Source organism: Peromyscus maniculatus, chromosome 3 (assembly GCF_049852395.1).
Source record: "Peromyscus maniculatus bairdii isolate BWxNUB_F1_BW_parent chromosome 3, HU_Pman_BW_mat_3.1, whole genome shotgun sequence".
In the NCBI taxonomy this organism is placed as follows: domain Eukaryota; kingdom Metazoa; phylum Chordata; class Mammalia; order Rodentia; family Cricetidae; genus Peromyscus; species Peromyscus maniculatus.
In genome coordinates, this window is record NC_134854.1 from 61,921,562 (window position 1) to 62,058,992 (window position 137,431).

The 137,431-nt window shown below is 45.4% G+C and overlaps 5 protein-coding genes and 2 long non-coding RNA genes across 14 annotated transcripts; 3 read left to right on the plus strand and 4 right to left on the minus strand.

The window, feature by feature from the left end:
- Positions 1–4,200: 4,200 nt before the first annotated feature.
- Opn1sw (opsin 1, short wave sensitive) lies at positions 4,201–7,224 on the plus strand. The gene is made up of 5 exons (XM_042272958.2): positions 4,201–4,546; positions 4,779–4,947; positions 5,189–5,354; positions 5,689–5,928; positions 6,590–7,224. The coding sequence occupies exons 1-5, from the start codon at positions 4,201–4,203 to the stop codon at positions 6,707–6,709; spliced, it is 1,041 nt and encodes a 346-aa protein (XP_042128892.2). The 3' UTR covers positions 6,710–7,224.
- A 682-nt stretch (positions 7,225–7,906) lies between these two features.
- On the minus strand, positions 7,907–37,526 carry Calu (calumenin). 4 transcript variants are annotated; one of them, XM_076566592.1, is made up of 7 exons: positions 37,411–37,526; positions 29,239–29,468; positions 23,448–23,641; positions 18,653–18,819; positions 17,730–17,790; positions 11,799–11,998; positions 7,907–10,229 (listed from the first exon to the last, which is right to left on the minus strand). In XM_076566592.1, the coding sequence occupies exons 2-7, from the start codon at positions 29,457–29,459 to the stop codon at positions 10,125–10,127; spliced, it is 948 nt and encodes a 315-aa protein (XP_076422707.1). In that variant the 5' UTR covers positions 29,460–29,468; positions 37,411–37,526; the 3' UTR covers positions 7,907–10,124. The 4 variants fall into 4 exon arrangements, with proteins under 4 accessions (XP_076422707.1, XP_042128895.1, XP_042128893.1 ...); XM_042272961.2 differs by lacking the exon at positions 23,448–23,641 and adding an exon at positions 23,713–23,906; XM_042272959.2 differs by lacking the exon at positions 23,448–23,641 and adding an exon at positions 23,713–23,906 and having other exon boundaries at positions 29,239–29,465; positions 37,411–37,501.
- A 278-nt stretch (positions 37,527–37,804) lies between these two features.
- LOC143272324 (uncharacterized) lies at positions 37,805–74,592 on the plus strand. The gene is made up of 2 exons (XR_013049791.1): positions 37,805–38,084; positions 74,327–74,592. It is a non-coding gene; the product is annotated as an uncharacterized LOC143272324 (long non-coding RNA).
- Garin1b (golgi associated RAB2 interactor 1B) lies at positions 48,792–75,619 on the minus strand. Of its 5 annotated transcripts, none has more exons than XM_076566595.1 (9): positions 75,555–75,619; positions 67,933–68,034; positions 66,689–67,082; positions 65,289–65,473; positions 62,249–62,501; positions 60,067–60,188; positions 56,365–56,402; positions 51,119–51,286; positions 48,792–49,304 (listed from the first exon to the last, which is right to left on the minus strand). In XM_076566595.1, the coding sequence occupies exons 3-8, from the start codon at positions 66,935–66,937 to the stop codon at positions 51,120–51,122; spliced, it is 1,014 nt and encodes a 337-aa protein (XP_076422710.1). In that variant the 5' UTR covers positions 66,938–67,082; positions 67,933–68,034; positions 75,555–75,619; the 3' UTR covers positions 48,792–49,304; position 51,119. The 5 variants fall into 5 exon arrangements, with proteins under 5 accessions (XP_076422710.1, XP_076422709.1, XP_042128882.1 ...); XM_076566594.1 differs by having other exon boundaries at positions 56,365–56,408; positions 75,555–75,616; XM_042272948.2 differs by lacking the exon at positions 75,555–75,619 and adding an exon at positions 71,388–71,564 and having other exon boundaries at positions 56,365–56,408; positions 65,289–65,498.
- A 3,360-nt stretch (positions 75,620–78,979) lies between these two features.
- Garin1a (golgi associated RAB2 interactor 1A) lies at positions 78,980–89,147 on the minus strand. Its single transcript, XM_076566596.1, has 5 exons — positions 88,839–89,147; positions 86,049–86,230; positions 83,292–83,541; positions 81,923–82,041; positions 78,980–79,323 (listed from the first exon to the last, which is right to left on the minus strand). The coding sequence occupies exons 1-5, from the start codon at positions 88,989–88,991 to the stop codon at positions 79,134–79,136; spliced, it is 894 nt and encodes a 297-aa protein (XP_076422711.1). The 5' UTR covers positions 88,992–89,147; the 3' UTR covers positions 78,980–79,133.
- A 43-nt stretch (positions 89,148–89,190) lies between these two features.
- On the plus strand, positions 89,191–100,764 carry LOC121827895 (uncharacterized). Its single transcript, XR_006070222.2, has 2 exons — positions 89,191–89,435; positions 100,492–100,764. It is a non-coding gene; the product is annotated as an uncharacterized LOC121827895 (long non-coding RNA).
- Hilpda (hypoxia inducible lipid droplet associated) lies at positions 96,869–99,544 on the minus strand. Its single transcript, XM_015998052.3, has 2 exons — positions 99,381–99,544; positions 96,869–97,712 (listed from the first exon to the last, which is right to left on the minus strand). Exon 2 carries the CDS (start codon positions 97,654–97,656, stop codon positions 97,462–97,464), a length of 195 nt encoding a protein of 64 aa, XP_015853538.1. The 5' UTR covers positions 97,657–97,712; positions 99,381–99,544; the 3' UTR covers positions 96,869–97,461.
- Positions 100,765–137,431: the final 36,667 nt, after the last annotated feature.

Genomic DNA, 137,431 nt, shown 5'->3' on the forward strand with positions numbered 1-137,431 from the left:
CTGGTAAAGGACCCGAGTTGGGCCCCCAGCACCTACCTCCAGCGGCTCACAACCGGCTACCTGAGGCTAGAGCTCTAGGGGATCTGACACACTCTTCCAGCCTCTGCTGACACCCACAGGCACATGTGCACACTCATACACATGTACACACTTAAAAAAATGTAAAAAGCAAAGGAAAAGCATTCCCAAGAATGAGGATGCACTAGTGAGCCAAGGAAGAGGCCGAAAGACAGTGCCTCTTGTGTCAGGGCCTGCCTTCCTCCTTTGCCCATGCCCTCTCCTTGGAATCTCCCATCTGTCCCTCACTGCATGGTTTCAGGGTCTCTGGAGAGGTGTGCCTGTGCTGGGTGTTGGTGAGAATGTGTGCTTTGGTGATACTCCTTTTGGCTTAAGCTTCACTGGGCCGTCTATCACATCGTAACTGGGGCTGGGTTCCTCCCAACCCCCTGACATGGGAGGGGGCTGTCTGAGCAGGTATCTGGATATCAGAGAGGCCAAAGAGGTGTCTACCACTTAGCCTTACTTTAGGGGTAAGAGAGCCAAGGCTGTCTTGAATCCAAGGCAGTCAAAAACCATGTGCAGACAGCAGAGGCTGACTTGCAGAATGCTGGTTCAGCAATTGCCATGTGGCCTCTGGCTCTGTCCTCGGGTGCTGCCCAGGGGGCTTCTGGATCCTCAGAAGGATTTTTCTAGTAATCTCCGCAGGACCCTACCTGTGGGTGAGCGTCTGTGTGGGGTAATGTGTGTGTGCACCTGGGAATGTCAGTCTTTCCAAAATGGCTGACTCGTCTCCTCCTAGTGCTTTTGACTTAGGATTCAGGGACTGTAACAACATCCTGGTCAGGCTAGGTTATGACTTTGGGTTTTGTTTTTTGTTTCAAGAGTTGTTGTTTTTTTTGGTTTTTTTTTTTTTTTTTTTTTTTTTTTTTGGTTTTTCGAGACAGGGTTTCTCTATGTAGCTTTGTGCCTTTCCTGGAACTCACTTGGTAGCCCAGGCTGGCCTCGAACTCACAGAGATCCGCCTGCCTCTGCCTCCCAAGTGCTGGGATTAAAGGTGTACGCGCCACCACCGCCCGGCTAAAGAGTTTTTTTTAAATGTATTTTTTATTATTTTAATTGTATGTAGGATGCGTGCACACACGTATCTGTGGAGGCCAGAAGAGGGCGCTGGATTTCCTGAAGATGGAGTGAAAGCAGTTGTGAGCCACTGTATGTGGGTGCTGGGAACTGAACTTGGGTCCTCTGTAAGAGCAGTATGTACTCTTAAGCACTGAGCCATCTCTCCAGTCCAGGCTTAAAATATAACACACACACACACACACACACACACACACACACACACACACACACCACACACACACACATACACACACACACACACACACACACACACACCACACACACACACACACACACATACACATACACACACACACACACACACACACCACACACACACACACACACACACACACACACACACACACACTGTATTAGAAAAGGCTAGTGGGCCAAGAGGAACGGCATGGTGGGAGCGGGCCAACACTGTAGGTGTCATCCAGGCTGGGTGACAAGGGTAGCAGGGCCTGTGACAGCCAACTCATACAGGCCACGTCTTCCACTCTCACACTTCTCTAAGGGTGGAAAAAGGGAAGGTGGCTGAGAAGGCGGCGCACGCTACATGGTGAAATGGCTGTGTACAAGCATGAGGACCTGAATTCAGAGTCCCGGGACCCAGCTCTCCCCTCGCCCTCTCCCCCTCTCCCCAGCACCCCTCCCCCTCCCCCTTTCGTGTCCATTCCTTTTTAGTTTTGTTTCTGTGAGCCACCAAGTCCAGTTAGTGCTGGGGTGCCGATGACCTGCTTGGCTGGATCCTGGGCAGGTAACCACAGCAGCAGAGGGTTCCTGACTGCGATGGCCTTGAGGCCATGAGGCCATGTCCAGAAGACGGCATTTCACAGCCCCTCTCCCCATTCTCCGGCTTTTACGGTCTTTCTGTCCTCTCTTCTGTGATGGTCCCTGTGCTCTGTGTGTGTGTGTGTGTGTGTGTGTGTGTGTGTGTGTGTGTGTGAGAGAGAGAGAGAGAGAGAGAGAGAGAGAGAGAGAGAGAGAGAGAGAAAGAAAGGCTATAGATGCTCCATTTAGGGCTGAGCACTCAGTAGACATTTACCCTCAGCCCTTTGAGCAGCTGAGTCTCTTCATTAACTGCTTCCCACTGCGGAAAGAAGCCTCTCAGGCTAAGGTCGAGAGCAGCTTACACACAATCCATGTGTGTAAGTATAAATATTTAAGAGGCAGTTTAACACCATGTAGATAGGCCTCCCAAGCTATGGGCTTTTTACAATCTTGTAAAAAAAGATTTACAGTGCCAGGTATGAATTCCCTCCTGTGTGCCAGGCCTAAAATCCAACCAGGAAGTGATTGGCTACCCTGTAACCTCTACCTGATATGTGGGTATCATAACCTTTAGGGTTCACTATTGGACAAAATTGACACCCCCCTCCACATGGCATGTATAGCACCATAAAAGCTAGCCTTCAGAGAAGACGTTTTCAGGTCAACAAAGTCGTCAAAGATAGGGTCTTACCACCCCCCCACCCCCGGTTTTTCGAGACAGGGTTTCTCTGTGTAGCTTTGCACCTTTCCTAGCACTCACTCTGTAGCTCAGGATGGCCTCGAACTTAGAGATCCGCCTGCCTCTGCCTCTGGAGTGCTGGGATTAAAGGCGTGCGCCACCACCGCCTGGCCAGAGATAGGGTCTTAACAGTCTAGTTCTGGTGGACATCCAAGAGCAGTGGCAGTAGTGTGTGCTGTTGTCAGGGACCTGAGGGACTTGTAGGGAGGCATCTCATGCCTGATGCTGAGACACTCACTGAATAACCTGAATAGTTTGAGGGAAGCATTGTTCAGTGTGCAGGGTACCTGTGTTCAAACTCCATTTAAAAAAATCCTCTTTGAAGTTTTCTTTTCTTTTTTACTTATGTGTATGTATGAGCACTGTGTGCATGTCTGGTGCCTGTGGAGGCCAAGAGGGTGCTGGATCTCCTTGGAACTGGGGTTAGTCAGATGTAAGCCACCATGTGGGTGCTGGGAACCAAACCTGGGTCCTCTGTAAGAGCAGCAAGTGCTCTTAACCACGGAGCCATCTTTCGAGCCCTCGTACTTTAGTTTGCTGGGGTGATTTGAATGAGAAATGGTCCCCATAGGCTCGTGTATTCGAACGCCTGGTGCACAGTTGATGATGGAGGAGGGTAATGGAACTTTCAGGGTGTAGATCCTTGCTGGAGGAAGTGTCTCCCTCACGAGGGGCAGGCTTTGGGAGACTGTGGCCTTACCTGTTTCCACTGCTCCATCTTCTGTGTGAGGCTGAGTGTGGCGTCCATCACCCCACAGTGACCCTGACCCCTGTTCTAATCTAAGGGGCAGCCTGGAGGTCCAGCTAGGAAGACCTCAGGCAGAGGGCCAACGACACAGAGGTGGCTCAGGCACACCCTGGACCCCTAGGCAGGGTGCAGCTGCTTCTGGAATGTTCCATGACAAACGGGGGCTGCAGAGATGGCTCAGTGGTTACGAGCACTGGCTGCTCTTCCAGAGGACCCGGGTTCAACTCCCAGCACCCACATGGCAGCTCACAACTGTCTGTAACTCCTGTTCCAGGGAGTCTGACACCCTCACACAGACATATGCCGGCAAAAGATCAGTGCACATGAAATAAAATAATTTAAAAAAATCTAAAAAATGCTCCCCACTCATCCTCTTTCTGTTTGTTTCCTTTGAGGCGGATTCCCAGCCTCTCTGGATCGGGACCTACAAAGGGCCAGGTGGGGTACAGAGAACCCTGAAGCCCAAGCAGAGGTGGGGATGAGATGTAGGCAGCATCTGCAGTGGACATAGGTCGGCCTCTTCCAGGCCACAGAAACCAGCGTTGACCCACCTCAGCACCCAGCCTTGCGTATCCAGGTTCTCTGACCCCAATCTTTTATCCTCTGGAGAACACAATCAGCTTTGGGATCACGGAAGGTTTAGGTGGGGATGGAGAGGCCTCTAATCCAGCCAAAGAAGGGTGGGATGACTTCATCTTTGGGAGGCTTAGGTTCATTCCAAGTCCCACTGTGTCTTTAAAGGAAGGTACTGTGGGGAGGGCAATATCAGAATCTGTAAGAGGACTGGAGGTCGGGGGGAGGGCGTCCCGAGCACAAGATGTCAGGGGAAGATGAGTTCTACCTGTTTCAGAATATCTCCTCGGTGGGGCCCTGGGAGGGGCCCCAGTACCACATCGCTCCTGTCTGGGCCTTCCGCCTCCAGGCAGCCTTCATGGGACTTGTCTTCTTTGCAGGGACCCCGCTCAACGCCACAGTGCTGGTGGCCACACTGCGTTACAAAAAGCTGCGGCAGCCCCTCAACTACATTCTGGTCAACGTATCCCTCGGGGGCTTCCTCTTCTGCATCTTCTCCGTCTTCACTGTCTTCATCGCCAGCTGCCACGGATACTTCCTCTTTGGACGCCATGTTTGTGCTCTGGAGGCCTTCTTGGGCTCTGTAGCAGGTACCACAGGCAACCGGGGCTAGGAAGAGGCAAAGGATGCTGCTCCAGGATTGGAACCTGGAGCCGGACTTTTGGTTTGGAGCAGGCCCTTAATTACCCTGAGTAGTTTGACCCAAATAGGATGTGTGAGCATCCCACTCCATTCTAATTCTCTGAACTTGCTCAGTTCCATCTGTACTCCGCTCCAGGCTGGGTGAGGCTGTCTACCCTATTTGTTTCACATTTGCCACAGGTCTAGTGACAGGATGGTCGCTGGCTTTCTTGGCTTTCGAGCGCTACATTGTCATCTGTAAGCCCTTTGGCAACGTCCGCTTCAACTCCAAGCATGCACTGATGGTGGTCCTGATCACGTGGACCATTGGTATCGGCGTGTCCATCCCACCCTTCTTTGGCTGGAGCAGGTGAGAGTGCAGGGCGGTGGTCTGATGTGGGAAGAGACTGGGTAGAACCGTTCATTCTTGGATCTGCATTGGTAGAGTAAGTAAGGGAAAGGGGCAGCTGGGGACATGGGAGTTTACCATGCAGCTGGAATGACTGTATTCTTTCGGCATTCTTCCAACTGGAGAAGCTAACCCAGGAATCCCAGCTCCTACCCTGCTCGTTCTCAGGGCAAGTCCAGAGTGAATGTTTGGTCCGTTTCAGGTTCATCCCCGAAGGCCTGCAGTGCTCCTGCGGCCCGGACTGGTACACGGTGGGCACCAAGTATGGAAGCGAGTACTACACCTGGTTCCTGTTAGTGTTCTGTTTCATCGTGCCGCTTTCCCTCATCTGCTTCTCCTACTCGCAGTTGCTGAGGACTCTCAGAGCTGTGAGTGGCCTTTGAGAGGAGGCTCCGGGACAGAGAGCGTGTGTGTCTGCCGCAGGACGCATCTGTAACATCCACGGTCAGACATCAGGAGCTAGCGAGAGCAGGGAGGGAGTGAAAAATGGTGGAGTTGCAACTCAGTGGTACAGCACTTCCGTAGCAGGTGAGGGTCTGGTCCCCAGCACAAGAGGCAGCGAGGGAAGGAGTACAAGACCCAAGAAAGAGGGAGTGAGGCTGTGATCTTTCTGAATGCCAGAGCTGAGACCCGTCCCTCGAGGGAAAGCCACTCAGCCAGAAGAGCGGGTGAGAGGGTCATGACCCTTGGGCTCCATTCCAGGTGGCAGCTCAGCAGCAAGAGTCAGCGACGACCCAGAAGGCTGAGCGGGAGGTGAGCCACATGGTGGTGGTGATGGTGGGATCCTTCTGTCTCTGCTACGTGCCCTATGCTGCCCTGGCCATGTACATGGTCAACAACCGTAACCACGGGCTGGACTTACGGCTCGTCACCATCCCTGCCTTCTTCTCCAAGAGCTCATGTGTCTACAATCCCATCATCTACTGCTTCATGAATAAGCAGGTAAAGCTATCTACATTCCCATGAGGTCCTGGGCCAATAGACCCTGGTTCTTTCCCTATAGACGATGTTTTAACTCAGCACCCTGGACGCTACACAGGCCTTATAGATGAGGAAAACTACATAAGCTCCAAGCAAGCCAGGAAGCTCTTGGTAGGCACATGTATGGAGAGGGTGGTTCTAAAATACTCGAAGAGAGGCTAGACTTCGAGCTAGAAAAATTGAGTAGTTCTAAAGAGTAGAATGGGATGGGAGCCTTTTAGCAATGCTAAGGATTGAACATGGGGCCTTTTACATGCTAGGCAGATACTCTTACTACGGAGTTATATATCCCTACCCTTAAATTTTCTGTTATGGTGAAAAAGCAATAACATCAGTAATAACAGACTTCTAGTTTTTTGTAATTTCCCCCCTTTTTAAGATAGGGTCCAACTGTGTAGCCCTAGCTGTCCTCGAACTTCTATGGAAACTAGGCTGGCCTTGAACTCAGAGATCAGCCTGCCTGTCCCCAAGTGCTGGAGTTAAGGGCGTGCACTGCCATGTATGCCCAGCCTTCTGCAAATTCTTAATCTGGCCTTTTGCAGTCTAGCCTGCAAGAGCAAGTAGTTAAAAGTGGAGTTTATGTAGTTTTTAGGACAAGGATGACATACACCTTTCCTTCCAGTTCCGGGCTTGCATCCTGGAGATGGTGTGCAGGAAGCCCATGACAGACGAATCCGACATGCCTGGCTCTCAGAAAACCGAAGTCTCTACTGTCTCTTCCAGCAAAGTTGGCCCTCACTAAGGACCCTCAACTGGCCTGCTGGCAACACATTTAGTTTCTACCTTCTCCATTTAAACCCTAACGCAGGGAAAGGTGGGAAGGGAGCAGTAGCACTCCGGCAGTCAGTCTCATTTCCTGTTGCTGACTTCCTGCCAGCGAGGTTGCCGTTGCCATGCGGGCCATTTCAACAGTCACGGTTTCTACTCCTAAGGGGCACTTCACTCCTGGAGAACTCTAAGAGAAAGGGCTGCTTCTGGTGTATGGGTGACACTTTCCTTTTCAGTCATTTTTCTTCTCCCTTGCTGTAAGGATGGGGCAGTGGGAAAAAGGCAGCGACCACCAAGCACCTACAGGGAATTGAAAAGAACTTACCTATGCGGTGTCTCCTAGCTGCTGCAGCCTAGGCTGTGGCGGCCATGGCCGGAGCTGCCTCTGCTCCCTCATCTCACAGAATTATTCTAGGCGCTCTCCTCCACTTGGCTAAATGAATGTATCCACTTAAAGCTGTGCATTGATTAAAGTTAGCACTTTAATCCTGTGACGTCCTCAAAATGAGTTTGCATGTCTCAGTACCATTTATAAATCAAACTCAAGTGCTAAAAACATTTTACCTTACCCTCTTCTTACACCTGCTGCTCCTGGAAAAATGAGCTCCTTTGAAATGAAAACCAAGATAACTGTGTGTTCAATTCTACTCAAGGTATGCTGGGTGCCAGTATCAGGTAATGATGCACTGGAAGGCAGGAGGGTCACAGCAGTGAGAAGCAACCAGAAACCTCAGGAAGAGGAAGGGACTAAGTGTGAGGAGAAGTCAGTGTTCTCTCTCAGCCTGGTGGGGAGATATCGGGGACCTTCTGGGAGAATTCCTTTTCTTTGACATTTTACCACAGAATTCTAAGCCACAATCCCATTTCTTCCATCCTTCTCTTTTTAAGAAATGATTTATTTTTATTTCATGTGCATTGGTGTTTTGTCTGCATGTATGTCTATGCGAGGGTGTCACATCCCCTGGAACTGGAGCTACAGACAGTTGTGAGCTGCCATGTAGGTGCTGGGAATTTAACTTGGGTCCTTTGGAAGAGCAGTCAGTGCTTTTCACTGCTGAGCCGTCTCTCCAGCCCTTTCTTGGTTTCTTGCGACAGGGTCTCGCTATGTAGCCTTGGCTGTCCTGGAACACAATCCCATTTCCAAGAGAATGAAAGACACATAAGCCCCTGATGAATGTAAACAGTTTTATTCAGAAACAGATAGGTACCTGTTTGCATTACAGAATATAAAACTTGGTTTACACTCTATAAAAAAGAACCAATACTCAAATTCAAGAGAGCTTAGCATTCACAGAGCACACCCTATGGACATGCAGACACTGCTCACCGCCTCAGACTTGATTTAATACTATGTGGGGCTCATGGAGATGAGAGCAGTTCTTGCCGCTGAGCACCCCATGTCCAGAACAGGTCGCCCTAACACACTAAACTTGCTGGTTAAGTGTGTGACTTTACATCAGTGTTAGGCTCTGTGCACCCAACGAGCTGTAAGGCCCTCTTGCCACACAGTGTATGATGCACCCTCTCTAAGCCAGGGCTGGTGGCATTAATTATCTCTGGTCTCCTTACCAATAAAGAGTTGAGGATCTGGAAGGCAGAGAATGTTCATTACTCCTATCCTGGGATTAAAACATCGAGTGTATCTGCTATCAAGAGCTTGATGCAATGGCTGGGGTGAAGTCACACCACACCTGGCTCTTTACCACACCAAGCAGCCGACCTCAACAGGACTGCGGAAGACCAAAGGGTAGGTCTAGGTTCAGATATGACCATCACCCAGCACCACCTGAATGTGTTATTCAGATATAGGAAATAATAAAGATTATACATATATATATATATTTATCTTAGTAACCTGAGGGTTAAAGATTTGGAATACAATAATTCTTCTTAAGAGGCCCATTAGTAAGGGACCAAAATATTGGGTTGCACAAAATATGGGTAAATGGAGTTGGCAACAGATGGGGTTTTTGATAAGGACGACGGCAACCTGATGGTCCACGACCTTCCTACCTACCCCACCTTTTAGTGTCAGAGAGAAGGGAGATGGCGAAACAGGATGCGATGGGTTAAAGACAGGAAGGGTGAGCAGTGGTCCTCAAACCATAGAGCCCTCTGTATGTCCTTCCATCCTTGAGTCAGAGCTCAAGCTCTGGTAAGCAGAGGCCTGACAGAGTGGTTTGTGTTCTGAGGTATGAGGATCCCTGGACAAGTCAGCAGCATGAGGTTTTAGAAACGAGCCCACAAGACAGGAACACTGCAACCAAGCTTGGAACTAATACTGCTGTTTAGCTGTTGTCCACAAGAGAAAAAGAAGGGAAAAACTCCCCACTGTATCAGGGTTCAATGCGTTCATGTAAGGTGCCCAAGTCATTCATCTTGTGGCTTTTTAAGCAAATTCCCATTCAGTAATTATTTTTCCCATTAAAGGCACTTTCAATGACATGATTGGAAAAGAGTCAATTGTAATTGCAGTAAAAGCAAGATTGATTCCTAGGGAGGGGCTGGATGGGGTCTTACAGTGACTTCAATAGGTACACAATCAGAATAAAATGCATGCCCTGCACACACTTTTTTCCTTTCGTTTTCCAGCTGTTTCTAGTTGGAAACATCTCTATAAAGAGCTAGAAATAGCCCTGTGAAGAGATCATACACACTACTTGATTCATTTTTCAAGACACTGGCCCCAATTCTTCCCACCACAGCTGTGCTTGACAGAATTAGCAAACAGCTAGTCCGGGGGGGGGGGGGGGGGGGAGAGAATGAAGTCACGCTGCGTCAAGCTGCTCTACAGCATGGGGATCCAGCCTTGCCCAGACGGCGGCAGGCTCAGGGGTTGACCTGTGACAACCGAACGGCCACTTGTAAAATGAAGCTTTTCAACAGGCAAGATAAAGCGTTCTCTCTCTAAACATAAATCACGAGTACAGGTTTTTCCTTTTTTTTTTCTCTCCTGAACATTTCTATTGATCTCAGGCTTTTAAAAAAATTAGTTAAGTGAGAATTACAAAAAAATGTGTGGTAAGGGGTGAGAAAGAGTGAAGGCTAATATCTGTCTACAAGTGTGGGTCGAGGATCTTGATCCTTCATGTTATACTCCCAACTAGAGAACAATACAAAAATAAACACACCATGTTATACATTATACAAAGTGTAAACCTACAAACACACGTGTACTAGTCAGAGTTGTTCCTCAGAAGCACGGGTCCCCTCCAGTCCCTCAGAGGGGAGGAGGAATGGGGACAGGATGGTTTTCATTATCTCAATATGCCTTTTCACGTCTTAAAAAGTTTGTAACAACAGTCTCAGTAGCGCAAACAATTTCATGTGAAACCAGGGCTGTAAAAATAAATTACTTTTGAAGAAATGTAGGTTCCTCTGTCTGCAGCTTAGAACTCATCATGTCGCACTAAGGCCTCCCCAAAATCTGTGGCCTGGCTGCCCACAAATAAATCATACTTGTCGACAATCTCCTCCTTGGTAAGCTTGCCATCCTGAAATCACAGGGAACAGCAAATTGAGGTCATATATACTTGCTATCCAAATTCAGAAAGACTGCTACAAAACAAGAATAACTTGAGACTGTAATAACTTAAGATTCTAGTTCCCTCTACATGCAAACTCAAGTGTTATCCCCCATCCCTCCTTTGCATGCATGCACGCACACGCGCACGCGCACACACATACACCAGCATCTTTTTCATCAAGAAAGTCACTAGTGAGCTGGGGATATAGTTTAGTGGTAAAGTGCTTGCCTCGAATGACTAAGGCCCTAGGTTTGACTCCTGTACTCAGAAAGCCAGACAGAAGAGTTGTTCAAGGCTAGCCTGGGGTACAGAGGGAGATCTTATCTCAAAGGAAAAAAAGTGTCAAAAGTGAAAAGATGGGCCAAATACACTAACAACTTCAGGACAGAGACACAAATCTGTCCCCTAGGCAGCAAACGCTCCTTTTGGAGTCAGAACTATGGGGCAGCTGCTGGATATGGGTGGACAATGGCCAGGAACATTGTGTTGATAGTCCAGGGCGCATCCTACTGAGGCCTGACAGTGAATTCTCTTCTATCACCTCCACTCTAACAACATGAGTCACAACCAAAACAGGCTGTCACTCATCTCAACCAGCACCACGACTCCTCAAAGAGGACTGCTCACATTTCTCACAACTCAGGACATGACAGCAGGCTGCTGAAGTGATGCTGAGCAAGAACTTAAAACTTATCAAGCCTTAATAAGGGTCTAAGAAACAGCATTTGAAGCCTAAAGAATGTTCAAAACAATAATAATAAAAATAATAAAGTTGGTCTTTAATATCCAGGTTTCTGAAAAGGTGACAGGGCTTAGTGAAAATTTGATTTCACCTAAAATTTCACCTAAGCACCTCAGACAATTTTCAATTTTAACAGGGTCCAGAGAAAATCTGGCTTATAACCCCATGTAAAGGGCTTAAATTTTAAGAATGTATTTGATTTTGGGAGTGGCGGAATACACCTTTAATCTCAGCATTGGAGAGAGAGGTAAGTGTGTCTCTGTGAGGTAGAGGCCAAGCTGGTTTACATTGTAGTTTCAGGCCAGCAAGCAAGGGCTATGTATTTAAGAGTCTCAGTCAGTCAGTCAACTGTCTGTCTGCCTCGCTTCCTCTAAAAAATTACATAAACGTATGTGTGTATTTGATTTAGGATGGCAATAACTGGCTTGGACAATAGGTAGAATGAGCCTGTAATAGGTAAAAGAACATAGGAAATAACAGCCAAGAATTTAAAAAGACAATGTCCTGGGGATTCAACAGGTAAAGCTGATGCATGCTGGGTCAGGCTTTAAATCAACACTCTGCTGAAGCCCAGGTTTCTCCAACACTATGAGCACAGAGCAAACACTTTCCAAAATGAGATCAGATAGGTAGTGCTGTTCTGAAGACTTCTGGTCATTAAATTTAGGTCCTTGGTAGACTTAAGGTAATTAAGACCCTAAAAATACTCGGTGTATTTTCATGACATCTGTCTAAGGCAACTTCCTAGGAAGACTTTGGTCATGGCTAAACTGCTTGGGCCTGGAATCACTTACCTTGTTTTGGTCTGACTCATAGACTAGATGCCTGGCTTCGGCCTCTGCATGGTCATAGTCCGAAGGGAGGATCCAGTCCTTGGTCTCCTCCTTGTCCATCTTCCCGTCCCGGTTCTTATCTCGGAACTCAAGAAACTGTTCTCGCTCTGTCTTCACCCATTCTGGCTCATCAGCATTTCCATCATGACTGTACATGTCACCTGTGTGCACAGACAGATACAACAGAACTAGTCTTGTTCCAAAGGCTCCTCATGCTAATCTGGCTTAACCCTGCTTGGTACCCACACACAGTCACACAGTTTTCTTAGGCCAGACAGACTTCAGAAAGTAAGGTAGTTTTCCTGTGGCTTAACTGCTGTCTTTCACAAGAGTATTTCCAGATGCTGACCAAGTGACAGCAGAGCAGGGTCTGTATCTTTAAAAACAAAGCAGAAGCCCAGCGGTGGTGGTGCATACCTTGAATCCCAGCACTCATGAGGCAGAGGCAGGTGGATCTCTGTGAGTTCTAGATGAGCTTGGCCTATAGTGAGTTTCAGGACAGCCAGAGCTACACAAAGAAGCCCTGTCTTGGAGAGGTTTTGGGGGGGAAGGGGCAGGGGAAAAAAGGGCAGAAATAAGGAGGTGAAGCTCAGCATGGTGATGTGTAAGCCCAGTACTTTGGGAAGCTGAGGCAGGAGTTCAAAGCTAGCTTGGGCTACATGAGACCTTATCTCAAAATAAAAAAATAAGTTGACTAATATCAAGTAAGATTCCCTTGCTTACTACATTGCATTTTACCCCAAGTGGCTGATTATACTGGACCACTGGTTTAAGAAGTATAGCTCTAAATGCTGAAGGAAACGGTCTACTTACTAGTCAATGCCTACATAAGTGCACTGTACCAGTAGTCTTCAGTCAGGACAAGCATGCCCTTCACAAAGAGGAACACCCTCAAGAGTACACTGAGAAGGGACAAGCGGGAAAGAATCAAATTTCTGAGTCTCAATTACATAAATATAATTTTTTCTTAAAAATTCAACTGTGTAAGAATGTGGCATGGGGGCTGGGTGGTGGTGGTGGTGGTGGTGGTGGTGGTGATGCACACCTTTAATCCCAGCACTTGAGAGGCAAAGGCAGGCAGATCTCTGTGAGTTTGAGGCCAACCTGGGTTACAGAGTGAGTTCCAGGAAAGGCACAAAGCTACACAGAGAAACCCTGTCTCCAAAAACCAAAAACCAAAAACAAAAAACAAAACAAACAAACAAACAAACAAAAAAAAACCAAAAGAATGTGGCATGGCTCTTAAGGCTTCTATCCAGTTTCCTCTTCTACAACCTCCCCTTCTTTACTTGGAATGAAACTTACTAAAGCATAAGAATCTCTAGAGACAATGAAAAACATTGGTGCTGGTCTTGAGCAGATGGCCAGGAAAATTGGTAACAAATGCTTTCACATGTCAAGAGGCTCCTAAATTTTTGTGTGTGAAAAACAAAAACTAAGTCTGAATTTTAGCTATGAGATCATTAAAAACAATTTTGATAATAGATTACATCATAAATTTTGGCATATAATGCAAAAGCTGGAAGAACAAAGTAGCATGGCCGTCGCAAATCTCCATTCCACTCGGCTACACAGACAGGTCTTCGGTAACAGACACAGCTTTGTTTTATATTAAGGTAACATATGTACAGGAAAGGCCATTCTGTTCAACTGGTTTTGAGACAGGGTTTTAGCCCAGATTGGTATCAAACTGGAGATGCTCCTGCCTCAGCCTCCCAGTTCTGTATAACATTTTCAGAGTAATTTAATATGTAAGACACTGAACACTAAGCTTTACTCTGGAAAACAATTCTTCTGATATTTCCATTTAAATGCACAATACACTTGGAAGTAATTGTGTCAAGATAATTAAAGCTTCTAAGATTAAATGATTCAAGAAGAAACAGAAAACATGTCTGCAAAAAAATAAATAAAATACAAATAGTAGAGAATGGCTTATATTTTTGTTTTCTCAAGTCAACACTATTTCTTGTTCATTTTGTGACTAGTAAATGGAATGAACACCCCTATAAAATTAAACAAAAATCAACTATAACCAAGGAATGGTCACACTATTGCCAACCAAATATTGGCATTTAAGAAATTATATAGGGTTGGGACATAGCTGAGTGGTAGAGAGCCCACTTAACATGCTAAAGCCCTGGGTTTGACCTCCAGCGCCTAACACAAACACATAAACAAAAATAAACGTGTTTCCAGTTTAGTAAAGAAAAAGGGTGTATATTTTACATATTTACCTTTTTGCATGCATATATAACTCAAAGTACTATTTCCCTTTTAACAACTATAAATGCAAAAATAACAATTAGCCGGACGTGACAGAACACATCTTTAGCTCCAGCACTCAAGAAGCAGGGGCAGGTGAGCTCTGTGAGTTGTAACCAGCCTGCTCTACAGAGTGAGTTTACTGTGTGCTCACTGTATTCTAGGAACATGACTGGACCCTACTTACCACCTTTTGTTTTCATCAAGAAAACTTTCAGACCGGATGGTGGTGGCGCACACCTTTAATCCCAGCACTCAGGAGGCAGAGCCAGGCAGATCTCTGTGAGTTTGAGGCCAGCCTGGTCTACAGAGCGAGATCCAGGACAGGCACCAAAACTACACAGAGAAACTCTGCCTTAAACAAACAAAGCTTTCAAACATACACATACTTAGAAAAAACCCCATAGATCTCCCACTTAGCTACCAACTCCAGCAGCTGCCATGGCTTTGCCACACATATTCATCCATGATACCCAACCCCAATTATTTTAGGGCAAATACTAGGTACTACCTACTCCCATATACTTTTAAATTTTCTTATAGGACCATTACACGATTACCATAGTTTATAAAGTGACTCCTGTGCATCATCTACTATCTATTGCAAGTTTAAACTTTTGAATTACTTTTTAAGAGTTGGTGTATTTCAGCTTCACAAAATCCTCCTGCCTCAGCCACCTAAGTGCTGGGATAACAGGCAGGGACACCACACCCAGCTTATAATGCTTTAGATGTCTAGTTAAATATTTTAGAAGTGCACTTGAAAACATAGTGAGCGGTGTTTGTTGAAATTTCTTTAGGTCTGGTGCGGTGGTACACACTACTCCCAGCACCTGGAAGGCAGGGAGAGCCAGGAGGATCACCACACCTGTGAGGACAGCCTGGGCTACACAGCGAGACACTGTCTTGAAAACAAAACCAGAAGCTAAACTATACCATGAGTACATTTTAAAGGTCTATGAGTAAAGATGAGAAAAAAAATACTATTTAGTGTATTTAAAAAGTGTTCAACCTACCAGATAATACGAAGGTATTAATTTTTTGGTTCAGACTGTCTTAAAAAGTTTGGAACCATAAATGTATCATAAAGAAACAATGAAATGCATACAGACAAAATGGGAAGATGATTAGGATCTGGGCCAAACAAGAAAGGAGTAAACGGGGCTCTTTCACTCTTCCTTTTCTGTTCTTCTTTTTTTTTACAAGTCTACTTTCTGTAATAATTTTTTTTTAAAGATTTATTTATTTATTATATATACAGAAGAGTGCGCCAGATCTCATTACAGATGGTTGTGAGCCACCATGTGGTTGCCGGGAATTGAACTCAGGACCTTTGGAAGAGCAGTCGGTGCTCTTAACCTCTGAGCCATCTCTCCAGCCCCCCTGTAATAATTTTTTAAAATTTCTTTTTATTTCTTATGTGTTCTTTTTACATCACATATCTTGATCCTATTGATTTCCCCGTCCCTTAGTGTTTGCCCCCTAACCTTGCAACCTCCCCCCAAAAACAGAATAAAATTTAAGAGAAAAGAAAGGGGGAAAAAGGAAAAATCTCGTTATGGAAGCTGTAATGTGACACAGTGAGTCACACAGTATACTTTTTTTGTCCATCTATCTTTACTTGCAAGTGTTCATTGCCAAGAGTCACTGGTCTGGATCGAGGCCTCCGGTTTCTGCTACACTACTGACGTTGGGCCCTCCCTGGGACTCCTCTTGGAGATCCTGTTGTTGCCCTGTGTCATGGAGGTCCTGCAGCTTCAGGTCTGTAGGACCAGCCCCTTCTCTTTCTTTATGATCTCTTTCCTAACACGGCAGACACTGGCACATGGCCACAAACTGGAGGACACTGCTGGGGAGAGAATCTGAGGTCTCTAAACCCCAGCACCCTGGCTGTACAAGCTTGCCACAGTTACTGAGCTACAAAAGAAAGCTATACACACTCTTGATTGTTTTGTAGCTTCACAACATAATTCCTCTGCCCCTGAATCTGTACGATGCAGAAGAAAACCTGTATCTCTTTATTTGGCCTCAATGCTTGTAAGTGATGTTACTTAACTGTGATAAGCCTGAATTTCTCTGCTTCAGAAGTTTAAATGGGGAACTCAGCTTTATCAACAAAAATGCCAAAACCAAGAATAAAAAGATAAAATACTTAAAAGTAGAAAATATGATAAACATCAACTTGGGTTAAGAAAACAAGACACTATCATGATGAAACTCACTTATTTCACAAAACACCTCTCTTCCTGTTCATCTCACTTTCTCTGTCAGGGATGATGAACGAACATCTAAGTGAAGGAGTGCCTCTGCTCAGCACAGTTACATGACAGGAACAGAGGGAAGCTTTAAGACTCCCTCTCAGGCTTAATACGTAATACCTGAGACCAGAGATCAAAAACAAAACCAGAAAGGTCACTAGAAGAGTTACTATGAGCAAGTATGAATGTGAGTGCAACAGAACTGAGAACCCAGAAATCAATCTATGTATCTGCAGCCACAAGGTTTTCAATAAAGAACGGAGAACCTCTTCAGCAAATGGGTATCCACGTATAGAAGACTGAATAAATCAGACACAAACGCAAAACTGTAAGATCAGTAGAGGAACACGTCAGTCATGACTCAGTACAGACAAGGATAGTTGTTGAAGAGGCCCTAACACAGACTGCAAGAGTAAAAGCAGACCCATGAAATCGTACAAAACTACAAAGCTTCTGCACAGCAAAGGAAACAAGAGAGGAAGAGACAAGCAGCAGAAAGGGGCAGGAGAGCCAAATACTCATTCAAGGCCAGCCTGAGCAACACTGATATGCACCAGGATTATGGTTCAAAATAGAATGCCATTTGCAACAAAGACACTGAGGAATTAGAAAGCAATTTGTTAAATTATTCTCAGGATAATAAGTTTCACAGGGAAGTAGGGAGTGGATATGATCATGATACATTGTATACATATATAAAAATTCTAAAGAATAAAAAAATACTTTCAATCCTCTCAAGTTTCATTTGTAGCCCTGCTTCTGCTCCCTCATAGAGACCAAAAAAAAAAAAAAAAAAGGGGTGGGGGGATTGGCCAAAATAAACACCCTAAATAAAGTGGAAACTTATTCGAGACTCAGAAAATGTGCATAACATAGTCAGTGAACCCTTGGCTGGTCACCCATTTACCAGTACTTTTCTTTCACACAGTCCAGACCTGCCCTGAACTCCCGAGCAGGTATCTGCCAAGTGCTGAGATTCATGCCTGGCTTTTCCATCACTTTATTTCATATACTTTCTTTTTAAATTATTTAAAAATTATGTGTACATATATACATTTGTGTGTCTTTGTGAAGGTATGGCACGTGAGAGTCAGGTGGCTATGGAAACCAGAAGAAGGTATCAGATTCTCTAGAGTGGGAGTTATAGGCAGCATGGGTCCTGGGAACTAAATTTAGGACCTCTGGTCAAAACTGGGACATGCCAACCTCTCCTGTCCAAGTTACACTTGTAATGACCTACTACTATTCATCACATTGGTCTGGCTTGACAATCTGTTAAGAGTTGACCCATAAGGTAAACTGTTTCTCTGGACGATTACAACTTGTAAAACATTTCAGTATTTAAGGACAGTAGAAACAGGAAACTTACCAATATACTCTTCTAGATCAATGAGACCGTCAGCGTTCTTGTCTATATCCTCCATTGTCTCCTAAATAGAAAAGAACAAAAGACTGCTAGTCTTTGGTTGGATTCTCCAGAAGATAGTACGGTATGTGTGGTTAAAACTAGAAAAGATAGCCGGGCGGTGGTGGCGCACGCCTTTAATCCCAGCACTCGGGAGGCAGAGGCAGGTGGATCTCTGTGAGTTCGAGGCCAGCCTGGTCTACCAAGTGAGTTCCAGGAAAGGCGCAAAGCTACACAAAGAAACCCTGTCTCGAAAAACCAAAAAAAAAACTAGAAAAGATAGCACCCATGAAATCCCAGCTTTTTGGGAGCCAGAAACAGGAGGATCAGAGGATATAATGCTCATCCCAAGTTGAAGGTCTATATAGACCTATATAGCAAATCCCAGGCCAGGGATATGAAGTGATAGCCAATCTCGAAGCCAGCTATATGGAGTGATAGCCATTTCGAAGCCAGCTAGTCAACCAACCCCAAATACATACAAAAACAAAAACCCAAAACCAAACAAAACAAAAAACAAAAAAAAGAAGGAAGGAAGGAGGGAGGGAAGGAAGAAAGGAAGGAGGGAAGGAAGAAAAAAAAAAGGAAACTCATATTCTTCTAGTTAGAAAATTGTTAAATATTAGCAATTACTTATGCTTCTACCTTTAACAACTATGAGTCCTTTGGAGGACACTATCAAATGACAAAAGATTGTAGCCCTAGTCACACTGAGCTCTTGCTAATAGGAGATGAGTCTGCCTTCTGTGAGAACCCCTGAGTATCACAGAATTACCTGGCTTCTGAACAACTATCATAGGATATGTCTGTTAGGTCCTCTCGAGGCTCTGACGCAGCAGCAGCAGCAGGAGAGGGTGAGTTGCTGCTGAACGTCCTGCCTTGCCTACCTGCACAACTATGTCTTTCATGTAGTCATACTCCTCAGGGTGCAGGAAAGCGGTAAACTCCTCCTTTGTGGCAATCAGGTCTCCATCTTTATCTGCCATTTTAAACCTCCGCTCATCTCTGACCATCATCTGTTTGTAATTGAATCCATCATCAGGGTCTGGATCATCTAGAAAACAAAAATTTAGGCGAAGTCTTAAAAGGCTTCAGAAAACACAAAAAGGTACAGGGATCAGACTGATTTCAAACAAGATAAACCAAACAATAAACACACAGGTAAAGTTAAACCAATCATGAAAAAATGATTTTAGTTCAGAGGCAGCAGAGAAAGACACTTGGTTTGGGACTAAGGTTCAGTGATCACACCTCCAAACGGGGTCTAAGCTGAAGGTAAATGGTTGCCATTCAACATGGAACTGGCCCTTGATTAGTTAACTCAGTTATATGCTGTTTCATCACACTGGTGTTAAGAGAAGGCTTGGATTTCTTAGTTCTATCTGGGAGGCCGTGGAAGCTTCAAGTTACACTGGGTGTGAATTTATCACCTTTAGCTGTGGGCCTAGGGCAAGCAACTTTTTTCTTTTGATTTTTTTTTTTTTTTTTTTTTAGTATTTTATGTACATGAGTGTTTTCTTTACATGTATATCTGTGTATCATGTGTGAGCCTCGTGCTTGCAGAGGTCAGAAGAAGACACCAGATCTCCTGCGACTGGAGTTACAGATGGTTGTGAGTCACCATGTGGGTGCTGGGAATTGAACCCAGGGCATCTGCAAGTGCTCCTAACTACTGAGACATTTCTCCAGCTCTTGGGCAAGAAACTTAACTGTGTCTCAGTCTCCTACTCTGTAACATGAGACTGTGCCTACCTCACAAGTGGCTATAAAAAGTTTAATAAGAAACAAACAGCTGGGCAGTGGTGGCGCACGCCTGTAATTCCAGCACTTGGGAGACAGAGGCAGGTGATCTGAGTTCCAGTTTGGTCTACACAGTTTGTATCAGGACAGCCAGAGTTACAGAGAAAACCTCTCTCTCAAAAATAGGAAGGAAGGAAGGAAGGAAGGAAGGAAGGAAGGAAGGAAGGAAGGAAGGAAGGAAGGAAAGAAGGAAGGAAGGAGGGAGGGAGGGAGGGAGGGAGGGAGGGAGGGAGAAAACTAAATGACTAGACAGCTGGCATCATTTTTATTAAATGTTAGAAGACTCCATTAAGACTTCCATTAGACTCTAGGTATCAAAGGTCTTTGTCCTTTTAATTTTAACTTCATTTTAATGTCACCTGGACTCAAACAACAAGAACATCACCATTTTGAATGGTCCCACTGATCCTCTCCCCAAAATCTACTGAAAATTACAGGTAAAAAATACAGACTGCTCCAGGGGTAGAGAAAGTAGGTCAATAGTTTTTTAGGGACTGAGGCAGACAGGAAGGTAAGTCAGGAGGACATTTTGGGAAGTGATAGATACATTTTAGATGTCAACTATTCTTTGATCAAGCTTTAATTAGAAAATAAACATTAAAATATGGAACTGGAGAGGTGGTTCAGTAGTTAAGAGCACTGGCTGCTCTTCCAGAGGTCCTGAGTTCAATTCCCAGAACCCATACGGCAGCTTACAATTATCTGTAACTTCAGTTCCAGGGGACCTGACACCTCTCCTAGCCTCCTCTGGCACATACCCATACACAGAAACACACACACACACACACACACACACACACACACACACACACACACACAGTAAAATAAAATCTTTAAAAAAAATCATAATATAACCAAATAGAATGTAGACTAATCTGTTATGATTTTGAATTGTACAAGCAACAGCTGGTTCCACATAAGCATCTAGGAGACTAAAATTTAATTTCCATAAACTGAAAAGATATAAAGGAGCTAACTGCAGAAAAGTAAGAAACTGGGCTGCTGTGTGGACCAAAAGACCTAGGAGGTATGAAGATACTTTGAGAAATGAAAATACCACATTTAAAATTAAGAAATTGCCGGGCGGTGGTGGCTCACGCCTTTAATCCCAGCACCCGGGAGGCAGAGGCAGGAGGATCTCTGTGAGTTCGAGGCCAGCCTGGGCTACCAAGTGAGTTCCAGGAAAAGTGCAAAGCTACACAAGAGAAACCCTGTCTCAAAAAACCAAAAAAATAAAAATAAAAATAAAAAAATAAAAAAAATAAATAAAAATAAAAAAAATTAAGAAATTATTGTTCCTGTAACACACTAAATAAAAAGGCCATGGTACTATTTGTCTAAAAACTCACTGGTCTCTTTTAACAATAATACCATATTGTTGATGCTTGATATTAGAGGCCAATCTTTCTATATTTTAAGCACTTAAAACACAAAACAAAACAAGAAAAAAGCTGGGTGGTAGTGGCACACCCCTTTTTAAGGGAGGCAGAGGCAGGCAGATCTCTTGAGTTCGAGGTTAGCCTGAACTACAGAGTGTTCCAGTACAGCCAGGGGAACATAGAGAAACTGTCTGGAAAAACAAAACAAAACAAAAAAACAAAGACAGGCCAGGCACAGTGACTCATGCCTTTCATCCCAGCACTCCAGAGGCTAAAAAGGGCAGAGCCAGGCGGATCTCTGTGAGTTCAAGGCCAGCCTGGTCTCCAGAGAGTTCCAGGTCATCCAAGCCTACATAGTAAGACCCTGTCTCAAAAAACCAAAACTGGCCAAACAAAAAACTCCCACAAACAAACAAACAAACAAACACCCAAGCAACCAGACAAACAACAAAAACCCAAATTAAAAAAACAAAAACAAAAAACTGCCCTATTCTGAAAACTAAACAGCTTGAAGCTTCTTTGTTGATCATCAAGAATTTAGTAAACAGTATTAATATTAATTCACACAAGGCTGTGGGACCTGCATAGGTAAAGTCTAAACCACAGTAGGTTAGAGATAGAGAATGAAGGCAACAACATCTTTCTCAAATACTAAGTTGTCTTTTAAAAACAAATACCCAGTTTCAGCAGTTTTATAATGGCAGTCAACTTATGCATTCAGACTAGATTCCTAAGAGCCCTCTGTCTCCTTCCTTGGGGTAAAACATGGTGACTAGAATCAAGTAGCCTGACAGTAACACACACCTATAAAAGACCAGAAAGGGAAGGCAGACTACTTGAAGTGTGGCGCCTATCCCAAACACCAGTTTACAGTCCTTGTTGGCCTTGCTCTTACTCAGCCTCTGGTCCTGCTCTATGCAGGGCTAATCTTGGAATCTTTTTTACTTATGAGAGACAGTGCATACAGTATAAATGCTCCTTTTGTGGAAGGTGGAATCACTGACTAGCTTTTAAAAGCTGAGCTGATTCACACATAAACTCAAATCGAGTCAAGAACGCGTTCTCACAGAACTCCTCAGCACTTGTTTAAAGCTGGCCTGCTACCCCCTGAGGGCTGATCACCCACAGTCTCCTGGGAAAGAGGCCTTATAAAGACATTACTTCTCCAGCCAGGGCTTTGCCTTGTGCAGACTCAGGCAGTAGAAATACCCATTACATTGAATCATCAGCCTTCTGAGGCAAGAAAGCTCTCAACAGATTTTTATGCACATAATTATACATAGTTGAAGCAGAATTCTGGACAGCAAGGGAGTACCAAAGGCTGAGCTGAGATTTATTAGCACACCATTTTGTTGAGATCACAGATAGTCTAGTCTATCCTTTGCTTCATGTTTATAATTAATTCTGATTAAGTCAGAAGGGTGTTGGGTCTCAGCCAGAGAGCAAGAAACATGGAATGCTTCTCCATCTGTGCTGGGTTCTTAATACACATGTTCTTAATTTGGTGGATATGTTTGGTTCTTGGCTCAATGTCAAGCCCTGAGAGACTACCTCTTTAGTCTTAGGAACGAGAACAAGTCTCTTCCCCAGAAATCATGCTGTCCTGTAATTAACACGACAGCTAGCTGTCTGGTGGGGGAACAAACCTTTACACATTCCTGTTAGTCACTGGTGGGAAATGTGTCCTGTAACCCTAATTTGCCTTATTTCAGGATTAAAATACAAAAAGTACCATTTATATATTCATGCCTCAAACTGAAACTACACACAATACAGAAATCTCTATGAATAAAAACACTCCTACACATCAGTTCAGCAAGACTGCCACCTGGAGTTCAGCAGCAGGCAAGCAGAAAAGCATCAAAGTCAAAGAAAATATTAACCAGTAGCCCCGGACAAACGAAAAGCCTACCAAATCAACAACAAAAGCAATCAAAGCAGTGCTTGCCTTGAAGCATCTGCAAAGCAGGGTGATATAAACACATGTGCCAGAGAAAACAAATGGGAAATTTTCATTTCTACATTTCAGTAAGCATGACACACTTACAGCTATCTTTTTTGAATTTATTCCATCCATTCCCAATAGTTTCCACTCACTCTCACCAGTTACAAAAGAATCCAATTTGATTTGAATTTCAGGCCCAAAATTTGAAAAGTACCATGGTAAGAGACAGCTTAAGGCAAGGTCTCTTGCTTTGCACTGCTGGAATACAGTCTTATACATGAAATCTATTCTAAAAATTATCTTTATGTGAGATACAAAGGAAAAAAATAGCAAAATATATTTGCAGTGCTTAAGACATAAATGTCAAACTTCAGAGGATCAAAATAAAAACTTATGATATATATATAATATACAAATTTTAAATTAATGAAACAAAGGAGAGTCAACTCAGAATCAAGCTATTGAAGTCTGGCACAGTATCCCTCTTTTCCTGTCTGACCCATTTGTTTCTTTGACTCAAGACCACAGTCTCGGCCAGCCTGACATCTCGCCCCTTACCCAAGTAAGTGCCATAAGTCACGTTTCTGTACTCATCCCAGGAGATTAAGCCGTCTTGATTCATATCAAACTCCTGCCACTGGTTTTCAACATTGTCATATATGTATTTCTTCTGGGCGTGCTTAATCCAGGATTTCAGCTCCCCCTCCGTCACAAACCCATCTTTATCCGCGTCTATTTTATCTACAATCATTCTACAAGACAAAACAGTTGTGTTTCAAGGGCCAGGTCCACAAGGCTTTTCCCCCAGACAGCAGGGACCTACCTAAAGCGTAGCCGTAGGTGGCATTTTTATACTCCTCCCAGGACACGAGGCCGTCCTCATTGAGGTCATGCCCCTTCCACTGCCGCTCTACATCCTCGTGAATCCAGCGCTTCTGTGCAAACTTAATCCAGCCTTTGAGTTCATCCACAGTGACAAACCCATCCTTGTCGCCATCTATTTTACTTACAATCTTTCTGTAGAAAATGCAGAGAAATCCAGCAAGAAGTTAAAAAAACTACAAGTCTCTGGACATAGCCAGGAGTGTGCTGTGACCATAGGTGTTGCCCAGGGCTAACACACAGATATAAAAAAAAGCTTCCAAAACAAAACTGTCAGACAACGGAACACTTTTCTCTTTACTAGCCTGTTCCCGGCCTGCAACAAGCCATCTGGAAAAGGTGACTGGACCATGGCCAGGGCACTGGGTCCTAAAGTCAACCCAGACAAACTCTTCGGTTAGGTCTGAGTCTGATCTGAACACCCATGTCGACATGGGTTCTCACCTGTGCCTCAAATACAATGTAAATCTTTCTATTTTTCTTTACCATGTTTTTAAGAGAAAGTATACCTATGGGTAAATAACCATAAGCATTTACAATGTTTTCCTTAGAATCCAAGATATCTAAATCAGACTTCAAAATAAAAAATTAGTTGCTTTTAGAAAAAGCTATTTTTTTTGGTTAAAAACACACTTTTTTTTTTTTTTAAAAGTTCTCAGGTGAGACCCTGTCTCAAAAAACAAACAAAAATTCAGATCACATATATTTTAAGGCAAGATAATTGTAAAAACAATCGAATACAGGAGGCATGCATTTTAAAAAATGCCAGTAGTTCTTATACGTTACATGGAAGTTGGTTTTTACATATAGCCATGAAAACAGAACTCCGAGGAAAGCTATGGAAAGAATATGTATTCCTGGCTGTAAGGCTGTTAATAAGCTGAGAGGTTATTAGCAGGCAGATTATAAAGCAAAACAACAAGGCGAAAGGATGGACCCACTTCCTTTATAAGCTTTTTTCTAGTATGTCATTTTAATTAAGGATTTAAAGACAGTCTGCGGGCTTTAAGTGTGGCTCAGGAGTAGAGTGCTTGCCTGGTGTTTGTGAGGACCTGAGTGTGAGCTCCAGCACCACTAAGTAAATTCTCAGGACGAAAAAGCCCCAAAGATGTAACCTCCTATTTCTAGAGGACTCAGGCTATGTAAAGCCACACGTAAGCAGTCCCGTTTAAAATGGGAACTCTATCAAAACTTCCAGCAAAAGTGAACCACCAGCACATTCCTCTGCTTGGATGAACAAAACTATACATGTTGGCAGCAAATGTCCTTTCTTAGTTCATGGCTGTTTCATGACTAGAACATGAGAAAGTGATTAGAAATCAACAGATTCATACTGATACAGCTTTAACCCTACTTCTTATCTAGACACAGCACTTTCCTTCGGAGAATGTATAATCTTCTAACCTGGGCTCTACACCACTTGCAGAACAGGGAATGCCCCAAGATGGCCTCTCCTAAATACTGTCCTCCACCTGCATGGACACAGGGTAAACTTTTCTGAGAGAATTTTAATAACATCAACAATTAAGAAAATTTCTGCATTATCTACAGTGGGATCCAGTTTATGTTCAAATGGTACTTGCTACCAATGGTGCCACTACTAAGAAAACAATAGACAAAGCATCAGAACCTCTCCCAATCCCAGAAGGATTTGTAAGTTATTATAAACACCTGAAGTACTGCTCAGAGGATAGAGACTATGACTGTTCAAGATGGGTCTCTTCACAAAGGTGGCTGGCTGAGCAGCACTCTGTTCCGTATCAACCCCCAAAGGCTTAACTCAGGGGCTAGCAAACTCTTTTTGGAAAGAGTAAACATTTTTACTTCATGAGCCACATGTAGCCTGGTGTATGTGTACAAACAAACAACCTTCTGAGAGAAAATAAGGGCTGGAGAGATGGTTCAGTGGTTAAGAACACTTTGCTCTTACAGAGGACTCAGGTTCAGTTCCCAGGACCCACATGGTGGCTCACAGCCATCTGTAACTCCAGTTCCAGAGATCTGACGCTTTCTTCTGACCTCTGCAGACACCAGGCATGACTTTGGTGCACATACATAAATACAGGTCCAACATTCATACACATAAAATAAAAGAGATCTAAAACATTTAAGTGAAAGATTGGGACTGTAGCTCAGTTGGTACATGCTAACCTAGCATGCACGGAGCTCTGGGTTCAATCCCAACACCACATAAACCTAGTGTAGTGGCACCACCTATAATCCTAGCACTGAGGAAGGAGGGGCAGGAGCATCAGAAGTTCAAGTAATCCTCAGCTACATAGTAAGTTCAAGGCTAGTCTGAGATAGTTAAAACCCTGTCACATAACAACCCCCCCACCCCCACCCCCACCCTAAATGAAGCAAGTAGAAAAGAGCTGGGCAAAACAGCACATGCCTGCCATTCCAGCACTGAGCTAAGCATGGTGGACACACCTTTAAACTCAGGGAGACAGAGACAGGCTGTAATGGTTTGAAAGAAAATGGCCCCCAAAGGGAGTGGCACTATTAGGAGGTGTGGCCTTGTTGGAGGAAGTGTGTCACCGTGGGGGCGGGCTTTGAGGTCTCTTGTTTAAGCTTCCCTCAGTGTGACTGTCAGTTGACTTTCTATTGCCTGCAAAATGTAGCACTCTCAGCTCCAGGGCCATATCTGCCTGAACACCGCCATGCTCCCCACCATGATGATAAGGGACTGAACCTCTGAAACTGTAGGGGAGTCTCCTCAACTAAATGTTTCCTTTGTAAGAGTTGCTGTGGTCATGGTGTCTCTTCACAGCAATAAAAACTTTAAGACACAGGTGGATCTGTGAGTTCCAAACCAGACAAGGCTATAAAAACCCAAAACCAAACAAACAAAGGAAATCCTAGCACCCTGGAGAGATGACTGTAATCAACACTGGGAGGCCATCTTGGTCCATATAGTGAGATCCTATCTCAAAAGGTCAAAGAGCCCAAGCCAACCCAATCCCAAAATAAACAAGTTCTACTTGTCAACCATCTTAACAGAAAAAGAGACTGAACTTGTCCTGAAAATGCTTCCTGTGGTCTTTTACATATTATGATTTCAGAAATAGTATTCATTTTTTAAACCACACATACAAACAATGACTTTTCTCCTTAATACTCACTCTCTTAAAGAATGACAGGGGTGGTGTGTGGAGGTGGTGACTGTGATTTGCAAATTTTGATGAAAAGTGAGCTACCAAATCAATGCTTTCAAATGCCACAATAAAAGTTTATCTGGGATTCTTCTCTTCTGGGGGGGAAGAGAATCTCACTATGTAGTCCAGGCTGGGCTTGAACTAACAATCCTTTTCCTTTAGCTTCCCCAAGAGCTGGTGCGTGCTATCGTGCCTGGCTCCACCTGATATTCGTGCTCTCAAGGCAGTCACTGCATAAATGAAAGATGTCTGTTACTGTCACTAAAATTTGGGGAAAGCAAACTTTTTAGTTCATTTACACATTTCATAAAAACATGGCTTCATCACTTTTTCCAATTATACACAGCCTGCTGAATGTGCTGAACTTTTGATATTTACTGATGAAAAAGTGGAACACTTTTCTCTACTGAAAACTGCTAAAAAAGCTATTCTACCACCCACAAAGCAGAGGAGGCTCACCAAAGTCCTATCTACCCTAAGTGACCCCAAACCTAAGGGTCATCCATTATTTAAGAGTAATTCTGTGGAGACTTGTCCAAACCAAAATGTATGTTGGACATATACAATATTAATAGGTATGACACAGGGACTGAGAGTACCCACATGCATTGCTCTTTTTACCCCAAAATGTTAGCATGATTATACGGTTAAAACTAAGACAAGCATGATCTCTCAAAGATGGAGAAACAACCTAGAGAGAAGTAAACTGGCTTTCTGGTGTATACTTCTCAATCATCTTCAGATGTTGAGGTATAGTTCATTCAATATAGCAAAATCATTTCATTACTTCTACCAGTGCTGAAGAATAAAACAGTGTACACTTCAGGCAGCATGTAACACAAAGAATAAATTGTTATTTCAGTTTTCATCAAAGAAAACTCTACAATATCTTACAATTATAGCATTGCACATGATGGCAAAAAATTTCAGTGTGGTACAACTTGCTACATAAATCTTTTAAAGACAGTCCACAAAGCTGCACCAGTGGTACTCATTCAGGGAATATTTTCACAGAATTGACCTGCATTTTCTTAAAAATCAAAGTTTTAGAGGAGCCAAAACAGACATGCTTTAGAACTCCAGAAACAGCGTTCTTCTAAGTGAAGATTTAAAAAAATTTTTTTTAGTGTATGTGTTTTACCTGCATACATATCTTTGTACCACATGTGTGCAGTACCTATGGGGGCAGAAGAAGGCACTGGACCCCTGGAACTCAAGTTAGAGATGGCTGTGAGCTGCAGTGTGGGTGCCAGGAACTGAGCCCAGGTCCTCTGGAACAGTCAGTGCTCTGACCCCCAGAGCCGTCTCTCCAACCTCCCTACTGAAGTCTTTAGGTTAAGAAGCTGCTTAGGGCCATAAAACTTGACTAGAACAGCATCACTGAAAGCCAACCCTATTCTGAAAGTAAGGCCATTATTTGCTATATCATTTTTGTCTTTACTTATTATTGTTTTGTTTCGTTTTTTGAGGTACTCGGGATCCAGTCCAGGATCTTGAACATACAGGACAGTGCTCTCCCACCGAGCTATACTACCAACCCTAGTTTTGTTGCAGACAACGTCACATCACAGTGTCAAAAGGTTGGACACCTCTGTTAAAGGGCATGGTTGGTTTGACTTTTATTAAAGGCCACCCAGGGAAATAATAAACTTTACAGAAATAGGGAATCCAATTTCTAGTTTATTAGGTACTTAAACATTACTTGGCTTGGGCATCATTGAATAAATTAGAGAACTTTTTTTAAAATTAAAAGCAGCAGAACTAAGAACCCCCATGTAATTTTCTGGAATCAAGATGATGAAGCTTAAACTGGGTCCAATACTACTGGTTACTTTAGGAAAAATATTTTTTTATCATTTTTGAATTATGTGTACATGTGTCTGTGTGTTGCCATGTGCATGTGAGTGCAGGTATCCTTGGAGTCTAGAAGGCATCAGATACCCTGGAGCTGGAGTCACAGATAGGTAACTCTCAACAGGAGTGCTAAGTACCAAATCTGGGTCCTCTGCAAGAACAGTATATGCTCTTAACCACTGAGCCATCTTTCCAGGCCTACAGGGTACTTTCATGAAAATGATTTTACTTTGTAGAAGTATATTGTTATTCATTGCAGAAGTATATGAAAGGGATTTTATTAGATTTTTTAGTGGTAGCAATTCTGCTGTTAGTACTCAGAAGGACAGAGCTCAGTACAGCTTTATTAGTGACTGAACCAGAAAAGAAAACAACAAAAAACAAAAACTAGATGATTTATAAATGGTGTTTCTCAACCCCCGGACCCCTGCCCTGACCAAGAACAGGCATCTTACCCAAGCCTTTCCTTGCTCTCTTCTGGTGTCAGCTGATCAAAACTCTTTGCTTCTTCTGCACCCAAGAAGGCATCATGGTCATAGTCAAAATTCTGGGCATCATTGTGAACTTTGTCGCTGAGCTGAGGCTCATGGTGTACTCGGTCCTTTTTTTCCGTAGGCTTGCTCAGAGCAAAGGCTGTGCACAGTGACAGGCACATCAGAAACTGCCGCAGGTCCATGACAACCTACTGTAAAGGAAAAGCAGTTAACACAGATGGCAGTACGCTTGACAATAAGGAATCAAAACACAGCTCAATTACATTATTAATTTGATATGTACACATATCTAAGTCTTTTATATTAGCCAAATATTATTACTTAATCCATAAGTACAGTAGGCTATCAGACCTCCAATTCGTACGGTGGGACATTTTCAGTTTCCTTTATGACTGTAGGCTAATCAGGAAATTATAGTTCAAACAACTACTCTGTAAATAGTTTCTCTTCAAGGAACACCAAAAAGTTTAATCTTTTTTGTCCAAGATGCTAACAGTCAAAACTGAAAGGATAACACTTAAATCCTGATTCTAAATCCTTTGCTTTTTGTACTTTTATCAGTGATCTGGTCTCCCAACACAGTTGAGTATTAGAATTATCTAGAAGAGTTAAGTAACGAGTTCCTGCCCCATTCTCTTAGACTCTCTCAGGCTGAACCCAGGCATTAGTGGCATTCAAAGCTTTTCTGGTGACTCGGATGATCATCGGAGCAGGAACCACTGACATCCTCAGTGGCTTCCTCATTCAATAGCACCAGGTCTCTCACACAGGCTAACCTTGACTCACCAACCCATTTGGATGCCCATTCCTAAGTAACAACACCATTATATATTCATCTGCATAGCTGTACTTCCCAGACTTGCTCAGACACAAAGGCCACCAGGTACTATTCAATGTACAGATTCCTGAGAGCCCCCCCCCAGACTCTCGGATCACAGTCGCAGGCTAATCTAATAAACGTAAGGCTGGAACTCTACTGAAAAATGTGATAGAAAAATTCCAGAGGCTATCAGTTAAAAACCTGTTTCACACCAGGCGTGGTGGCAGAGGCATTTGAACCCAGACAGCCAGGGTTGTTATACAGAGAAACCCAGTCTTAAAAAACCCAAATCAAAAAAACTGTTTCATACACTTTACAAACAACTTACTCTATTACTAGAGAGGCTAAGAGCTCAAGGAACAACAACAAAACCTTAAAATCAAATCAAAGGGAATAGTTTTTCCTGAACTTTGATATTTTAATTAATATTTCATTGTGGAACATGAATGCTGAATGTGTGTGCCCCCATTCCATCAATGAAAATAAGTTCTTAGCAATTTCACTGTACTTCTTTTTTTTTTTTTTTTTTTTTTAACAAAGAATTTGTTTTTTTTTTTTTTTTTTTTTTTTGGTTTTTCGAGACAGGGTTTCTCTGTGTAGCTTTGCGCCTTTCCTGGAACTCACTTGGTAGCTCAGGCTGGCCTCGAACTCACAAAGATCCGCCTGCCTCTGCCTCCCGAGTGCTGGGATTAAAGGCGTGCGCCACCACCGCCCGGCTTCACTGTACTTCTTATTCCTCTCCTATTATGTCTAATCTCTGGTATCTCTGAATGTGCCTTTTTTTGGAAATACAGTCCTTGCAGATGTAATCAAGTTAAAATGACAGAAATTTGGACACAGAATTCAAATGTGCTATGACAGATGCAGAGATTGGAGTAACACACATGTGAGTCCAGGAACACCAAAGATTGCTGACAGCTACCAGAAGTGAGGAGAGTCGGAAGAGCCTTCAAAGAGAGGATGACGTGACCAACATCTGTGCTTCAACCTCAGCCTTTGCAATGGTTAGAGGACATCAACCTCAGTTTAAAAACAACAACAGTCAGGGGCAGGTGAGACAGCTCAGGAGTCAAGTGCTTACTGCTCAAGCCTGAGGACTGGAGTCTGACCCCAGAACCCACATGAAGGTGGGAGAAGGAACTGGCCCCACACAAAGCTGTCCTCTGACTTCAAGTGCACACCCACACCACACAGACAAGTAGTAACTGAAACGCTCACTCGGTTTGCTGCACTTGCTATAACATCCCCAGGAAATGAATACCAGGTTACAGAAGTCAGGGACCTCCATCTTCTGAAACTAATTATACCACCCTGCCCTAATCTGAAGATTAAACCCAGCCACAGACGATCTTCCTTTCCTGGGGATGTCACTAGTGAAACTAACTAGAGTAAGTACTCACATTTATATGTAAACATTTACCTAATCAGAAAATTCTCTCAGCAAAGCTTCTAACTCAGAGGCTGTTAATTCGACTACACCCCACAAACACCTCTAGCTGGTTCTGCTTCAAAGTTTTGAGAACCAGGGCAAAGGAAGAGAGCTGTGTTAGGAAATAAATTAAACATGCCAACATAGTATACATCCTTCAAAGTGTCTATTTCCCTGAAATCCTCAAATAGTGGCTTATGAATTTAAACTATTAAGTGGATTTATAGAGCCCTCTACAAAAACTAAGAAAATCCTTAGCACAGCTAATGGTGTACATGCTTATATAAAAGCCCTTAAACATAAAAGGGCCAGACATGGTGGCACACGCTTTTAAATCCCAGCACCCAAGAGGCAGAGGCAGAAGGATCTCTGTGAGCTGGAGGCCAGCCTGGTCTATATAGTGAGTTCCAGGACAACCAGGGCTACACAGTGAGACCCTGTCTCAAAAAACAAAACCAAACATCAAACAAAAAAGAAAAAGGAGGAGGCTCATCAGTTAAGAGCACTTGCTGCTCTTCTAGAGGAGCAGGGTTTGATTCCCAGCACCCACAGGTGGCTCTTACCCGCCTGTAACTCCAATTCCAGGGAATCTGACCCACTTCTGAGGTCCCTACCACACAAACCACTCTTTCCCAGACAGCCATTACTGCAAGCTTACCTTCACCCACACATCTATGCTGCTTCTGTTCCCTCAACATCTAGTCACCCCGAAATCTGCTTTTCTATCTTATCACTTATTAAACTGCCTAAAAGTCACCAGAACCAGCCAACTGGCAAAGCCAAGGACCCCACCCAGTCTTCATCTCTGCAATAGACAATAGGAAATTTGTACTTTGAGTAAGGTCTATTTAGAAAGAAAATGTTCTGTGCCAGGAGGTGGTGGCGCACGTCTTTAATCCCAGCACTAGGGAGGCAGAGGCAGAGGCAGGCAGATCTCTGTGAGTTCAAGACCAGTCTGGTCTACAGAGTGAGTTCTAGGACAGGCTCCAAAGCTACACAAAGAAAATTGTCTCAAACACCTCCCCTAAAAAAATGTTCTGGCCGGGCAGTGGTGGCACATGTCTTTAATCCCAGCACTTGGGAGGCAGAGCCAAGTGGATCTCTGTGAGTTTGAGGCCAGCCTGGTCTACAGAGTGAGATCCAGGACAGGCACCAAAACTACACAGAGAAATCCTGTCTCGAAAAACAAAAAACAAAACAAACAACAAAAAAAATTCTGTAAGGAAGATGGCTCAGTGGATAAGAGTGCTCGCTGGGCCAGCATGTAAACTGGAGCTCCAATCTCTAGCACCCACATAAGCCCAGTACTGTGGGGAGTGAAGACATGAAGACAGCTGGGGCTTGTTGGCTGCTAGCCTAGCTACAGATTCAGAGAAAGAGCCTGTCTCAAAAGGAATAAGGCAGTGGAAACTGATAGAAAAGGACATTCGGGCCGGGCGGTGGGCGCACGCCTTTAATCTCAGCACTCGGGAGGCAGAGGTAGGCGGATCTCTGTGAATTCGAGGCCAGCCTGGTCTCCAAAGTGAGTTCCAGGAAAGGCGCAAAGCTACACAGAGAAACCCTGTCTCGAAAAACCAAAAAAAAAAAAAAAAAAAAAAGGACACTCACACACCCAACACACACACACACACACACACACACACACACACACACACACACACACACACAGAATGACAGCAAGTTATACATTCCAGGCCAGCCTGGGCTACAGCTGAGATGTAGTCTCAAAACAAAATCAAAAGGTCAAGCTAGAGCTGGGTGGTGGCGGCGGCGGCGGCAGCGGCGCACGCCTTTAATTCTAGCACCAGGGAAGCAGAGGCAGGTGGATCTCTGTGAGTTCGAGGCCAGCCTGGGCTACAGAGTGAGTTCCAGGAAAGGCGCAAAGCTACACAGAGAAACCGTGTCTCAAAACAAACAAACAAAAAACAAAACAAAACAAAAAAACCCTGTCTCAAAAAAAAAAAAAAATTCCTTGAAAGTTCTGTTTTGTTTTAGCACCAATCTCACCCATCCTTTCTGGTCGCTTAGATGTCTATATTAAATTCCGCCCTTCAGAAACATTAATTCTGAGAGATTCCACAATTATTCTGGACGAAAGACCCATTGCTCAATGTTAGCAAGGGGAGAAGTGGGTGTGGTTGTAAAATTCCAGTTCTCTGAGTTTGGGCACTCAGCAGAAGGGGAACTTCTGCACCATGGAGCGGAGGACTCAGTGGTTAAGGCTCTACTTTATTTAGTGGGGATCAAGGGTAACAGCTTGACAGCATTATACTTAACTATATTAAGACTTGGGTTGTGAACTCTAGAAATAAAAAATGACCTTGTTATCTATCTGGCATTTCTTACTTACGGACTAAAGCACAAGAACCTCTGATACAGACTGTTTCACAAGAGTCAAATCGTCCTTAGATCCGGAGAGGCATGACACTGACTAATCAGCTTGCACTTGTCTAGTGACAGTCAGTTCACACTAGTTTACCAATACATTCTAATTCATCAAGTGCCAAGAAATACAAGAGGGCTGAGTATATCCAAGTGCAAACTTTAGCTAGCGAAGCTCTGAGAACGACTGAAACTATTATCCAGGTTTAATTAGTTCTACAACCAAAGCAATCAAGCACAAACTAAAATTTTCTGGCCACACAATCAACTCTGAAGCTGGACAGATAGTTCAGGGTTTAAGTGTACTGACAACTCCTCCAGAGGTCCTGAGTTCGATTCTCAGTACCCGCATGGTGGCCAAAAAACGTAACTTTAGTTCCAGATGATCCTACACCCTCTTCTGGCCTCCTTGGAAACTGCACATACATGGTACACAGACATATGCAGGCAAAATACCCATAAACATAAACAAAACTCAAAACCTCAACCCCCCCAAAACAAAAACAACTTACTTATAAGAAAAAGGTTCAAGCCGGGCGGTGGTGGCGCACGCCTTTAATCCCAGCACTCGGGAGGCAGAGGCAGGCGGATCTCTGTGAGTTCGAGGCCAGCCTGGTCTACCAAGTGAGTTCCAGGAAAGGCGCAAAGCTACACAAAGAAAAAAAAAAAAGAAAGAAAAAGGTTCTAGAAATCCTGGGGGTGGGGGGGTTCTTTAGGATGAAATTTTAATATATAACTCATTGTCCAAGTTACTCTAGCAAAATATATGGAAAAAAGCTTTGGTGTCTAGTAGTGGATTCTGTTGTGTATGTTTAACATGCATAAATCTTTTGAGAATTTGGTAGTCATTTTAGCCTAATCTTGCTTCAGTGTCAAAAGCCTAAATAATTTTAAGATCTTGGATGGGGTGGGGGGAGAGAAGCAATCAAACAAGATTTTAGCTGAAAAAAAACCTAGCTACTATGGTTATAACTCCAGCTGGAAGAAGTCTGCACCAATTATCCTGAAGCTTGTTTGCATTATTCCACAATAATGACCACAAGCTATTCTGTTTTGCTTTAGTTTCCTCATAGGTTCTACTTTTTTTGCTTTTTTAACATTTATTTATGTGTGTGTGCATGCATGTGGCCACATATGGGCTGAGGTCAGAGACCAATTTTAGGAGACTGGTTCTCACCTCGCACCATGTATGTACTGGATATAAAACTGAGGTGTCAAGCTTGGCAGGTAACACCTTCAGTGGCTGAACCATCTCAATTCCACCCTTTTTTTTGGCGGGGGTTTGGGGGTGGGTAAAGGGTCTCATTGTATCTCATACTGGCTCAGAACTCGTTATGTTGCCCAAGGTAGCCGATAGCTTGAGGCAATCCTCCCATGTAGGCTTTCCAAATGCTAGGATTCCAGGCATGCGCCACCACACCCACCAGATTCTGCAATTGTGAAACAATTTCTGCATAAGTTAATATAAATTATAGCTCCTAATGTAAAGTCTTGTATTTTTTAGAAACAATACATTTTATTGGATTAACTGGTTGATATTTAGCTACAATGTGGTTTTGCTGTGCTTTTCAACTCCCAATTTCCATTACTAGATCTGATCAAATGCCAGGTATAGGCAAAAACGTGATTTCAGGGGCTGGCAAGAGGGTTCGGTCAGTAAAGGCATTTGCCACCAAGTCCAACAACTTGAGTTGGATCCCAGATCCCACACAGTGGAAGGTGAGAATGGACTTCCACACATCATTCTCTGATTTCCACAAGCATGCCATGGCATGTGTATGCCCGTTCCCATAAACAAATGTAATTTAGAAAATCGTGTTATTTCATATGTTTAACTCTAATATATGCGACAGAATAACAGCATTTACATTAAGGAGTTCACAGAAAAGCTGGAGTGGCGGTGCACTCCTTTAATCTCAGCATTCAGGAGGCAGATATGGGCAGATCTCTATGAGTTTGAGGCCAGCCTGATCTACACAGTGAGTTCCAGGCCAGCCAGGACTATGTAGTGAGACCTTTTCTCTCACAGACAAACAACAACAAACCCACAAACAAAAATTCATAGAGAATCCAGGATCTCAATCATGCATTTCCCAAGACTATTTCTGGCTATCCCTGAAACATCCCGTCACATCAATGTTACAAAAAAATGGAGCTAATACTAACATACTAGTCTCCTGCACTGAGGCAATGATATAAAACTCCATCAAAGGTATATGGAACATATCATTGGATGAATGGCACCAAACAGATCGAAAATGACTGAGATGATTACCACCCACTTGCACGTAGTTCAGTATCTTTGTGAGCTCATAACTCCTACTTTTGGTTCTACAAAATATCCTGTTGGAGACCCTTGAAACACTGTCAAACTCAGATTAGGACTAAACAGACTTGCCTTTTACACAAATAGTTACAGGTTACCTTTGGTCTCTCATCTGGACTTCCACAAGTTCTTCACTGGTGACTATCGCTTGATACTTAAATCTAACTGAATGAGGTCAAATACATATTTGTCTTGGATCAGCTTTCAAGTATAGTAAAGAATAATTTATCAGTCATTCCAAGTTTCTCTACCTTCAAGCTCAATTAAATAAACTTGAGCGTTACTAGTCCCAATTTATTAATGCTGACTTGATAGTCCATGACAGGAAGTGAATGCAATTCTTAAAAAATCCTGTTCCAGGGCTTTATACGCTTAGGAATTTGGATCAAAGACCCAAAAGTTTTAGCAGGAATCCACCGAATTGTCCCACTCATGCTTTACAAAATAAAAACCACTCCTAATTACAGCAACTACAGGGAATTAAGTCCACATCTGAACACAGCATGCCAAAAATTAGAACTAGCACTTGGAAAAGACAAGCAAAAAACATGGTTATTTAAAGGCAATTAACTTCCTGGTAGTAAACATGTGAAAACTGCTTTTCCTTAATGGCTATAACCAGTCGAACACAGAAAAGTGTGGCGTTCCTTTCTAATTAACAAGATGTTTTTAAAATAATGACATCGGGTTAGCTTTCGTCTTGTTCCCCATCTTCCTACATCCTGTAAGGCAGCAAACTCTTTCTTTCTTGGCACTTCCAACCCACTCACGGGATGTGGCCTTGGGACGGGGTGGCAGCTCCCAGTAGGCCCGTGAAAGGTGGCAGGGAGCTGGCCAAACTCTATCCAAGTCTCTCCGACCTTCAGGAAACAAAAGTGACCCTCTAGTCCCAGGGACACTGGGAGTGGAGGGGGCCGGGGCGAAGAACAAGGACGCGCGAAGCCAGGCACAAAACGGGGCCCAGGAGGGCGCAGGGCCCGGGGGCCAAAGTCTGCTGGGCCACAGCCCTCTCCGCGGAGGTGCGGGACGGCGAGCCGGGGGACAGAGCAGCCTCAGGCCCACCCGGGCACCCGGGCACCCTGAGGCCGGAGTGAGCAAGACCCACTCCGCATGAGGAACAAGGCGGACGGACAGAATAAGGGCAAACGAAGACCCACCGAGCACCACGGTGCTTACCTTTCGCGGGAGCTCCACGCTGCAGGAGACCGTGGCCGCAGCTCACCCGGGGGGTCAGCTCCCGCGCACAAGCACCGCCCAACCGGAAGCGGTTCCTCGCCCCGCCCCCATCCGCCTTGTCGGCGTCCTCCCCACCAATCATCAGCAAGACCGCTGCTGATGCGTTGCTTTTCCGTGCGGCCATTGGTTCCACAATCGCGCCGCCGTGATTGGCTTGAAAGCGCCACGTCCCCGCGAGCGCGCCGAGTTGCGTGGACCGGATTCCCGCCCAGCTCGAGTCGCCCATCCTGTGGGGACGCCGAGTCCCAGTTCTATGCGCTTGGACGTGTGGGCGCGGCCCGCTGACCGTGGCCCACTGGTCGCCACGTCCGCATTCACGGCGCGCGACTGGCTCCCGGGGCTTCTAGGGGTATTCTGATCGCTTTCTTCCTGCGCTCAAGCTCCGGGGGCCGGAATAATACCGTTGTAACGTCACCACCTGCCGTGAACCAGCCCGGCTTCTGCTCTAGAGGGTCCTGGTTGATCTGCTAGCAGATCTCCACCCTGCCATCCTGTATCTTTCAGCTTCGTTCCCCACCCACCACGCTCCTTCGCACTTCTGCCTTCCCCGAGAGCCTTACATTTCACATCCTTGTGGTCTTTGCTCACAAAGCGGCTTCCTCTGCCTGAAAAAAGTATGTTTTCCCGATTTTCCAGCTACTGAAAGCCATTAGTCATGAAAAAGTCATGAAACAGGTTGCTGTCCTGGAATGTCCTATTGGAAACTGGGCAGGTAGAGAAACTGCCAGGGGCCTAGTTCGGGTGTTAGCTCTAGGAATCTTCCCTGGTCCTAGTAAGCAAATATTTGCTTTCCTAACAGTTTACATTTTCACTACACAACCAGATTTTGCTAAATAACGGTGTTTATCCTTGTATTTTTGATTAGACCAAGTGCTGGAATATGTTCCGCCGGACTTAGGCATCAGGAGCTCCCAGCTTACAGCCCGGGTCCAAATGCTCAGTAGTACTACATGAACCTAATATTAGAAACCCATTGCATCACAGGCCACCGTTTGAAAAGAGGCACAGGAAATTAGCAATTTGGTTCTTGGGGGGAGGGAGGGGAGCAGGGAGAGTTTGAACCTAGACTTTGCCCAGGACTCTTGTCTACCACTGATCGATCTATAATATTACCTACTCAGTGCCATGAAATTAAAGCGTGTGTTCATTGAAGGCTACTATATTTTCAGCACACATAGAATGAATAGCACATGAAGCTCATGAAAGACTTAAGAAAGCAAATTCGCTTCTCTTAAGTTGAGAAAAGGCTGGCAACTACTGTTAGAGGCATTCAAACTGTGGACTCAAAACACAACTCTCCTCTCAAAGAGTTTATTTTGGAGCCACATGTGGGTAACTATGACTAGGAGAGCAGATTAGGCTACCCCAAATTCCATCTACCAAGGTAGTAAAGGTTTGATGAACTTTTTATAAATAACAAAGAAACTATTCACTATTACATTGGTGGAAACATCAAAGAACGGGTTACAGCAAGTGGGGAAACCTTCGTTATAGCCCTCAGATGTTATCTGACGACACGCTTAGCTCTTGAGTTGTGAAAGCTCATGGTCTGTTAAGTCAGTACATTCCAAAGAAAACTAGTGCTCCATTTCTACAGTCCCCACAATTTGCCTAATGGTCATGAAGCTCATAGGTCAGGTACACAGGAGAACAGTAAACAGCTCTTAAACAAGTGTATATTAAGAGGGATACATATGGCCCCAAATAGTTTGGCTCTGGACTTGCAATGTTCTAACTTCTCCACATCATTGAGGGTCTAATCAGCTAACAAGCCTTGAAGGTTCAGTTCGAAAGTGCTGCTGCTTCATGGGAACTCTCGTCTACTGTTCCTCTGTCGACCAAGCATCACATTTTGTACATGGGGCGGGGACACATGGTACTTACTAAATATTATTAATGTTCCATGTTGCTAGGAAATGCTCTCTAGCATCTGAGGTAGATGAGGCTGAGTAGCAGGCAGTACAGCAATCTTCAGGGGAGGGGAATAGCCTGTAAAAGCCATTAAGGAGCCGGGCGGTGGTGGCGCACGCCTTTAATCCCAGCACTCGGGAGGCAGAGCCAGGCAGATCTCTGTGAGTTTGAGGCCAGCCTGGGCTACCAAGTGAGTTCCAGGAAAGGCGCAAAGCTACACAAAGAAACCCTGTCTCGAAAAACAAACAAACAAACAAACAAAAAAAAAGCCATTAAGGAAACAACTTCTGGATCATATCATTAAAATCTACTGACCATTATATCCAGATCTATTTTTTAAAGCCCTCTGTATTTGACATAATGTGACATATATTAAGAGTAACATACCAAAAATTAAAATAATCAAGAACATTGTTTGGCCTAATGGCATAAAGGTAATAACAGGTAAAGGAAATGGGCATTTAAACAACAAAAAATTTTAAAACAAACAAAAAACCCTAGATTGACTATATATTTGCCCCCATGATTACAGTTACTTGTACTCTGTGAACTATCTTTATTTATAATTGGAGTATTTAAATGAATCTATTATCTTTTAATTCTAGTGTTTTTTATTGTTTTTATTGTTTGTTTTTGTTCTGGCCAGCTTGATTTCATAGCTATACCCTCAGGTGGAGTGGCTTACTCTTAACTTTAGGAAAGAGTGATCTTCAGTATTCAAGTTATCATAGCTCTTATCCATTGGCTACTGGCCAGATCTGTTTTATTATATTGGTATTAATCCAGATTTAGTTGGGGGAAACTAAATAGAAAGCCACATTGTAAAAGAAATTAGATAGCAATATAGTATTCCTATCAACCTTCTTTTAACAAGATTGTTTCATGCACCAAATATTAATATAACATAATATAATATAACAATGATAGAAACAAGAGGTTAGACTTGTTAGAAATCACAGTTTTAATTGGAGGATGTGGCACAATAGTAAAGTGCTTGCCTAGCATGCATGAGGGGCCTAGGTTCAATCCCAAGCATTACCCCCATCCCCCAAAAGAAGTCAGAATGTTAGAGTCCTTATAGGCATAACTAAATCTCATTCCAGTGGCAGAAATGGAAATGGACTTTATAAGGAGTCAGTGTAGTTTTGCCTATTTCCTTTTAATTAGCAAAATTAAATATTGTTTTAAAATCCAGCTTATTGTACTGTAGAACACCTTAAATACCCTTAATGAAGAAACTTCAGCACAGAAGGTGTAAAACATTGTGGGTGTTGTAGTTATTAGAGGTGGGTGTCTTTTGTATAAATGAATGAAAAGAGTTAGCCAGATCAGGTATCTCTAGCTAGAATAATGGAGGTAAAGTTACTTTGTTCAACATCTGAGCATATTATAGGGCCTTTTATGGTGTTCAATTGGATGGACCTAGTTAATTTTTTTAGTCAGAATTTTATTTCTTCTGGTAGTAATAATTCCCGTGCAAGAACAAGTGCTCTTAGCCACCGAGCCAGCTCTCCAGGCCTACACTTGAATCTTTTAAACATGAAAACTAGTTTTGAGTAGGCAGAGGTTCTGGGTAAGCAATCATAGCCAAAAAGCAAACAAGATTAATGACTTTGTAAGTTCATTAAAACCAAAAGTAATACTGGTTTATTGCTTAGGAATATACCAAGTGAAAACTAAATATCATAGACAATTTTTGAAAAGACCTAATTATAAAAGGATTTAAGAAACAAAGAGAAATGTTGTTATTTGAGACACTTGACTGTCAATGGACTTGAAAATGAGTATCATCCAGCGTTTCGGAAGCCCATGTGTTCTCAGATGAAGTTAGTGTATGCTTCATCTGAGGAATGTGAACCTAAAAGTTCATCTTGTCTAGTCTTGTCCAGGAGTAGGTTAGAGGTGCCTGGGTACATTTTTTCTCCTCTCGTTAGAATGAAGCCTTTGCTGTGATGACCCTTTTTCCTTTCAGTTGATGAATCATCTGGTTTCCTTATTCTCTGAGGAAGATTCTGTAACTAATTTTGAATTTTTGGTTGTCATAAGTTTCTTTGTAGTAGCAAATGCTTTTAATAGAGATGGTTCATATACTTTTTACTTATTTTTTAATAGAATGTCAAGTACTTTAAACACTTTTCATTAGGTCTTTGAGAGTTTTGTACATTCCTTCCTTCTTTTCTTTTCTCTTTCTTTCTTTCTTTCTTTCTTTCTTTCTTTCTTTCTTTCTTTCTTTCTTTCTTTCTTTCTTTCTTTTTCTTTCTTTCTTCCTTCCTTCCTTCCTCCTCCCCTCCCTCCCTCTCTCTCTCTCTTTCTTTCTCTCTCCTTTCCTTCCTTTCTTCTTTCTTTCCTTCCTTCCCTCCTCCCTCCTTCCTCCCTTTCTTTCTCCTCAAGAACAATTTGTGTTAAATATCTTGGATGTGTGGTCTTCACTGGCTTGTGGTCAACTTATCAGGGGCTACACTCTTAGAAAAAACTCTTTCTCTCTCCCAGTAGCTAACAGTTGCTAATAACTTCATGGCTGAGGGTTGTATTGTGTGCTCAGTCCCCTCTGAATGCTGGGTTTTGGCCTGGATTGGATCTGCACGGGTTTTGTGCCAGTTATTGTAACCTCTGTGAGCTCATGTGTGCAGCTGCCCTGCTGTGGCCAGAAACTGTTTCCTTGTGTCATCCACTGCCTCTGGCTCTTACACTCTTTCCACCCTGTCTTCTGCAATGATGAAATGTGGAAGTGGGCTAGGGGTGGTTTTCTTTGGGACTGAGAATTCTGCAGCCTCTTGTTTTCGGAACCTTGGCCACTTGTGGGTCTGTTATCACCATCTACTGCAAATTGGGGCTTCTCAGATGAGGGCGAGAGATGCACTGATCACTATGGGTATTCTAAATGAAATACAGATCTCTGAAATCCAAGGCTAACACCTGCAAGTTAGAAAAAGACACGTGACATAGTCTTGACCTTTAAGATTCCTTTGTTATAAATCATAAAACTTAAAGACACATGCATTAGTACCTAAAAATGGTACTAAGGCTGTCTAATGTTGCTTGTACGTATATTTTTAGGGATGACCAGTTGGTATTGGATAGTCATTTTGGTGGTTAATTCCTGGAGAAAACTAATTCTTCCTTTCAGCAATTGTTAGTTGCCTGTTGTTCATCTAGGGATGGAAATTAGGTTTCCACGGTGGCATGTCAACTGGTATCATTGTTAAGCTCTCTGTCTAGACAGCCATTTTGTTGAGACCAAGTATTTATTTCATTAAAAAGATAGCCGGGCCGTGGTGGCGCACACCTTTAATCCCAGCACTCAGGAGGCAGAGGCAGGCCGATCTCAGTGAGTTTAAGGCCAGCCTGGGCTACAGAGTGAGTTCCAGGACAGCCAGGAATGTTATATGGAGAAATCCTGTCTCGAAAAGCAAACAAAAAATAATGTTTTTCCAAAATGGGTAAACCTTAGGAGAAAGTCAAAGCTTTAGTTAATTTTGACTATTTACTGGTACTGTTTTTCAATCAAATAGGCCAAATTTTATAAATAAAATTAAATATTTGTCTATTAAAATGACTTCCATGATCATTATGTAGTTAGTAGAATGCCCCAAGTTACTATTAAGGCAATGGATATCTAACAAGCAAAGGCTTTGTCCAGTGGGAAAACATAGAATATAAAAATAAAATTTAATCCCAGGTTTTGAATGTCTCATTTAGTAAAAGAATAAAAACACAGTCCTTGTTTCTTGAAGCCTTTTTTTTTTTAAACATTAGTAGAATTAGATCAATACTTAAGAAAACCTTGCTGTCACAAACAGAATCAAGCATTAATTTATCTCAGGCTATTGAATTTTGACCTTAAAATTTTAATATACTTTATATTATACTTAATTTAGTTATAGCCATATCCACTTTTTTATTTTCACAATCTTTCTACAATATAATCCAATCTTCTAAAATTATTCTCATTCATTTTTATTTTGAAAGAATATTTGTCTTACCATACAAAGTCCTTTCTCAACTAAAGCATTTTTTCTTTGACTTTTTTTAATCAAAAATATCTCTTTTTTTTATTTATTTATTTATTTATTTATTTATTTATTTATTTTGTATACAGCATGTATGCCTGTAGGTCAGAAGAGGACACCAGATCTCATTACAGATGGTTGTGAGCCACCATGTGGTTGCTGGGAATTGAACTCAGGACCTCTGGAAGAGCAGTCAGTGCTCTTAACCTCTGAGCCATCTCTCCAGCCCCAAAAATATCTCTTATCTATAATGATTATACCTCATTTTCTAACTTAGTTTTTTGTACTTAGCCAATTATTATTGTTATTTTAAAAATAAAATTCAAAGAACAATTTTTTAATCAGATAATTTTCAATAAAACCCCAGAAGGCTGTATCTACAACAAGAAAATACATACATGGTGTCAATAGTTAGCTTCAGCTGTAAACATGACACAACCCAGAGTCACTTGGGAAGAGAGAACTCAGATGGGATATTGCCTCCACCAAACTGGCCTTTGGAAATATCTGTGGAGCATTTTTAAAATTGACAATTCATGTAGGAAGTCCCAGTCTGCTGCGGGAAGCGCCACCCCTAGGCAGGCGCCCCTGGCCTATTTAGGGAAGGAAGCTGAGCAAGTTAGTGAAGAGTGTTCATCACAGTCTCTGCTTTAGTTCCTGCCTCGAGTTCCCGCCATGCTTCACTCAATGATAGACTGTAACCTATAGCCAGATAAACCTTTTTCTCCACCAAGTTGGTCTGTGTTTATCATAGCAACAGATAATCCATCTAGGACAGAAATTTATCCAATTAAAGCAGACTGCCGTTCATTATCTCTTGTTGCCTAGGACTTCTGGTTTTTCATACAAAAATTATCAAATTTAGAATAGTAAATATTCCTCATTGAGGGAACTATAAAACCAAGTTGGTTAGCTCTCCCATTTCTCCAAACAGTTGCAAGTCTGTAACTGTCTCACATAAAGCTGGCTGTGTGTTGAGTAGTGGTTGACCTGACGCTTCTTCCTCTTTGGAAACATTGTTTCTCCTGAAAAATCCCAAATCTCCAAGTGTTATCTTTGGGAGTATGTGTTTTGGATGAGAGTTACATTCTGCTTTGGGGATTAACTTTTTCAGATTTTACCCTGAGACTATCTTCTCCCGCTGTGTCTCCAGTTACCCCGGATGTTTACAGAAATGGTAGTGTGCTCAAGACGCTGGTGATCAAACCTTTTTTATGTCTTCCTGGACATGCCAATACGTTTCCTTCTGATTCAGGAGCAGGGTATATTTGTTGAATGAGCTTGAGCAAAATGAGGGAATCTATTGTTGTAGGTCTCAGACGCTATCTGATGATAATCTCAGCTTTCGTCTTGTGCAAGCTAGAGCTCTGCTAAACTGATACATTCCAGAGGAAACCACTGCTATTTCTACACTCCACTACATCATTTTCCTAATGATCACCAAGCTGTTAGGTGAGGTACACAGGAAAGCGGCAAACTACCACTAAATAAATGCCCATTAGGAGGGCTAAAGGTGGCCCAGAGTAATTTGTCTCTGAACTTGTAATTATACTTGAAGTTCTAATGAGTTAATCAGCAATGTGGAAGGTTCAGTTTGAAGGGACAGATTCTTTGTGTGTTTCAGGTATTTGATCACGTTGTAAACCCCAAGTTTGTGTTAATTAAATAAAACCTTGGGTCAAGAGGCGGAGCCAACAACTAGTTGACAGGAAGTAGCCATAAAGAGTTAGAGGGAATCTGGAAATTGGATAGAGAAACACACAGGAAGTAGTGGGGGGACTTTTTTTGGTTTGGGATGGTGGAAGGGAAGCTCTCTTGCTGGGTCACCAGCTAAGAAGGAAGGTCAACTGGTTGTTTCCTGGCCTCTCTGAGCTGGCAGGTTTTCACCCCAGTATCTGACTCCTGAGTCTTTACTGGTAAAATAAAATGATAGACTTAGTTAAAAGCTACATTTGGCTGCAGAGGCAGAGGCAGTTCAGCGGGACACAGAAGTCCCACCAGGCCTCGGCCTGAGCACTGGGGAAGTGATTTCGGAGCCACAATCAGTAGCTGAAGCAGCAGTAGATTCAGGTGCAGCTGATGTGCTGACAATAAAACACTTATGGGAAGTTTTGACCACAAAACGTGACATCCATCACTGATGGAGAGCTCATGAGGCGAGACTCAGGCTGGACTAAGGAGGCCTTAAACAATAGAAAGGAGTGGGTGTGAGGTAGAGCAGAAGGTAAATTCTCAGGCCAAGTCGGGGATGAAGGTGGTCAAGAATGGCAGACACTCAGGGAAAGCCTGGCTGGCAAGTTGAGATGGGGAATGGAAAGTCTTAACCTGAGGAATCTGAGCTGGAGGTAGAGGGAAGTGTGCCCTCATGAAGGTGGAATGAGATTTAAAGTGGTTCTCTCAGGAAGGCATGCTTTCACATAAAGGCCAACTACAGACAGGCTACCTAGGGAAGCATTTCAAAATCTTTAAAGTGCCTTCTTGAGGTGAGGCACAATCTGAGGTGCTGGCAAACCACACTGAAAAGAACATCCTCCCTCCCCTCCAGGAACTGCAGCCTAGTGTTAGGATAACATGATACCAGACATGGTACCAGGACATGATACCAGAAGCCAGACCAACCATTATTACTCCTATAAGGGCCTCACAGGTTAGGCCCCCTGACATTTCCTTGTAGAAGGGAGGGCTCATATTTCCCGAAATAAACAGTTGACATTTGCTGGGGGTGGGGACTCTTGTGTGCTGTGACTGCCAGCATTAGTGTCCTATGCTATTGCAACCCCTCACTCATGCTCCTGTGAGTAACCTCAGGGAACTCATTGGTTTGTAAAGCTAGACTTGATGGACCCGATTCTTTGGTGTGTGGTTGCTCTATCTGGGGTGAACGGCAAGACTTCCTGGGGAAAAGTCATGAAACGGGTTATCGGCCTGGAAATATGTCAATGAAAGCCGAACAGACAGTGAATGTTAGCGGTTCCCTGTGAACAAGGGCCTGGCCTAGGAAGGGAAAGGGAACAGAAATGAACCTTTGTACACAACAGAGGTTTTTTTTTTAAGTAAGAATGACAGTTGGCAGAGCACATGCCCAGCACACACAAAGCCCTGGGCTGAAGCCCTAGCATTATACCAAGTCAGGTGTGATGGACACAACTGTGTGTAGAGGCAGGCGGCTCAGAAATCAAGGTCATTCTCTGCTATCCAGCAAGTTTGAGGCCAACCTGGGATACATAACAACCTTCCTCAAAAATAAATAACAAAAAAACATTTGTATATAACACTTAAAACTATATACATATATACAATTTCATATGTAATTTAAAAAATAGAGAGGTTGGGAAGGTGGTTCAGTGGGTAGAAGTATTTGCGGCCTAATGACCTGAGGTCAGTCCCTGGGACTCACATAGAGAAAGAAGAAAAAGAGCATCTGAAGTTGTCCTCTGACCCCTGCATATGTGATTTGACTTGGTGTGTGTGTGTGTGTGTGTGTGTGTGTGTGTGTGTGTGTGTGTGACACACACACATACACACAGAGGGGGGGAAGAGAATAAATAAATAAATTGAAATAAAATTTAGAGTTAGTGTTGAATGAAAGAAATTAAGGCGGCACTCAAAAATTAAATGTTTGGGCTCTGGCTGTAGCTCAGTGGTAGAGTGCTCGCCTAGTACGCACAAGGCCCTGAGTTCAATACCCAGTACAGCAAAATAAAATCGCTAAAGAATGGTCCTGATCCCTAGCAGATGAGGGAAGTGAGTAGAGTATGGCATGGGGAGCAAATGTGATGGAAAGAATTCATAGGTTGGAGGAGATACTTGGGAGTCTTTGTCCAGGAGGCAGCTGATGGAGCCATTCTCAGAGAGAAGGAAATTAAGGTCAACAAGAGCCCCAGAATTAGAAAGTAGCCAGTAGAGAAAAGGGCTTAGGAGTGACACTCTTTAAGAAATGAGACCGCCGGGCGGTGGTGGCGCATGCCTTTAATCCCAGCACTTGGGAGGCAGAACCAGGCGGATCTCTGTGAGTTCGAGGCCAGCCTGGGCTACAGTGAGTTCCAGGACAGGCACAAAGCTACACAGAGAAACCCTGTCTCAAAAAATAAAATAAAATAAAAGTTTAAATAAATAAATAAATAAATAAATAAATAAATAAATAAATAAATAAATGAGACCACCAGGGTTGGAGAGATGGCTCAGAGGTTATGAGCACTGGATTTTCTCCCAGAGATCCTGAGTTAAATTCCCAGCAACCACATGGTGGCTCACAACCATATGTAATGAGATCTGATGCCCTCTTCTTCTGGTATGATGACCTCTTCTGGCGTGTAGGCATACATTCAGGCAGAACACTGTATATGTAATAAATAAATCTTAAAAAGAAAAAAATGACACACCCAACTCTACTCAAGGCCTACTAGTCCATTCTGTCTCTGAAAACTATACATATATATGGTCTGCTGTGGGCAGGCATGATGGTTTTGACTGCAAAGGCTGATGCTACCCTCTGAGCATCTTTACTTTGCTTGTGTGGTATGATTGAATACTCCACAAATGAAGTAGTTCCTGTGCTCTGGGCACTGTGAATGCAGCGGTAAACAAAAGGGATTCAATTCTGTCACAGTGCTTATATTCTGATCTGTAGGAGCAGGTGAGGCAGATAATCAGGATTTAAAAAGCAAAAAGGAGAGGTGACAGCATTGTCCAAAGGAGTCAAAGCAGAGAAGGCAGTGAGGAGTGCTGAGACGATCGTGAGTTTGAGATGGGATGGCTAATTCAATGAGCACTCAGAAGGTATGTCAGGCAGGTGTGTCTGTTTCAGGGGCTGTCAACCCGAAAGGAAATGCACCAGTGTTTCCAAGACTGAGACGGTAGCAAACCTAATAAGTTTGAACAAAAGGAAAATTCACCCTACCTTAACACTTTTCTTCCAATCTCCTGGAAAAAAATTGTTCCTAAGAGGGGCTGGTGATATAACTCAGGTTGTGGGGTGCTTGCCTAGCATGTATGAGGCCCTGTGTTTGGTAAACTGGGAGTTGAAAAGGCCTGTAATCCCAGCATCCATAAGGTAGGATAGGTGAGACCCTCTCTCCCCCCCTCCCTCCATCCAAACCTCCCTCTCTCTCTATGGTTGAGACAGGGTTTCTCGGTGTAACAGCCTTGACTGACTTGGAACTCCCTTTGTAGACCAGGCTAGCCTCAAAAACCACAGAGATCCGCCTGCCTCTGCATCCTGAGTGCTGGGATTAAAGGCGTGTGCCACCACTGCCTGAAGAGACCTTATCTCAAAATCCAAACAAAAGATTGTTCTTCAGTTTCCAACCCACCTCAGGTGAACAAGCCTGAACTGGGCAATAGGCAGAGGAAGAAGGATGAAGTTGTTCTGGCGTGACCTGAGCAGAGAGGAAACCACACTTTTCTCCTTGGTTTATGGCTTTACTCTTTAAATTAGATAAATAGACGCTTGGCGGGGCATCTCTCAGAGATGTGTTTCTTGTCTAGTTCTCTTCAGCTTTTCTCCCGGGTCTCTTCTATTTCCTTGTGTTGCTGCTTTTCTCTCTGTGACTCCCTCCGGCCAGCTTCCATGTCGCCTCTGGTTTGTTGGTGTGCACAGCTCTCCTGGGGTCGCTTCCCTCGTCTTGCTCCTCTCCTGGCTGTCTTGGAGAAGGCATGCCCAGCCCATGGGATGCAGGTTGCTCTACTCTCAGGTGGTGGTGAGCGTACATGGAGAGGCTGACGGGTGAGGAGGCCCTCCTGCCAGTGCTGTGATAACTTGGGTGGCTCCGAGGGGAGGGGCAGTTTCCTCCGCCCTTCTGTCCAGTTAGAGCCCCACCCCACTCCCACCCCCGCAACTGAATACTGAAGAGAAGTGCTGGTGCAGGCTGCATAAACTCTCCCAGTGGGAAAGGATTCGTCATACAGAGTTTCCTGTGAGTGCAAAGAGAAAAGTGGTCAATCTCATATCCTATAGGTTATCTGAAGAACTCTTCTGCAAATACAGACACAGTAACGGCCCTTTGTCTGTGGGGTCTTTGTCTCCTGACAACTCTAAACTGTAGATATGTCATTTCTTCTGATAGATACAAATTAGATAAAGTTGACTCACCGGCATGGTATGAGGTTAGCAAACAGCTGTGGTCTAACAAAAGTTATGTGACTGTGGTTTCTCTCTCAATATTGAATCGCTATTTAATTTCTGGGCTGTATTTGGTTGTTGTGGCTAACTGAAACCTTGGAAAGTGAAACCACCGGAGGGAGCACTTGTTCTTATTTACATTTTAATTTTTAGTTTATTATCTGGCTGGGTGGATATGTGCATGTGAGTGCAGGGGTCTGTGGAGGTGTGAGGTGTCAGATCTGGAGTTGGAGTTACAGGTAGTTGGGAGTCACCTGAAGTGAGTCCTGGGAGCCAAATTCAGGTCCTCTGGAGAGCACCATGCTTTCTTAATTGCAGAACGACCACTCTGGCCTCTACACTTAAAACTTTTCAGTTATTAATAAATGGTCTTTTGACAGAGTTTCATTGATTTTACTTCCTATGATCATATTTCATATGATATTATTTCACTGATAACACCTAAAATTTTTATTACATTTATTTGTTTTGTGTATGTATTGTGTATAGAGCATGAAAATAGGAAGGGATCATGGGAAGGCAGGAAGACATCCTGAGGAGAGAAAAGATAGAGCAATGGACTGGGGTGACAGGAAAGTAGAAGAGAAGGCTGTTTGGGAAAGAAAGGGGACCAGCAAGAAGTGGGCAGTGGGCATAGGGAGGACAGTGAGGAGGGTACAGGAGAGCAAAGTATAATGACATCTATCATGAAATACCATAGTGATTGCTTGCTCAGTGGCGGGATTACCATTAAGGTTTATCTGAGGTGTGATTATTACTAACTGAAAACAAGAAAATGCCATAGTGAAACCAGAGCTTTATATGTTCACTTAAAAATTACTTTAAACATAAAGGTTTTTTTATTTTGCAAATACAAAAATAAATAATTTTTATTTTGTTTTTTGAGACAGGGTTTCTCTGTGTAGTTTTGGTGCCTATTCTAGATCTCACTCTGTAGACCAGGCTGGCCTCAAACTCACAGAGATCCTCCTGGCTCTGTCTCCCAAGTGCTGGGATTAAAGGCGTGTGCCACCGTGCCGCCACCTGGCTAAGTATTTTTATTTTTATGAATTAGAAAAACCTAACTTAACCCACCTTCTATAGGACTCTGTCAGACACAGTGCATAGAAGGTAGTTCACAATGCTTGTTGAATAAATGTAGGATAGGTGGGGAGCCTTGGAGCATGGGAAGAGAAAGGCTGGGACCCCAGGGACGTTTGTTCTCACCCTGCGGTCTAGCTCCTTCTCCCTCTTGCTGCCCCGCCATTAGCTAGGGAGATACCAAGAACTTTAGGGAAGGGAAAGGGCAGGAAGAGCCATAGGAACTGCTGAGCTCCAGGAGCAGCCCCATGCTCTTGAGCACCAGCTGACCAGTCTGCCCTTCAGTGCCACTTGTGGGGACTCCGGGGTTTCTGGACATACCACACTGTAGAATTTCACTCAGTATCATGGGAGGCCAAGAAAACAAGGGAGAAGAGCAGAGGGTGAGGTCACTGCGGCCAGCCACCCCGCCTCTGCACATAGCATTTGGAGTCACCCCGAGGACCCTAGGACACCGTCTTGATTCTGAGCTTCAACTCCAGCTCATCCCATGAAGGCCTCCAGATCAATCCCATCGCCACCATACCTCAAGATAGGGACAGCCGTGGCCTGCTGGAGGCAGCCAGAGTGCCGAGGAGCGAGAGAGGCTGTGGCCCAGAGGGGTTCTCTCTTTCCCACTCTCCATAAGTGAATGCATCCCTCCAACTGAGATCTCGGGTACAGGGGACACTCTCTTCACTGGGAGTAGCTTTATCTAGTTAAGAAAAGGAATGCATTTGCACTCTGGTTCACAGAACATTCTGGAAGTTAATAGCTATTAATTGTGGGGAGAGGAAGTCATTATACAGGAGACATGTCAATCACACATTCTTGCTTTTATCATTGGTGGCAACTCTCCCACAATCCCCATTTTACAGATAAGGACTCTGAGGTCCACAGAAGCTGATGAACTTACTTATGGCCACATTATGATAAGGCGGAGTCAATATGCAAAGCCATCCAACCTGTCATCAGAGTCTCTGTTCTTAACCGCTACATCATGTTGCAAAATAGCCTCAGTAAACGGAGAGAAACGTCATGGTTGGGACAGGTTAACAAGGAAAACCCCAAGGATATTCAGTCAGCTAAAGTGACAATGGCCTTGAAGCCAGTAGAGCAAAGCCATAGCCTATTCTTAGACCCTTTGCCCTGGCTATTCAAAATGTAACCAAAACCTTGGGATCAGTTGGGATCATATTAGAAATGCCTGGGGGCTGGAGTGATGGCTCATTGGTTAAGAGCACCAACTGCTCTACCAGAGGACCCGGGTTCAATTCCCAGCACCCACACAGCAACTAACAACTGTTTATAACTCTAAGATCTGACACCCTCACACAGACACGCATGCAGGTAAAGCACCAATGCACATAAAAAAAAGATAAATTGTTAGAAATGCCTGGTTTCAAGGCCGTATGTCCAGGTCTAATGAATTAGAAACAGCATTTTAGCAAGACCAAAGGTTGACTTGTAAGCCTGCTAGTGGGGACACACAGGTGAACTTTTGGGGCCCCTGGCCATCTAGACTGCATATAGACCCCCATGCCCATCCTCCTGAGCTCTTGTGCAGCCAAGGTTGGTCTTGAGCTTCTGATTCCTCCTCTCCTTGCCTCCCAAGGGCTGGGATTACAGGTTTACACCACAATGTCTAACTGCGAGTGTGTCTAACTGTGAGTGCCTGGGTGCATGTGTCTGTGTGTGTATGTGTGTCTGTGCATGCATGTGTGTGCACGCACGCCTGTGTGAGGAGGTACAAGTGAATGAAGTTTCTCTCAGAGACTGGAGGCATCTGATCCCCCTCCTCCCTCTGGAGCTGGAGTTACAGGCAGTTCTGAGCTACTCAGAGATGCTAGGAACCAAACTCAGATCCTCTGGAAGGGCAATATGCATTCTAGACCACTGGGACAATCTGTAAGATGAATTGCTAAATGGTCTTATTAATAAAAAAAAAAAACAAAAACAAAACAAAACCCGGAGCCAGATATTGGGGTTAAAACTGAGAGCTCAGAGGAATAGGACAAGCCACAGCCAACCTCACCTTATCAGCCCTCAGTCTCCAAAGAGATCTTCTTCCTGTCTACCCACGCTTATATGCCTTTCTGTTCTGCCATCTCACTTCCTCTCTCCACCCAGCTACATCACTTCCTCTTCCTGCCCAGCTCTATCACTTCCTGTCTGTCTGTACAGCCCTCCAGACCTTTATGGTTAACTAGTGTTGGAATTTAAGGCGTTCGTCACCACACCTGGCTCTGTTCCAGTGTGGCCTTGAACTCACAGAGATTTGGATGAATCTCTGCTTCCCAAATGCTTGGATTAAAGGCGTGTGCTTCCATGGCCTGACTTCTATGTTTAATATAGTGGCTGGCTTTTTCCTCTGATCCTCAGATAAGCTTTATTGGGGTGCACAGATAAAATATCACCACAACAATCTTCTTGGGATCAAACCCAGGTCCTCATTTTTTTTTTCATTTCTTCTTTTTTAAAATTAATTAATTTATTTATTATGTATACAATGTTCTGCCTGTATGTATGTCTGTAGGCCAGAAGAGGGCACCAGATCTCATTACAGATGGTTGTGAAGCCACCATGTGGTTGCTGGGAATTGAACTCAGGTCCTCTGGAAGAGCAGCTAGTGCTCCTAACCTCTGAGCCATCTCTCCAGCCCCCAGACCTCTTAGCCATCTCTCCAGCCCCCAGGTCCTCATTCTTACAAGGCAAGTACTTTACTGACTGATTTATTTCCTGCCCTTGTTTTTTTTTAATTCAGAAGTTCCAATAGAAGGTTTAGGGCATGGTTCAGTAGGAGACAGCATGAACTCTAAGAGCCTGGAATGTAACTTCCCTTTCCTGCCCAGTACTTGACCCAGCAAGAAAACAAGGTACAGAGAACCACCCAGTGTGGATGATTAAAATCAACCTAAGAACATTCCAACCTCAGATATCCTGAAATTCCTTTTGGTGTTGTGTGAGGCTCTAGTAAGATCCTATGTAGCCCAGGCTATCCTGTAACTTGCCTTATAGACAAAGTTGGCCTTAAACTTAAGGCATTTCTCCTAACTCAGCTTTCCAAGTACTGGGGTGGCGGGTATGCACCACTACACCTGATTGGATATTCTGAAATTCTAAACCTTTTCTCTCCAGTCCCAGCACTCATTAGAAATATTCTTGAATATTCTGTTTTCCTTACTCTAACCTCATAGAATATTTTAAAGTGTGTGTATATTTGTGAATGTGCTTGAATGTTATATAAAAACAGGAAAAAAAAAACAATAGGCATCGTGTCAAAAGGTGAGAAGGCAGTCCCAGATGAGGCGGCAGTGAGGGCCTGCTCACCCGTCAGGACTCAGATGGCAGCCTGCTCACCTGTCCGGACTCAGAGGGCAGCCTGCTCACCTGTCAGGACTCAGAGGGCAGCCTGCTCACCTGTCAGGACTCAGAGGGCAGCCTGCTCACCCGTCAGGACTCAGATGGCAGCCTGCTCACCTGTCAGGACTCAGAGGGCAGCCTGCTCACCCGTCCTGCTCACCCGTCAGGACTCAGATGGCAGCCTCCCTCTCCACCTTCAGTGCTGAGTGCAGTCCTCCTTCAGCACAGCTTTCTTGCCCCCTAAGCTTTAGTACCCGCTGCACTTCTTTTTAACCGAGTATGTTTAAAAATTCAGACCTGAGGCTTCTCTCGAAAGAAATAGACCATCTGATGATAGCAGGCCAGTATCTGACGGTATGAGCCAGTATGGCAGCAATTCATCCAAGTCTCAGCTAAAACGCTCACTGCTTTTGTTGCCTCTGTCTCCTCCACTCCCCATTGTCTTCCTGATGTTGAAAACAGGGGTCAGCTGCCAGCAGCAGTTGTTTGGTTTTCTAGATTGACTTATTGTGTTTTCTGTGTGTGACTATTTTGCCAACATGTGTATGTCTGTGCACCACATACATGGCTGGTGCCCATGGAGGCCGGAAGAGGGTGTAGGGTCCCCCAGGACTGGAGCTACATTCAGTTGTGAGCTGTCATGGGAACTGGAAATTGAACCTGGGTCCTCTGCAAGGGCATCGAGTGTTCTTAACCACTGAACCGTCTCTCCGACTCTCCCAGCAGCTGTTTTAAACATCACAAGGTAAGAGTGATATTTTTCTCATTCCTTTTGCTCATGTTCCCTCAGACCTTTATCTATTTATTCTACCTATAGACATAAGAGTTTGTAAAAAGCTCTGACTTGGATCCTAGTTCTCCTAAGATCTACAATCTCCTTCCCATTTTAAAAATGTAGCATGATGTGGCTGTCTCTGAGCCAGAATGGAGCATTAATTTGTGTGGTGGTATTGTTTTCCCCAAAATATTGTGTACCTTAATAAACTTACCTGGGGTCAGAGAACAGAAAAGCCACTAGGTAGGCGGTGATAGCACACACCTTTAATCCTGGCATTCCAGAGATAGAAATCCCTCTGGATCTCTGTGAGTTCAAGGCCACATTGGAAATAGCCAAGCATGGTGACACACCTTTAATCCCAGAAAGCCAGCCTTTAATCCCAGGGAGTGGTGGTAGAAAGTAGAAAGATATATAAGGCGTGAGGACCAGAAAAAAGAGGCTTTTGGCTGGTTGAGATTTTGGCTGGTTAAGCATTCAGGCTTTTGAGCAGCAGTTCAGCTGAGAGCCATTGGGATGAGGACACAGAAGCCTCCAGTCTGAGGAGACAAGACCAGCTGAGGATCCGGCGGAGGTGAGATAGCTGTGGCTTATTCTGTCTCCCTGATCTACCAGCATGGACCCCAATAACTCGCCTCAGGTTTGATTTTATTAATAAGAACTTTTAAGATTCATGCAACAAATTTGTCAACGGTCTTAGGTCTAGACATTTATTCAACTCCCATTATGTTCCCAGTGCCTGCTGCTATGACTTAAGAGGCATGGATGCAATTTAACATTCATTAAGAAATAAGCCGTAAGCCTGTAAGAGAACCAGAGGATAGTGTGAAAGGTTACGAGGAGGAAAGCTGAGTCTCGGCAGGAGCGTGTGGTGTAGGATTTGGGACAGATGGTCTTTAGAGTAGCTCCTCGGGGGAAGGAAGTGGGTTGGGGATGACTAAGGTATGAGGAAGCATGGTTGAAATGTGCCTGGAACCTCATAGATGTGGCTGGAGCAGCTTTGAGGCAGGGAGCATGTTATCAGGTGAAGCAGGAAAGATGGGGAAGCTGATAAAGGACCACATCCAGGAGACTCGGGGTGGATTAGAACTTGGCAACAGGGAACCAGCTGCTGCTTCTAGATTGTCATGTTTTCTCACATGGCCTCATCTGCTCCATCTTTCCTGATCCTATCAAATATGCCAATGCCCTGAAAGGAGTGAATGACTCTGTCTTTATGTACCTCTGGCACCCCAGCATGAGCTTTGAATGTTGTCTAGAAAGGAGTTTCTGTAATTTTGGTATGTACCCGTGTGACTCCATCCCCCTGAGAGAACGCAGTGTGGGGCTTAAAGAGCCTCTGGTGCATGCTTTTGAGTAAGTCAATGAGTCAACAAACGGATGCTGCGGATGTGAGGGGAAAAGGACTGCTAGCCGTTCTGTGGAACTGGAAATGGAGAATATAGAAATGTCTCGAGGAAATAGAGGAGTAGCACTGGGTGGCCAAATTGACTTTCTTGGCCCCAAAGCCCAGAGAGCTACCCACTGTGGCACAGGGATACTGCGGTACTCCTGATGGCATCCAGGAGGCCAGAGGGGGCACTGTGAGGGATCTGAGCCCTATACCTACACAGCAGCTAGCTCGCCCCAGCATGCAACCCTGCGTCCTTCCTTACCTGAGCTGGTCTTGTTGATCTGAATCTTTTTGCTCCTCCTGGCACTCCAGACATTTCAGGGTCAAGGAAACAAAGACCAAAAGTTAAGGAGAAGAACAGTGAACTCGGGTGGGGTTTGGTAATTTTTTTCCTGACATTTTTTTTTTTTTTTTGAGACATGGTCTCATGTATCTGACATTGGCCTCAAACTCACTATGTAGCTGAGGATGACTCTGAACTCCCGACCTTTCTGCCTCCTGAGTGCTGGAATTACAGATGTGCACCAGTGTGCCTGGTTTATGCAGTGCTGCAGATCAAACTCAGGCTTCGTGTGTGCTGCAGCAAGCGCTCTACAAACTGAGCTACACACTCAGCCCTGAAGTCAGTCATATCTCAGAGCTTATCCCTAGTTAGACTTTTCCTGATGCAATAGATTTAGAGGCAGATAGAAATATGGAAAAGGCCAGCTGCAGCTACACTGGGTGGGTATGATGCATATTATGTTTCCAGAAGAGAAAAGGGGGAGAGGAGGTGGGATGGGAGGAGGTAGGGACCAGAGCCACAGCTCTGATTGTCTGAGGAGGAGGGCTGTAACCCTATCTTGGATCTTGCATCTCAGCCAAGCATGCTATTTACTGTTCAGTAGCATGTTGCTGCTAATGAGCAAGAACTGGTGAAAACTGCAACCAGCCTGGAAAGTGCCTGAATCGAAGGCATCATCACCCAGGGCTTTGTTCTGGGAAACTGAGGAAGCTAACTGTCTGTACAGAGCAGCTACTGAGATAACAGGGAGGCAGAAGCGATCCTCTCCACTCCTTTTCTCAAATCTCCCTGACCCATTTTACACATGCCAGTCCAGACCAGTCCAGCTGCTTCTCTGGTCTCTCTGAGTCTCTTCTCTTTCCCTTACAATTAACTGTAAGTGTAGCTGGAGTGACCTTTTCAAATGGAAATTGGATCATAGTAACCTCCATGCCTAAAATGCAGCTAAGGCTCCTCTCCACTGGAAGTGTAAAACCCTCCACATGGCCTTCTTTCCCTAAACCCACCAAGGTTCTTCCTCTGGACAAAGCCTCAGCCATTTGTTCCTTCAACCTGTCTGGCTCTCTGCAATACCCTGTTCTTTTTGTCTAGTGCCTATTTCTCTTCCAGGGCTTAGTTCCCTCTGACCTTTCGGAATTGAAAGCCAGAGACTGGTGGTAGGCTCCCTTTTCCTTTGGGGGTAGAGCACCTGAATTTTGTGGAGTATTGTTGTTTTGAGACATGTTAGCCTAAGTTGGCTTCAAACTCACAGAAGTCTTCCTACCACAGGCTCCTGGGTGTTTAAGATTACAGGCATGTACCACCATATCAGACTGAAAATACTTAATTTTGACTGGGCTTGTGTCTAAAGGAGAATGTGCTTTTCAGCCTCCCTTGCAGATAATTTGGTCTATGGGACTGAGTTACAGCTAGTAACTCAGCATCAGATATATGCAAAAGGGTTTGTGGTGGTTTAAATGAGAAATGCACATCTCTCCTCTCTCTCTCTCTCTCTGTCTCTCTCTGTCTCTCTCTCTCTCTCTCTCTCTCTCTCTCTCTCTCTCTCTCTCTCTCTCTCTCTCTCTCTCTCTCTCTCATAGGCTTGAGCGTCTGAACACTCAGTCCCCAGTTGGTGACCCTGTTTGGAGAAGTTTAGGTGATGCTGTCTTGTAAAAGGAAGTGTGTCACAGGGTGGGATTAAAAGCCTCATGCCCCTTCCAGTTAGGTCTCTTTGCTTGGTATTTGCATTTGAAAATGTGAACTCTCAGCTCCCCATTCCTGCTGCCGCCACTGGCTGCTATGTCTCCTAGCCGCGATGGGCTCTTACTGCTCTGCAGCCATAAGCCCCAACAAACCTCACTGTATATAAGTTGCCGTGGTCATGGCAACAACAATGGAAAAGTAGCTAATACAGTGTCCTATAAATAGTAAGTTAGCTGGGGATTGTGGTCATGTCTGCACTCTCAGGCAGGAAGATCCTGAATTCTGAGGCAGCATTGCCAACACAAGACTCTGTTTAAACAAACAAACAAACAAACAAAGGAGCCAGGTACTGTGACACATGCCTGTAATTCTAGGACTTAGGAAGACCAGGAGTTCAAGGTCATCTCTCTAGTTACTTAACAAGTTTCAGGCCTGCTGTGCTACAAAATCAGTGATTTAATAATTTGACACAATTAAAAACTTGCTTCAATATAAAATATTCACTCTACTAGAATTCAGTACTAGTTCAGAATATGACATTCTTTTGTTTGGTTTGGTTTTTGGCTTTGTGTCTTTTGAGACAGGGTTTCTCTGTGTAGTCCTGGCTGTCCTGGAACTCACTCTGTAGACCAGGCTGTCCTCAGACTCTCAGATATCTGCCTGCCTCTGCCTCCCAAATGCTGGGATTAAAGGTGTAAACCACCACAGCCCAGAATATGACATTCTAGGCAAACATTTCTTAATTACAGTTTTCTGTATGTTATATACAGTGACAGTCTTTTGTACAAACCGTTAACTCTTTCCCAAGACAATTAGTAACACACATTAATATTCATTGAGATCTTACTTATATCTGCTTCCCAGTCTGACAAAGAACATGCACGCTAAGTGCTTGATGCTTATGAGCTCACAGAATCCCACAGTATCCAGATGAGGCTGTCCGTTGTCTTTCAGGGATTAAAGCACCTCCTCTGAGCTCTCTTACTTTCAGCTTCCCACCCCAGCACTCTTTGGTTTGTCTCTGAGCTACTCTAACTGGTTCCTGTTGTGACAAAACCCCTCCTCCTGGCTGACATGTAGCTGAGTGGTAGAGCCCTTGCTTAGAAAGCTTGAGGCCCTAAATTCAATCCCCAAGACAGAGGGAAGGGGTATCTCTTCTATGTGTCACCAGGAATGGGGGCACAGATTTTCTTATAATTCCAGCACTTGGGAGGTGGAGGCAGGAAGACCAGGAATTAAAGATAGTTCTTGACTACATAGGGAATTTGAAGCCAACCTGGGCTACATGAGATCCTATCTTAAAACAAAAGAAGTCCCTTCTTTTGACAGTTCATTTTTCTCTCCTGGTGATATTTACTAATTCATTTGTGGGTTTCCTTCTCTGTTTGTAGCCCAAACTAGTCTGGAACTCATTCTGGGCTAGCCTCAGCTTTGAAACAGTCTGCTTGCCTCAGCCCCTTTCTCAGCGCTGGAATGATAGATATGGGTCACCCCACCCAACTTCCTGTCTCTCCTATCACACTGAATATCTCTATGTACAGGGCCATTTCTTCAGGCATAGAGAAGATAGGCCTGTGCTGGAGCATCCCAGGAGTCTATACTTTAGGAACAACCTCAGGAGCTCTATTAAGTCTAAATAGAGGCCCAGTGAAGAGGGGGATGAACCTGGGACACAGCAGGTTTTAAAACAATGTGGTTATGCCTCTACAGAATAAGATACGGGGTTAGAATTTAGCTTTCATTCTTCCATGCCTGTTACTAACTCGTTTTCACTGCTGGAGAAATATTTCCCTGTCTATACAACTCCTCTGGAGTCAGGCCTACCTTGCTTGCTGTCTGGAGATAGAGACCAAGGCAACGGGAACAGGAAAGATTGTCCAGAGACTAGGCACAGTGTGTCAAGCCCCCAACTGTGCTCCTTTGCCCAGGGTCTCACTGCCGGGACCTTCCGGGCTAGGGGTAAGGATGGCGTGGGCTAACCTGATTTAAATCATGTACCTGTACTGTTTCTGCTGATGCAAGTCGGCAAAGATCTGCGAGAGGGCCTCGCTCTCCCCCTGGGCCATCAGCTGCATGAGGCTCTCACTGGGCTGGGGGCTTGGAGGTTTCTTCTGCACTAACTATATGGAGAAAGAACAAGAAAACAAGAGGTTAAGCCTTGGGCTCTCTGCATTTTCTTAACACCAATCTCTAGACACTGAAACATCAGGACCCAACCTCTCCCAATAGGCAGTCATGCCAGCTGCTCACGGAAGCAGTTCTCTTTGTTGGTAGCTCAGTGTTTGGTATAAATATCCTTTGATGCCTTAAAGGTAAGGCCTTCATTGCCACCTGCCAACATAGATTTAGTATCAACTTGTTAATATGAATTCTAATAGCTAGTGCTACTAGTTTTTATACTTAAATGTATATATTATGAAAGTTAATGTTTAAGAAACTAATTCCTCTAAGAAAAGTCCTATATGCAGTTGCTTTGCGGATCCGTAGCGCATTTGGACCTGTTTATGTGTTATGTGTGTATGCATGTACATGGGTTGTAGCACACACGTGTATCTAAGCACTTGGAGGCTAACGCAGGAGGATCTGGAATTGTAAGCCATCTTGGGTTCTATAGCAGGATCCTGCCTGGCAACAGACCGCCTACCGTTCCATTCCCAAGAGTGCCACCAACAAGGAATTATGTAAGATTCCGTTTAACAAAAGGATGTTGGGGTTGGGGATTTAGCTCCATGGTAGAGTGCTTGCCTATCAAGCGCAAGACCTTGGGGTTCGGTCCTCAGCCTCGAAAAGAGAAAAGGTAACAAAGGATGTCCATGAGTAAAGAGCTGGATGCCCAGAACACACATAAAACAGGATGCAGTAGCTCATGTATGAAACCCCAGAGCACCTATAGCTTGATGGGAACCGGAGTCAGGAGGATCCATAGACAGTTGAGGGCCTGTTAGCCTGGAGTGCACAGAGGAGAAACAGGGACTCTGTCTCAAGTAAGGTAGAAGATGGGGATCAACACCTGAGACTGTCCTCTGACTTCTACATGTGTGCCATGGCACATGTGTACACACACAGACACACACACACACACACACACACACACACACACACACGCACACAGTGGGGGAAGGCAGATGGAGAGCTGGTAAGAACAGAGAATGAAAAAAGAATAGAGAATGAAAAAAACAAAAAACAAAAAACAAAACCAAACTCCCTCATGGGCTAGGGGGACGGCTTAGTAGGTCAGAGTGCTTGTGAAAGAATTAGGACCTGAGTTCAGATCCCCAGCATCCATGTAAAGAGTCATTCATAGCAGTGGCACAAACCTCTAACCCCAGCACTGAGGGGTTGGGGAGCAGAGACAGGAGAATTGTTGGGGCTTGCTGGCCACCAGCCCAACAAAAATCCCACAAGCTCCAGGTTCCGTGAAATACCCTATCTTTTTTTTTTTTTTTTTTTTTTTTTTGGTTTTTCGAGACAGGGTTTCTCTGTGTAGCTTTGCGCCTTTCCTGGGACTCACTTGGTAGTCCACGCTGGCCTCGAACTCACAGAGATCTGCCTGGCTCTGCCTCCCGAGTGCTGGGATTAAAGGCGTGCGCCACGACCGCCCAGCGAAATACCCTATCTTAGAGGAATAAGGCAAAGAAGGATAGAGGAATGTACCTCAAGTCTTCCTCTGGCCTCAGCATGCTCCTCACAGTGCATACAACCACCCAACACACACACACACACACACACACATACACACACACACACCCATGCACACGCATGCACATGAATGTGTACCAGAAAAATCTCTTTCGGCCTGGCATGGTAGAATGTGCCTGTACTTGGGAGCTGGAGAAAGGAGGTTCAGGATTTCAAGGCCAGCTTTGGCTATATAATGAGTTTGAGGCCAGCTTGGGCTCCATGAGACTCTATCTCAAAAAGGCAAACAAAAAAATAAGCAAAAACAAAACCCTTCTCTCTTGTTCCTTTTCACTGAATGGTGGTGATGGCTGACGGCTGCACAGCTGTGTACCTCTACTGAAAGTCCATGTACTTAGAAGGGGTATTCTGTGCTTGTAAACACTACCATGTCTGGAATAGAGTTAAAGCTGAGGGCACCTACTCAGGCACTCAGCAGCAGCTGCTCAAATCTCCCTCCAACTCTGGTCTTGGCTGAAGGCTGGCAATGGAGATTTCTTACCTCAGACTTTCCACATGGGCTGCAGAGGCTCTTGGGTACCAGGCAGTGAGTAACAAGGATGCTAGGGTCCTTGGTGGTGATGGACAGACCCTTCTGCAAAATTTGAACCAGGCGGATCCAAAAGTGGAAGACAGTCTCAGGATGGTCAGGGTGGAGCTTTAGGAAGTAGATCTTCTCGGTGACTGTCCTCAACCTCAGGATGCGTTCATGGTGGTCACAGATCTGGAGCTCCACAAACTTCAAAGGGAGAATGCTAAGGACATAGAAGAAGACACCTGGACAAACCCATCACTTTTGATGCGTCTCCTCAAGGGTGGAGGCTTTTAGGGGCAGCAAAGTGAGCTCTTGGCCAGTGATGCTCAGACTCTGGGAAAAGCAGACTTCCCTGGAGCACTTGATGCAGACTCTCCAAGACAGTCTCAAAGGTTCAGATTCATAGGTCTGGGCTGTAGCCCAGGGACCTGCCTCTCTCTCACTGATCCTCATGCCAGTGTTCCCTGGGTCCTGTGCCACAGCTGTCAAGGACCTGGCTTAGATCCAACATTAGTCACCTGCGGTGGGCGGGACTTGCTACAGGTATACCAACAGTGTAACAGGGAGCTTTGGCACGAGGTCGCTTCGAGGGATGAAGGGGTTTCCTGGACCTCTGGTAACGTCCAGAGATTCTTGAGATGATTGGCAGATTGTGGCTTGAGTGTCAAATGTCCCCAGAGGCTTGTTTGTTTAACACATGGTCCCCAGCTGATGGTGCCATTTTGGGAAAGTTGTGGAACCTTTAGAAGGAGGAAGTGCATCACTGCAGGGAGAACTTTGAGGTTTTCTAGCCAGACCTCATTTCCTGATGTTTCTTGTTTAGATGCCATATGATCAGCCAGCTTCCTGCTCTTGCCAAAGTGTCTCCCCTTCCCTGCCACAATAGGCTCTGTCCCCCTGGAACTTGAAGCCAAAACGTGCCCTTTCTCCCCTAAGCTGCTTTACACTGGGGTATTTTTTTTTTTTTTTTTTTTTTATCACAGCAACAGAAAGGAAATTGAAACAAAGCCCAAGCAAGCATCAAGAAGGGCAGTTCTATTCCAAGCATCTTGCTTCTCTACAGCCCCACGGGGGACTTAGGCGATTCGCTTTGTAGAGAAAAACTACAGCCAGTGACTTGTGGTACAAAAATCAAGTCTGGGTAGCTGTGCACCCAGGACTGAAAACCATGCCTCTCCCGAGGAGCTCTCTATCTGCAGGTCTCACTGCCTCATTATTCCTTAACCAGAGGCTCAGAGGTTTCCTGCTGAGTCAGAAGAGTGAAGCGAGAAGGCAAGTGTGCTTGGAGACCAGCTCCTGTCCATGTAAAGCTTCCCTTTGCACCTAACAGTCTGCCCTTCCAGTGAAAGCCCTGCTCTGTGTCACGTGACCTGTGTGTGTCGTACGCATGCATGTTTGTCAAGTGTGAGCTTGCCCATGCATGTGTTTGTATGTGGAAGACAAGGGTCAATGTCACTGTCTTCCTCTATTGATGTCCACTATTTAAAAAAATGTTTGTTTGATTGTTTTGAGACAGGGTCTTACTATGTAGTTCTGCCTGTCCTGGAACTCACTCTGTAGACCAGGCTGGCCTAGAACACACAGAGATCCACCTGCCTTTGCCTCCCGAGTACTGGATTTAAAGGCATGTGTCACTACATCCAGTTTAAATTTTTATTTTAGCTTATTATTTGTTGTTGTGTGTAGGGAAGTCTGTGTGCATGTATGCCTGTGTACCACATGTATGCAGTGTCCACAGAATCCAGAAAAAAGTGTCTGATCTCCCGAGACTGGAGTTACAGACGATTAACTGTACCAAAGAGGAGCCCTTGCTTTTAACCACTGAGCCATCTCTCCGGCCCCCACAGTCTTCTTGTTAAGAAAGAAAAAGAGCACTTGTTGCTCTTGTAGAAGACCTGGCAATCACATGGCAATTCATAACCTTCTTTAACTCCAGTTCCAGGGGATCTGACACCCTCTTCTGACCTCCACAGGCATTGGGTACACGTATGGCACACAGATATACATGCAGGTAAAACATTCACATGCGTAAAACAAAATTAGTAGAACTTTAAAAAAATATTAAAAATTTTAATTAAAAAATAATTAAAAATAAGGAAAAGGCACTCATGAGGAAGGAAGTGGGCTAGTGAGTTGAGAAGACGGTCACACAAAAACCTCACCAAAATCATTGAGACGTTTCTCACCGAACCCGGAGCTTACAGTTTTTCATTTGGCTAGACTGGCTGCCTAGTCCCTAGGCTCCACCTCTTCCTCCACCCACTAGGCCTGCCACTGGGATTGCAGGCATGCATCCTACTTGGCCTTTTGTGTGAATGCTGATGATCCCAACCCAGATGCTCACACATATCATGCCACCTTCCCACTGAGACATCTGTCTCCCCAGCCCCCACCTATCCGTGTACGTATGTGTTTGGGGAGGTATGTGTGCATGTGTCCACAGGTCAGTGTCATTCCTTAAGTGTCATCCACCTTGGTTTTTAATCAGAGCCTCTCATTAAACCTGGAGCTTACTAGTTTAGGCGAGGCTGGGTGGCCAGCAAACCCCAAGGATCCACCCATCTCTACATCCCAGTGCTGGGATTACCCAGGTGTACCACTATGACCATTTTTTTAAACACAGGTTCTGGGGTTACCCTCAGGTCTCCCCATGTTTGCACAGCAGGCACTTTACTGATTGAACGAACCCCCATTCTCCTACTTGTCTTAGGTTATTGCAATCTAGAGCAGTTAGTAGCTGAGCACCACAGTGCATGTTTGGAATACGAGCACTCAGAAGGAGGAGGAGTCAAGTAGATCCAGAGTCCAGGGCAGCCTTGACTGCATATTGGCTTCATGGTCAGCCTGGGCTATAAAAGATTTTGTTTAAAACAAAATGAAAGAGAATTCCAGTGAATTTCACTGCAGTGGCTTCTCAGGTCCTCCCCATCTTGAGTTTAGCACCAGGACGCCTCCACCTTGGCCTGCCTTCTACCCCACTCATCTCATTCCCATCTGCATTGCTTACCTCTTCAGGATGATGCTCGGGGCTGTGGATGGTCTGTTCCATGTCTGGCTCTGCCCCTGAAGCCATTTGACTCTGGCCATAAGGAGGATGTTCGGAAGGGGTAGGCAAGGCACGGAGGAGGTCACCCCAAGGGCCATGGTGTTGGAGGCTCTGTAGATTTTTTTCCAGTTTCTGCCCCTTTTGACCTGTAACGCAGCCCCCAGGCCCAGCCTGAGCATTTGGTAAAAGCAGCAGGACGTTTTAGCCAAGTTTCTTCACTCGGCGCTAATGTTTGTTCTTCATAGCTCTGGCTGGCCTGGAACTCACTGTGTAGACCAGGACCTGAGAGATCTGCCTGCTCTTTCTCCTGAGTGCTGGGGTTAAAGGACTGTGCCACCACACTATGGCAGCCACTTAGCTCTCTGTGGGAGGAAGGCTATGCTGTATTGTGGAGTGTTTAGCTGTGTCCTTGGCCTCTGTCCCCTAGACGCCCATAGCAAACTGCCAAATTCTGACAACGGAAAACGTTGTCTCAGACATTGCCAAACGTTCCTTGGAAATGAGGGCTTAACCACTGCTTTTTGACAAGCATTTTAACCTGCATTCTTTTAAAATTACTCTTTAGCTATTTAAACAAGGCAAAATGAAACAAAACAGAGTTTTACTCTATAGTCCAGGCTAGACTCATTCTCAAGGGCATCCTCCTGTCTCAGCCTCCTGAGTGCTGCTGGGATTACAGACGTGAGCTACCATGTGGATTTCTCTAATAGGACTTAAAGGACCTACTATTAACACAAGAGCAAGAAAATAACCTTGGAGTTTCTTAGCATTTACTTCGTGTCTGTGGATCTTCCTGTGACAGCTTCCTGGCTTTGCTTTGAAAACAGTCATCCACATGGTCCTTCCATTTATTCTAGGCTCTGTCTGGTCCAAGGGGAGCCCAGGCAAGGAGAGAACAACACACCAAGTGCCGCCTAGACCATGTACTTGGCTTGCTGTGTTTAAATGAATTTGTCCAGGTCCCATGCACAATGGCACCTCCCCACCAGCAAGCAGAGACTGGACTCTGGGCCCACGTTTCTCTGAGTCCTGAGGTCCTATTCTTTGCCAATCAGTAATTCTGTTCCTAGTCCCCAAAGGTCATCTCCTTTCACTGCCTTAACTTGGCATCAGGTTACAGACCTGAAAATGACATAAATTAGGGGTTCCAATGCCTAATCCTCCTCTCAGCAAAGGATGCCTGACCTTTCTCATCGGGTGTACACTTACAGGAGAAACCCTGGTCAGCCTCCTGTCTCAGGCCCTTGAGCTTTCCTGCCTCAGTTTATCTCCCACCGCAGTTCTAGGGATAACTTTTGGTCACATCTTGGGAATAGACTTAGAAGAATCAAGGAGTGCTGTTCTGAGTCACCCAAGAGTACCTGGACAAAGTTGCTTTCAAACACCACGGAGTTAGGAAACAGGTTGAATTCTGGAGAATGGACCATCTGGCAGAGCAGCCCTTCCTCCACACCCAGGCCCACTCCAGGGTTCGGCTCCCTATCCACAGGCAAGAGGCCCCTGAATTTTCCCCAGGCATTCAAGGAAGGGAAGGTTGTATAAGATCTTATAACTTTTACAGTCTTCTTCGAATTCCACCAAGACGTTCTAGGTGGAACTGATGTCATCATGTCTGCACATGCTTAGGGGCCCTCTGCACAGTTGTCCTGGGATCTGTTTCTTCCCTTCTGACCATGGGCAGCTGGCCAAGGCCTAGGGGGCAGCCAGTCAGCTCACAATGATGAATGGATGACATCATGAAAAACCACAGCAGGCCTGCAAGAAAGGGAAGTGGTCGGGGGAGCCTCCCATTTCCTCCTGACCAGTGTAGTTCACTTATGCACTGACATGCCAAGTCCTTCTCTGGGGCCGCCTGCCTGGAACAGTCTCAGAACTTGCTGGGAAAGCCTGAGGCAGACAGGAAGCAAGGGCTGGTAGGAAGCTCCCACTACTGCCCAGAAGGAAGGTCTTTCCTGACTCTTGGCCCTCATATGTGTGTGTGTGTGTGTGTGTGTGTGTGTGTGTGTTTTACTGGGATTATACATGCTGTACAAGTGCCCTACCACTCAGCTATGTTCCCAGTTCACACAAGACTTGAACTTGGCATATTTCTGTCTTAGCCTCCTGAGTTGCTGAGATTATGGGCCTGCAGCATGAAGTTCAAGCTCCACTACTTCTGTTACATTTGATTGATTGATTGATTGATTGATTGATTGATTGACTGATTGATTGGTGTATGTGTGTGCACACATAGAGTGCCACAGCACGTGTGAAAGTCAGAGAACAACTTATGGGAATCAATTCCCTCCTTCCACCATACAGAGTCTGGGAATAAAACTCAGGCTCTCAGGCTTGGTGATGAGGTACATGCCTTTACCTACTGAAGCATCTCTCCACTGAGCCATCTTGCTGGCCAGTCCCTGACTCTCTCAGTGCAAATTATCCTAACAATGTGAAGAGCTGATATCTATTCAAAACTAGTTTCCAGAGCCTCATATGATATAATCCCCTCCACACACCCTGGTTTAGCATGGCACCAGCCTCTCACATTCTGGCTTAAAATGACATGAACCTCCCATGCCCTGGTTTAGCATGACGTGAGTGCCCACCCTGCACCCTGACTTACGTGCGAGAACCATTTCTGCTTCTAGAACTGCTGGCACCTGTTCTCTGCCTGCTATGGCTGGCTGGTTGCAGCTGCAGGATTTTTTCCCTTAAGAAGTCAAAACTGGAGGAGCAAGAGAAGTAATTAGTTTCTTAAGACAAGGCTGACCAGCTTGGGTGTGTGTGTGTGTGGGGGGGGCAGCACCACATCCTTGTCTCAGTGATAATGTACCTCCCCAAGAGCCAGAGGAAGAGAAAAAAAATCCAAATTCTGGGCATGAGATAGGTCAAAGAACCAAGCAGCCTGACAACCATTCAAAGTCAATTTAAGGAGAAATAGTATTCTAACTTGGAAAAAAACTCTAGGATTTGGTAATGTTGAGGTCAAATGTGATAAATTCAGAAAAATGGTTTGGCCACCAGATATACAAAGGATGAGCCTAGATATGAGTCCTTTATTTAATCATAAAGTCAGAGAGAGTCTGAGTGTTATGAGGCTTTCCCAGTCTAGTTCCAACAGCCCTCTCCTCTGGCCATGAGGCCACACCCGCCCAACCACCTTTTATAGCTCCCTGGGTAGCAATGAGATGTCCAACTCACATTCCTCATTGTCTTTGCTTACTACATAGGGGGAAATGTTCCCCCTAGTAAGATTCTCTAAGGATGGCGTCATAGACCACACCCTGTGGTTTGCATTTCCTTGGAAACCAAAAGCATGGTACAAAAGTGACGGCTGCTAATAAGCTGTGCTCCCCTTTTCACAGTTAGCACTTAACCACAACACAACCTGTGAGCTAGATACAGGGCAAACATCACCACTGGGACATCCCAAAGTCAACTGGGAAGCTGACTTTGCTCTTTTCCATCCAGGGACACTAAGCTGGCTTCCATGGTGTTCCTCTACCTCAGTGGAGGGAGGCTTTAGCCCTGGTCTAGAAAGTTGACTATGACAGCACTTTTGGCTCTGAACAAGATGCTAAACAATTGTATAAATGGTGTTTCAAGGTGTCTGTCTCCTCCTTGTCCCCACCAGCCTTCCAACACCAGTGTTTTGAGTCATTTTAATAACCATGCAACACACCCCAATGTTTCTTCCACTTCTTTCTGCTAAACACAACGTTGTTTACAATTATGAAAAAGAAGGAAGAGAGACAAAAGAGATAATCTCAAACTAGAAAAGTTCTTCTAGATTTACTTAGTATGTCCATTTCTGTGATATGGAATTATTGACATTTACTCGGACATAGGCCTTCTGGAATAGAGTACATTGTGTGGCTTCCCTTGCAACTAGGTAAGGCTATCTGACTATTCTACTGAAAGACACATAAGCTCAAGTGAAATTTCTGTGAGGAATTATTTTAGGGAGAAAGCACCCCTCTTCCCTATTCCCATCTCCCTTTTTACTCCCCCTGCATCGCCCCCCCCCCACTGGACTAAAACTTCGGTTCCAGCCCTAAACTGTGAATTTCTTTTTTTTGGGGGGGGCGGGTTGAGACAGGGTTTCTTTGTGTAGTTTTGGTGCCCCTGTCCTGTATCTTGCTCTGTAGACCAGGCTGGCCTTGAACTCACAGAGATCTGCCTGGCTCTGCCTCGCGAGTGCTGGGATTAAAGGTGTGCGCCACCACTGCCTGGCATGAATTTCTATTTATGAGAAAAAATAAATTAGGAATTTATATATCTTACTATTTTGCATGTGGGTGTATATGTGGGGTGGTGCTATAGCACACACTCTGTGGGGTCCAGAGATTGAGACTACAGCAAGCACCTTTACCTGCTGAACCATCTCCACCCAAATCTGGAATTTTTTAATTAGATTGAATCAAACCTAAAACTGGCTGATGCTACTAGCATAAAACTCCTGTTCACTCTTCAGGAATAATTTTACAGCAAATGATAGTGCTATTTACCAATCATTCTAGGTGATAAGGAAAATAAAGTTAATTTGCAGGACATAGCATGACAAACTTGTGGCTTCTGAGGAGTGTAACTGTTTACTTCAACACTAGAAAATGCTGCTTCTGTGTTCCTCATGTGTAAAGTGGTACTAGTATTACCATAATCACCCCCCCCCCCTTACAAAGTTTCTGTATATAACAGTCATGGCTGTCCTGGAACTAGCTCTGTAGACCAGGCTGGCCTGGAATTCAGAGAGATCTGCCTGCCTTTGCCTCCCGAGTGCTGGGATTAAAGGCGTGCATCACTACCACCCAGCACTATTCTTTGAATACTTGATGGTGGTAACTGTGGTGACTTCTGGTGAGACATATTCTGATGCTTGCTTAAAGTAACCCAAATTTCTGGGGGTCAATCAGTGCTGGATCTAGGTTTTGTGCAGTTTAAGGCATGCTATTTAAAGATTTTCCTTCCTTTTTTCTTCTTTCCTTCCTTCTTTCCTTCTCTCCCTCTTCCTTCCTTCCTTTCTCCCTCCCTCCCTCCCTCCCTCCCTCCCTCCCTCCCTCCCTCCCTCCCTCCCTCCCTCCCTCTGTCCCTCCCTTCCTTCCTTTTTATTCTTTTCAAGTCAGAGTCTCACTATGTAGCTCTGGCTGTCCTGGAACTTACTTCTTAGACCAGGCTGGCCTCAAACTCACAAAGATCTACCTATCTCACCTAAGGGTACATAACCATTTCCCTAAGCAACTAAAATTATTGTTACATCTGGCTTATTGAAAATCAGTGTCCAACCCAAGAGCTGAGCCCCTTAGTTTATTTTTATCTAGTAAAGTTTCTTTCTTAGAATACTAGTGAGCTGTACTTCAGAATGCTCCACTTTCTGGGTTTGCCTTGTTGGTTCCTTGTGCTGATATTTAGGTTAGTTCTCCAGCCACTAACCTGTTATGAAATAGAAATTACAGCTAAAGAGATTTTTAAATTCAAGACAAACACTTCATTTAAAATTAAAAATGGTCACCATTTCTTAGTAAAGATCTGCCGTGGGATCTGTACAAAGAACTGCTCTCCCCGCCTCGACTAATGCCAACAGGAACATATACAAATGACTGCATATCAGGAGAAGTGATTTCAGAAAACAGGAGAAAATACTTGACAAGAATCTTTTCTGTACTTCAATGGTCATGAAACATAATGTGAAAAAAAGAATAATGGAACCAGAATAAGATGGGAAGAGAAAAGGAAGAAACAGAAGAAAGAAAAACTCCTAAATGCTTGAAGCCACATCAGAAGCTGCAGCTGATGTGACAGAAAAAAAATGAGTCATCGATATGGGTGACAGACTTGCCAACGTCCCACAGAAGGCCACAGAGCAGGTGACTCTTCACAGTGACAGAAGGACACAGTGGCGGGAGGGACATCACCTATGTGGCAGTTATGTCAACCCGGCGTGGCTAGTGCTCCTTTGAAGGGAAAAATGAATGGAACTGAACAAAAGTAGACAAGAATAGGACCACCACCACCACCACCAACGAAGTTACTTCCGAAACTAAACAAACCCACTCGCTATGGCAACACAACGGGACTTACCATATTCCAAGGAGACTGGGTAAAGACACTAGAGAGGCAAGAATGGCGTTTAAGAAACTCTACGTTACTGGAATAAAAAGAGAAGCATCCTACTGTAAATATCCGAGGGATAAAGCTGACAGTCTACTGAGCTAACAAGACAGGATGGCCTCAGATTTCTCAGAACTTTTAGATGACACAAGACAATGGAACAGTAGAGAAAGAATGCTGAGGAGAAAGAATGTGGCTCCAGAATTCTAGAGACACCCTGAGGTTCATTCAATTGTAATGGTAGCAAAAATAATCTTAAAACATTAGACACACGGGCCGGAGAGATAGCTCAGCCGTTAAGAGCATTGGCTGCTCTTCCAAAGGTGCTGACAACCATCCATAATGAGATCTGGTGCCCTCTTCTGGCCTGCAGGCATACATGCAGACAGAACACTGAACACATAATAAATAATAAATCTTTAAAAAGCAAACAACAAAAACTAAATGTACACAATAAACAAGTACTCATTTAAAAAGAATTGCAAGCATTGCGGTTGATTGCAATATCCCAAGTACTTATATGAAAGAGTCCCATGACACTGAGTTCTACATTCTTATACCTGTGGTCCTTGAACAGCATCCAGGGGAGGCATGGGTGTGATGTTTATTCTCTGTCCAGGGCAACTTACTTGAACACTTAAGAGGGCAATAAAGTCCCACTTAGGATACACTGTATCATTCTGTGTGTTAACAGAAGATAGGACACCTTCAGATATACCGGCAATTATTAATATCCCAGAGCAGTGTTTTGTTTGAGCACGGTTCAAAATTTTATTTTAGTGATATTTAATAAAAACCAATTATCTGTATCTGTGGCAAGACAAAGAGTGGATTTATTTATTTTAAGTTGGGTAGGAATCAAAGACAGTCAAAACCAGGAAAGCCCTCTCTGAGATTATCTCTAGATTTCTACATTTGGGATTGTTTTCATTCAAGTAATTCAAGTGATTACTGCAGTAAGTTAGTGACCTTAGCCTTAATAATCCTAAATGCTTACTTTATTTGTATTTTTCTACACTTATTTGTGGTGTGTGTGTGTGTGTGTGTGTGTGTGTGTGTGTGTGTGTGTACCAAAGTGTACATGTCAGAGGACAACTTGCCATAGTCACTTCTCCAGTTCTCTCCTTCCACCATATGAGTCCCAGGGATTGAACTCAGGCCCTCAGACTTGACAACAAGTACCTTCACACGCCGCCCCCCCCCCCAGCCATCTATCCAGCCCCTAAACACATTATATGCTGAAGCCATTGTTGGCCATATTTGCAAACCCTGCTTTTGAATTTCTCCAGCCCGGCCCCTGTGGTTTGTCTCTGCAAATCAACGGCCTAAGGTTCCTAGTGGTCCCTTGTGAACCTTGGCGGGTGGAGGACATGGATCAAAAGTGCTCTTTTCTCTGCATTCGGTGTTACCAGCTGCTCACTCCCCTCCTCACTGTCTCCTCAGCGCCAAGGTAGTCTTTGTTAACCCTCTGCTATTTTTCTAGAGACTTCCAAGGACAATGGTGAAGCCCCAGTCTAATTTCTGTCACAGAGTTAAGTGGGTGTATCTTGATGTTACTCCTTCAGGGTATTTTCTCTTCTCTGAATTCTACCTCAGAACCTTAAGAGGCATCCTTACTTTGTTCCAGAGATGGTTTTGGCAAATGCCGTGTCCTGGAGGCCGTTAATCAATTCTAGATGACACTGTTTTGTTACCTTTCCCTTTCAGATGCCATGTTCCTTGGCCTTTAGATGCTTTACCAATCCCTTGTGTGGTGTTATTTTCATCTAAGAAATAGTTTCTGGGAAATCAGTTTCTAGGAGAAGCCAGGACAAGAACGTTCCCTCATTTGCAGGAAGACAATGCTGGGGACAGCCAGAGCTGATAATGGGGGAAATGCATCTGCTTAACCACCTTTAATTGGGTTTCTGGTAGGAACTAGGCACCAGGGGAGACACAAATGAACGAGCTACATATGGTTGGCAGATGGATGCCTGCACAGCATCCCTTGTCTGGGAACAGAATGGCTTCAATTAGACACAGGAAGGGACAGGCCAACCCAAGACAGAAGGGGTTTGTTGGAAGGCCGCTAAGGGCTCTCAACTCCAACTGGGTTAAGGAAACTAAGTGAAGAGAATAGAGGAACAATAACCTGAAGAGAAAGGATGATGGTGAGGATGATATCTTCAGGAAGGTAGTCGACAACCTTGCTCTTGATATAACATCAGAGGGCATCAGGTAGCCAGGTCCACATCATGGAGGTGGAGGGTCAGGAGAGGGGGTGGTTACTGGGGCAGGGGGTGGGAGTGGAAACATTCTAGAGAAATCTTATATGATCATGGGGCAGAACTGAGTCACTCTCCACTACCCCTCTGGTCTCCTACCTGGCCCGACTATTGGCCAAACTACATGGAAACCAGATGTGATGAGCTCTTCTGTGTAGTCCACACAGACCTGCCAGGGAACAGGTAGAAACTCAAGTCCTCAAGTCCAGAGCATCCATCTATGGGAAGTGGTTTTAATCCTCACCTTCCCTCCCTTCCTCCCACACCCGCCCTTCACCAATCCTCCAAGCAGATGTTGGTAACTTTGGTTAAATCTTTAACCATTGTTTGCAGTATTTTACAAATAGTTGCAAATATAACATATCCATGAAGAATACTTTTTTTCTAATTTTTTTTCTCCTCAGAGTTTTTCATTTTCTTGTTTTTAATCCTAATTTTTTACATCAGCTCCACCCTACAGTGCGCCTCTGGAGCACTCCGATCCACTGGTCAAGCGCCCTCTGCTGAGGGCTGTCTGCTAGCGTCTGAGCTATCCCTTCTCCCGAGTCCTGGGTGCTCCTCCACTCAGTTCCTGCCGTTTTGTAGAGCTCCTCCATGTTGGTTGAACAGTGACAATTACCCAAATTACAGTAATTTGTTTTTCAGAACTAAAGTAACTTGTTCTTCTGGATTCTTGCCCTCCTCACCCTGCACTGCCGCCCCAGAGACAGCCTGACAGCAAGCACCCAAGAAGGACTACTCATCCATCTCGTGACAGGGCCGCCTCCTGCCTCTGAACCTTATAGGAAAGGACTTCCGCTATGCCTCCCAGGCCCGAACTCCCCTCAGAACCCCCAAAAGACTGTCTGGCTATGTGTTAATACCTTTCCTAATAAACCTATTGCTCAGTGTCCCCCACTCCAAACCTGAAACCTTTCAGAACCAGCCCGCTCCTGAGTCTGTTTCCTCTTCCCCTCCTTCCTCTTCTAATGCTTCCTCCCCAATCCCTCTCCTTCCTTCCCTGTGACTCTTGGGATGGTATCAGACCGTGTCCGTGCTTAGACAAGCTCTCTACCACTGAGCTAGCTCAGCCCTCCACCTTACTCCTACTGCTCTTTTTGTCCCTCCCCAGAATCAATGCCTGAGGCAGGTGGGAGAGCTGGCCCAGTGGTCATAAATGTGGGAGAGCCATCCCTGACCCCCACCAGTTGCAACATTCAGGAGAGCAGGCCCTGCACCCCACCAGGGCAGTACAGTAGAGCCAACCCTGTTTGTGGAGGTGTGGGTGAGCCAGCCCTGAAATTGTGAGCATGGGAGAGCCGTCCCTGTTACCCATTTGTCTTGTGGTGGCATACATGGGGGAGAGTTACCCTCCCTCCTCCCCCACCCATCAATGACTGGGGCAGGGGGAAAGCTGGCCCCATGGTCATAAAAGTGAGAGAGCTGTCCCTGTTAGTGCAGGTGTAGGTGAGCCAGCTCTGAAGTTGTAAGCATGGGAGAGCTGTCTCCATTTCACATCTGGCAGACCAATCCTACAGCTGCCCAGGCCCAGATCCAGGGTTATGACTTGGCCCACCCATCATCCACCCCACCTATGATCTGCTGGAGCACATGAGGGGACCTGACCCGAAGACTCAAAGCTGCAGGATCTCCACAACACAGAGCAACAACAGGATATCCAGGAAGAGTCCTAGTGAGAGCTACTGTTTGTTTTTGCTCTTTTTTGGGGGCCCACCACCCAGCTCCCAAAATAAATCACACACAGAGGCTTATTCTTAATTATAAATGTATGGCCTTAGCTTGGCTTGTTGCTAGCCAGCTTTCCTTAAAATTATTCTGTCTATCTATCTTTTGCCTCTGGGCTTTTTCCCTCTCTTATTTCTGTAAATCTTACTCTTACTCAGTGGCTTGCTGTGTAGCGGGTGGCTGGCCCCTGGAGTCCTCCTTCTCTGCCTGCCAGCCCCACCCATCCTTTTTCCTGCCTTGCTATTGGCTGTTCAGTTCTTTATTAGATCATCAGGTGTTTTAGACAGGCACAGTAACACAGCTTCACAGAGTTAAACAAATGCAACATAAACAGAAGTAATACACCTTAAAATAATCCTCTACAACACAGGGATCAGCATCAATAGTGTAGTAGAAACCAGAGGCCTCAAACCAGACCAATGACTCTTTACAGTGAACACTTGTAAGTAAAGATATATGGACAAAGGGTTTAGGGTGTGACTCACTGTGTGACACTGCAGATTCCATGATGAGATTTTAAGTTTTTTTCCCTTTTTAAAAAAAATTTCCCCCTTTTTTTCTCTTAAATTTTGTTTTATTGGGGGTTGGTTTCAGAGACAGAGGGCATATGGAAAGGGATGGGGAAATGAATGGGAACAAGATACATGATGTAAAAGACACATAGAATAAATACAATTTTTTTTTGTGCTGCTTGGGTCTTGAACACAGGACCTCATACATGATAGACAAGTGCTCTACCACTGAACTACAATCTCTAGCCCCCTTTTTTCTTTTTAAGTTGATTATATCAGATCTTTTGTCACAACAGAAAGCTGACTACTATAAGTTATATAAAAAATGCCCACTACTTGCAGATCTGAAGTTGAGATGTAAGGGTGGTAGCGATTTGACCGGGGGTGGGGGTGGGGGTGAGTGGGGTCCACTGTTGAAAGTTAGAGGCAAACCTGGCTGTGATGGTGGATATACTAGGAAGCTGCTACTTGGGAGGCAGAAATAGGAAGACCATGAGTTTAAGGCCAGCCTTGGATATACAGACTCCATCTCAAAACAAACAACAAACAAAAAACAGAACCAGTTGCTAGTTTTGGCTCCTCTTTTCTAGGTCATCTGTTCTTAACCTGTGGGTTGTGACCTCTTTGGGGGTCAAATGATCCTTTCACAGTTATCCAAGATGATCAGAAAACATAGATATTTACATTATGATTGATAACAGTAGCGGAATTACAATTCTGAAGTAGCAATGAAAATAATTTTATGGTTGGGATCACCACAACACAAGGAACTGTATTAAAGGGTTGAAGCACTAGGGAGGTTGAAAACCACTGCTTTAGAGGAATGTGGTACTTCTGGCCAAGTGTTTGGAGAGGATCATCTTCACCAGTAAGCCAAGCATGCCTTCCACACAGTAAAGGCAGAGAGCAGTGGCACCCAAATAAAATGGAGATCTTGCTCAGCCAACAGAAGAGGACATATACTACACAAGCAAAACTGTAGGTGGAGTTTCCTGTGCTGGTGACCACTCCCAAATAATCACTCAAACTCAATATTAATTGTAAATGCTTGGCCAATAGCTCAGGCTTGTTACTAGTTAACTCTTATGTTTAAATTAACCCATATTTCTTATCTATGCTTTGCCATGTGGCTAGGTATCTTTTCTTAGTACAGCATGCCCATCTTGCTTCCCTCTGCATCTCTTGGCATCTCCTCTGACTCTGCCCTTCCTCTTCCCAGCATTCTCCCTCTGTCAGGCTGTCTCTTCCAATCTCTTCCTGCCCAGCTATCGGCCAATCAGCTTTTTATTAACAATGAGAGCAATACATATTTACAGTGTACAAAAGTTGTTCCATAGCACAGAACCATCAGGGACTTGGTTCTGGAGAAATGCTACTTCCTGGCTTGCCCCATATGGCTCGCTCAGCCTGCTTTCTTATACAACCTGCTCAAGGGTGGCACCACCTACAGTGGGCTGGACCCTCCCACACCCATCATTAATAAAATACCCCACAGAGAAAAAAAATGCACCATAGGCCAATCTGATGGAGACATTTTCTCATTTGTGGTTCTGTTGTCCCATGTGACTCTAGCTTGGGTCAAGCTGACAAGAAACTAACTAGAACCATGTTCAAAGGTGTGCTTGTTCTCCATGGAGGGAGGAAGAAAGCCACAGGCCCTAGATAGCCTCTCAGTATCTTGCATAACCCAATCCTGCCAGGATTTACTCCTCAGATTAACCAAGCCTTCCTGGGAGGGGACAGCCATGTTCCTCCTCCTGGCATCACACATGATGTGAGATACAAGAAGGCAGGTCCTCTAACTTTATTTAGGAACTGAGTGGCATAAATGTCATGTCAACATTAATGGTCTTCCCTTATCTTTAAAACAGAGTTCAGTAGCTGCACCAAGCTGTCTCCAAGGACAGGAAACTTCTCCTTCTCTCTTATTCCTTCTGATGAGCCCAACACCACACACCAAACAAGGCACCAAACAGATGTCATTAAATACGTATTTTTTTTTTTCTGTCTGTTTAGAAGCTGCATATGAACCTACTGATATTTTAACTGTTGTCTGGGCCCCATGGCCCTGCATTCAGCACCCCAACCGCCACTCAGGCCGTGCCGGTCTCTGCTGTGACCGCCATATGTAGGTTTAAACTGTCTCTATCATTTTATTTACCAAGAAGGACTTGGAAGTCAGATATCGGAGTGAAAACCTGTTAGATTAGAGAAGCCGAAAAGCAACCAGCTGGCCTTGGCTAGTGACACCGCAAGAGACGAATCTCTTCCCTCGTCCCGGAACTAAAAGGAAGCTCAAACTCTAGTCCCCGCCCTTTTCTTCCTGAGCATCTTCTCTATCTAAACCGCTGGCTTCTCTATGGCCAATTCTAGTCCGCTAGTCGCTGGCTCCGCCCCCTGATTCCAGGTAAACTTTATTGGCCTCTGGAGTGTCACAGTGCGATCAAAATATCCCACAACACTTTTTGGATATTATGGTGGTATATTCTGGGTAAATATTCCTAATGGTCTAGGAGGGGAGAACAGTTTTGATTATCTCCTACACAATTAAGGTATTTGCTCAGAAACCTGCAAGACACAAGATCTCCCAGCTTGCTTTCACTAGGTCCCAGGAGTGAACAGTCAGGGCAGTCCGAATTTCTTTGATGAGGAGTCACCACCACCCTTACCAGAAGCCACGTCTCCGTTAGTAACCCACTTGTTCATGGCCAAGGGCGTGCAGGCAGGCTTCTACCCTAACACAGGGAGTTGAGAGATGAACCCTCGATTTCTTACTTGAGACGGATGAGGTTATCTCCTAGCTGGTTGCCATCATACTCAGGATTTCTATATACCAAAAGCCCATTTCTTCCTTGGTAACGGAAGTTAGAGTTCTCTCCAGGGGCCGTTTTCTTTGCACGGGATGTATCGGCTTGGCTTAGATGCTTCAGGCTTTCAATTGAGCAGGCGATAGCTTCCTTCCCATTTATTTTCCTGAGGAGTGACCGTCGATTTCCAGCCAGCTCTTAGCCAGCCACCCACATCTCCCCACCCCCAACACAACCTACGACAACGAGGAGGACTCGATTGGAGATTTATTGGTGGAAGTAGCGGAGCGTCTTGGCGTAAGCACCACCTCGTCTCTCCCATGGTTCCTTGGCCCACTGTGGGAAGCAGCATTATACGAGGCAGAGCAAACGCATGGAAGACAGGGCTGACACCCGTCTGGCTAGGTGTTAAGGTCCCAAAAAGTTCTCTCCTAGGGAGCTGGCTACAGGAACCTGCAGGAAGTTCTCATTTGGGTCCTCTTGTTCCCAGAGGCTGTGGGTCAAAGTCGCTCTCATGGGCATATTAATTGAAGATGCCATCAGTGGGGGTGTCTTGCATCTCTTGGGTTTGTCTGTCACTGTGGCAGCATCATTGTGTCTGTGGGAGTCCAGAGAGTCCCAGGTCATAGGAAGCAACAGAAAATGAAGAAAACATTGTTAGACTCCACAACGGCTCAGCAGTGAAGAGCACTCTTCCAGAGCACCTAAGTTTGGTTCCCAGCACCTATATGGCATCTTACAATTGTCTATGACTCCAGTTCTAGGGGATCTCATGTCCTCTTCTGGTCCCCACAGGCACTACAGGCAAAACATCCACACACATTAAAAAAAAAAAAAAAAAAAAAAAAAAAAAAAAAAAAAAAAAAAAAACCTGCTCAAATTTTAAACTATTTTTTTAAAGTCTGAAAAGAGATTCAGTGGTTAAGAGCATATATTTCTCTGCCAGAGACCAGCCGAGTTACACAGTGAAATGTGATCTCAAAAAAAAGAAAACAAACAAAACAAACCATGCAGGGCCTGGTGGTGCACGACTTTAGTCCCAGCACTGAAGAGGCAGATGCAAGCAGCTCTTTGTGAGTTCAAGGCTCACCTGGTCTACATAGTGAGTCCCAAGCCAGCCAAGAGCTAAACAGTGAGACACTGTCTCAAAATCCAAACCAACGAACAAAAATCCAAAACATCGGTCTCTTAATGCACTCCTGTAATCCGTACTTGGAAAGTGGAGACAGGAGGCGTCTGTAGTTCACGGTCCTCTCCTGTCTTCAAAACAAAACAAACAAACAAACAAAAAACTCTCCAAACAACCAAATAACCCATGAAAGCTCCTAAGAGGAAAAATCTACTTAAATCATTAGGAAATAGAAAGAGAAGGTGATGACCCCACTTCCTGCTAGGAAAAACAATGAAATATTTTTATTATTTTATGCATATGGTGTTTTGTTTTCATGTATGTCTGCTCACCACTTGTGTGCCTGGTGCCTGAGGAGTGCGCTGGATCCCTTGAAGCTAGAGTTACAGACAGTTGTGAGTTGCCATGTATGTGCTGGGAACTGAGCCTGAATCCTCTGGAAGGGCAGCCAGTGCTTTTAACCGATGAGCCATCATTCCAGCTCCAAAGAAAGGAATTTTTTTTTTTGGAAGCTGAGGCAGGAGGATTACAGCAAGTTCAAGTCTATTTCGAGCTATAGAGTAGAGTAAAACAAAACAAAGGAGGCAGGAATGGGGGTGTGGCTCAGTGGGTAGTCTTCAGCTGCCAAGCCTGAAGCCCTGGGCAGGAATGGGGGTGTGGCTCAGTGGGTAGTCTTCAGCTGCCAAGCCTGAAGCCCTGGGCAGGAATGGGGGTGTGGCTCAGTGGGTAGTCTTCAGCTGCCAAGCCTGAAGCCCTGGGCAGGAATGGGGGTGTGGCTCAGTGGGTAGTCTTCAGCTGCCAAGCCTGAAGCCCTGGGCAGGAATGGGGGTGTGGCTCAGTGGGTAGTCTTCAGCTGCCAAGCCTGGAGCCCTGGGCAGGAATGGGGGTGTGGCTCAGTGGGTAGTCTTCAGCTGCCAAGCCTGAAGCCCTGGCCTCCAACCCTAGCCCCTGGGAGGTGGAGGCAGGAGGCTCACGAGTTTGAGGTCACCCTTGGCTTTATAGTGAATTTGAGGCCATCCAGGGTGACAAGAGGCTCATGGGGGAGGGGAAGGGGAGAGCAGAGGAGAGGGAGAGGGGCCAGGTTGAAAATTATCAAGAAGGAATGATCAGGCAGCGGACATTTTAACTTCAAAAGTGAGGCTGCTTTAGCAATCTGAAAGGACCAGCTTTTCTCTTCTAAAAGGGTGCCATATGCTATAGGGATTGTCCAGAGAGGCAGCTTTTAAATCGAGACAACAACAAAAAATCTCCTCCCACTGGAAGAAAAATCACAAATTTAAAAAACAATTATGTATTGATGGCAATATACGAGTAATACTTGCCCTGCACATGGGGGTTCAGTCTGTGGCTGCTTGTAGGGGAATTAGTTGAAACTTGGAGCTAGGAGGAGTCTTTGGTCACTGGCCAAAGAGGCTCAGCCAAGAGGCCTTTGTGAGCTGGGATTAGGGAGTCAGTAGCTAACTGACTTATTTACTAACTCACATTTCTTGGAATTAATTTACCCATTTTTTCCCATTCCTTTTTTTTTTTTGGTTTTTGGAGACAGGGTTTCTCTGTGTAGCTTTGCGCCTTTCCTGGAACTCACTTGGTAGTCCAGGCTGGCCTCGAACTCACAGAGATCCGCCTGCCTCTGCCTCCCGAGTGCTGGGATTAAAGGCGTGCGCCACCACCGCCCGGCTTCCCATTCCTTTTATTGTGTATCTGCCATTTGGAAACAATGGAGTTCATCTATGGAATGAACATCCAGATGTCTGAATGCCACAGAACCTGTTTTCAAACAAGCTTGCAACCAAGTTTAGGGACAAAGTTGTGTGGCTGGCTCTCTAGATAAAAAGGACCAGAGCTGTCATAGGGTGTTGTAGGCCCCATGAGTCCAGGCTAGGGCAAGGGATGCTGGGGCGAGGGATGCTGGGGCGAGGGATGCTGGGGCGAGGGATGCTGGGGAGAGGGATGCTGGGGAGAGGGATGCTGGGGAGAGGGATGCTGGGGAGAGGGATGCTGGGGAGAGGGATGCTGGGGAGAGGGATGCTGGGGCGAGGGATGCTGGGGCTGACCACACAGGACCCACCTGTCTCCTGTGAGCTTGTATCTCTCTGAGAGTCCTAAGAGACTGCCGCTGGCCCGCTCAGCTGCCAGCAGCATTATGGTCTCGCTGGCCTGGGAGGATGACGGCAGGCTGCACTCAGGCTGTGGGGGCGAAATGCAAGTCAGGGGGCTCTGCTGTCAGCCGAGCATCTGTGCTCTTCCTGGCAGAGCCCAACTTCAGTTTCACAGGGCAGGCCTAAGGACCTGCTCTGTGAGCATTAAGTCACAATATTGCTGGGCCAGTCATGGGGGCCTCTAGCAACAGGACAGCTTCTCTGATGTGCTGTGGAGGCTGTGCTCTCCAGAGGGTGAGATATGGACCTTAGAGCAGCTGATATCTAATAGTGGTGATCACCAAAACACACACCTTAATGAAAGCGGGAAAAGCTTTCGTCTTTAAGAGCTCACATTTGGAGCAATCATCTACCTGTGCTTCTGCACCAGGCAGGTCCCGGAAGACCTCATGCCTCGAGGGAGCTCAGTGTCGTGTTGTGTACTTGCAATCCCAGCACTTGGGAGGCTAAGGCAGGAGATGAGCAGAACGTATGAGAGCAACCTGGGCTACATCATGAATTCCAGCCCAGCCTAAGCAACAGAGGAAGACCTGTCTCAACAATGGTGTGCACACACTATACAAGTAAATAAATAATAAGTAAATATAAAAAGACAATAGCTCAGTGACAGAGCAGGTAGAACACTTGTCTAGCATCGAGCACACTGGAGACCCTGCTTCTACCCACAAGAGGGGAAGCTGTGGGAGCTGAGGCAGGAGGATCTTGAGTTTGAGGCCAGCCTGAGCTATGTCGTGGGATCCTATCTTTACAAAAATGTAAAAAGAATAAATCTATAAATACACATGTAAACTATGTTCAAATTTACTGAAATTACCTCTCATATTAAGAATCATTCAGTTGTATCCCACTGTGATAAGGAAATGATGTCTAAATGAGGAGATGTGCCCATGATAGAACACAATTTTTTAAAATACCAACAACATTGTATTCAATAACATACATACTTGTCCCTAAGATCCATGGGAATTGGTTCCAGGATCCACCATCCAATATCAAAATCCACTCTGTTCAAGTCCCTTATTCAAAAGGCATAGCTTTTGCACATGCCTCGTATAACACAAGACTGTACAAACAGCCGCTCTACTGTGTTGTTCAGGGAACAACAACAAGGGAACAATACTTTTCTGATCCAAGGTGTTGAGTGGATCCATGGACCTGCATATATGAAAGGCCAAGTGTCCATTTGCTTATGTGAACATTCTGTGTGTATGAGTATGTACATGGAAATACACTTCTCTGTTTATTTCTCTGCAGACGTTGGGGGGCGTCCCCACTTACTGTTGTTTCAATGGAGGAGCTGGGTATCTTGGGCACCAGGCAGTGAGTGAACTGGATCCTCGGGTCTTTGGTGGTGATAGACAGACCTTTCTGCAAAATTTTCACCAAGCGGATCCAGAACTGAAACACAGCCTGTGGATGTTTCTCGTGGAGCCTCAGGTAGTAAATCTTTTCTGTCACTGTCCTCACCCGAAGGATGCGCTGGGTCCGGTCATAGATTTGTAGCTCCACATACTTCAGGGGAAGGATCCTGGGCGTAATCAGGAAACGTGAGTGTTGGTGCCTCCTGCTGGAGGGTGCTGGCAGGAGACAGCTCCTGTTCTAAGAGTGGGCACTGATTGCCCTCTGATTGTTTGCAGGGTCTTTGTTCCTTAGTAAAGACTGGAACAGCAGTGTCTGCCTAAATGCCAACACTTGATCCCAACACAGAACAAGGAACACAGGCTACATGACTTTGGCTCAAAAAAATCACATAAAAATAATCTGCCCACATCAATCACCACTAGTGCTATTGCTGCATAATATCTTAGTTCTCATAAAACTCTTCGATGAGGGAAAGATAAATATTATTAATTATGTATTTCAGATTTTGTAACGGAAGCTTGGAGAAGTTTGATGAGTGAACGGGGAGGTAACTCAGTAAATAAAAGTACTTGTGCGGGCATGAGGACTGAGTTTGAATCCCCAGCACTCATGTTTAAAAGGAGAAAGGTCAGGCGTTGTCACATGGGTCTACCACCTCAGGGTTAGATGCTGAAACAGGCAGATCCTGAGAGCTCCCTGCCAGCCAGCCTGGCCACGCCAGTGAGTTACCGCTTCAGTGAGAGAGCATCTCATGGGACCATGGCAGAATATGACAGAGCAGGACATCCAGCACAGCCTCTGGCCTTGCACTCTGACACGAACACACACATGCTTGCACATATCCAACATCACACACGCACACGCACACGCACATCGGGCTAGGCACAGTGGTCACCCTAGCACTTGGGAGGCTACAGCAGGAGGATAGGCATTTAAAGCCACCCTTAGCTACCCAGTGTGAGGCAAGCATTAACTACAGGAGAACATGTCTCAAAAAACAAAACCCAAATTAAAAAGCTCAAGGTTTGCTCAAGTTGAAATCTCCGTAAGTGGGAATTAGAACAAAGATTTCTTAACTCATTTCTAAGGTTTTCCCTCCATCTTTGATTCCTTGAATCGAAGAGTCAGAAAGGTGGATGTCTCGTATATATATGTTGATGTCTCTCATATATTGAGGCTTTATGTTTTTCTATTCTTTCCTTTGATCCTCTATCTCCATCTCCCAAGTTCTGGGATGAAAGTTTGTATCATGGTGCTCAGTTTAGTCAGTGCTGGGTGTCAAACCTAGAGCTTTGTGTGTGTGCCAGGTCTACACTCTACCAACTGAACTACAGTTTTTCTTTTTCTTTTCTTTTCTTAAAGATTTTTTTTTATTATGTATACAGTGTTCTGCCTGCATGTATGCCTGCAGGCCTGAAGATGGCACCAGATCTCATTACAGATGGTTGTGAGCCACCATGTGGTGCTGGGAATTGAACCCAGGACCTCTGGAAGAGCAACCAGTGCTTTTAACCACTGAGCCATCTCTCCAGCCCCCTCTTTTTCTTTTCTTTAAGATTTATTATTTGTGTGTGTATGTGTACATATGTGTGTGTGTGTACATGCATGCACATGTGTGTGTGAACGCCATATATATGTAGGTATCTTTGGAAGTTAAAAGTGTGTGTCAGAGTTACAGGTGGTTGTAAGCTGCCTGATGTGGGTGCTGGGAACTGAATTCAGGACTTCAGGAAGAGCAACAAGTCTCTTACCCATGGAATAGTCTCTCCCAATGCCCCCTCACCCTTTTTTGAGACAGGCTCACCATGCTGGGATTTGCAATATCTTTTTCTCAATCTCAATATCTCATAGTTCTATTTGATTTTAATATCTCCATCTTTGAGCTGGCGAAATGGCCCCAAGGGTATAAAGGTGCTTGTGGTTAACTCTAATGACATGAATTCAATCCCCAGAACCCACATAGTAGAGGGAGAGAAGCAACTCCTAAGAGTGAGGGGGGGGGGGAGAAAAAAGAAAAAACAAAGCAAACATTTCATTAGTTCTTGTCTTTAAAAAGAAAATCTCAGGCCGGGCGGTGGTGGCGCACGCCTTTAATCCCAGCACTCGGGAGGCAGAGGCAGGTGGATCTTTGTGAGTTCGAGGCCAGCCTGGTCTAGAGAGCGAGATCCAGGAAAGGCGCAAAGCTACACAGAGAAACCCTGTCTCGAAAAATCAAAAAAAAAAAAAAAAAAAAAAAAAAAAAAAAAAAAAAAAAAAAGAAAATCTCCATCTTCTCTTTGAAAATCCCCCACATTTACACCGACTAAATACTAGGAAGCCAAGGCTGGCATTCTATGAATTCTAGGATAGCCTGGTCTATATAATGAGTTCCAGGCAAGCCAGGCTTACACAGGGAGACTCTATCTCAAAACAAAAACAAAAAACAACCAAACCTGAAAAATAAAAATAAAGTGAAGCCAAGGTCCTGAGACGCTGAGCTGGCTGCAGGAACTGTGCGGCACCTGCTCAGAAGCACCACACTTGTTGTCATATGACACTAAGCAAACATGCCTTAAGTGAGGGGATGGACGGCTCTGCAGAGCTTATGATCTTCCGGCCGGTCTGAAGCCCGCCTGCACAGTACGCAGACCCCTGTCAATCATCCCACAGCCCCGCCCCGCCCTCCAGCCTTACCTGCTGAGAGTGATGACAGGGGCACCAGGGTTGCTACTGGTGGAAAGCGGACCGTGAGGCCAGGTGAGGTTGGCCATCAGGAGGACATTGGGGAGTGGCAGGGAGGGCACTGAAGAGGTTACCCCAAGGATCACAGTGGCAGATCTTTCATAGGCATCCATCCAGTGTCCTTGTTTAGTGACCTGGAACCCAACCCCAGACATGTGGGTCAGAAAGAGAGACAGACAAGGGATGGAAGCATACAGACAGCAGAGAGGGCCACCTCAGCTTGGTGAGCTAGACCATTACCTGCTACTGGTCCCTTTCGTTGGTCTCCCAGACATGGTCTGAGGACAACAGCAACCCCGTGTGGTACTGCTTTGAGTAGAGAAACACGTCTAACTTTGAAAAGGCACCCTAGTCACTTGGGAATTGAGGCAGGAAAATCAGGACTTCAAGGGCATTCCTGGTTTCATATGGCGTTAGAGGGCAGCCTGGGCTATACATGAGACCCTGTCTCAAAACAACAAACAAACAAAAACCCAGAAAGATGTTTTGTAAGAGAAAAAGCTGAGTGGCATCGGGAATTTTACACTTCCCTCCCTGGGACAGAGAAACCAGCACAGATTTCTAACGGCCTGGAAGGGAAGCCAGTTCTACAAGAAGAGAGCAAGCAGAGTGGGAAAGACCCAGGAAGCTCCCGTGCAGGGAGGCTGGAGAGCTTCCCTCAGATAAGAGCGGGCAGCGTGTTGCAGGGTCTTAAACTTCAGAAGGACCTCCTCTGCTTCCCAAAGTACCGGGGGGCACGGGCAGGGCAGGAGCAGTGGGTGCCCAGCACTCGGGCATTGTCTCAGCTCACACCAGAAAAGCATGGAAGCTGTGACCGTTAGGAGCCATACATAACATGTAGAGATGCTGTGTTCCCAAGACCAGCGGCTTTCTCCTAGTGTTCTAGACAGTTCTGACAACTATGCACCCCATGTGGGGACCAGGGACAAGGGGGGACCCCAAGGAGGACTGAAATTGATTCCTACCAGCCTAAGTAACGCTTCAAGAAAAATAAATGAATTCTGGCCAGGCAGTGGTGGCGCATGCCTTTAATCCCAGTGCTTGGGAGGCAGAGGCAGGTGTATCTCTGTGAGTTCTAGGCCAGCTTGGTCTACAAAGCAAGTTCCAGGACAGCCAGGGCTATGCAGAGAAACCCTGTCTTGAAAAACAAAAACAAACAAACAAAAAAATCTGATTTGGGGAAGAGAAAAGAAATGAAATTTTTTATGGTTCACGCTATAAAATAGAATCTGCAGTTTCCACAAAACAGTATTCACTACCAGGAAGTGCTCAATAAATGCTGGGAACTAGTCCTGTTTGGGGATGGTCCAAGGGTGGCAGTGGACAGAGGAGAAGGGAAGAAGTGGAACCAACTGAGGAGTGAATCATTTTAAGTAAAGGTGAGTCTCTCTTTACTTTACGGAATCGAGAAAGAGCTATCAATCGGTCAATCGTGTCTGTGTCCGGGCCGGGTGAGGTTTCCCGTCGGAGAATCTCAATAGCCTCAATGCTAGATCACAGAACAAAACAAGAGGACAAATCTGCTGCCAAGATACCACACATAAAGAGGGACGACTAGAAAGGTCTGGATCCCACACTCTTGCTCCCTCACCCCGGGCTTCCTAGCTCATCTGCAGGAACAGAGGCGTCTACCTGGGGCAGCACAGGAAAATGGAGTATCAGGAACCCTGGACATAGTCTCCCCAAACTGAGACCATGCTGGGCAGTAGCTCATTGCTGTGAGAGCCTCAGATTTGATTCCCAGACCCACCTGGAAAAGTACCCACCTTCTCCTGGACAGCTCCCCAGCTTTTTCCACTTCATTTTGGTGGGTTCCTGACCTCAGATCCTTGATTCCGCCCAGTCTCTCCACCTTAAGCTGGGTACTTTCAGCATCTCTGCCTGCTCCTTTTCTTACCAAAAACCTCAGCAATACCCAAAAGAGTGGCGAAGGAACCCCTGCTGTCTGGCACACCGTTTTCAACTGCCAGCGTCCAGAGAGAATGCCCTGGGTGTCTGTGATCATGCATTGCTGATCCAAATGGACTTAGATAGAGCTTGCTTAGACAGTTACCATTGATAATGGTTGAATGGAGCTCCTTGTACACACACCATGAGGCTCCTTTCAGGGATAAAGAAGCAGCTCCGCCATTAAGAATGTTTATTGTTCTTTCAGGGAACCTGGAGCTCAGTTGCCAGCCTCCCAGTTAGGCAGTTTATAAGCACCTGTAACTCCAGCTCCAGGGGACCTGAAGTCCTCTTCTGACCTCACAGGGCACTGCACTCATGTGTACAGACACACACAATTAAAAATTAAATAAATCTTAAAAAAAAAAACACCTTTTAAAAAGATGCTTAAGTCGGGTGTAGTGACTCACACCTTTAATCCCAGCACTCAGGAGACAGAGGCTGGAGGATCTCTATGAGTTTGAGGCCAGCCTGGTCTTCATAGCTTTAGGCCAGCCAAGGCTACACAGTGAAATGCTCTCTCAAAACAAATCAACAACAACAACAACAACAAAACCCCCAAACAAACCTTTTTTGTACCAGAGTACTACTTAACTCTGCATGGTCTGCAGGGACTCCCTCACAGTACACAAAGGGACGTGACCTTGGGACCTAGACCCTCTGGTTTACTCTGGCTTTGGTGCCTCCCCCACCCACCCCCTGCCCCCAGGACTGTCAGTGCTCATCTTCTCACTAACCCGTGAGAACAGGCCGTGGAAAGGGGAAGACTCTCACCCCTGAGATGCACGACTGTACCTGGATAAAGGTGCTTTCAAACACCACTGAGTCAGAGAACAAGTTGAACTCTGGAGAATGAATTAGTTGACAGAGAAGGCCATCCTCTACTCCAAGTTCCACTCCAGGGCCCGGGTCCCTGACGGCAGGAGGGAGGCCCCTGATTTTATTCATTGGTTCTTAAAAAGGATGGGCTGGGGAACATCTCTGGGGCTCCACACAGACCCAGCCCAACTCCAAGGTGTTGGTGGGGCCTCTGCTCCCCCGACCTCCCCAGCTCCAGTTCCCTGCTTGCTTATGGTTGACCATGTCCACCAGAGCCCTGAGGGCCTGTCGGCTCACAATGGCAGGAATGACATCAAGGAATGTGATGGCTGGCTAACAACAGGGAAAGGGAGAAGGGGGCCAGAACAGGATGTACAGGGCCGTGCGGTGACTGCAAACCAGCAGAAACATCCCGGGTTCTAAACATTCGCCCTTACCCCAAGCAGGAGGAGAATGACCTTCCTAAGAGTTTGCCAAGACGGTGAGCTGGCCAGGCCCCGCAATGAAGGTCTCTGGGAAAATCACAGGCTTTGATCCTCTCTCATCACTGGAAGCTGCACACAAGAGCTCTTTGTAAGTTCAAAGTGTTTACCTAAAGTCAGGCTTTGGGGACCTGCAGGAATGCTCAGCAGGTAAGAGGGTTTGCCGCCAAGCCTGAGTGAGGATCAGCATTTGATCCCTGAGAGCCACAAGATGGAAGGAGAGAACTGGCTCTGTCACGTTGTCCTCTGACCTCTGTGTGCACAGTTTCATGCAGGTGTCCACACACACACATACACACAATAAAAATAACTAAATGTGATTAAAAAATAAAGTCGGGGGCTGGAGAGATGGCTCAGAGGTTAAGAGCACTGACTGCTCTTCCAGAGGTCCTGAGTTCAATTCCCAGCAACCACATGGTGGCTCACAACCATCTATAATGGGATCTGGTGCCCTCTTCTGGCCTGCAGGGATACCTGCAGGCAGAACACTGTATACATAATAAATAAATCTTTAAAAATAAATAAATAAAGTTGGGCTCTGACCTGCCCAGGAGAATGGAAGGGTGGGGAAAGTGAGATTTAAAATAATAATAATAGCCAGGTTGTTATTTAGTTATAAAGAGTGAACAAAGGAAGAGGCAGTGGCTTGGCAGTGTGACTGTTGAAGCCAGCTCAAAGTGGCCACCGAAAGCGGGGTGGGAAGTGTGCCCCTGTGGTGTCAAGCACTCGGGAGGCTGAGGCAGGAGGATTGGTTGAACCCAGGAGTTTGAGCCCAGCTTAGATCTCATTCAGAAAAGCTTACTGAAAAACTGCAGACCATTTCATGATTCTGTCAGGGCTCTCCTTTTTTCCAACCATGCTGCTGAAGTGAACCCTAGAAAAACTTTTTTTTGGGGGGAGGGGACTTCAAAATTTTTATAAATGAACACTTTTTCTTTTCTTTTCATCATATTAGTGAAACAGGGTCTCACTAGGTAGCCCTAGCTGCCCTGGAACTGAGTAGATCAGGCTGGCCTCAGACTCACAGAAAGCCACCAACCGACCTCTGCCTCCCAAATGCTTGGACTAAAGGCGTATATATGCCACTGCATCTGGCCAGCAAACACACTTTAAAGATAACACATCATCAAAGAAATTGTAAAATGTCTAGACTGGGTGTGTTGGGAATTTAGTAAAATAAAAACAACTTGTCAAAAAGTGCACGTTTTAGCCTCTGATTACAGAGTGGTGGCTCACTCCTGTGATCTCAGCACCTAGGAAGCTCAGACAGGAGGATTGCCGTGGGTTTGTGGCCAGCCTGGGTTACTTATTTGAGGGTAACCTGTACTACCCAGTGAGGTTATGTCTCAAAATAAAACCAAAAAGCACAGGCAGGACCTATCTGAGCTCCATTCAGCCAAGGGAACATGCTCTGAAAAGCCAGTGTTACAGGAACTTAGGGGAGGGGGGTGCTATGTTAGAGACCCAGAGGAGGTCATGGCACCTCGCTTCAGCCCTTCTCTCTCTTCTTGCTCTCTGGCCTGGCACATTTATCCTCTTCCCTTTCTCTCCTATAATAAACTACCGCCTTTCTTGCAACAGAAAGAAAGAGAAGAGAAGGAACCACTGCTAGTCATGAATAGACACACAGTTCCTTCTTAACTGCAAAAAGAGAAACATACTATGTTCCTGGATTCAGCATCAAGATGCATATAACACATACACGCACACCACATAAATTTTTATATTGCCATAAAGCTGAAGAGACCATCATATTTATAGTACATCTTTTCATCACTAAGGTGAGATTTGTTCATGCAACAAATATTTAGTGAGCACCTACTATGTGCTAGACAGTATTCTGGATGCTTGGGATACATTAATTAAAAAAAAAAGCTGTTGTTTCAGTACTGAGGACTATACTCAGAGCCTTGCACTTGCTAGGCAAGTATTCAACCACAGAGACAGACTCTCGCTATTTATTTACTTCTATTTTTGTTTGTTTGAGATAGAGTCTTACTGTGTAGCCCTGGCTGTCCTGGAATTCACTCTGTAGACCAGGCTGGCTTTGAACTCACAGAGATCCACCTGCCTCTGCTGAGTGCTGGAATTAAAGATGTGCACTACCATTTCTGGCCCTAAAAGCTTTTTGCAATGGGATTCAGACAGAAATAAAAAACTATAGAGTGTGCTGGAACGATCTATAGAAATAAAAGAATGAATTGGAAGGCTTATTGCCTCATTAAACAGGGTGGGCAGTTTTTAAAAAGCATATTTTCTGTTGGAGCACATATGCACCATGGCATACTTGTAGATTTCGTAAGACAATTTGGGGGTTCTCTTCTTCTTCCCTGTAGTTCCTGGGGATTGCACATAGTCTGCCAGGCTCTGCAGCAGTACCTTTACCCTTGGAGTCATTTTGCCACCCCGCTTCTGGAGATTTCTGAAATCAGTGGCACCTTCATTGCAATGAAAATGCCTATGATCCAACTTCAGACATCTTTCCCTCCCCCCTGCATTTCTTTCTTTCTCCTTTTCTTCTGTTCATTTCTGTGGTTTCGAGTGTGTGGTAAGTGAGCATGTCTGTGTGTGTTTCCTTGTGCGAGGTGTAGCTGTGCACATGGCATCTGTGGAGCTCAGAGGACAGCTCTCGGGTGTTGGTCCTTACCCTTCACCTGGAGACCAGGTCTCTTCGTACTGTGCACCCCAGGTCAGGCAGGCCAGCTAGCTTCTTTTAGTTCTCCTGGGCCTTGGGATCGCAGAAGCACCTACTACTGCTCTGGGCTTGTATATGTGTTTGGGATCAGAATTTGGGTGGTCAGACTTGCTGGGTAAAGAACCTTTACCCACTGAGCCACATCCCAGCCCCCAGGGCTTATTTGAACTGTCTGTTCATGGGCTAGCCTTATGCTATTCTAAATGTTGAAGTTTTATGGACCTTAGGTTAATTTGAAAATAATTTTTTTCTTCCTCCCACCCCCGCCATTCTGTTGAATATGGCACAATATTCCCTTCTTCCTCAGCATCCACTAGATGGCAATAGTTCAAACCTCTAGTTAACAGATTTAAAACTCAGTGGTTGGAGTTTTCTACACGTTCTGTGCCTTGGCTCATTGCCATATCTTTGCTCACGTGTTCCTACCACTGAGACGTTCTTCCCAAACTCAGCAGGCCCCCAAATCTCTTCATTTTAGCTGGACCCAGTGCACACTTGTAACCCTACTACTCAAGAAGCAGAGGCAAGGGGATTGAAAATGTATGGCCTACATGAGCTACATAGACAAGGCTGCATTGTGAGATGGTCCTATGACCATACAAGGCATATGCATATTCACACCCCACACAAGAGCACACACACAGATACACTCGCTTATCACACACATGAAAATACAGGGGAAAAAATCACAAGAGGCTCTTCATTAACACCCACCTCCAATTAGCTTCCTGTATCTCTGTCCTATATAAATATTTCTGTCACAGTTATTATATGAGATTTTTTTAAAACCTGTTTTCCCCTCTAACGTCTTATGCATCACTGGAGGAGGTCAGTTAGGATGAGGTCAGAATTCCATAGGTTCTGTGTGCAATGTGTTGGTCCAGCTAGGCTGCTACATTGCAGTAGCAACGCTGCCTTTACGTCCCCCTCCCGCAATCTCTATAGCTTCACACAGTGAACACTGGTTTCCCTTTCTCAGGGGTCAATTGAGGCTTTTCTCTGTGGCATCTTCACTACAGGGCATAGGCCAACGGAGAAGTTCCATACATATCAATGCTAGTTCTCGAAGCACGGGGGAGGGCGTGGGGTGGGAGCTTCCACTATGGAAGTCAGTCTTGACATGTTTTACATGCTGCTTCTACTCAGAACTAATTGAGCAGAATTAGTCATGTGGCCTCATTCAACCACAAGGGGTCAGGAGTGAGCTTCCAGCCAGAAATGGTCGCAGTCACCTGTAATCCCAGTGAAGAGGCTGAGGCAAGATTTCTGTAAGTTTGAGTCCATTCTGGACCACTCAGTGAGACTCTGTCTCCAAACAAACAAACAAACAAACAAACAAACAAACAAACAAACAAACAAACAAAGGAATGCAGGAATATTTGGAGACTACAATGACTACCACTAGTGGCCTTCCTGGTAGATAATTACTCAACTCACATCTCCTGCACCCTTACTACACCTTCCCTCAAAGGAAAAAATTAAATAAAATTTCTCTACCAGTGTGGCTGACACACACACACACACACACACACACACACACACACACACACACATATATACACCATGCTTCTGCACATCTAACACACACAGTAGCAGGAGGCCAGGTTAACAGCAGTCCAGCCGATGAGGAGGAATGGGGGTGGACCACAGCAGCCTGATGATTGTGGAGTACCAACAGTAGTGTGGGCCCCTTCCCCTGGAGGAAGGGGTGCACTGTCTAGGCAACTGTTTCCTTTTGGGAACTCAGGTCTTGCTACATTATAACCTAATATGTCCTTGACTGATGAAAAAAAAATTGGAATTAGCTGGGCATGGTGGTACAGCCATGCAGTCCCACCATTAGGAGACTAAGGCAAGGAGGGCTGCCAAGAGTCCCAAGTCAGTACAGACTACATAGCGAAACCCGTCTCTAAATTAGTGTGCATGGGTGCACACAGCCAAAGCCAACTAACACTGATATGTGTGACATTAGCTTACATGGAGGGCAGGCGTGCGCCACCACGCTTGGCTTCCAGTTACAATTTTTGACTTGTACATTTATTTATTTATTTATTTATTTATTTATTTATTTATTTATTTATTTATGGGTGGGGGGCACATTTGTGAATGGCAAAGAACAACTTTCAGGAGTTGGCTCTCACCTTCCATCTCATGGGTTCCGGGGATCCAATTCAGGTCATCAGGCTAGGTAGCAAGTGCTTTACCCACTGAGCCATCTTGCCAGACCTCCAATTACATTTTTTCATTTACATTTTGTGTGTGTATGTGTGTTTTGGGGTGAGAGTGCCAGCATACCACAGCATTTGCATAGATTTCAGAGAACAACCTGTGGGAATCAGTTCTCTCCCTCCACTCTGTAGGTTTCAGAAATCAAAATCAGGTCATCTGACTTGTTGATGAGTGTCTTTACCTGGTGCTAAAACATCACACCAGCCCTCCAAACACATTGACAGAACTACACTAATGAAATCAATTCTGTAACCTCATCAATGTCAAGACTAGTTTACCATGTGCCCAGAAGCAGATGTGAGAAACTATCTCCCCCACCCCCCACCCCGACCGAGTTTCTCTGTGTAGCTTTGGAGCCTATCCTGGAACTCACTCTGTAGACCAGGCTGGCCTCAAATTCAGAGATCTGACTACCTCTGCATCCTGAGTGCTGGGATTAAAGGTATGCGCCAACACCACCCAGCGTGACAACAGATTTTAAACCTCAACAGCTGAATAACAAGTTTGAGGCAGCCTGAGCTACAAAGCAAGACCCAATAAATAAATCTTTGGCTAAGAAAAATGTACCACGTACCTAGAATGGGAAGTTTGGCAATATACTGATACCACACAGCAATACACAAAATGAATCCCTAAACAGGGTTTATCAGCCTGTTTCATTAAGAGCGCCCAGAAAGCAGAACTGGTTGAACAGGAGGCTGTGTTCCATTCCTTTCTTTTGGCCATAATCAATCAAATTCCTAAAACAATGAACACAGACATGAGAACAAATAGATAACATAGCCTGAGGCAAAGTGAACACTTTGATACGCAGGGCAGGAGATGGAGTGGTGGACAGGGGGGGAAGGAACCCTCTTTGCCGGTCATGATGGCACACACCATTAATCCCAGCACCTGAGGCAGATGGGGCTCTGTGAAGGAGGCCAGTCTGGGTCACTTGTGGAGCTAGAGAGTTCTAGGCTAGACAGGGCTATGTCGTGAGACTGTTCTGAAACTAAACAAAACACGCTCTTCCACTGTTGAATAAAGGTGAAGCTGCCAGAGCCGGGTGAGGGCAGAAACAATCACCTGCAATGTAGCTATAATCCCAGATCCTTGAGGCTAGGGTGGAAGGGTCCTAAATTCAAGGCCAGCCTGGGTCACTTATCAGCTAAATTTAGTAGCTGACTTTAGTGGACCACAAACAGATTAAACAGCCACATGGGTGGATAAGACGATGCAGAGAACAGAACAGCAAGGCCTGCAGGAACACTCGTCTCTTTTAGACTCAAGGAAGGGCTGGGAGAGGGCGTTGTCCTCGGGGAATGAATGGACAACTCTGCCTTGGAGACAAGTCTCTTACATAAAGTGGCATATAATCTCCAAAGGACCCAAGTACATCCTAGCATACACTTACCTCTGAATTACCTATAGTACCCAATAGAATAGAAATAATATAGTTGCTCTATTTTTTGTTTAGGGAGAAATGAAAAGAAAAATGTCTTATCTTGGACAAAAATAGTTCATCATGGACATAATTAAAACAAAAACAAAAAAACAATTTTCGGGGCTGGAGAGATGGCTCAGTGGTTAAGGGCACTGACTGCTCTTCCAGAGGACCTGGGTTCAAATCCCAGCACCCACATGCAACTCACTGTCTGTCATTCCAAGATCTGACACTCACACACAGAGGCACACCTACAGGTAAAACACTAGTGCATATAAAATAGAAGTAAATAGATAAAAAATATTCCCAGGACTGACTTAGTTTCAGTGGTACAGTGCTTACCTAGTATGGGCAAAGCCCTAAGTTCAATCCTGAGCACTAATAATCAAAAGCTCAAACTACAACTGGCTGAATCCATGGAGGTAGCTATGAAGGGCCAATTGTGATAGTCTTGCCTATGCTCATATAACTGGCTGATACAGGGCAAACAGGAACAAAAGCCCTGTTCCCAAGTCTATGTCTGAACAATTTTGTTTGTTTGTTTGTTTGTTTGAGCTCAGTCTTGCTATGCAGTCTTGGAACTTTTGGCAATCCTCCTGCCTCAGCTTCCTAAGTACTGAGGACCATATAGGCATATACTACCATGTTCAATTCCTAAACAAAGCTTTGAGCACTATCTTGCTCCTGAGTTTTAAATACTAAGTTTAGGTATAAGCAGGTGAATCAGGAGGTCAAGGCCAGCCTCAGCTACATGAGACAATCTCAAAAATAAAAATGGCTAGGCATGGTGGCACACACCTTTAATCCTAGCACCAGGGAGGCAGTGGCAGGCATCTATCTCTCTGTGAGGAGAGGGAGAGAGAGAGAGAGAGAGAGAGAGAGAGAGAGAGAGAGAGAGAGAGAGAGAGAGAGGGGAGAGGGGTGAGAGGGGAGAGGGGAGGGGGAGAGGGGAGAGAGGGAGAGAGAAGGGGAGAGAGGGGGAGAGGAGAGGGGGAGAGAGAGGGGGGGGGGAGAGAGAGGGAGAGAGGAGGGAGAGAGGGAGGAGAGGGAGAGAGAGGGAGAGAGAGAGAGAGAGAGAGAGAGAGAGAGAGAGAGAGAGAGAGAGAGAGAGAGAGATATTACTCAAACTTTTCCTTACTAATTTCAGGGGCAGACATGTCAACTTGACACATAGTGGAAATATATATAGTCACATTTATTGCATTAGAAAAATTCATTTAAGCCACACAGTGGCTGGATCTCCCACACCCTGAGCAGGTCTGATCATCCCACAACCCTCTTTAGACATTATACATAAACACATGTGCACTACATTGGAGGAAGAACTTAAATGTACAACTGAGACCTGAACACTGGATATTCCAACCTCTCTCTCCTTATTGCCAACCCATAACCCCTTAACTGCTGTCCAAACAGCTCTCATGGAAGAGACTCAGGATCAAACCAACCAGAATATACGTATGTCCAAGAGTCCTTCATCTTCCAACAGCTGAAGTTGGTACACCTCCATCTCAGAGCACACTGCAGGACAGCAAAGCATATGGCAAACGTCGGAAGAATGAGATTCCTTCCCACAGCCAGACAACCCACTCACACCTCTACATTAGATATGCCCTTTTCCAGGGTAAGGAACAACCAAAAAAAGGCCCTTCCAGGCCTACTAACAGTTCTTTGGAGACACCGACGCTGCCTCTTCGGGAATGGAGCACTTGGTTGAACATGCTGATGTTAGTGTGCCAAAGTACGGCTGATTTCTGGATGGAGGTTTTATTGTACGCCTCTAGATGCATGGTCTGGTAGGCCTTTGGGAGGCTCTGTGTTGTCCAGCTGACCTCTGGTGACCCAGGGGCTCCCAGGCAATGGGCTCTCCAATAAGCCCTCCAGTGACTCCATCAGTCTAACAAAGACGGACAGCAGGGTCAGTATGACCCCCAGCAGATAGAGGTTCACCATATACTTCATGGCTGCTATGTCCAGCTCCTTTGCAGGGAAGTAGAGCTGCTTTCTGCTTCTAGACCCTGTGAAGAAAGAGGAAAAAGAGTCTATAATCTAGTCTCTGGGGATGTGTATGCATCCTTCAACTCTGATTTTCCTGGGAGCGAGAGAAGCCCCGCCAGCCAGGCAGCCAGAGCCACTCACTGTATGTCTGCTCACAGCATCATCCCCGTGTGTTTGCACTGCAAACACCACGGCTGAAGAACAAATCACACGCTGGAATCATTTCCAGAGCACCGTTTACAACTGTTTGTCTTCGCTCTTCTCACTCTTTCCAGAATCCTGCTCTGTTGCCCAGGCTAGCCTCATACTTGAAGCAATCCTCTTGTCTGTGCCTCTCAAGTGCTGGGATTACAGAGACATTCCACATATCCAGCTACTTGTACTTCTCTTGAAGACCATTCCTACCAAGAGCAACGGACAGACCCCATGTTGCCATGCCAGTACTTCCCCTTACATAACGAACTATAAGAAAAATCATGCTGGAGAGACATGGGCTCAGCTGTTAGCACTGGCTGATCTTGCAGAGGACTGGAGTTTGATTCCCAGCACCCACATGGCAGCTCACAATCATATGTAACTCCAGTCCCAGGGAATCTGATACCATCTCTGGCCTCTACGGGCACCACACACCCAAGTTGCATAGCAAACATGCAGACAAAACGTGAGGCACAATACACACACACACACACACACACATGAAAATGCTAGATGGGGCTGGTGGTGCATGCCTGGGGCTACACAGTGACTTAAAACCCAGCCTGGGCAACTTAGTGAAACCCTGACTCAAAAGGTGTAAAAAGAGGTTTGAACCAGGCAGTGGTGGCCACACCTTTAATCCCAGCATCGGCAGTCAGATCTCTAAAGCCAGTCTGGTCTACAGAGCAAGTTCTAAGACATCCAGGGCTACACAGAGAAACCCTGTCTCGGGGATAAAAAAAGAGACTGAAAATATAACTCAGTGGTATAGAGAGCTCGCCTAGCATGCTGCAGCACCACAAGAATAGAAAATAAGAACATGCTCTAGATAAGACAACCTGTATATTAGTCGACTGCACCACACATTTGATTATAAACGTCTTGAAAGTCAATATAAATATAAACGATAAGGGTGGCAAAGGCCTGTAATCCCAGCTATGAAGGAGGCTGAGGCAGAAGGAATGCATGTTTAAGGGCGGCCTGAGCTACAGAGAGAGAGTTTAGAAGCTACTTTGGGGGACTTTGGTGAAGCCTTGTCTCAAATTAAAAAGGGCTGGCCCAGTGGTATAAACCTTAGCATATACAAAATTCTATGTTCAATCCCTAGTACCTCAAAACAAAGAGCAGTAACCGCAGAATAACTGAAAGTTGAATCAAGTTAATTTGTCCAAGCATACTTGAATGCTTTCAAATAGTTTAATCATTCTGGAAGAAACTTAGGGCCATGCGGTCGTCCCACAAGACAAGGACCCAGCCTTCAGGGGGGCAGTTACTACACAACACTCCAATAGATACATTAGAGAGGGGAAGACGAGGGTGCTTTGGGCAAGCATGGTGGGCGAGCATCGGCGGCCTGTGGGGTTCATAGATCGGCAGAGAGCCCAGGGAGGCTCTGGAGGCACAGCCCTGAAGGGAGCCGCAGGCAGCCTGACCGACCACAGGCGAGGGATCCAGGATTTGGCCTCCAGCCTGGAGGGTCCTGGACCAGTTACCTCAGGAAGAAGAGTCGGGAGACGGCTGCTCGCGGTCACAGCAGGTCATGCAGGCCTAAGGAGGAAGATCCGCAGAGTCGCAGCGTGGGAACTCCACGCAGGCACCGCTCGGGATACAAATAAGCAGCAGAGAGAAACCGACGTCTCGAGGCCCCGCCCACCATGGCCGAGGCCCCGCCCCCGGAGACCGCGCACGCGTACCGAAGCCGCACGCACGCTTCCCCGGTGCACGTCCGCTCTTCGCCCTGCCCCTGCGTCAGCCGGACCGGTCACCGCGGAGTTTCGAGGGAGTCGCGGCGAGCACGCGGCTTGCGGTTGACTCACTGCTGTCCGGAAGGGGTCTGGCGTGAGGATCAACCCTGCCGGCCTTCTTCTAAGACAGCCAAGGCGCCTTGACCCCACCCTCCCCGCCGCCGTGCTTGAAGTGACACCCCTCGGGACGGGTAGTGGGTGAAGGCCCGGCAGGGGTTCTTCTTTTGAGCAGGTCCTTACTGAGTAGCCCGGGCTGGCCTCGAACCCTCCCGAGTGAAAGTGAAATATTCTCCTAGCGTTGGGCTTGGCTCTTAACGGTGCTTTGGACAAATCACCTTGCCCCCAGTGGCTCCGGTCCTCAGTGAGGGTATTGGCTCCTAGATGCTTTTTGTTTTCTCTCATTTAAAACAAACAACTAGCTTTTAAAGGTGCCTTCAGCGTGAACGAGAGAGGGAGAAGGTCTTGGTCCAGGCTTCATACCTGGAAATTGATCTGCCTTACTAGTCACCCACAGCTCCAACCAAGACAATGCAGACGTGTTGTCCCAAAAGGGGAATCTCTTCTGAGATTCCTGGGGAGATCGAGAGTGGGAAAGGCCCCCCTAGAATTACGGATAATTCTAACAGTGAATATCCACACGTGGAAGGTTGTGGGTGGCTCCTATCTATGCCTTCTCGGGGTGAAGAGTGGACTGTGGTGGAAGGCAGGGATCGGGGGTCCCTCGATCTCTAGGATCGCTGAGTCAGTGTACCAGGACAAGAACCAAGTCCGTGGGGGTGGGGGAGAAGCCCTCCCCTCTAAGCCAAACAGTTGAAGGGAGGAAGCAAACTCCCGCCGTGACCTTTCCCCTACTTTCCAGGATGTCTAGTCTGTTGCGGAGGGGGTGGGGATGCCCGGAAGAAGAGAGACGAAGAGAGACGTGCTGGCCGGCAGACAGAAGTCCATGGAATCAACTGAGCAACCCACACCAATTTTGGTTCATCGTTTACAGTGTCTGTGCCCCTTTACCCAGAATTCCACTTCTGGGAATTATCCCTCAGGTAATCCCACCTGTGGAGAATGGCGTTATCACAGTACTGTGCGCAGTAGGGAAGGACTGAGAAGGCCCACCAATAAAAGCTGCTTATATAAATCATAGGGCATTCATACAGGGATTGCCATAAGCCAGGAAAAGAAAAGGCAGTCTGTACATACGTTCACAGTCTCCACAGTATGTTGTTAAGAAAAGGTAAGTATAGGACCGAGCTGGGGATGTAGAGTGCTTACTTTATCTATAAAGGTAAAGGTCTCCACGTAAACCATCCATAATCCCAGCATTTGGGAAGTGGGTGCAGGGGGAACAGTACAAATTCAAGGTCTTCTAGTACCTAGTGAGTTGGGCTACAAGCAACACTGTCTCAAAACTACAGGGCTTTAATCCCAGCCCTTGGGCAGGGGCAGGCTGACCTCTAAATTCAAAGCCCGCCAGATCTACAGAGCGGATGACTTTTGGGATAGCAGGGCTACACACGGAACCCCTGTCTTGAAAAACTAAAAAAAAATAACGCAAAACAAAAACCACTGATATGTGCCATAATGTCGATGAAACGTGAAAACAAGCTAATTGAAAGGAAGCAGACTGGTAGCTGGAGAGGTGGCTGAGCAGTTAAGAGCACTGGCTGCTCTTCATTGAACCCAGGCTCAGTCCCCAGCATCCACAGAGTGGCTCACAACTAGCAGTGTCTGGCCTCACCAGGTACTGCACACATGTAGTACAGAGTCATACAAATGCAGGTGAAACATTCATACCCATAAAATGATTTAAAAGACACGCGTATCATTCCATTTAGGTGACATGTCAGAATAGACAAATCCAAAAATCTAAAGAGATAACATAAATTAGTGGTCACCACACTAAAAGGAGGGAGGTTTTTGATAAAAGATCTTGCTATATAAAATACACATTAGGCTAGCCTGGAGATCTCCCTCCTCTGGCCCCTGAGTGTTGGGGCCACTATAGCCAGCATGAGGTTTTTTTTTCTGGTGGGTGATGAAATGTTCAGAAATGAGTGGTGATAGTTGCACAAATCTGTGAATGCACTCAAAACCACTAAATTATATGCTTCATTTAAAAGCTGAAATTTAGACGGGGAATGTAGCTTTGTTGGTAGAGTGCCTAGGACGCTCAAGTCCTAGGTTCAATCCCCAGCATTGTATAAATTGAGTGTGATGGTGCATACCTGTAATTCCAACACTTCGGAGGTGGAGGGTCAAATTTTCAGGGTCATTTTTCAGATACATAACAAATTTAAAAGCAACTTGGGAGATATAGGAACTTATTACACACATCGGAAACTGAACTTTGTTGCATGGATTATGTCTGAATAAAGTCAGATTTTTAACTTTTGAGTCAGGGTCTTGCTGGCTTTAAACTCTCCATCTCTTCTTCAGTCTCCCAAATGTTGTGATTACAGGTGTAGGCCACCCTCAAGAACATTATTTGTCTTTAAAAGAGGTTAAAGACATCTTCAGATAAACAAACAGAGAGACACCACAGGCCTTTACAAAGGAAACTTCTGATGTGCTTGAGAAGAAAAGTAAGGTCAAAAGGAAATGAGCTGCCCGAAGAAAGTGGTCAGATGTTTAGAAAACACATGGGAGAGTCAAAACTATTTCTAATAATAATGATTAGTGTGGGAACGTAAAGATAAGATGAACTAAGAAAACCCTGGTAAACATTGAAGATGGGAACAGGAGCCTGGGTGTGATGTTGAATATCTACAGCACTAGCATTGGCAAGGTGAGGCCGGAGGGTCCGTCGGATGTCAGTTTCTACTGTGTAATGAGCTCAAAGCCAGCCTAGGCTACTGGAGCCTTCAGTCTTGGTTAATCCTGATTATCAGCTTGATGGAATTTAGAATCACCATGGAAACAACTCCTGGGAAAGTCTGTAAGGGTATTTCTGGATTAACCATAGTGGGGGTCCTGGACTGAAAGAAAAGAGAACCGAGCATCAGCATCCATGCAATGCTACCAGCTGTCCCGTGGGGTTGCTGCCAGCCTTTCCCATCCCGCCCTGATGGACTGATAACCTCAAATTCTACTCCAAGATAAGCCCTTCCAAGTTGCCTTTGTCAGGATACTTTATTATAGTAATAGGAAAGTAACTACCGCACTCTATTTCACAGTGGCTTTTGTCAGGCTGCTTTATTATTACAGCAAGTAGGAAAGTAACTACCACATGGTATTTCACAGTGGGCGTCGGTCGGGGAGGCCTCAGGGAACAGATAAAGTTGAGCCAGTCTTTTCATTTGGGAGGAAAGTAGCTATTCACTTTAGATTTTTTTGTGTCTTCAAATTAAAATACTTGCCAAGCTCAGTGGCTTTTAATTCCAGCATTTGGGTGGCAGAGGCAGGCCGAGCTCTGTGGGTTTGAGGCCAGCCTGGTCTACATAGCGAGTTCCGGGATAGTCAAAACTACATAGAGACCCTGTCTCCAAAAAGAAAGAAAGAAAGAAAGAAAGAAAAGAAAACAAAACAAAAGGATAGATCTCCTTCTTGCTCCCTATCCTGAAATTTTCAGTTTTCAGACCATCAAGTAGGACAGTAAAGTTTCAGCTGAGCACACTCCTGTTGCTCTTGCAACCTGAGAGGCGGAGGCAGTCTGTCATGTGAAGCTAGGTGTGGTGAATCACATCCTAATCCTACCACTTAGGAGGCTGAGAAAGCATGGAGAGTTTGGGGCCTACTCCAGCTGCTTAGCCAGAACTGGAATCGGCAGGGGCCAGGGAAGGAAGGAAAAAAGGAAGGAAGAGATTAAAAGTGGGGAAAACCCCCAAAACTAAACAAAACAACCCCCACCCCCAGCAGTTTCTGCTCTGAAAAGGAGTATGTGACCCAGAATGTAAGTTCTGCTCACTGCTGGATCCTCAGTGTCAGACATGTTCAATCAATACTGGATAAGGGAGTGATGGATGATTGGTTCACTCATTTCTGCACCCTCAATGTCATGTCTCACAGCAGCCTTCCTAAACAGCCCTTAGTGTCAGTACCAGAAACAACCTCCATCTCCCCTACTTGGCTTCACTTTGTATTCATAGTGCCCAACACCATCATCTCACATTTGTTTGTCAATTATTTTCTCCCACAGGATTGTAGCTCTGTGAGAATGAGGATTGGGATTGCTCTGAAAATTGCTCCATACCTAAACCAGAACAATGCCAGGCATTTAGCAGGCGCTTATATATTTGCTGAATGAATCATTTTGTGTAAACGAGACAGTTTCATAAATTTTTGGAAATAAAAGAACAGCTGCTGAAATATTGTCAGTGTTTGTTTTGTTTTGGTGTGGATTTTGTTGCTGTTACTATTTTTCATTTCATTTTACATACCAGCCAGTTTCCCCTCCCTCCTTTCTTCCCATTCTGTCCCCCAACCTCCCTCCTACACCCCCCCCCACCCCTCCTCCATCTATTCCTCCTCCTCTCCATTCAGATGGGGTAAGGTCTCCCTTGGGAATCCACAAAGCATGGCATATCAAGTTGAAGCAGGACCAAGCTCCTCCCCGCTGCATCAAGGTTGAACAAGGAATTCCACCACAGGGAATAGATTCCAAAGCTCATGCATCAGTGACAGGTCCTGGTCCCACTGCTAGGGCCTCCACAAAAGACCAAGCTACACAACTGTCACCCACATGCAGAGAGCCTAGGTCGGTCCCATGCTGGCTCCCTAGCTGTCCGTGCAGAGTCCCTGAGCTCTGGTCAGCTGTCTCTGTGGGTTTCCCCATCATGATCTGACACCCCTTGCTCATATAACCCCTCCACCCTCTCTACAACTGGACTCCTGGAGCTCGGCCCCATGCTTGCCTGTGGACCTCTGCATCTGCTTCCGTCAGGTACTGGATGAAGGCTCTTTGATGACAGTTAGGGTACTCACCAATCTGATTACAGGAGAAGGCCAATTCAGGCCTCCTCTCCACTATTGCTAGGAGTGTTCTTAGCTGGGGTCATGTTATTACAGTTTTTGTTGTTGTTGTTTATGTTTTTTCAAGACAGAGTCTCACTCCACAGTCCAGACCAGCCTGAAACTCACCATATGGCCTTGAACTCATATCAATCCTGCATCAGCCTCCCGAGCCCTGGAGTTGTAGGTGAGAACCAGTACATCCAGCTTTATTGGTATTTGTTATACATCTTAACAGTGTTCCTCTTTGGGTCATAAGATGACAATTTATCTTCTAAATTTTTCCCCACTGGTATTTGTTACAGCTATAATCTCAGAAAAAAATTAAAGTTTACTAGTATTTGGTAGCTTTGCTGCCCGAGCTCTTTATGTCCCGTTCCCCCCCCCCCCCCCCCCCCCCGTGATGTTCTGGGTATTGGACCAAGGTCTTGTACATGCTGGGCAAACATTCTACCACTGCGCCCCACCCTTATGCTTGCCTTAGTCTTGACCTAGTTTTTCCATCTAAACTCATGTGTTGTTTTCCCTTCACTGCATGAAACAGTGAGATGTTAGCAGGAGTGAGAGGCAGGGTGTGGAGAACCAGGGGAAAGTGGATCCAGAGGAATCACTGAAAGATTGGCCCCCAACACAAGCAGTGACTTCTCCAGCCTATCTGGGTCAGTAGCTTCAATCCAGAATCTGGTTCTTTTGCAACTAAGCACAAAGCTGAGGCAAGTCACTCTTCCAGGCCTCAGTTCTCTCATCAGGGCAGCGTGCTGTGGAGTCAGGGGTGCCTCTTGGCACGATAGGCCCCCTGTTCCCCAGGTCCATTGGGGATTTTGGTGAACAGTGCAGTCAGTGTAGGAGGGAGTCTAGGGTTTAAAACCACAGCGGGATCTGGGGAAATGGCTCCAGCAGATAACGTGATGTCACAAAGCCTGATGACCTGCATTTGGTCCTTGGGACATATATGGTGGAAGGAGAGAACTGTATCCCTAAAAGTTGCCTTCTGACCCCCACATGCTCACTGTGGCACACATGTGGCCCTGCGCATACACATGTATGCACACATAATAAAGAAATAAAAATGTAATTTATGTAAACCGCACTAGTCATCCTAGTATACAGGAGGATCTTGCATTTGAAGCCAATTTGGGCTACATAGTTAGATATTGTTGGGGGAGAAACTGAGATTGAAAAAGAAAGGATCTGTTTGTTTGATTCCTTTTGTGTTATGTGTGTGTAAGCACATGTGTTTGAGCAAGTCCCAGGAGTTGCCATTGTGGGGTTTGTGGGAGCCCACAGAGGCTTCCTACTGAGAACTTACTTAGGGTCAGAGAATCTGGGCTTGCTTTACCCAGCAGGGCTGAGTAAGGAGATGATTGGACTTCGGGCGTGTTTACTAGGTGTTTGGAAGGGTCTACCCTTGGCTGTACAGTGTGCTTTGATCTTGCAAGGGGGAGGTCTTTCGCCTCTCCCCTGGGCATATTATAAAAAGCTCTTTTCAATAAAGGACGAGCTGTTGGGTATTGACCCAGGCCCTCCCAAAGCTATCCTGTGTTTCTGTCTTTCTTCTCGTCAGCTAGGTCTCTCTTTCTAGCTACCATTTTCTCATTCCTCTCTCCTCCACCTAAGAACCCTTCAAAAGGTGGGAGTAGGTCGGAGCTGGACTCCCACAGACTCCCACAAACTCCTACGGGGATTTTTGTTTGTTTGTTTTTGACAGGATCTCACTGTGTATCTTGGCTGGGCTGGAACTCACTGTGTAATCAGGTTAACCCAACTCTTAGACACCTGTCTGCCTCTGCCTCTTGAATACTGAGGTTAAAGGTGTGTGCCACCATGCCTGGCAAACATGAGCTGTCTTTTTCAATTACTATCTGTCCACTTTGTTTTTTTTTATTTTATGTGTGTTGATGTTTTATCTGCATGTATGTCTGTACACCACATGTGTGCCTGTTGACCTCAGAGGCCAGACGGGGACATGAGTTCCTCCAGCACTGGAGTTGCCGATAGAGGGTACTAAGAATCAAACCTGTCCTCTGGAAGAGCAGCAGTGTGCTCAGCTGCTGAACCATCTCACCAACCCAGAACTTGATCTTCTGTCTTTGCAAAGACAATCTCATACAGCTCAGGTTAACCTCAAATTCAACATGCAGCTCTTGTAGGAATTTAGCAGAATCACTCTATGGGGTAGACATTAGAACAAACAGCTGTTTTTTAGAAGTACTTTGACCTTGAAGAATCCTTGTGGAAAACAGTGATTGTTTGGCTGAAGGGGCTTTGCAGCCATCCCATGACTTTGGTCACAAGACACCTCAGGCACACCTGAGGCTGTTGTGTTATTGTGGATTGTATATGATACATAATAAAGGACTAGAGTCACGAGGCATGTGACGCTCTCCTTCAGTAAGACATGCAAATTAAGATTAGGGATCTTGGTATGAAGAAATACTTCATGTAACTTTCAATAAATACGCCTTTGTTGGCTGTTCCGGGTTCAGTCCATCCGAAGAGGCTGGACCTTCCTGCTGACACATTAAAATTTCATCTTGGGAGTGCCTTCTTTTTTCATCCGGCCTGAGCTACATGATGCACCCCAACATGCAGCTGAGGCTGGCTTTGAACTCCTAATCTTTCTGCCTCTATCTCCTAAATGCTGGGATTACAGGTGTGAACCACTATGCCTGGCTGACTTCAAAAACTTCATAGCAGTAAAATTAAAGTTTAATAATTAATCCCAGCACTAGGGAGGCAGAGCCAGGCGGATCTCTGTGAGTTCGAGGCCAGCCTGGGCTACCAAGTGAGTTCCAGGAAAGGCGCAAAGCTATACAGAGAAACCCTGTCTCGAAAAACCAAAAAAAAAAAAAAAAAAAATTAATCAGCATCTATAAAATCTTACTTGTCAATTAGACAATTGAAATTCAAAGTTGAACATGGTGGTGCCCACTGTAATCCCAGCATTTAGGATTCAGAAGCAAGCCTGCTGTGAGTTGAAGTTCAAGGCAGCCTACTGGATCTTGTCTAAAAAGCAAACAAAACAAAGAAAAGAAAGCCAGCAATTCAACATAGTAACAACTTCTTCCAACCGCCTCCTCCTTTCTCTCCTTTTCCTCCCAAGACAGGGAAGCCCTGTGCAGCCCAGGCTGACTTCAAGGTTTCTATGTGGATGAGGATGTTCTTGAACTCAGGATCCTCCTGCTCCCACTCCGGAATGGCCGGATCACAGGCATTAGCCACTCTGCCCAGCGTTTTCAGTTGTTTGGTTTCTGAAATAGGGTCTTCCTCTGTAGCCCATGCTGGCCTGGAACTGTGTGGCCCAGATTGGCTTTGGACTTCTGCTCCAGCTTCCCGAGAGCTGAGATTACAGGCATGTGCCACCATACTCACTGTGTACAAGGCTGGAAAGTGAGAATGGATGCAACTGGCAAGTTTGTAGTCTCCTGAGTTCCAAGTAGAACTACTTGGAAAGGTGCTGTCACCTCTTGGTATCAATGGGAAACTGGTTTCAGGACACTGCAGCTCCCAGAAACTGCAGGTTCTCAAGTCCCTTATGTAAAATGCCGTGGGGTTTGCCTGACGTTTGTTTACTTGTCCTTCTGAATACTTTTGTTTAGATTAATTATGAGACCTGTCCTCGTATAGATTACACCTGTATCATATAATGCAATGAAAATACTATATAGTAATAGTAGCTATACTGTATTGTTTTTAGGGAATAATGGGGGGGCATTGAAAAGAAGCCCACAAATGTTCACAAAGAATAATAGTGGGGGTGGGGTGGGAGGAAGCCCATACATGTTCACTACAGAAAATTTCTTTGTATTTTCAATCCAAAGTTGCTTGAATCAAGTCTACAGAAGATTGATGATATTATAAAAAGAAGAAAAAAAATCAATGGATGTTTGAAAAGCACAGATTAACAAACAGCTTAGGATAAATTCAGGAGGGGTCCCATTTCTTCATCTCAGTGGAGGAGCTCCTCTGTGTAGGTACTGAGCATCAAAGGAATCTAGGCAGATAGACGAGGGCTCACTGTGAGCCGCCTCACGGCACACCCAGTCAGCAACCACAGCTGAATGTATGTGTAGACCTCTTATTTGCTTCTTGCCCCAAATCACCAAAGTGAGAACTGGAGCTTTCCTCTCGTCATTTTGCCTTGGCACCCACAGTGAGCTCTGAGCAAGGGGGAGCCCAGGCATCTGCCAGTGTGCCAGGTCTGGAGTGAGTTACACTGCTTGGCAATTGGTGTGGAACTGCTGGAGAACGTGAGCATCTTGCTGGCAAAGCCAGGAGGTGGAAGACGTGGGTAGAAGTATTGGGGTGCAGTGGGATTTCCTGTTTTCTGTGCTCTTTTCATTCATAATTACCACACTATGTCCTCTTCACACACATATGTCCTGCACTGACACACGCTTGAACTTGACTACATTCTCTCTTTTCCTAGTTGGCTGGCATCTCTCTCCCAGACAGATGCCCAGACATTTCTCCTGCCAGCTGGCTGACTCTGTGACTCTGCTCCAAGTTGGCTAGTGGAGATTGGAGGGTTGTCCTGCTACCTCTCAACCCAGCCAAGAAGGACAGAAGCTGCTGCTGGGAGAGGCACAAAGAGGAAAGAAGGGCCAGAGAGATGGCTAAGCCAGTCACGTGCTTGCTCCACAAGCTTGATGAACCGAATTCAATCCCCAGAACTCACAGAAAGGTGGAAGGAGAGAACCAACTCGAAAATTGTCCTCTGACCTCCATACCCACAGTGTAGTATGCCCCCATTCACACCATATACAATAACTATAACTATAACCACACACACACACACACACACACACACACACACACACACACATGTTTTTTTGAGACAGAGTTTCTCTGTGTAGCTTTGGCGCCTGTCCTGAAACTCACTCTGTAGACCAGCTGGCCTCGAACTCACAGAGATCCACCTGTCTCTGCCTCCAAGTGCTGGGATTAAAGGCGTATGCCATTGCCGCTGCCACTGCCACCACCACCACCCGGCAACAATATTTTTTAAATTAAAGGATAGGTTGGGAGTTTAGCTCAATGTATAAGTGCAAGGCCCTGGGTTGGGTCCTCAGCTGGGTGTGTGTGGGAAGAACACCCCAACTTTTTCCTCCTTTTCTGACTGACCTCCCTTTATTCTTGGCTTAGTAGAGGACTCTGTAGACATTTCCTAACTGATAGCCTCAGTGAAAGTACCATAGCCTTCCTAAGTGCTGTCTCTCCGTTCCCCTTCCCCGGAACCCGAACGGCAGACAGTGCTGTGTGACGTTTCTGGTCTTAGTTCCCCCTGTCTCCCATTGTGATCCTTCCATGTCACTTGATCACATCATTCAATGTTTATGTCTCTGGGCTGATGAGCGTGTTTTGTCTACAGAGCTTTTTACTGCTCTTAAAAGTTATCACAGAGCTAGAGAATGGACAACAGGGACAGAGTGACTTGCTCCGCGTGTGTGAAGGTCTGGGTTCCATCTCCAGCACTGAGGAAGAGGGGGCAAGGAAGAGATGGGAAAGGCAAGGGAAAAAGAAGAGAAGGATTGATCTGAGAGGTTAGAAATTTATTATTACTACTAGCAGTAATTATTATTTTACACAGTAATTATTATTTCACATGTATCCCTGGCTGGCCTGGAATTCACTGGGTAGACCAGACTGGTCTTGAACTCACAGAGACCTACCTGCCTCTGCCTTTTGAAAGCTGGAATTAAAGGTGTGCACCACCACACCCAGCTAGGATTTTAGAATATATTATCTCAGTCCGTTCTGGGATGATCAGTTTCTTCTCACTTTACTGATAGACAGCAGCTCCATCCCAAATTTCACCATTTTTTAATTGTGTATATAATTCAATGGTTTTAAATGTCACAGATTTGTCAACTATTGCTGCTTTCAGACCATTGCATGTTCCTCAGAAGAAACCTCACACTTGTTAATGTCACTCCCTATGTCCTCTTCCCCGGCCTCTGACAACCAGTAATCTACTGAGTCTTTTCAGATATTTCGATTTGCACATCCTGACAAGTTGCAACCTTTTACCTAGACTAAACCTGCCCTTACCACCTAAGTCACCAAATTCTAACTCAGCCACCCCTCAGCCGGTAGCATTGAGCAAACCAAGTCTCTTCAAAGCCTGGAGATCTCAGCTTGAATATCCGGCTGAGCAGAATCGTAGACTAACACTCCATTTGACTGATTAAATTACATCAGTATGTGGTTTTATGCAGAGGAATTTTCTTCTTCTAGCTTCTGGAATAAACTCACACTTCTCTGCAGAGGCTAGCCTAGGCTACATAGCTCCAGGTCCGTCTGGGCTACAGAGTGAGAGTAAATAGGAGAGTAAGACTCTGTCTCAGACAAAACAAAACAACAATAAAAGGCAGCTTTTTAGAAACTCAGGGAAGGAGCCCTTTCCAAAATAATGAACTTTTGTTTGATGGACAATGGCCCCATCCCGCCCAGGAGACTCGGAGTTTGTGTGTTAGGACAGGTGTGTGTATACTGTAAACCTTTGTACCGTCATGGTTCAGAGCTGTTGACATTCTCATTGTCTTCATGACTCCTTGTGTCCTGGAATGTCTGGGCCAGGTCAGATGGCTTTCACAGCTCACGGTTCGGGTCTCTGAGTCAATAGCATATGACTGTTGGTGGTTTTTGCACCTGAGACCAAGTATAGCCCATCACTGTGGTAGATTCAGGTCCTGGGCTGGGGTATAGCTCAGCAGCACAGTCTTTACTCATGTGTTCAAAGCCCTGGGTTTCCTGAACCCCTCTAGTCTTTTCTCAGCCAGACAAGAAGGCGAGTCCCCATTTCCCTCATTCCCAAACTCCAATGCACCTTCCCCCAAAAGGGGTGCACTGTGAAAAGTCATGAATGTCTCCTGGGGATGAGACTTAATTTGTGAGGACCTTTAGAGGAAAAGACAGAAATTCCAAGTCTTTCCAATATCTAGAAACAAGTCAAGGAACCAGTAGCCAAGTGCAATAACCAATCCCCAAGGGGTTAGTCCCCAGAGTCACACCACCCGACTGACCAAGGACGAATATTTTTAGGTGCCAGACAGGACAGAAAACTGTCAGTATCGTCAGAGCCCAAGGCTTGTACTCAGCCTGCTCTTGAGCTGGGCCGCCTTGAGCTGTCACCTATGGTCAGACAAAGGAGCTGCTCTGGAGAGGAGGTTGCTTTCCTGGTCCTGTCTCTCCCCTGGATTCTGTCCTCCCCGAGGGCTTACTGCCCACCCCTTTCCCAGTAAAACACATCGCTGCTTTCAAAGCAGGGAGGTGCCCTGTGTGAGCTTCCTGATTTTTCTGTCTTATTCCTCGAGTGGGGACGTGTGTCTGTCCCATCAAGCTGTGCAGCTGTCCGTCTCCTGGCCCCCTCCTCCTCCAAAACAGGCTTAATCCAGTTCTGCAGCTGAGCTCTCGTGACACAGGACAGATGGAAGTACAGAAAGCTAGCAATTTTGGAGGAGAAATTTGGGATATGAGATGAGAAATGGGGGGCATTCATTTTGGCCTTACTTCCCAACATTTCCCCTTTGACATAGGCTGGCCTTGAGTCTTTGATTTCTTTTTTTGTTTGTTTGTTTGGTTTGTTTTTTTTGTTTTTTTCAAGACAGGGTTTCTCTGTGTAGCTTTGGAGCCTGTCCTGGATCTCACTTTGTATACCAGGCTGGCCTCGAACTCACAGAGATCTGCCTGGCTCTGCCTCTCGAGTGCTGGAATTAAAGGTGTGCGCCTCCGCCGCCGCCGCTACCACCACCACCACCCGGCTTGTATTTGATTTTTTTTTTTTTTTTTTTTTTTTTTTTTGGTTTTTCGAGACAGGGTTAATCTGTGTAGCTTTGCGCCTTTCCTGGAACTCACTTGGTAGCCCAGGTTGGCCTCGAACTCACAGAGATCCGCCTGTCTCTGCCTTCCGAGTGCTGGGATTAAAGGCGTGCGCTGCCATCACTGCCCGGCATTGTATTTGATTTCTTGCTCCTACTTCCCAAGTATTGGGATTACAGACAAGACCAGTATGCTCACCCAGTATCCTAATCTTTTATTTACATTTGGGAGGGGGGTGGATTTTTTTTTTTTTTTTGTCCGAGTCTCATATAGCCCTGACTGGCCTCAAACTCACTTTGTATCCCAGGATAACCTTGCGTTTCTGGTCCTCTGCCCCCAGCCCAGCTCTTAAGTGCTGGGATTACAGGCATGAGCCACCACCTCCAACTTAATGAAGTGGGGGGGATGGGACTCAGCCCTCCCCTTCCAGCTCTTTTTTTGTCTTTACTTTCGTTTCCCTCGCAGTCCTTTCCCTAAGATCCACCCTTTCCACTGGGTAGTCTTTGTAAGGACCCTGCCTCTTGAATTAGTTATCTAAAAAGAACCTCCAAGCCTGGCATGGGCATGGTGGCACTAGCATTGCAGAGGCTGAGGAGGGAGATTTCAAGTTCAAGGCCAGCCTGGCCTACATGGGAAGATCCTGTCACAAACAAACGCGCAGATGAAGCAGTCTTGGCTGGCCTAACACTTGACTACCCATCTTAATGATTTTATCCTCCAGAGCTTGGGATACATGCCAGAGTCATCTGGTGACCAATGGTGGTGACAGCCGTGATGGCAGAAGCTTTGTCAAGTTGGATCACTACAACTGGGAGAGACAGCTGGAGCCTGAACTACCTACCCTGTAGGAGGACTCTGCTTCCTTCCATCTTCCCAGATGTTTACAGATCCAGAGGCTTGACGCCATTACCCTTAGGCGATAAAGCTGTGCATCTTATCATTCAAATTTATACATGACTCACTTATACATAATACAAATGTTTTAAAAAAACTGTTACATATTGTTATAACTCATTTAGAATTAGTGAGACATGCAAAATTGGCACATTATTTAAATATTTATTTATTTATTTATTGTATGCATATGACTATTTTGCCTATATGTGTGTATGTGCACCATGTCCATGCCTAGTGCCCTTGAAGGTCAGAAGAAGATATCAGATCATCTGGAACTAGAGTTATGGGTGGTTATGAGCCACCAGTTGGGTGCTAGGAACCAAACCTGGGTCCTGGGTCCTGTCTAAGACCAACAAGTGCTCTTAACAGCTGAGCCATGTCTCTAGCCACAGACACAGACACAGACACAGACACACACACACAGACACACACACACACACAGACACACACACACACACATTTGTTAACTGCCATTTATTCCATTGAGAAGTCAACCTGCCAGACATGTGCTGATTGGTCAGTTTGTTTGGTTTTTCTTGTATCCAAAAGTCCACCTGGGCATTCAAAAGATGATGGCAGATAGCAGGGGTTCGGAGCTGCAGAATCAGAACTGGGACAACTAGTTAGGGGATTACCAAGGTGTGAGTCATCAACCCTTACCTCCTGCTGCCTCTCCATCCCCAGAAGATAGCCGTTAGCAGTACTGAATTTCTCCGTGTATCAGTGCACTGTGGAAAGTAGGGGTTTCCAAATAGCCTGACCTGGGTGAAGCTCAGCTCCATATTTACTGACTGGGTGACCCTTCCTGAGACTCAGTTTCTCTTCAGTTTTCTCTTAATGAGGATGGCAGTGTCACTCTGGAAATGGCTGTCTTGTTTTATGATTTTCTTTTCTTTCTCTTTCTCTCTTTTTTGTTTTTTTGAGACAGGGTTTCTCTGTGTAGCCCTGGCTGTCCTGAAATTCACTCTGCAGACTAGGCTGGCCTCGAACTCACAGAAATGTGCCTTCTTCTGCCTCCCAAGTGCTGGGATTAAAGGCATGTGCCATCACTGCCCTGTTTAAGATTTTCTTTAAAGATGAGGTCTCTCTATGTAGTCCTGGCTGGCCTGGAACTTGCTGAGTGGACCAGGCTGGCCTTGAACTCACAAAACTCAGAGAGAGCCTCCTGCTTCTGCGTCTGGTGGGGCTGGGATTAGAGTCATGCACCACTACATCAGGTTTTTTTTTTTTTTTTTTTTTTTTTTTTTAACAAGGTTTTGCTCTATAGCTCCAGCTGGCCTCAAACTTCCAGCAATCTCAGGCTTTCACGCTGGGATTACAGGTGTGTGCCACCATGCCTAACTATAAAGTCACTTTATTTATTTACTTTGCACAGAGCAAATGTAGATTGTTTTAAGGGAAGGTGAGAAGGGACTTGGAAGAGTAGAAGAGGCTCAAAAGTCTAAAAACACTTTAAATCAATAACAAAATTAATTGATTTTATTTTATGTGTATGAATATTTTGCCTGCACGTGTGCATATGTCGCATGTGTATGCCTGGTGCTGAAGGACGTCAGAAGAGGGCATTGGGTTCCCTGGAACTGAAATTAAGGATGGTTGTGAGCCACCATGTGGGTGCTGGAATCCAAACCCAGTCCTCCGCACAGGCAAACTAGTCTTTTTTTTATTTTGTTTTGTTTTTTCGAGACAGGGTTTCTCTGTGTAGCTTTGCACCTTTCCTGGAACTCACTTGGTAGCCCAGGTTGACCTCAAACTCACAGAGATCCGCCTGTCTCTGCCTCCCGAGTGCTGGGATTAAAGGCGTGTGCCACCAACGCCTGGCGAGCAAACCACTCTTAACCAGCCCCATCTGTGGGAATCTTAAGATTCCAAGGCTGGCTGTGTTACTATACTCTATTATCCCAGCACTTCGGTGCTAGAGGATGGAGAATCAGAATTCAAGAACAGATCCACCTACAAATCAACGCTGAGGCCAGCCTGTACACGAGACCCCATTCGTGGTGGTAGGGTACAGACCAGAGATACGGCTTATGCACTCATATACCCACAGCCATGTAAAAACATCTTGGATACAAAGGGGTCAAGAGAGGAAAAGAAGAGTGTGGTGATATATTGTGTTCCCCAATATATTGTGCATCCTAATAAACTTATCTGGGGTCAGAGGCCAGAAAATGGTGGCACACACACCTTTAATCCTATCACTTGGGAGGCAGAGATCCATCTGGAGCTCTGTGAGTTCAAAGCCACACTGGAAACAGCCAGGCATGGTGACACACACCTTTAATCCCAGGAAGTGATGACAGGAAGCAGAAAGGTATAAAAGGTGTGAAAACCAGGAACTAGAGCCTGGTTAAGCTTTTAGGCTTTTAGCTCAGTTCAGCTGAGATTCATTTGGATGAGGACTCAGAGGCTTCAAGTCTGAGGAAACAGGATCAGCTGAGGAACTGGCAAGGTGAGGTGGCTGTGACTTGTTCTGTCTCTCTGATCTTCCAGCATTCACCCCAATACCTGGCTCCAGGTTTGTTTTTATGAATAAGACCTTTTAAGATCTGTGCTGCAGAAGAGTGAGTTGGAAGAACAGGTGGCTTTAATGATCACCACGTGACATCCTCTAGGGGCTTGTAGGGGCCCAGGCTCCCCTGGGAAGGCTGAAGTGACCTCAAGCTCCATTCCAAATGACCAGAGGAAACAGAAGCCCACAAGGGAAGCTTTGTATCAGCATTCTCAAGGAGTAACTCAGGACAGGCCATGTTCCCGGGTCTTTCAGGGGCCAAGTTTCCTGTTTTCACAAAAACTCGTTTAATTACTTTAATTAGCCCTCATCCATGAATCCATGTTTGGAATTTTTCCACTTTGTTTATTTATTTTTTCCAATTCTAGGCAATCACTTTACCTCTAAGCTACATCCCCAGTCCCTATGTTCTGATTTTATCTTTGGGAAAATATTTAACCATCAGAGAGAGACTCAGATTAACACACGAGACCAGTAGTATACACTCATTATATAATGATATGTCAGAGAGAGACTCAGATTAACACACGAGACCAGTAGTATACACTCATTGACTGCAGCATCTGCTGAGTGCTTGGCCTTTGCCACAGGTAATGATGAAATCAGAAGGTGATGCCTTTCCTTTAGGGTTTCTCTGTATAGCCTTGGCAGTCCTGGAACTTGCTCTGTAAACCAGGCTGGCTCCAAATTCACAGAGATCCACCTGCATCTGCTTCTTGAGTGCTGAGATTAAAGGTGTGTACCATCACACCTGGATCTTTTCAGCTTTTTTATTGTATTTTATATTTTTTTGAGACAAAATCCCATGTAGTCCAGGCTGGCCTTGATCCTGCTACGTAGCTAAACATGATTTTGAACGCCTGATCCTCTTGCCTCTGCTTTTCCAAACCTGGGAATGCAAGCTTGGGGCACCATTCTCTCAAGGTTTTCTATTCCTAAGCAACTGAAAATTAATTTATATAGCTCTGAGGGAAATGAAATCACTTGGCTTTGCAGTTAGCCTGGGAATCCTGGAGTGGTTGGGTCTCACTAAGATTTTTAAAACATTGAAGATATGGGCTGAAGCAATGAATGACTCATCTGCTAAGAGCGCTGCTCTTGAAGAGGACCTGAGTTCCACTCCGAGCATCCATGTACATCCTCACAACTTCTAGTAACACCAGCTCCAGGGGCTCTGACACCATCTTCTAGCCTCCAAGGGCACGTGCTCATGCACAAGTACACACACACACAAGCACGCATTTAAAGATAAAGTACATCTTTTAAAAATAGTAAAATTAAAAAAAAAACACTGAAGGTAGCCTTGGAGATCTTTATTGTGTATATAAGGTTGGTTCCCCGATTCTGACGGATGATAGCACACAGCATGTACGTGAGCTCCCACACACATCACAGGTAAAACAGCATAAGAATTAAAGGTGTCTGACCTTCAGACCCAGAAGCAATTAGAAAAAGTGTGGACAAGGATGTTGAGAAACTGCAATTCTCCTACATTGCTGGCGGAATGCAAATGATGCAATTACTTTGGGGAAATGTTTGCTAGTTCATCCGAAAGTTAAACACACCATATAACCTCGAAACTATACACTGTTTTCTTATAGGTCATTTATTATCTAAATTACATCTCAATAATAACCCTTACAACCATTCCTGTGCTTCAGTCATGAACTTCCCATCTCTGCAGGAAATCTATTTTAATCTTATCTCATCTCATCTCTTCTCTTCTCTTCTCTTCTCTTCTCTTCTCTTCTCTTCTCTTCTCTTCTCTTCTCTTCTCTTCTCTTCTCTTCTCTTCTCCTCCCTCCCTCCCTCCCTCTCTGTCTCCCTCCCTCTCTTTTTCTTTCTTTCTTTTTTTGGTATCTCCATTGCAAAGAAACCACTTGCAACAATGCTGATCCATCCTACGAATGGAAAGAGACATTCACAAATACTCACATGCTCAGATGCACACAACTATCCTTTAAAAATTCCTGTGGAAAGGTTGGTTGAGACAGAGCCTTGTTTGTCTGAATCAGTTTTTAAATTGTTTTTCCTTTTTTTTTTTTTTTTTTTCGAGACAGGGTTTCTCTGTGTAGCTTTGCGCCTTTCCTGGAACTCACTTGGTAGCCCAGGCTGGCCTCGAACTCACAGTGATCCGCCTGCCTCTGCCTCCCGAGTGCTGGGATTAAAGGCGTGCGCCACCAACGCCCGGCTTTTAAATTGTTTTACTATTTTATTTATTGTAGATTTTACTTATTTCATTTTATGTGCATGTGTGTTTTGTTTGTATGTTTTTGTGAGCACCACACACCTGTCTGGTGCCCACCGAGGTCAGAAGAGGCCGTCAGATTCCTTGGAACTGGAGATTTTATGCTTGTGAACTGGGTCATATGCAAGAGCCGCAATGCTCTTAACTCCTGGGACATCTCTCTAGCCCTGTTTTTGTTGTTTAAAAACAATCAAACAGGGGTTGGGGATTTAGCTCAGTGGTAGAGCTCTTGCCTAGCAAGCGCAAGGCCCTGGGTTCGGTCCTCAGCTCTGGAAAAAACAAACAAACAAACAACAACAACAACAAAACACGAGTCTTACTATGTAGCCCTGGACAGCTGGTTAGGTTTTTTGGTCAGCTTGCCACTAGCTATCGTCATCCTGTAAGAGGGGACATCAACTGAAAACATGCTTCACGGGGAAGTGCTTACCATCAGATTGCCTGCAGTAAGTCTATGGGTCATTTTCTTGATTAAAGGTTGCGTGGGAGGTTCCAGTGCACTGTGGGTAGTGCCACCCCTCGGCAGGTGGTCCTGTGTGGCGTAAGGAAACAGGCTGAGCAAGCTGTGGGGCAGCATTTCTCCACTGTCTCTACTTCATTCCCCGCCTCCAGATTTCTTCATGGAGTGCCTGCCCCAACTTTCCTTCACAGTGGTTGCATAGACCCAGTCTCCTCCAAAAGGCTTTTTGTCCTGCTGTTCATCAGAGCGACAGGAAGCAAACTAAAACACCAGGCTAGAAATGCTACATCGCATGTTTGTGAGCCATCCTCCTGCCTCTGGCTCCCAAGTGCTGAGACTTTGTTTTGAGGCAGGCTTTCATGTAGCCTGGGCTGACTTTGAACTCAAGGTAGTTATCCCTTTGTTGGCCTCTTGAGTGGATTACAGCTGTGTGCTGCTATGCCCGAGGTCTCTTTTGTGTGTTTATTTTCATCGTTGATTGTTTATTTAGAAACATTTTGTTTTGTTTTGTTTTAAGATAGGGTCTCAGTATGTAGCTCTGGCTGTTCTGGAACTCTCAGGCTGCCTTGAACTTGCAGAGATCTGCCTGCTTCTCCTCCAGAGTGCTGAGATTAAAGGCAAGCACCACCACTCCCAATTTGTTTTGTTTGTTTTTGTTCTTGTTGTTTCAAGATAGAGTTTCTCTGTGTAGCCTTGTCTGTCCTGGAACCAGCTCTGTAGACCAGCTGGCTTCGAACTCACAGAGATCCGCCTGCCTCTGCTTCCCGAGTGCTGGGATTAAAGGTGTGGGCACCACCACCGCCCGGCCTTGTTTTGTTTTTGAGAGAAGATTTTGCAGATCAGGTTGGCAGGGTACTCTAGGTTTTCTTATTTCTACCTCTTGATTGCTGTAAGAATGGGCATGCAATCCTGGCTGTTTTTATTTTGTTTTTTAAAATTGTATATGTAAGGGGGCAGGGAGGGAAGAAGAGAGAGAGAGAAAGAGAATCGTATGTCATGGAGCACTTGTGGAGGTCAGAAGGCTATCTGGCTTTGCTAGCTTTTCTTAACTTAAATTATCCCATAATAAAAGCCTCTGGGCTTTTAGCTTTATCCTATATACCTTCCTTTACTTCTTACTCCGTGGCTGGCTGTGTAGCTGGGTGGCTGCCCCCTGAAGTCCTCCTCCTTCTCTCACTCCTAGATCTCTCTTCCCAGATTTCTCCTCCTATTTATCCGCTCTGCCTGCCAGCCCCGCCTATCCTTTCTCCTGCCTCGCTATTGGCCGTTCAGCTCTTTATTAGACCATCAGGTGTTTTAGACAGGCACAGTAACACAGCTTCACAGAGTTAAACAAATGCAACATAAAAGAATGCAACACAGCTTTGCATCATTAAATAAATATTCCACAGCATAAACAAATGTAACACATCTTAAAATAATATTCCACAACAATTTAATTATTATTTAATTATTCCACAACTTAATTATTTTATGTGTATGGGTGTTTTGCCTGAATTTATGTCAGCGAACCAGATGAGTGCCTGGTGTCGAAGGAGGCCAGAAGAGGGTATCAGATCCCCTGGGACTGGAGTTACAGACAGTTGTGAGCCATCATGAGGGTGCTGGGAATTGGACTTCTGGAAGAACAGCCTTGCTTTTAATTGCTGAGTCATTTCTTCAGCCTGTTTAATTAAATTAATTTTAAAAAAGTATTATAAATATCACTCTATATAAATAAAATACTGATTAACCAATAGCCAGACAAAAAATATAAGCGGGACAAACAAAAAAAATTCTAAAAACAAAAAGACTAAATCAAAAAACACTGCCAACCGCCGCCATAAATACCAACATATAAAATACTAATAAGCCATGAGCCATATAACAAAATATAGATTTATAAAAATAGGTTAATTTAAAACATAAAAACTAAATAACTAAAAACCTAAGCCATTAGGCCAAACAGTTTAAATAATATAAAAATCTATATATTTATTTTATAATAAACTACAAAACTGCCGGGACTTAATGAGAACTAGAAAAAAAACTCTCCAACTCCAGTTTTTGAGACAGGGTCTCTCTCTACAGTCCTAGCTATCCTGGAGCTTGCTATATGCATCAGGCCGGCCTCATACTCACAAGGATTCTCTTCCTTCTGTCTCCTGAGTGCTGGGAATGAAGGCAAGCACCCCTATGCTTGCCCCTTGGATTTTATTTTGTGTATATGTGTGTGTGTGGTGGGGAGGTGGGTGGGGTTTGGGGGTGTTATGCAGGTGAGTGCTGTGACTATAGAGGCCAGAAAAGGGCATCAGATTAACTAGAGTTGGAATTACAGGTGCTTGTGAACCTCTCAAAGTGTGTGTGCTGGGAACTGAACCCAGCTCCTCTGGAAGAGCAGTATGTGTCCCTAACTGCTGAACCACCTCCCCCACCCCAGATACGGTCTTGTTGTGCAGACTGGCCCTAAACTCCTATGTAGCCCAGTCTGGCCTTGAACTTGAGAAGATCATCCAGCCTCTGTCTCCTTGAGTCAGACAAGCACTGGAAACAGTTTAGCAACCTCAGGCTGATTGCTTTGGGTTGTGTTCTCTCCCCCAGTCTTCTGATAATGCCCTTACTAGTTCTGGTTCCTTTGCCTGCACCTACTGTTCACACAAATTCCTCTCCAAACAATGCACCTAGCAACCTCAGACCCTGCCACATAACCAGTTTTCACATACAGCTTTCAATGAACAATGGAGTAGCTTTCTCCTCCCTGTGTATTCTATACAAAGAATGGAAAAGCTCACCAAGCCTGAGCGGAGTCTGGATGCATGTGCGGTTAGGCCAAATTGTGTCCTCAAGTGAACTTTCAGGGAGAATCCCATATCCTCTTATGCCTGTGGATAACTTGATATGCATTTGATTAAAATCAGATGCATTATAGGAAGAGGCATATGAAACAGAACAATTATTGTATTACCAAATCTGTCAATCAGAGAATGGCCCAAACGACACCCCTAAGTAACCAAACTCCCCCTTCTGTTAACCCAGAAAAAGAATCTAGAAGCAGTCATTGAATATAATAGCCGGGTGGTCACGCCTTTAATCCCAGCACTCGGGAGGCAGAGGCAGGCAGATCTCTGTGAGTTTGAGGCCAGCCTGGCCTACAGATTGAGATCCAGGACAGGCACCAAAGCTACACAGAGAAACCCTGTCTCAAACAACAACAACAACAAAAAAACCAAAATCAAAACCAAAAAAAAATTGAATATAATAATAATCTAGAAGCCCTTTCGTATCTTCACGTATGTGACCCACTGTCAGTTTTGATAGTTTGTCCTTCTGTAATCTGCAATATTATTCTACTTTTTAAAAAGTTACCTTGCAACTTTGCAAATCTGAGTGAGCTCTTACTCTAATCCTTTGAGCGACAGACCAAGACCCTGGGGGCAACTAACCTAGCCTCTGGCCACCTGTCGTATCCTGACTATCGGATCACAGTCCTGCACCACCATGCCCCACCATTTGAATTTTTAAAAGATTTATTTCCTTTATTTTTCATGTATGTGTGTTTAGTTTACATGAATGTGTGTGTGCCACATGCCTGCCTGATGCCTGAGGTATCAGAAGAGGATATTGTATCTTCTGGAGCAAGAACAGAAAATGCTCTTAACCACTGAGACATTTCTCCAGCCTCTGAAGAATCTTCTTATTCTTCATAAGAATTCCTTCCATTCACTGTCATGTACCAGGACTCTGCCTTTTCTGTCTTCTTTCCTCCTTTCTCTCTTTCTTTCTTTCTCTCTTTCTTTCTTTCTTTCTTTCTTTCTTTCTTTCTTTCTTGCTTTCTTGCTTTCTTGCTTTTTTCTTTCTTGCTTTCTTTCTTTCTTCCTTCCTTCCTTTCCTTTCTTTCTTTCTTTCTTTCTTTCTTTCTTTCTTTCTTTCTTTCTTTCTTTCTTTCTTTCTTTCTTTCTCTCTCTCTCTCTCTCTCTCTCTCTCTCTCTCTCTCTCTCTCTTTCTTTCTTTCTTTCTTTCTTTCTTTCTTTCTTTTTTGGTTTTTTGAGACAGGGTTTCTCTGTGTAGCTTTGGAACCTGTCCTGGAACTCACACTGTAGACCAGGCTGGCCTCAAACTCACAGAGATCTGCCTGCCTCTGCCTCCCGAGTGCTGGGATTAAAGGCGTGCGCCACCACGACCTGGCTGGACTCTGACTTTTCAAGTGATTTCAGCCACCAAGTCACCAACTGTAACATGTTCTAGCCATTTTCTTTAATTATGTGATATGCAAAGCAAAAAACCCAACCATTTAGTTTGAAAGAATTGTGTTTATTGTGTGCCTGTTATTGACCCTACCAGTGGGGATCGATAACTCCAGCTCACCGCCTCTCCTGGAGGTATTCTCTTTGTTCAGTTTCTATTAACTCTTGACCATGGCTTTCATTTGCCCACCTTTGTTCATTTTGCTAATTACACTCTATGGCTGCCTGGAATTAAACCTGTAATGGCCTGGTGCATCAGCACACACAGGCCAGAACACACATGCTTTGGAATGTGATGCTTTTTACTGTACTGACTTTGTCCTTCATCTGTCTGATCTGTCATTGAACTGCTCACTGAAGTTGGGTTAGTTTTTGTTGTTGTTGTTTATTTGTTTTTATGCTGGAGATTGAACCCAGGACCTTGTGCATCGTGTACATGTTAGGCATGCATTCTACCACCAAGTCACACCTCAGCCTGCCCCCTCCACGGACTGTGCGTGCGTGTGTGCATGTGTGTATGTGCACACACAGGTTTGTTCCGAGGCCGGAGGTTCACATGCGGGGTGCCTGCCTCTATCACTGTCTACCTTTGTTTTGTGAAGCTTTGTCTCTCCGGGTAACTGGGGCTCACAGACTGTCTGGACAGTGAACTCTAGGGAGCTACTTGTCCCTGTGCTCACCCCTCCCCCGACCATCCCAGAGCTGGGATTAGAGACAGATTTCCACTCTGCCAGATTTTTTTCCTCCTAATATTTTTATCGGTTGTTTGAGGATTTCACATCATGAACTCCGATCCCACTCACTTCCCAGTCCTCCCAGGCCCGCCCACCATCATTATGACCCCCACCCCCCCCAAAAAAAAAGAAAAAGAAAAAAACAAGTCCAATTTGTGTTGCCCATGTACTCACTGGAGCATGGTCAAACTCCCAGTGGCCAGCCCCTTAAGGAAAGCGGAGTCCTTCCCCACCTGCCCCCCCACCAGAGGCCATCACCTGTGGAGAGCTGCACTTGAGCAGCCTTATCTCAATTTTTAAGAGTTCTCATCAAGCTTTCTGTCTAGGCTTTTTTTGGGGTGGGGAGGATAAGTTTTTTTCTGGGGGGTAGGGGTTGTCATGGAAGCCTTCTATGTCCCTCTTTCTCAACTGTGAGTCTGTAGTCAACGGATAGACTGCAAAAGTAGCTTCCTCGCCCTTTACAGTCAGCCTGAGCATGGACCACAGGCCTCCAGAGTTAGCATGTGCCACAGACCTCAGCATGGCCTCTGGTGGCAGTACAGCCCACAGGCATCAGCATGGCCTCCAGAGTTAGCATGTGCCACAGACCTCAGCATGGCCTCTGGTGGCAGTACAGACCACAGACCTCAGCATGGCCTCTGGTGGCAGTACAGACCACAGGCATCAGCATGGCCCTCTGCCACAGCACAGACCAAGGACACCATCATGGCGCTCACAGCGACACAGGCCCACAGACATCCGCATGGCCTCAGGTGGCAGCCCGGCCCACCGACGTCCACATGACTTCTCATGCACTGTGCCGGATTTGACGTGGCTGCCGGGGGTCAGAACTCAGGTCCTTAGGCCTGCATACCAGCACGTGGCCCACTCAGTCACATCTCTGCCCTCAGCCTCTTCATTCCTTTGCGCGTGTGTTTGTTATCTTCGTGAATTTCTTTCTTATTTGTCCTTTCAAGGTGTGTGTGTGTGTGTGTGTGTGTGTGTGTGTGTGTGTGTGTGTGTGTGTGCTCTAGTGCACATGAGGAGTCTAGGGGTCCAATTTGGGTATCTTCTACCACGCTCCACCTTATTGTTGGAGACCGAGTCTCTCTCTAACTGGATCCTGCTATTCTGTGGTAAATGTTCTGGAGAGCTCTTGGTTCTTGTCTTCTTAAAGGACCGAGTTTGGTCAAGAGACACAGAGGGTTGGAGCAGTTTATTCAACAAAGCAACCCTCCACGGGAGACTGGAGGGAGCTGCCCCAGGAGGGGAGGAGCCGAGAAGGCAAAGCGGTCACTCCAGACAGATTGAAGTGGGCTACCCGGAGGTACAGGGTGGGCGGGGAGCACAGAGGCAGAGTGCGGTCCACAGCCGGGGGCTTTAAAGAAGTTTTTATGAATATGTATGAGATGAATGCGTACTCATAGAGTAAAGTGACCCTTTTTGTGTCCCAAATCACTATGGACTGGATCCTCCTTCTAGGGCTTTTCCTCCCACGATCTCCACAATGAGGGGCTCATGTCAACACCACAATGCAAGCAATGTTACAGTGACATCAGGTCTTTTGAGGGCTCAGAGCCTCCACTGAGCACACGTGTGGGCGAGTGTCCTGAAGCCTTGGTTTCTGAGAGCGGGAACAACTTAACTGAAGCTTCAAGGATGTCTAGTCATTAAAGGGGCATTCTGACCTTCAAAGGACACAGCTACCAAGATACAGCTGCCGTTTTCCTCGGTCACCTCACACCTAACCCCTTGTCTGTGCACCATTCACCATGCCCGACAACTTGCATTCCATCCCTGGGACCCACACCGTGGGAAGAGAGAACTGACTCCCGGAAGTTGTCCTCTGACCCCAATCATATACTGTGGCATGTACTCTTACATGTGCGAGTGCATGTACACACAAACACAGGAGAGGAGAGGAAGAGAGGGAGGGGGAGGGAGAGAGGGAAGGGAGAGGGAGAGAGGGAAGGGGGAGGGAGAGAGGGAAGGGGGAGGGAGAGAGGGAAGGGGGAGGGAGAGAGGGAGGGAGGCGGGAGGGAGGCTCTTTAGTACCAGTTCTAACTCACAATTCAGTCTGCTGCAATTAGAGGCATTGGAGGAAGATGTGAAAAGGCCCAAGCGACTTGCCTACGTTCCTCCTCCGATGGCTTCGAGGGTGCTTGTCAGAGCCTGCCGAGGCTGCGGCCAGTTGGTTTCTTTTCCAGAGCCCTGTCCTTCTCTTGTCTGATCATCCTGGCCCTCGGAGACCCAGCTGGGAACCTTCTTGTTTATTTTCCCCAGTGTTCCTAACCTCACCATTTTAACCCTTATTTAAAACTGTTTAAAATTTATATTTGTTTGCTTGTATATTATTTGTGTGTATGTATGTGGATCAGAAATTCAAGATCATTTGTAGCTACACGAAACCCTGTCTAAAAACAAAAAAGAGGGGCCTTTCAGATCACTTGCTGTTCTTTCAGAGAACCTGGGTTCGGTTTTCAGCACTCACATGCTGGTTCGAATCCATCTGTGACTCCAATCCCAGGGGATCAGACACCAGATACTTTCTGGTCTCCTTGGGCATTAAGCGCGTGCATAATACCCAGGATCCATGCAGGCAAAACAGCCAAACATATAAAATACAAGCTAATTTAAATTTTTTTAAAAAAAATTAAGAAAGTGGTTTAGATATTTTGTATTGGGAAAATCCTTCTATTCTCTAGCTCCTGTGTCACCTGAAATGCAATGCCCCAGAGGAGTGGGAAGAACAAACATACAAGCAGGCAATTTCCAGTGTTCGGATCCCCCTGGAGCCCTTTATGAGCCCACATCCTTCAGAAGATGAGGATCGGGTAGTCAAATTCCTGTGTTGTTAGATACCTAAGGTATGGCCTCTGGGTGAAGCCTGGGAGAGCTGGGTGTGGTTGCATATGTCTAGAATCCCAATACTTTCCAGCTAGGGGGAGAGGGATTGAGAATCTCAAGCACCAGGAATGGGTATATAGTGAGCTCAAGGTCAGCCTGGGGTAGAAGGTGAGAACTTAGTATATTATAACTTATATAAGGTGAGAATGTTCTGAAAAAGAATATGTTTAGACCCTTGACTCATATAGAAAGTATCATCCTTAGGGGATGTTTGAAGCCAGGCGTGGTGGCGAATGCCTTTGATCCCAGCACTCAAAAGACAGAGGCAGGTGGATGTCTCTGAGTTCCATGCCAGACTGGGCTACGTAGTGAGATGCTGTCTTCATAAAAGAAAAGAGGTGTTTGAGGACAGGAAGTCAGTCCTAAATCTTTCAAGCAGTCAGGGAGAGATGTATCAGAGACTCTTAGGTCAGTCACCTTCTACCTAATTCTCCGACACGGTGAAGTAGTGTGGGACATGGTGCCTGACACACGCTGGGCAAACGCTGAGTGCGTCGTGAGTCAACCTGTCACAAGACAACTCGAATTCCCGTGATGAGCTTCCCTTTATGCTGATGTTACCAACTCTCAATCCAGTGTCGGGGACAGCGTCATGAGAAGCACTGATGCAGGGGAGCTGTGAGAGGCGGCTCACTCCCGCAACTCCAGAGGCTGAGGCAGGAGGATTGCCAGGGATGTGGAGGCAGCCTGGGCTACAGAGTAAGAATTTGTTTCAAACCAACAACAGGTGGTTGGTGAGCTCAAGCAGCAGGTAAAGGAGCCTGCCGACCTGAGTTTGATGCCCAGGACTCACAATACGGAGAATGAGAACACCCTCAAACTTGTGCTGTGGCACATGTGTGCCCATACACAGGAAATGAATAAAATGTAATAGTAATAATATTAATAATAACACTAACTGAAAAGGAGCCTGACTGAATGGCTCAGTGGCTAAAGCACTAATCTCCATGTCTGTCCTCTTGATTTCTATCCCTGGGCCCCAGAAAGAGAGAACTGACTCCCAAAAGCTGCTCTCTGACCTCCACACACACTGTGGCATACATTCTCATTTGTACAAATGAACACACACACACACACACACACACACTCAGTTTCTAGCACCCTCATGGTGGCTCACAATCATCTGTAACTCCTTTTCCAGGGGATCCAACACCTTCTTCTGGCCTCTGGAGGCACCAGGCACACAGTGGTGTACAGACACACATGCAGGCCCAACACCCATACACATAAAATAGAAAATAAATTTAAAAGAGAGCTTTCCGTTTTGTCTTTTATTTTCATAGTAATAATCTAAGAAATCAGCACAGTATTAATCATTATATACTTTACAAATGAGTAAGCTGACCTCTGAGGCAAAGACGCCATCTCTTGTAAATGCCCAAATCAGATTTGTCATCCTTCATGACATTACAATCTGTGCTCCTGTTTTTCCCATTGCCCATGTCTGCCATATCCTTCCCAGGGTCTGCCATATCCTTCCCAGGGTCTGCCATATCCTCCCCAGGGTCTGCCATATCCTCCCCAGGGTCTGCATATCCTTCCCAGGGTCTGCCATATCCTTCCCAGGGTCTGCCATATCCTCCCCAGGGTCTGCCATATCCTCCCCAGGGTCTGCCATATCCTCCCCAGGGTCTGCCATATCCTCCCCAGGGTCTGCCATATCCTCCCCAGGGTCTGCCATATCCTCCCCAGGGTCTGCCATATCCTTCCCAGGGTCTGCCATATCCTTCCCAGGGTCTGCCATATCCTCCCCAGGGTCTGCCATATCCTCCCCAGGGTCTGCCATATCCTCCCCAGGGTCTGCATATCCTTCCCAGGGTCTGTCATATCCTCCCCAGGGTCTGCCATATCCTCCCCAGGGTCTGCCATATCCTCCCCAGGGTCTGCATATCCTTCCCAGGGTCTGTCATATCCTCCCCAGGGTCTGCCATATCCTCCCCAGGGTCTGCCATATCCTCCCCAGGGTCTGCCATATCCTTCCCAGGGTCTGCCATATCCTTCCCAGGGTCTGCCATATCCTCCCCAGGGTCTGCCATATCCTCCCCAGGGTCTGCCATATCCTCCCCAGGGTCTGCATATCCTTCCCAGGGTCTGTCATATCCTCCCCAGGGTCTGCCATATCCTCCCCAGGGTCTGCCATATCCTCCCCAGGGTCTGCCATATCCTCCCCAGGGTCTGCCATATCCTTCCCAGGGTCTGCCATATCCTCCCCAGGGTCTGCCATATCCTCCCCAGGGTCTGCATATCCTTCCCAGGGTCTGTCATATCCTCCCCAGGGTCTGCCATATCCTCCCCAGGGTCTGCCATATCCTCCCCAGGGTCTGCCATATCCTCCCCAGGGTCTGCCATATCCTCCCCAGGGTCTGCATATCCTTCCCAGGGTCTGTCATATCCTCCCCAGGGTCTGCCATATCCTCCCCAGGGTCTGCCATATCCTCCCCAGGGTCTGCCATATCCTCCCCAGGGTCTGCCATATCCTTCCCAGGGTCTGCCATATCCTCCCCAGGGTCTGCCATAGTCTTTGCACTGGGAAGAATCCCCTGCCGGACCAGGAGCAGTTTCTTCTTGGAGAGCATCACTCCGTGTAAATGCCTAGGGTCTGGGAAGCAGGGGGAAATCAGCAGGCCCCTGACCTGCCTGGATCTAGGTGCCTTGGCCCTGGAACTGATTAGCCTCTCAGTGTCCGTGAACAGGTGGGTCACTAAGGTTAGGGCTGCCTGCTGAGTCGCGTTCTTCCGGAAGGGCTGAGTCAGAAGGAAACAGCCTTGAATGGCTGGTCACCAGTTGCCTCCTCTTTACTCCCCAGTGAGACATGGAGGCAGGGAGGGGTTGAACACACAGCAGGCAGAATCCTGCTGCGGGGCAAAGAGAGGCGACTGGGTGTCGAGGGGAGTCGTTTGCAGATAATTTGGAGGTACCTGGCTTAAAACCATCCTCTTCTCAGGCCAGGAAGTAGACTGTAGGGCTCCCTTAAATATTGTCCTCGATGGGGAAGAGTATCCAGTAGTCTCAAAACTCAAGGAGCCTGCTGCTCCACTGTTCCCGAGGACAGCCACCAAAGAACCCGTAGGGCCCCCAAAGCTAGCGAAGACCACAAGCCCTTAGAGCACAGTAGAGCCCAGTCTAATGTCCCCAGGCCAAAGAGGAGGCAGTCTGTGTGACAAGAGTCTGTTTGCAGGGTAGGGACCTGTGGCTGCAACAGGGAAATGAGTGGGCAGGAAGCAGGTGAAAGGTCCCTGTCTAGCTTAGCCTCCACCTGAACCCATGAGGTCAGCAAGCTTGGCTTAGGTAAGCAGGGCCACCGTGACTGAGTCTTTTCCAAAAACCGTGGGGAGCAGAGGTCTTGCCCCAGTCACAAGTGAGTCAAGGACTGAGTCTCCAGCTCCCAGGCTTCTCTGAGGTGTCCCGAAGGGGCTGGGGCTAGCAATTTCTGTCTTCACAAAATTTGCTTTTATTTCTGTGTACTTCCCCCCATTCGTTTCTTTGTTTTGTGTGGGGATGTGAGAGCACTGTGGCTCACAAGGTAGAGCTCGGAGGCCTGCTTGCTGGAGTTGGTTCTCTTCTAGCATTGTGTGTCTCCAGGGACCATACTCAGGTGGCCAGGATTTCTTGTCAAGCACCTTTACACTCTCTGCCATTTCACTGACTGGGGTTTGTTTGTTTTTATTGACAGGGTCTCTCTACATAGCCCTGGCTGTCCTGTAAACTCATACTGTAGACCAGGCTGACCTCGAACTCACAGAGATCCTCCTGCATCTGCCTCCTGAATGCTGGGATTAAAGGGATTAAAGGCATGCAACACCACTCCTGGCTTTTTTTAAAAACCAGATTCTTATATAGCCCTGGCTGGTCTGGAACTTGTTACATGGACCAGGCTAGCCTCAAACTTGTGGCGCTTCACCTTCTTCCACCTCCAGGGTGCTGAGATTGTAGACACACGCCACCACACCAGGCTATCCATTTTGTGTTTCAACAGGTTTTTGTTTTTGTTTTAAGAAACGGTTTATTTGGGCATACAGTTCCACAGGGATAGAGTCCTTCGCAGCGGAGAAGGGTGTGAAAAGATCAGAGAAGGCATGACAGCAGTAGTAGGAAGCTGGGTGATCAGACTTCCGTCCACACAGGAAGTAGAGGTTGGGGTTTGAAAGGCGGCGATGTTGATGCTTTGTATTGGGAAACTCGGGGTCATGTGTTAGGGGATGAGGAAAGGGGTGAGTGCCGAGAATGGGCCGGGACATCATGTTCTGATGTCATGTCACCACGTGGGCACTAGCTAGCAAGCATGTTAAGGGTGGCTTTCTAACACTTCCCGCAGCAACCTCCTGTCTACCACAGTCTGGGTATCCAAGTATTTAAACAGAACGAGCCAAATCCTGTCCTTTGGTGCCGTCAGAGTTCTCGGGGCTGTACTTCAGGTACAAAGCAAATATCATTTTGCCATCTCTCTCTAATTCCAAACTACTGATAGGACTGGTGAGATGTCTCCAGAACTCTCAGACACAGGACCTGAGCTATGTGGACTAACCTCTGACCCACTGCCCTTGGTGGCTGAAGGGTTGACTTGAGCCCCACCCAAGACTGTGACTTTCTCATTAGGGCCACTGAATCCAAAGCATGTCGTAGTGAGGACACTCGACAACTCCGACTCAAGCTAGTACTGCCATCTAGATATGATGCTGGCTGGGATCATCACACTGCTGAGAAGGTGTGTCTGGGTGTGTCACGATCAGAGATTAGTGTGGGGCTCAGGTTGCCCCAGGGGGTAGGTGCCCTTAAACGTGCACTGCATAAAAGCAAAGGGTTGTGCACCTGGCGGAGTTCGGTTGCTAAGTTTTGGGGTTCTTGTTTTGTTTTGTTTTTGTTTACCAGGCTTTTTGTTGCATACCTGTAATGCCAGTATTGAGAAGGTGAGGCAGGGGGATTGGAATCAGTTCAAGGACAGGCTCAAAAAACCCTGAAAACATGGGGCAGTTTTTTTTAATCATTTTTTCTCATTTTTTAAAAATTTTATTTTATTATGTATACAGTGTTCTGTTTGCATGTGTCCCTGCAGGCCAGAAGAGGGAGCCAGACCTCATTACAGATGGTTGTGAGCCACCATATGGGTGCTGGGAATTGAACTCAGGACCTCTGGAAGAACAATCAGTGTTCTTAACCTCTGAGCCATCTCTCCAGCCCCTATGGGGCAGTTTTAAAAGAAAAAAAAATCAAGCCATTAAATTAAATAAACAAACAAAAGTAAATAAAAAATTTTACTAAATCTGGACTTAAAAAAAACCCATCATAACCATGATCAACGCTTTGCAAATGTAAAGGATACCCAAGACCCATATACCATGCATTTTTGTCTCTGGATGGTTCCTGGGCTGTCCTGTTCTTCCTCAGTGGAATGCCTCTCACCACTTTATGAGTTTAATGCCTTTTTTTTCTTTTTTAAATTGTGTGTGTGCATGCATGTGCAAGTTCATATGCCTCTGCAGGCCATGAAAGCCAGGGGAGAGAGGATGTCCTTCCCTATCACTTTCCCCTTTATTCTTTTGAGACAGGGTTTCTCTCTAAACCTGGGGCTCACTTTTTTATTTTTTCTGTGAGTCTGGCAGCTAGCAACAAGCCCCAACTAGCCCCCTGCCTCTCTCCCCACAGAGCCGGGATTACAAGCATGCTCAGGACCATGCCTCACTTGTTGCCTGTGTGCTGGGATTCGAACTCAGATCCTCATGTTTACACAGGAAGTGCTCTTACCCACTGACCCATCTCTCCAGACTTCTCACTTTTTGATTTTTTGAGTCAGGGGCTCATGTAGCCCAGGCTAGCCTTGAAGTACCTATGCGGCCAAAAATCACCTTGAACATCTCATCCTCTTGCCTCTACCTCCCAAGTGCTGGAATTAGAGGTTTTTGCTATTACTCTCAGTTTATAAGGTGTATACTAGGCAAGTACTGTACCAGTGACATCCTCATTTCCAAATCACCATTTCTTGTCTAGCAACGCTTTTAATGTTGTTTCGGCTTGTGGCTTTTTGTTGTTGTTTTTAAATTACATTTATTTATGTGTTTATATGTGTGCATTACAGAGAACTCACGGAGGTCAGAGGACACACAACATTGGGTCAATTCTTTCCTTCTACCGTGTGGGACCTGGGCATAGACTGCAGGTTGTCAGGCTCGGCAGAAAGTGCCTTTACCTCCGGAGCCGTTCCAGCCGCCCCCCGGAAGGAACGGCATGCATTGGATATTTACTCTGAAACTGGACGGAGGAGGAGGAAGACAGGGCACAGTGGCTCCTGCCTGTAATCCCAGAACTTGAGAGGCTGAGGCAAGAGGATCATCTACAAGTTCCGGGCCAGCCTGGGCCACAGAGTAAGAAATCTTTGCTGACCCTGACCAGTGGTTGGCTGTTCCTCTGTGTGTTAGCATGCATCCCAGGGGATGTGGAACTGTTTGCTTCCTGACCAGAGTCCTCCATGAGGCAGCAGGCCTGGAGGGCAGCAGTGATGGGCACTTGTTGTGCCCATACTTCTGTGGGTTTTTTCGATTTTTTTTTTTTTTTTGAGAAAGGGTTTCTCTGTGTGTAGCCTTGGCTGTCCTGGAACTCACTCTGTGACCTCGAACCCACAGAGATCCACCTGCCTCTGCCTCCCAGGTGCTGGGATCAAAGGTGTGTGCCACCACTGCCGGCTGCTCTGTACTTTTATGTAAGTGTGTACATCGAAATGACGTGCTTGAGGTCGAGGACTAGGTGGAGACTGAGGGCCAGCGTGTTTGTGCGTGTGCACTTACATGCCCTTCATGCGTCTGTACATACATGTCCATGTGTTTTAGGTATCTGCTATGGAAACAAGGAAGGACAAGAGGGGTGAGCAAACACTCACGGAGCACCTGCTGTATACCTTGTGACTTTTATCTGGTCTAACAAATCTGCACTGTTATTGTCTACTACTCTCATTCACAGATGAGAAACCTGGGACCCAGGGATGTGGTGCAACTTGCCAGAGGACAGTGTGATGATTTGTGGTCCTGGTTTAATTTAATTTAACTCTAAGTTGAATTAAATTTTACGTATTTATTTTACTGAGGCAGGACCTCGCTGCACAGCCCAGGCAGACCTTGAACTCACAGTCCCCTGCCTCAGCTGTACCGTATGAGCTGCCACTGCCCACCTGGGTCCTGTTTGTTGCTTAGTCATATCTGCTCTGTCTTTTCAGATGGGCCCCAAGTTCACGCTTGTGGTTTGGCAGACAGGCCAGGACAGTGAAGAAGAGCACAGGCTGGCCCATTCTGAGGAATGAGTATTACTTACCCCAGAATCACGCTGACCACATCCAAGTCTTTCCTCTGCCCCTTTATTCTATGGCTTTGGCATTAGGAAGGTGTCTTTATGGCGTCTGTGCCTTCTTTAAAAAACAAAACATGAGGCCCGGCGGTGGTGGCATACGCCTTTAATCCCAGCACTTGGGAGGCAGAGGCAGGTGGATCTCTGTGAGTTCGAGGCCAGCCTGGTCTACAGAGTGAGTTTCAGTAGCCAGGGCTATACAGAGAATAAATGAATAAATTAGATTAAATAAATAAAAGTTAAAAACCTACCTTGATTAGGTAGTTAGGAGCAAACAACTAAGTATGTATATTCTAACAACTTGGCTTTTTTAAATTATAATTTTATTTTTAAAAAAACTTGGAGCAGGGTGTGGAACTTAGATTATCAGGCGTAGTGACAAACACCTTTACCTGCTCAGCTGTCTTGTCAACCCCAACGGTTTTTAAAATTTTAAAATGTATGTAATCAAAGGAGAACAATATTTTTATTTTAAAAAACATTCTTGTATTGCTAAGGATGACCTTGATCGCCTGAGATTAAGGCATCCTCCTGCCTCAGCCTTCTGAATAGCTGAGACAATCGAGCCCACAAACACTTGGCCAACTTTTCTGTTTTATCCTTTGTTTGTCCTTGTTTTTTTTTTTAATTTTATTTTTTTAATTTTACAATACCATTCAGTTCTACATATCAGCCATGGGTTCCCCTATCTCCCCCCTCCCACCCCCCTCCCCTTACCCCCAGCGTACCCCCTGTTCCCACCTCCTCCAGGGCAAATCCTCCCCCGAGGACTGAAATCAACCTGGTAGACTCAGTCCAGGCAGGTCCAGTCCCCTCCCAGACTGAGCCAAGCGTCCCTGCATAAGCTCCAGGTTTCAAACAGCCAACTCATGCAATGAGCACAGGACCCGGTCCCACTGCCTAGTTGCCTCCCAAACAGATCAAGCCAATCAACTGTCTCTCCTATTCAGAGGGACTGATCCAGCTGGGAGCCCTCAGCCTTTGGTTCATAGTTCATGTGTTTCCATTCATTTGGCTATTTTTTTTTCAATAATTGAGTAAAACTGAAATTTATTATAAGCCACAGTTGTCCTAGGGACCTCCATGCTATATATATACCCTCCATGGTTCTATGGGTTGTGGTCTGATTGTTTTTTATTTTATATCTAGAATCCACCTATGAGTGAGTACACACCATGACTGTCTTTCTGGGTTTGGGTTACCTCACTCAGGATGATTTTTTCTAGTTCCATCCATTTGCCTGCAAATTTCATGCTGTCATTGTTTTTCTCTGCTGAGTAGTACCTTGTTTTTGTTTTAGGCAGGGTCTCACTGCATAGCGCAGGCTGGCCTGGAACGCACAGAGATCTGCCTGCCCTGCCTCCTGAGTCCTGGGTCTGCACTCACCACAGTGACTGCAGTGCACAGTGTCTGCACCCGTCGGGCACTGCACAGTTCTTGGGCTTTGGAATCAGACTGGAGGACCCTGCCACACTCATTCCCTGTTCCATGCTGATTCTCTGACTGGAAAAAAAAAAAAAAAAAAATCCAGTTTGGAAAATAAATAAAATGATGTTCCTGGAAGGACTATAGCGCCATCTACTGTAGAAATGGTAAACTACCGTAGAACAGTTCACACAAGAAGACAGCCGCAATCTCTTAAGAATTCTCTGTTGGTGACTTGGGGAGCTTCAGCCAATGGTTTGGAAGTCTTTTTCCTTTCCTTTCCTTTCCTTTCCTTTCCTTTCCTTTCCTTTCCTTTCCTTTCCTTTCCTTTCCTTTCCTTTCCTTTCCTTTCCTTTCCTTTCCTTTCCTTTCCTTCCCTTCCCTTCCCTTCCCTTCCCTTCCCTTCCCTTCCCTTCCCTTCCCTTCCCTTCCCTTCCCTTCCCTTCCCTTCCCTTCCCTTCCCTTCCCTTCCCTTTCCTTCTTTCCTTTCCTTTCTTTTTCCTTTCCTTTCCTTTTCCTTTTCCTTTCCTTTCCTTTCCTTTCCTTTTTCCTTTCCTTTCCTTTCCTTTCCTTTTTCCTTTCCTTTCCTTTACTTCTCTCTCTCTCTCTCTCTCTCTCTCTCTTTTTTTTTTGGTTTTTCGAGACAGGGTTTCTCTGTGTAGCTTTGTGCCTTTCCTGGAACTCGCTTTGGAGACCAGGCTGGCCTCGAACTCACAGAGATCCGCCTACCTCTGCCTCCCGAGTGCTGGGATTAAAGGCGTGCGCCACCACCGCCTGGCTCTTTTCTCTTTTTGAGACAGGGTCGGGTATATGCCAGGCTGGAACTGATGGCTGTGCTACATGGGCTTAGGCAGAAATAATAAAAACCCAGTGGTGTTTCATGGTCAGAATTCTAAGCTTCTCTCCCATTTCCTGCTGTGTGACCTTGATGAACAAATCTCTTGATCCTTCAGCCTGCACCTTCCATATAGAATGAGAGAAACAATTTGTGTCTGGTCTTCACACATAGGATTGTTGTACTGTTTTGAAACAGTATGAAACAATTATTTTATCATCATTAGTTTAAAATGTTTATTATGTTTTATTATTTTCAATGTATGAGTGTTTTGCCTGCATGTATGTCAGTGTGTTTTATATACCATGTGTTTCTGATGCACACGAAGCCAGAAGAGAGCATCAAATCCCCGTACAGGAGTTATAGATGGTTGTGAGTCAGCACGTGGGTGCTGGGACTCAAGCCTTCATCCTCTGGAAGAGCAGTCAATGCTCATGACTGCTGAGCAGTCTCTCCAGTTCCCATTTTAATTGACTTTAAAAAAGTCTCAAGATCTGGTCTTCCTAGGCAACCCTGTTTGACCTGGAACTCAATATTTAGATCAGGCTGGCCTCAAACTCATAGAGATCTGTCTTCTGGCCTCTGCCTCCTGAGTGCTGAGATCAGCGTGTGAGTGTGTCACCCAGCTTATTAATTCATTTTATGTGTGTGTGAGTATGTGTGTGTGTGCACATGTGACACACGTGTAGAGGTCAAAGAACCACTTGAGTGAGAAGTTCTCTTCTTCCATAACGTGAGTCCCAGGAATCAAGGTTAGCTCATCAGGCTTGGAGGCAAATGCCTTAACCACTAAGCCATCTTGCCGGCCCTTGTTATTTGAATTTGAATTCAAGTCAGTTCTTTTGTCTGAGCATTGGAATTTACAGGCATGTAGCAACACACTGTATTTTTTTCTTTTTCTTTTCTTTTCTTGCTTTCCCAGCCCACCCCCACCCTCCGCTTTTTTTTTTTTTTTTTTTGTCTTGTTTGTTTTTTGAGACAGGGTTTCTCTGTGTAACAGCTCTGGCTGTCCTGGAACTCACTCTGTAGCCCAGGTTGGCCTCAAACTCAGAGATCCATCTGCCTCTGCCTCCTGAGTGCTGGGATTAAAAGCGTGCCCCACAACTGGATCTCGTTTTTAAATATTTTATTACCATGTATTAATTACATAATGGGATAGTAACATTTTTCTACTTGTACATAATGAATTTTGATTGTATTCATCTCCATGCTCTCTCTTGTTTGCCCCAATTTGCTGATCCCCATACTGTTCCCTCCCTCCCTGATCATGTGTGCGTGCGTGCGTGCGTGCGCGCGTGTGCATGTGTGTTGTGTGGTCTTAGGGCTGCTTACAGAAGCATCTCTTACAGGGATGAGAGGTTGTTTACAGGAGCGTGGGCACTGCACTAGCGATTACAGCACTGAAAAAAATGTCTTTCAGCCAGGTGTGCTGGCGCACACCTTTAATCCCAGCACTCTGGAAGCAGAGACAGGCGGATCTCTGTG

Bases quoted from the DNA above. Each gene is read 5' to 3' on its own strand.
- Opn1sw (XM_042272958.2), top strand. From the start codon at position 4,201: ATGTCAGGGGAAGATGAGTTCTACCTGTTTCAGAATATCTCCTCGGTG. The intron at 4,547-4,778 runs GTACCACAGGCA...CATTTGCCACAG, and splicing joins CTTCTTGGGCTCTGTAGCAG to GTCTAGTGACAGGATGGTCG. The intron at 4,948-5,188 runs GTGAGAGTGCAG...GGTCCGTTTCAG, and splicing joins CCCTTCTTTGGCTGGAGCAG to GTTCATCCCCGAAGGCCTGC.
- Calu (XM_076566592.1), bottom strand. From the start codon at position 29,459: ATGGACCTGCGGCAGTTTCTGATGTGCCTGTCACTGTGCACAGCCTTT. The intron at 18,820-23,447 runs GTAAGGGGCGAG...TTTGTTTTCTAG, and splicing joins GACTTATGGCACTTACTTGG to ATGATCCAGACCCTGATGAT. The intron at 17,791-18,652 runs GTAGGCAAGGCA...TTTTCTATTTAG, and splicing joins TGAAAGACATAGTTGTGCAG to GAGACAATGGAGGATATAGA.
- Garin1b (XM_076566594.1), bottom strand. From the start codon at position 66,937: ATGATGACATCAGTTCCACCTAGAACGTCTTGGTGGAATTCGAAGAAG. The intron at 65,474-66,688 runs GTACTCTTGGGT...GCTGCGTTACAG, and splicing joins TTGAAAGCAACTTTGTCCAG to GTCAAAAGGGGCAGAAACTG. The intron at 62,502-65,288 runs GTAAGCAATGCA...CTATGTCCTTAG, and splicing joins CCGAGCATCATCCTGAAGAG to CATTCTCCCTTTGAAGTTTG.
- Garin1a (XM_076566596.1), bottom strand. From the start codon at position 88,991: ATGAATAAAATCAGGGGCCTCCCTCCTGCCGTCAGGGACCCGGGCCCT. The intron at 82,042-83,291 runs GTAAGTGGGGAC...TCGCCCCCACAG, and splicing joins GCTCCTCCATTGAAACAACA to CCTGAGTGCAGCCTGCCGTC. The intron at 79,324-81,922 runs GTGGGTCCTGTG...GGACTCCCACAG, and splicing joins TACAAGCTCACAGGAGACAG to ACACAATGATGCTGCCACAG.
- Hilpda (XM_015998052.3), bottom strand. From the start codon at position 97,656: ATGAAGTATATGGTGAACCTCTATCTGCTGGGGGTCATACTGACCCTG.